At 32.8% G+C, this 144,179-nt stretch overlaps 10 protein-coding genes and 2 pseudogenes across 17 annotated transcripts; 7 read left to right on the top strand and 5 right to left on the bottom strand.

Annotated features, from left to right (window-relative positions):
- The first annotated feature begins 3,665 nt into the window (after positions 1–3,665).
- Positions 3,666–4,493, top strand: LOC132268487 (germin-like protein subfamily 1 member 13). Its single transcript, XM_059769327.1, has 2 exons — positions 3,666–3,789; positions 3,949–4,493. The coding sequence occupies exons 1-2, from the start codon at positions 3,672–3,674 to the stop codon at positions 4,491–4,493; spliced, it is 663 nt and encodes a 220-aa protein (XP_059625310.1). The 5' UTR covers positions 3,666–3,671.
- An 11,619-nt stretch (positions 4,494–16,112) lies between these two features.
- LOC132268486 (germin-like protein subfamily 1 member 13) lies at positions 16,113–17,001 on the top strand (annotated as a pseudogene).
- Positions 17,002–49,218: 32,217 nt separating this feature from the next.
- LOC132270675 (uncharacterized) lies at positions 49,219–66,943 on the bottom strand. 2 transcript variants are annotated; one of them, XM_059771864.1, is made up of 15 exons: positions 66,612–66,943; positions 66,346–66,480; positions 65,404–65,490; positions 63,725–63,796; positions 62,905–63,113; positions 60,454–60,586; positions 58,855–59,301; positions 58,617–58,751; positions 57,187–57,324; positions 55,406–55,561; positions 54,888–55,118; positions 54,208–54,374; positions 53,046–53,160; positions 52,733–52,813; positions 49,219–49,765 (listed from the first exon to the last, which is right to left on the bottom strand). In XM_059771864.1, exons 1-15 carry the CDS (start codon positions 66,738–66,740, stop codon positions 49,553–49,555), a joined length of 2,448 nt encoding a protein of 815 aa, XP_059627847.1. In that variant the 5' UTR covers positions 66,741–66,943; the 3' UTR covers positions 49,219–49,552. The 2 variants fall into 2 exon arrangements, with proteins under 2 accessions (XP_059627847.1, XP_059627848.1); XM_059771865.1 differs by having other exon boundaries at positions 58,855–59,247; positions 66,612–66,942.
- Positions 66,944–67,881: 938 nt separating this feature from the next.
- Positions 67,882–74,487, top strand: LOC132270674 (translocase of chloroplast 34, chloroplastic-like). 4 transcript variants are annotated; one of them, XM_059771861.1, is made up of 8 exons: positions 67,882–67,995; positions 68,349–68,461; positions 68,738–68,845; positions 68,934–69,058; positions 69,217–69,481; positions 73,693–73,761; positions 73,879–74,040; positions 74,131–74,487. In XM_059771861.1, the coding sequence occupies exons 2-8, from the start codon at positions 68,363–68,365 to the stop codon at positions 74,206–74,208; spliced, it is 906 nt and encodes a 301-aa protein (XP_059627844.1). In that variant the 5' UTR covers positions 67,882–67,995; positions 68,349–68,362; the 3' UTR covers positions 74,209–74,487. The 4 variants fall into 4 exon arrangements, with proteins under 4 accessions (XP_059627844.1, XP_059627843.1, XP_059627842.1 ...); XM_059771860.1 differs by having other exon boundaries at positions 67,912–68,026; XM_059771859.1 differs by having other exon boundaries at positions 67,949–68,073.
- A 1,025-nt stretch (positions 74,488–75,512) lies between these two features.
- On the top strand, positions 75,513–78,666 carry LOC132268485 (cell division cycle 20.2, cofactor of APC complex-like). Its single transcript, XM_059769326.1, has 8 exons — positions 75,513–75,699; positions 75,844–75,942; positions 76,300–76,491; positions 76,905–77,174; positions 77,267–77,369; positions 77,466–77,782; positions 77,861–78,022; positions 78,103–78,666. The coding sequence occupies exons 1-8, from the start codon at positions 75,613–75,615 to the stop codon at positions 78,244–78,246; spliced, it is 1,374 nt and encodes a 457-aa protein (XP_059625309.1). The 5' UTR covers positions 75,513–75,612; the 3' UTR covers positions 78,247–78,666.
- Positions 78,667–80,028: 1,362 nt separating this feature from the next.
- LOC132270672 (pentatricopeptide repeat-containing protein At1g02060, chloroplastic-like) lies at positions 80,029–84,813 on the bottom strand (annotated as a pseudogene).
- A 4,153-nt stretch (positions 84,814–88,966) lies between these two features.
- LOC132270671 (pentatricopeptide repeat-containing protein At1g02060, chloroplastic-like) lies at positions 88,967–93,042 on the bottom strand. 3 transcript variants are annotated; one of them, XM_059771857.1, is made up of 4 exons: positions 90,682–93,042; positions 90,354–90,434; positions 89,433–90,265; positions 88,967–89,213 (listed from the first exon to the last, which is right to left on the bottom strand). In XM_059771857.1, exon 1 carries the CDS (start codon positions 92,954–92,956, stop codon positions 90,740–90,742), a length of 2,217 nt encoding a protein of 738 aa, XP_059627840.1. In that variant the 5' UTR covers positions 92,957–93,042; the 3' UTR covers positions 88,967–89,213; positions 89,433–90,265; positions 90,354–90,434; positions 90,682–90,739. The 3 variants fall into 3 exon arrangements, with proteins under 3 accessions (XP_059627840.1, XP_059627839.1, XP_059627841.1); XM_059771856.1 differs by having other exon boundaries at positions 89,433–90,434; XM_059771858.1 differs by having other exon boundaries at positions 89,433–90,434; positions 90,691–93,042.
- A 985-nt stretch (positions 93,043–94,027) lies between these two features.
- On the top strand, positions 94,028–95,057 carry LOC132269841 (NAC domain-containing protein 78-like). The gene is made up of 2 exons (XM_059771076.1): positions 94,028–94,478; positions 94,711–95,057. The coding sequence occupies exons 1-2, from the start codon at positions 94,028–94,030 to the stop codon at positions 95,055–95,057; spliced, it is 798 nt and encodes a 265-aa protein (XP_059627059.1).
- A 735-nt stretch (positions 95,058–95,792) lies between these two features.
- On the bottom strand, positions 95,793–98,820 carry LOC132270670 (probable pterin-4-alpha-carbinolamine dehydratase, chloroplastic). Its single transcript, XM_059771855.1, has 3 exons — positions 98,399–98,820; positions 97,069–97,261; positions 95,793–96,186 (listed from the first exon to the last, which is right to left on the bottom strand). Exons 1-3 carry the CDS (start codon positions 98,765–98,767, stop codon positions 96,095–96,097), a joined length of 654 nt encoding a protein of 217 aa, XP_059627838.1. The 5' UTR covers positions 98,768–98,820; the 3' UTR covers positions 95,793–96,094.
- A 756-nt stretch (positions 98,821–99,576) lies between these two features.
- On the top strand, positions 99,577–100,872 carry LOC132270669 (uncharacterized). Its single transcript, XM_059771854.1, has 2 exons — positions 99,577–100,415; positions 100,509–100,872. The coding sequence occupies exons 1-2, from the start codon at positions 99,750–99,752 to the stop codon at positions 100,626–100,628; spliced, it is 786 nt and encodes a 261-aa protein (XP_059627837.1). The 5' UTR covers positions 99,577–99,749; the 3' UTR covers positions 100,629–100,872.
- Positions 100,873–101,046: 174 nt separating this feature from the next.
- On the bottom strand, positions 101,047–105,969 carry LOC132270668 (metacaspase-1-like). Of its 2 annotated transcripts, XM_059771852.1 has the most exons (5): positions 105,403–105,966; positions 103,490–103,820; positions 103,214–103,334; positions 102,884–103,093; positions 101,047–101,320 (listed from the first exon to the last, which is right to left on the bottom strand). In XM_059771852.1, the coding sequence occupies exons 1-5, from the start codon at positions 105,803–105,805 to the stop codon at positions 101,261–101,263; spliced, it is 1,125 nt and encodes a 374-aa protein (XP_059627835.1). In that variant the 5' UTR covers positions 105,806–105,966; the 3' UTR covers positions 101,047–101,260. The 2 variants fall into 2 exon arrangements, with proteins under 2 accessions (XP_059627835.1, XP_059627836.1); XM_059771853.1 differs by lacking the exon at positions 101,047–101,320 and having other exon boundaries at positions 102,901–103,097; positions 105,403–105,969.
- Positions 105,970–110,796: 4,827 nt separating this feature from the next.
- Positions 110,797–112,965, top strand: LOC132269840 (pectinesterase 1-like). Its single transcript, XM_059771075.1, has 4 exons — positions 110,797–111,354; positions 111,452–111,658; positions 111,760–112,001; positions 112,520–112,965. The coding sequence occupies exons 1-4, from the start codon at positions 110,797–110,799 to the stop codon at positions 112,677–112,679; spliced, it is 1,167 nt and encodes a 388-aa protein (XP_059627058.1). The 3' UTR covers positions 112,680–112,965.
- The last annotated feature ends 31,214 nt before the right edge of the window (positions 112,966–144,179 follow it).

The following is a 144,179-nucleotide window of genomic DNA, read 5'->3' as shown; positions in this document are numbered from 1 at the left end:
CAAAAGTGGCGTTATCCATTTATTGCTTTCTAGTTCATAGTTGATAAGTTGTTTATTTCATTCCTTTACTTTGTAGTTCATTGCTAGGGACTAGCAATATTTAAGTTTGGGGGTGTGATGAACGCTGAAAAGTGCGCATTTAAACCCCTTAAGCTTGAACGTTCTAGTACCTTATCCTATCTTATTTTTCCGTTTTAGTCTAATTTTATGTTATTTCCCTTTTCAGGCACTTATTCCCAAAATAAGTTGATTCAGCTAAATTAGAGTATAAAGATGCAATCTTAAGCTCAATGGAAGAAAGGAGCAAAGTGGAAGCAAGTTAGTGAAAGGAAACACTCTTCGATTGATATAACAAAGCTCAGATGGATCACACAGTGATCATTCCAACCATGCCAAGGTGGATCGAGCCTTTTGTCCTTATCCACAGTAAAATATATTCTTCAATCAATCCAACCTTGTGATCGATCGAACCTCCTCAAGTGCGTGAAAAGTTGATTTCAAGCCAAATTAAATATGTGCTCGTGGTGCAATTATTGGGAGGTCCTAGTGCACGAGGTCTAACCATTGGGTGTGACATTTGAACTACCTATATAAGGATTTTGGCTATTTTGAGTAAAAGAGGTTGGTTAGTGAGAAAAACTTGGCTAGAGATTAGAGAGAGAATACACAAATTTGGAAAATTCTTCCTCTCTTCTAGGGTTTCTACCAAGGAGGAAGAAGATCATTTCTAACATGGAGATAGCCCTTGAGGGTTGGATGACAACATTAATGAGTGGCTATACATCTTCTTGGGGCTAGAGTTAGCCCTAAGCATGTCTCATAGACCTTGATGTTTTGTAATTAATGGGGATTAGTGTTGTAATTCTTATCTTGACCTTTGATATATAAATCTTGTTTCTACTATACTTCCAATTGATCATTTAATTCTATTCATATGTCTATGTATGCTAGAATGAATGTTCATGTGTTTATTTCTAGATTTTGTTACAGTGATGCATGTCTATGTGTGTTAATATTATGAATCTAGTGATGGTCAATGCATAGTGTTTAAATGGAATACTCTTGTGGTTTATTTGATGGTTTATACTTATTTCTTGATGGATTGTGCCATAACCTTAATTTAATTAATTTAATTTCCATGTCACTAGCTTAGTTGTAGTACTGTAGTTGCTTTACTTTCTTAGATAGGTAGACAATCCATTCTTGTTGTTTGATGTTCCATGCTTATGAATGCAAGTAGTATATTTATCTAATTTGATGATGTACATTGATTGTGTGCTTATGGAAGGATTAATGGCTTAATTTGATATGTTGTGCTATTCACTAGATTGGCTAGATAATGTATACTTACTTGGCTATCCATGCTAATGTTTTAATCAATGGCACACACTTTCATTTACAACATAATTTCTCCTTAATCCATTTGCAAATTGAATGTCTAGGAAGGTGGTTCTTAGTGATGAACTCTATGACCTAAGACTCTTCTCTCTTATTCTCTACACCTTACTCAATTTAGTTGTTTTATATTACATTTGTTTAGTTTAAATTGTAGTTTAACTCAACCAACAAACTATCTTTTGATCACTCGACCTACTAATACAACATTGTTTCCATACAAATACTGTTTCTTTTTCTCTTGGGACGATCCCTACTCACCCTAGCTATATTAGTAATTAGAGGTAGTAGTGACATTCTATAAATTCAAATTTGGCCACATTACACACTTTTTCGCTTGTTGCCTCCGACCACACCAGATAGTGATTCTTATTTTTTGGTTTGTTATTCTATCAAAAGTGGTAAAATTTTGAGAGAAAGGACAACAACTTAAGTGACACTTTCATAATACCTAAAGTAACCACCTTGGCATTTCAAGGAAATTTAGAAGACATTAGTTTCCCATCTTAACATTAGGGTATGATATTAACTTGTTTAAATTAGTTAGTTTTTTTAACAAGAACTTTCTTGTCTTTTACTTTATAATTTACCCAAATATAAATACATGTTTTTTTTGTTTTTTTTTTTCATAGTTGATATTATTCTTTCTTTATTCTCTCTTATGTTTGAAGCTTTAAAGATGAACAAATTTTTTTTTGCGGTTGTAAAAAAAATTACTAATTTGTTAAAAATTATAACTTCAAACATAATGACCTGTCTTGGCCACGTTTTAGGCTACCAACTTTCCAAAAAAAATAACTTAGCTAATAAATATAAAGACAAATCTATCCTCAACATTTAGCCTTATCTTCATTTCATACCCATTACTCTCTCTCTCCACCAGATTACGATTACTTAGAAATTTTCTTCACTTTTTCTCTTTCAAAATTTAGCCATATATATCTCTCTCAAATTCTCTTCATTTTCTCTCTCCAAAATTTGAATACGAAATTACTTTGGAAATTCTATTTTAACTTTTCCTCTCTCTAAAAATGTATATACATGTCTCTCTCTCTCAAATTTTATTCAGTTTCTTTCTAAAATTTGTGTCTGGATTATCTCCTCTAAAATTCTTTTGAACTTTTTTTGCCTAAAAATTTACAGATCTCGCTCTCAAATTCTCTTTACCTTTTCTCTTTAAGATTTGGGTTTGACTTTCTATTTCATCTCTATGTATTTGTTTTCCCCACCATTCATTTGTTTTGCGTCTCACATCTACCCCAAAAAACTTTCAAATTTGTCTCCATGACTTTACCAGGCTTTCTCTTGTATCTCTCTTTCTTCCATAAACCCTAATATACAAACTTTATTAAAATGGGTCTATTGTTGATTGGTGACTTGTTAACTTGATAAGAAACAAGACAATAGAAAAAGAATAAGTAGTTAAAAAGAAAGAAAAACTTAAAGAGTCTAGAAAATGGGGGCCTCTATAGAAGATGGAGGAGAGAGAATTTGAAAAGAGAGAAAAATTGAAGAGTGTGGAAAATGGTGGCCTCTACGGGAAGATGGAGGAGAGAGAAATTGAAGAGTTTGGAAAAAGGATAAGTATAAAATCTAGAGAGAGACTAGTCACAATTACAGCAAGAAAAGGAAGGAAGACTATATGACTTGGCAAAAATATGTCAGGTTTCGGTGTTAATTCGGCAATTAGTCTTCAGTTACTCTATCATTATTCTTTTTTTTTTTTTTAAGAGTTGTAAAAAAAATTACTGATTAGTTAAAAATTATAACTTCAAACATAATGATAGTAATTATTGAAAAGGTAAATGGGTTGGAATTTTGAGGCATGGTTTTGCTGCATCCAACACTCCCATCTACCTCCTCAGGGGTTAAAATGTGGAGTTCCAATTAATATATTTTCTCAAACATTAACATGAATCTAGGAGGAGAAACAGCAAGGGGGAAAGTGAGATATGGAAAAAATGACCGACTCAACATATTGAAAGAGTCAGTGGCTTGCGGATGATATACGTAGTAGTTGGAGAATTGCAGTAGTTGGAGAATTACTGGACCATGAAATTAAAAAATTCGTACTAGTAGTACTCACTCGAAGACAAGTCTTCCTAATCTCTATATATAAATACCCACCTTTGCCATGCTACATTTCTCATCTCTCTCTCACCCAATTACCAATCCTACAAACAATATATATATATCTCACCCAATTACCAATCCTACAAACAATATATATATATATATATATATATATATATATATATTATTCACTCCAAATTAAGATGGCCGCCATTCACTTCCTTGTAGCCATCTTGGCCCTTCAATTCTCACTTTCATATGCATTTGACCCAAGCCCTCTCCAGGACTTCTGTGTTGCTATTGATGATATGAAGTCTGCTGGTGTGTATATATATATATATATATGCATCCCCTAGTCTTATTTTTTGCTCTCTCATGCATGCTTTAATTTTGTTGGTAAAATAGCTAGCATATAGTCCAAATTTTTCATTGCATGTTGGAGCTCAATTAATGTAACGGCTGCTATTGCTTTGGGTGCAGTGTTTGTGAATGGGAAATTCTGCAAGGACCCAAAACTTGCCAAAGCCGAAGATTTCTTCTTACCAGGGCTTAATATTCCTGGAAACACAAACAATCCATTTGGGTCAAATGTGACAGCCGTGACTGTTGATATGCTACCAGGACTCAACACTCTTGGTGTATCCTTAGCGCGCATTGACTTTGCACCCAAGGGCGTCGTCGCACCCCACACACACCCACGCGCAACTGAAGTACTGGTTGTGGTTGAGGGCACTCTGTATGTAGGGTTTGTGACCTCCAATATTAATGGTGAAAAAAATCGTCTCTTCACCAAGGTCCTGAATCCTGGAGATGTTTTTGTGTTCCCAATTGGTCTCATTCATTTCCAATTCAACGTGGGAAAGACTAATGCAGTATCTTTTTCCGGCCTGAGCAGCCAAAACCCGGGAGTTATCACCATTGCTAACGCCGTCTTTGGATCGAACCCACCCATTTCTGCTGATGTTCTCACCAAGGCTTTCCAAGTGGACAAGAAGGTTATTGACCAACTTCAATCCCAGTTCTGATTTCACAACAATTAGATCAAAATAATTATTGGTTTGTAAAATAAGCAGATATCATATTCTGCACTAAAATAAGTGGGTTGGTTATGTACTTTAGGTTTTAACATAATAATACAATGATTAATTTTCACATAATATAATTGTCTGAGTTTGTTAATTAACACTCGCATTCAGCATATTCCTTGAGCATATTGACCTGAACAATATATAGATAATTTATTAACTATAACTAGGTTCATAATTGAATTGAGATATATATATATATATATATATATATATATATATATATATATATATATACGCCAAAGACTATCCCTTGTTTTTTTTTTTTGGAAAATAAAGATTACCCCTTAGTTGGATCGGAAGTACACAACTAATTAACTCTATTAAAAGAAACTCATGTCATGTAATTATACTGAGATGCATGCTTATCTCCAAAAATATTCCAACTTTGAAGGTAGTGATTAATCAAACTATTTGTGGAAAATGCAACCAAAAATAGCAATATTGGCTTCAAGAAACTACCGCTCATTATTTTGACTCTTTGAAATCCATCCTATAAAACATGATTGATAGATCATATATTGCTAAAGACTAAAGTAACACCTTCTCTATGATTTAATAATAATTACTTGATATAAGAGAGAAAAGTCATGGACTTGGTCCTTTTACTGATACCAGAAGATGCAACATCTCCATCAACACTACAATGCGTTTGGTCATTAGTATTTTTAGTTTGTCATTGCTCCGGAGAGAAAAAGAAAAATAAAGAAAACATATAGAGATAGTGTACAAGAAATTCAGAAGTTGGCACTCTGATCTTTTTTTTATTAGTATACTCACTTTTTAATTTCTTTTCTAAGGCTCTAAAAAATCAATCTAAATATAACTGCTAAAATTTATATTATGAATTTTTTCAATCAACTGAACAAGGTCCATTAAATTAGTAAGATATTATGTTTTTTTACAAATAAATAAAACTGTATGATTACAATGGTCTTGCCCTCACATAGCAGATTGTAGAGAATATAAGCCCTAACTGTGACAAATTAAAACCCTAACTCAAGGGGTGGAACCGTGGAAATAGACAAACTTGGTGAGGATCAAACGTGAATTCTTCTTCTTCTTTGGATGGGACTTTCACGAATTAGAATTACAGTCCCCCTTCTTTTAATTTTTAAATGATAAAGTTTATATATGGCTCCCAAATTATTACTATAAAAGATAAAAAATTATTGACTAGGTGGTACTTTTGCAGACGCGAGGGACAAAAAAAATAAAATAAAATAAAATAAAGTAAAATATTACTGTGTTAATATTGCGGTAGTTAGTCATAAAAGAGTAAAAGGTTAAAGGCACCCTGATGGCCATTAATAAAAAAATTTAGGGTAAATTACACAAATCACCCTCGAGGTTTGAGGTTTTTATATCGTGCATGTAGATAGAAGTTATAGTAATATTACAAAAAGGTTTAGATTGACCGTTTGACCACAAGGAATCAAAATAAATTTACATTTTAAACCTTAAAATTAAAGTATTTATTTTTAATTAAAAAAAATAAAAAATATTGTGTATTGACAAGTTTCATTTTTGTCCCTCAAAAAATAGTACACCCCCATCACTTCCTGAAGATACAAGAAATTCCTTCCCTCTTTCTCTCTCTAGAATTCCTGTATTTCAACCAAAAAATCTCCCTTTTTCTTTCCATTACTTCTCCTATTTATAGAGATTTACAAATGTTGATGGACTGCTGGATCTAGGCCCGTTCCTCCATGAGTCCCGGTCCTCTTTGATGGGCTTATGCGCGTTCGGCCCATATGACAGTGTCTTTCTATGGGCCTGACCCATCTGTACGGACTGAATGTCGCGTTTGCAAGTCATATTCGGCCCATGTCATCTCGGGCCTCCTCACTTCCCTATACAAATAGAAAGCAAAATGGGTTTGATTTGCCTTTTAAAAAAAAAATATTGCAAAATGGGTTTGGGTTTATATAAATATATATGCCAAAAAGCATAAAACCCCCCTCAACTATCAAAAATCAGTATTTTATCCCATTGGATTACAAAATCGAGCAAGTTAGTACCACAACTATCAGGAATGTGCAGTTTGACCCCCTGGTAGTCCTTTTCGGCTCATTTTCAGTCACTGTCATTGTACATTTACAAAAATGGCCATTATAATTAACATTTTAAAAAAGGCAAATAAAATTAAAATTAAGAAATACCATCAATACCCTCATGCTATATACGTCTTATATTGGTAAAGTTTCTAAGTGTAAAATCGAGAGCGTGACTGAGGAAAGGTCTTCAGTGCTTAAAGAAGAGAAGAGAAGGGGAAAGGTCGCAATGCTAGGGTTTGTGAGTGTGATTGAGATTTAGGGGCTCTGAACCACGATTTCTAGGGTTTTCTTGGGTGAATTTTTGGACAGTATTGAGGAAGAATAAATTGCGTTTGTGATAATTGATTATGGAAGAAGGATATTGCTAATACTTATAAAGAATCAATTTTAAATTAAAATTAAAATATTAAAATCAATTTTGTCATTTCACAACATAATTAACTAACAGATTCATCACCAAAACAGGGTAAAGTATCACTTTTGCTAGTACTCTAGTTGTCTGATAATGATTATTTGGAATAATACAGGGGTTTTATGATTTTTCCTCAAAAATTAATACTAAATCATTATAAAATAATGTAAAAATTTTTTGTAAATATTATTGATCCGCATTGAGTGTACCCCAATTTTTAAACTAGGAAAAGCTCTGTACACATTGTACAAAATGAGAAATTTGGAAAAGAGGAGTTTGGATCTTACTGATTGCAGTGTCAAATGGAGAATTGAATTGGCAGATAAGGACTTCTTCTTGAAGATACGACGATTACGCTTAATCCAAATGTTGTAAACCAAAGAAGCGAGACACATTTTTGAAATGGATTTACTGAAAACACCATGGTTCCCATCCAGTGGTGAGATGCCGAAGTTATCAAATCATTCCAGGTGGAGGGTTAGATATAGAACCCACAACGCATTTGAATAAATGCCCATAAGGGTTTGGAAAAAGGAACACTTGAAAAATAATTTATCGTGGAATTCTGGTTCCTTTGAGCAGAGAGGGCATAATGTGGCATTGATATGTGCAGTGCATCTCCTATTTAGTGTTGGGAGTTTGTTCTGAATTGCCACCCAAAGAGTGAAGTTATGCATTGTTATAGAGGCATTGGACCATATCAAATTTGCCCAAGGTTGGGAGGGAATTTGGTGGAATTGGTGTTTCAGAGTTAAAGCAACTGAGAAGTTGCCTGTGGGGGATGGACCCCAAATGAACTTGTCTTTCCTATGGTGGTTGAGGGATGGAAGAGAGGAAAAACACTGCAACTGGGGAAGTAAATCAGTTATAGCACTTGGGAAAGATCATGTGGAAGCTGTGATGAATGAGCAAAGCTTTGTCTTGCTGTTATACCTTGACTCATTAATTTGTTGTGGGGAGACAAGGAGGTAAAGGGGCCCAAGATGGCACCAATTATCAAACCAAAAATTTGATTCTTCCATCTCCAATTTTCAGATTGATAAAAGGCTTGATTTTCTCCCTGAGGCTCAAAATCTTCTTCCAACTCCAAGAACACTGCCCAGGTATCTTCACCTCCCAAATACTTCTTCCTTTAAGTAAGTAGGTTTCAATCTATTATACCTATAGCATTTCTTTTGAACTGTTAAGTCTCTAAAAGTGTTTCATGATGGCAATTTCATTCCAAGAAGCTAGGTTAGCCAGCCCAAGACCCCCTAACCTCTTAGGAAGACAACATTTCTCTCAAATAAACTTCTCACCAATCTTTTTAAGAGCCGGGCCAGTCCATAAGAAGGATCTAAAAATGCCCTCCAATTCATGAATGATGCTCATTGGAAGAACAAATTTTGAACTCCAATAATCTATGTTGAAAAAGCACAGCCTTGATCAGTTGAAGTCTACCTGCAGAAGAAAGGTTTTTGCTTGTCCGGTGGCTGATTCTTAAGGTTATTTTCTCAATAAAAACCCTGCAATCAGTAGCCGTCAGCATGGTAGTTATAAGAGGAACACCAAGGTATTTAATTGGCAAATCACCCTTTTGGAAACCAAAGAGATCAAGGATGTGAGCCTTTAAATTAACATGAATGCCAGCAAGGAAAATGTTGTTTTTCCCATGGTTAATTTGTAAACCAGAGATAGAAGATAATGTTTCTAGGCAGTGCTTGATGGTTTGAAGAGATTGGATACTTCCATGAGAAAAAAGCATGAGATCATCTGCAAATATTAGGTGGGTAAGGTTTAGCTTTTTGCATCTCCAATGGTGCTTGAATGGTATTTCTTTGGTGATTTTAGTGACAATGAGGGAAAAGACTTGCATGAATATGATAAAAAGGAATGGTGAGAAGGGGTCTCCTTGTCTCAGTCCCTTGATACTCTTGGAGTGGCCATTGAGTTCCCCATTGATGGAAATAGAACAAGATAGTATTGATACACAAATGTGAATCCATTGCAAGAATGCAGGAGGAAATCTAAAAAGTTTAAGGAGTCCAGTAGAAATTCCCAAGAGACAGTATCAAAAACTTTCCTTAAATCAATCTTGAGTGCACATTTAGGGGAGTTGCTTTGCTTATGGTAACCATTAAGTAGCTCTTGGGCAAGAAGGATGTTGTCATCAATTTGCCTACCTTGAATAAAAGCAGATTGTGCAGGACCAATGATGTGGGGTAAGATTGGTTTAATCTTGTTAGCTAAGAGTTTGGATATACATTTGTAAATGGTATAACAACAAGATATTGGTCTAAAGTCATTGGGAGTTGAGGGATCGGATGATTTTGGCACAAGTGCAATGTATGTGGAGTTGATTTATTTGAGAAGTTTACCATTGACAAAGAAGTCTCTGATTGCCTTGGTGACATCCCTGCCTATAGGCCATGCTTTCTTAAAAAAGAAAACATTGTATCCATCAGGACCAGGAGATTTATCACTGCTTAGTGAATGCATACAGTTTTGGATCTCTTCATTAGATGGAATGGAGCACAATGATGTGAAAAAATGTGTTGGGACAGAAGCTTGTATGAAAGGTATAAGTGATTCAATACCTGGGTAGGGATGGTGATTCATCCCTAAGGCACTATGAAAATGAGCAATCAGTTCCTTTTTTATATCAGCTTCAGTTTCCAGTAAAGAACCATTGGTATCTTTGATAACTGTGATTTTGTTCCTGTTGCATTGAGATGCAATTGATTTGTAGAAATAAGCAGTGTTCTGGTCTCCATCCTTCAGCCATTGGATCCTTGACTTTTGCCTGTATGTCTGCTCTTCATTGATTCTGAGACTGATGTAGGATGAGAGGAGTTATTTTTCCTTGCATCTGATGTTGGTATCATTTGGCATTGTATCACTGCAGAGTAAAAGTTGAACGTTACATCTCTGGCAATTTTAACTGAATCACTGAATAGGTGGAGGGAGAGGCAAGCTTTTGTCCATCAATTATCAAATCAGTTTAGTTTTTTTTTTTTTTTTTTAATTCCATCATTTATCATCTCTCTGCACTGCAACCAGACAAAGGTGACAATCTCCGTGTTATAAGTACTGATACCAATAAAGAAGAGAATGTAAGTGCTAAAAACAGACTATATGACACTCATTTTTTCAATTTATTTATTTATTTTGGCCTTTTGTACAATCAATAGTCTTAGCTAACTTATCTTTTCTAAAATACTACTCTTACCAGTTTGTACCATTTATAAAAGGATATTTAAGGAATTGAAGGGTTCACAAAGTTATATCAGTAAAGAATATGCATGTAGTTAAATCTCATGTAAAAAGTTGAAAAACTTTTTAGTTAGGGACTTCACTAGTCTAAAAGGAACAATGAAAAATTCAAGGATTAATATTTTTAATTATATTAAAGTTTTTAATTAGTTGTAGAATTCCACTTTCATCCAAGTCAGAGTTTATTTGGGTAGAGATAGGATTATACCAATTTTATACTTGGGGGAAAAAAAAAAAAAAATTGTACTGATAATACTGAAGTTTCGGTCAACGCCATTCAACGGGATGGTCAATAACTTTTTTTTATATTGACACCCGTGAGGTTTCAAAAATGTGCATTGGCACCTCCTCCAGATCTTTAAAATCATATGAAATTACCTATTAACCATTTGACTTGTCAATAATTTCATTTAAATTATGAAATTATAAATTTAACCTCCTAGTAAATTTAATAGACCAAACTAACCTCTTCATCTCTTCCATACATGTAGATATAGTTTATATATAACAATACTTATACCACCACCTTAACCATCACTACAACATATAAAAAAAAAAAAAAAAATTATTATTTATTTAAATAGCCAGATAATTGTATACTACCATAACCATTACCACCACACCTAAACACCACAATAGAAAAGAAAAAAAAATTGAAAACAACCATGTTGACATCCCAAATGCTACCAGAATCACCACCACACCAAGACAATACTACTAACACACCCAGACGTTACCAAAACCACCACCACCACCACCACCACAATAAAAAATAAATAAAAATAAAATTTTGAAACACTCTGCTAACCTAAACACCACTATAACCATCACAACCACACCAAAACAACCAACACTAGAGTAGGAAAAAGAAAAAAAGAAAAAAGGAAAAAAGAAAAAAAAACAGCTGTGGCTAGCCTAGACCCAACATAACTTTAAAAAAAAAAAAAAACACAACTATGTCCAACCTAGACACCGGCCACCACAATAGAAAGGAAAAAAAATTAAAAACAATGATGGCTGTTTTTATCTAACCATTCCCATCAATTCTCTTATCTCATCTCACACCCACTTTCTTTTTTTTACTCATCTTAATCACAAATCTAACACCAACACAGTGCATTTTTCCCCCTAAATTATGTGAATTAACTTGCCCTAGCCGCCATCTCATCCATTGCCAGTTATGTTTCTCTCTATCGGCCACAGGTAACTCCTCCACTGGCGAGAAGAATGATGAGGGGTGCAATTACCCAATATATATATATAGTAAGAAAGAAGGGAATGAGAGAGATTGGGAAGAGAGAGAAGAAGTGTCGACGGCTAGGTACTAAAAAAAAAAAAAAATGGAGTTTAGGGTAGAGAAATAGGTCTAATGATTCGTCAATTAATAGGGGCTGACATTTTGTAAATTAATTGAATTAAATAATCAGGGACAAATATGACATTTGAAACTACATGGGTGTCATTGTTAAAAAAGCCGTTGACTTGTATCTGAGTGACGTTGACTAAAAGTTCAAGGGGTGTTATTGTAATTTACCTAAAAAATAATAACAATAAGAGTTTGACTTCTTCAAACAAAAATATTCACAAGAAGTGTTTCAAGTTTTTCTTGGAGTGGCAATATAAATTTTCAATGTTTCCTATTTTTGTATTTTAACCCTTAATTAGTTACTTTGTTATTTGACCTAACTGGTTCTGCCCCTATCATTTGAGGATGAAAATATTAATTAATCTATGTTATGTTCTTGGATTTTGTCGTAATCGTGAAAAACTAATCTTAGTGAAACTCACATTATTACTGAGACCAGATTTCACGATCGTGGAAGCATGCTAATCAGGAACTATTATTTTTTATTTATTTATTTATAGGGACTGTTTGTTATGAGTAAATAACTTTGATAAAAGTTGCCCCCCCCCCCCTCCCCCCAACACCTATACTATTATTAAATGTGAAAATAGTTTCAGTCTTTCAGTATTTATTTATTTTTATAAAAAAATATTTATTAATTGATATAAAAATAGTTTCCATAAAACTCTAAAAATTACCTAATAAAATCAATCACAATAAAATATTTATTAATTGATATAAAAAGAATAATTATATTTTATAAATAATTATCACAATATAACCGGCCCGGCCAAGTCCAGTTATGATTATGTCATTATCAGGAGAGGACGCATGTCATTATTCTATTAATCCAAAAAGCCTATAAATAAAGGCATAGAGGAAGGAGGAATGGGTACAGAAATTGAGAATTCTAGAAATCCAGAATTCTCTGCCAAAGAGTTTAAGTATTTATTTATTTACATAAAAAATATTTATTAATTGATATAAAAATAGTTTTTATTTATGCTATTATTAAATGTGCAAAGAGTTTCAGTATTTATTTATTTATATAAAAAATATTTAATAATTGACATGAAAAGAGTTTTTAAAATAAAATAAAAAACTCTATAAAACTGTAAAATCTACCTAATAAAATTTAAATTAACCTATTATCTATTTATTATTATGAATTTTTTAAAATCTAACTAAACAATAATTAATAATATAAAAATATTTATTAATTGATATATAAAATAAAATAATTTTTTTAAAACTCTACTACAAATTAGCTTTTATTATGAGTTTCTTGATAAAATTAAATCTAATTAGACATGGATATATTTAAAGAAAATAAAATAATTTCTATAAAATTCTATCACAAATTATCTATTTAATTTTCAATAAAACTCTATGACACTATACAAAGATATATTTAAAGAGTTTCTATAAAACTCTAACACAAGTTACCTATTTATCTATTTATTATGAATTTTTTAATAAAAGGAAATCTAATTAGACAAGTATTATTAATATAAAAAATTATTTATTAATTGATATTAAAAGAATTTCTATAAAACTCTAAAACAATTTACCTGTTTATCTTTTTATTATGAGTTTTTTTAATAAAAGGAAATCTAATTAGACATAAATTATTGATATAAAAAATATTTATTGATTGATATAAAAAGAATATTTATTGTTATGAATTTTTAAATAAGAGAAAATCTAATTAGAAAAGAATTATGAATATAAAAAATATTTATTAATTGATATATAAAATAAAATAATTTTTCTAAAACTCTATCACAAATTAGCTTTATTATGAGTTTCTTAATAAAATTAAATCTAATTAGACAATGATATATTTAAAGAAAATAAAATAATTTCTATAAAACTCTATCATAGATTACCTATTTTATTTTCAATAAACTCTATCACACTAGACAAAAATATATTTAAAATGTTTTTATAAAACTGTAACACAAATTACTTATTTATCTATTTATTATGAGTTTTTTTAATAAAATTGTTTCTATTAAACTCTAACACAAATTACCTATTTATTTATTTATTATAAAATTTTTATTAATTGATATAAAAAGGTTTTTATAAAAATAGTTTTTATAAAACTCTAAAAATTATCATATAAAATCAATCACAATAAAATATTTATTAATTGATATAAAAAGAATAATTATTTTTTATGAATAATTATCACCATATAACCAGTCTGGCCAGTTATGATTTTGTTATTATCAAGAGAGGCCACATGTCATCATTCTATTAATCGAAGAAGCTTATAAATAGAGGCATGTAGGAAGAGGTTCAGAAATTCAGAATTCTAGAAATTTAGAATTTCAGAAAAAAAAATTCAAATGGGCATAGACCCAAAATTTCAGAGTAAAATATCTATACTATTATTAAATATTCAAAGAGTTTTAGTATTTATTTATTTATATAAAAATATTTATTAATTAATATTAAAAGAGTTTTTATAAAATTAAAAAAAAAAACCTCTATAAAACTCTAAAATCTACCTAATAAAATTCAAATTAACCTATTTATCTATTTATTATTATGAATTTTTTAATAAAAGAAAATCTAATTAGACAATAATATATAAAAAATATTTATTTAATTGATATATAAAATAAAATAATTTTTCTAAAACTGTACCACAAATTAGCTTTTATTATGAGTTCCTTAATAAAATTAAATCTAATTAGATAAGGATATATTTAAAGAAAATAAAATATTTTCTATAAAATTCTATCACAAATTACCTATTTTATTTTTAATAAAACTCTATCACAGTAGACAAAGATATATTTAACGAGTTTATATAAAATTATAACACAAATTACTTATTTATCTATTTATTATGAGTTTTTTAATAAAAGGAAATCTAATTAGACAAGTATTATTAATAAAAAAATTATTTATTAATTGATATAAAAAGAGGTTTTAAAGGAGTTTCTATAAAACTGTAACACAAATTACATAGTTATTTATTTATTATGAGTTTTTTTTTAATAAAAGGATCTCTAATTAAACAAGAATTATTAATATAAAAAAATATTTTATAATTGATATAAAAAGAGTTTTTAAAAGTGCTTCTATTAAACTCTAACACAAATTATCTATTTATTTATTTATTATGAGTTTTTTAATAACAGAAAATTTAATTAGACAATAATCATTAATAAAAAAAATATTTTTTTAATTGATATAAAAAATAAAATAATTTTTATAAAACTCTACCACAAATTATCTTTTATTATGAGCTTTTTTAGAAAAAGGTAGTCTAATTAGACAAGAATTATTAATATGTAAAAATATTTATTAATTCATATAAAAAGAGTTTTTAAAATATTTTCTATAAAACTCTAACACATATTACCTATTTATCTATTTATTATGAGTTTTTTAAATAAAAGAAAATATAATTAAACAAGAATATTTGTAAAGTAAATAAAAAATTTATGTAAAATCTATCACAAATTAACTGTTTTATTTTCTATAAAACTCTATCACATTATCTATTTATTATGAGTTTTTTAATAAAATAAAATCTAATTAGACAAAAATATATTTAAACAAAAAATATACCTTTAATAAAAAAATTTAAGTCTATCTTCTTTTTTTTTTTTTTTTTTTTTTTTTTTTTTCTTGAAGGTAATTTTATCTTTTCTAACTGTTAGGCTTTGTTTTGGATTGATGGAATTGAAATGAAAAGAAAAAAAAGGAGAGGGATAGTGATTCTTATTTTCTGCTTTGTTATTCTATCAAAAGTGTTAAAATTTCGAGTGAAAGGACAGCAACTTAAGTGACACTTTCATAATACCTAAAGTAACCATCTTGACATTTCAGTGAAGGAAATTTAGAAGACGTTAGTTTCCCAGCTTAACATTAGGGTATGATATTAACTTGGTTAAATAAATTGTCATTTTTTTTTTTTAACAAGAACTTTCTTGTCTTTTCCTATAATTTATCCAAATATAAACACATGTTTTTTTTTGTTTTTTTTTCATACCTGAGATTATTCTCTCTCTATTCTGTCTGAAAAGAATTTACTGATTTGTTAAAAATTATAACTTCAAACATAATGATAGTAATTATTGAAAAGGTAAATGGCTTGGAATTTTGAGGCATGGTTTACCTCCATCCAACACTCCCATCTACCTCCTCAGGGGTTAAGATGAACATGAATCTAGAAGAAGGAGAAACAGCAAGGGGTAAGTGAGATATGGAAAAAATGACCGACTCAATATATTGAAAGAGTCAGTGGTGTGTGGATGATATACGTAGTAGTTGTAGAATTACTCAACCATGAAATTAAAAAATAGCAACCTAATGAAGATAATTTGGGACATCCTACGTCTCACTCAAAGACAAGTCTTCCTAATCTCTATCTATAAATACCCACCTTTGCCATGCTACATTTCTCACCTCTCTCTCACCCAATTACCAATCCTACAAACAATATCAATATATATTATTCACTCCAAATTAAGATGGCCGGCATTCACTTCCTTGTAGCCATCTTGGCCCTTCAATTCTCACTTTCATATGCATTTGACCCAAGCCCTCTCCAGGACTTCTGTGTTGCTATTGATGATATGAAGTCCGCTGGTATGTATGGATATATATATATATATATATATATATATATGTATGTATGTATGTATATGTATGTATTTATATGCATCCCCTAGTCTTATTTTTTGCTTTCTCATGCATGCTTTAATTTAATTTGTTGGTAAAATAGCTAGCATATAGTCCATATATTTCATTGCATGTTGGAGCTCAATTAATGTAACGGCTGCTATTGTTTTGGGTGCAGTGTTTGTGAATGGGAAATTCTGCAAGGACCCAAAGCTTGCCAAAGCCGAAGATTTCTTCTTACCAGGGCTTAATATTCCTGGAAACACAAACAATCCATTTGGGTCAAATGTGACAGCCGTGACTGTTGATATGCTACCAGGACTCAACACTCTTGGTGTATCCTTAGCGCGCATTGACTTTGCACCCAAGGGCGTCGTCGCACCCCACACGCACCCACGCGCAACTGAAGTACTGGTTGTGGTTGAGGGCACTCTGTATGTAGGGTTTGTGACCTCCAATATTAATGGTGAAAAAAATCGTCTCTTCACCAAGGTCCTGAATCCTGGAGATGTTTTTGTGTTCCCAATTGGTCTCATTCATTTCCAATTCAACGTGGGAAAGACTAATGCAGTATCTTTTTCCGGCCTGAGCAGCCAAAACCCGGGAGTTATCACCATTGCTAACGCCGTCTTTGGATCGAACCCACCCATTTCTGTTGATGTTCTCACCAAGGCTTTCCAAGTGGACAAGAAGGTTATTGACCAACTTCAATCCCAGTTCTGATTTCACAACAATTAGATCAAAATAATTATTGGTTTGTAAAATAAGCAGATATCATATTCTGCACTAAAATAAGTGGGTTGGTTATGTACTTTTGGTTTTAACATAATAATACAATGGTTAATTTTCACATAATATAATTGTCTGAGTTTGTTAATTAACACTCGCATTCAGCATATTCCTTGAGCATATTGACCTGAACAATATATAGATAATTTATTAACTATAACTAGGTTCATAATTGAATTGAGATATATATATATATATATATATATATATATATATATATATATATATATACGCCAAAGACTATCCCTTGTTTTTTTTTGGAAAATAAAGATTACCCCTTAATTGGTTCGGAAGTACACAACTAATTAACTCTATTAAAAGAAACTCATGTCATGTATTTATACTGAGATGCATGCTTATCTCCAAAAATATTCCAACTTTGAAGGTAGTGATTAATCAAACTATTTGTGGAAAATGCACCCAAAAAATAGCAATATTGGCTTCAAGAAACTACCGCTCATTATTTTGACCTTTTGAAATCCATCCTATAAAACATGATTGATAGATCATATATTACTAAAGACTAAAGTAACACCTTCTCTATGATTTAATAATAATTACTTGATATAAGAGAGAAAAGTCATGGACTTGGTCCTTTTACTGATACCAGAAGATGCAACATCTCCATCAACACCAGAATGGGTTAGGTCATTAGTATTTTTAGTTTGTCATTGCTCTGGAGAGAAAAAGAAAAATAAATTTAACATATTGAATTAATGTACAAGAAATTCAAAAGTTGGGACTCGATCTTTTTTTTATTAGTATACTCACTTTTTAAATTCTTTTCTAAGGCTCTACAAAATCAATCAAAATATAACTGCTAAAATTTATATTATGAATTTTTCCAATCAACTGAACAAGGTCCCTTTAAATTTAGTAAGATATTATAATTTTTTAAAAATAAATAAAACTGTATGACTACAATGGTCTTGCTCTCACATAGCAGATTGTAGAGAATATAAGCCTTAACTGTGACAAATTAAAACCCTAACTCAAGCGGTGGAACCGTGGAAATAGACAAACTTGGTGAGGATCAAACGTGATTTCTTCTTCTTCTTTGGATGGGTCTTTCACGAATTAGAATTACAGTCCCCCTTCTTTTAATTTTTAAATCATAAAGTTTATATATGGCTCCCAAATTATTACTCTAAAAGATAAAAAAATTATTGATTAGGTGGTACTTCTGCAGACGCGAGGGAAAAAAAATAAATAAATATTACTGTGTTAATATTGCAGTAGTTAGTCATAATAGAGTAAAAGGTTAAAGGCACCTGGTGACCATTAATAAAAAAAATTTGGGCAATTTACACAAATCACCCTTGAGATTTTGTTTTTATATTGTGCATGTAGATAAAAGTTATAGTAATTTTACAGAAAGGTTTATATTGACCGTTTGACCAATGAATCAATATAAATTTACATTTTAAACCTTAAAATTAAAGTATTTATTTTTAATTAAAAAAATAAAAGTTTCTGTATATTGACAAGTTTCATTTTTACCCCTCAAAAAGTGATACACCTCTATCACTTCCCTATACAAATAGAATGCAAAATGGGTTTGATTTGCCTTTAAAAAAAAAATTGCAAAATGAGTTTGGGTTTGTAAATATATAGGCCAAAAAGCATATAACCCCTCTCAACTATCAAAAATTAGCATTTTACCTCATTGGATTACAAAATCGAGCAAGTCAGTACCACAACTATTAAAAATTTGAAGTTTGACCCCCTGACAGTCATTTTCCGCTCATTTTCGGTCACCGTCATTGTACATTTACAAAAATGCCCATTATAATTAACATTTTAAATATGGCAAATAAAATTAAAATTGAGAAATACCATCAGTACCCTCATGCTATATACGTCTTATATTGGTAATTAAAGTTTCAAAAATCGAGAGTGTGAATGAGGAAAGGTCTTCAATGCTTAGGGAAGAAAAGAAAAGAGGAAAGGTCGCGATGTTAGGGTTTATGAGCGTGACTAAGATTTATGAGCTCTGAACTGCGATTTCTAGGGTTTTCTTGAGTGAATTTTTGGATAGTGTTAAGGAAGAAGAAATTGGATTTGTGATAATTGATCGTGGAAGAAGGATATTGCTAGTATAACCTATTATAAAGAATCTATTTTAAATTAAAATTAAAATATTAAAATCAAGGGATAATTTCACTGACACCCCAGTAATTTGGCTAAATATCAGTCTAAAACATCTTTCGAAAACAACTATCAGTTAGGTTCAATATCGCTTTTCCATCACTAGCTTCGTTAAAAACGTGTGAAAAAACATGTTTGCCCCTAATTTTTTAATCACATTTAATACAAAATATCAGATAAGGTAAATGATTTTTATACCCCTTATTAAACTCTTACCTACCCACTCTTTCGCCAATACACAAACACACTTTCTCTCTCCTCTATCTCTATCTGTATTAGACGTTCTCTCTCCTCAATGACGTTTATCTGTCTCTCTCTCTTCTCTACAGATCAAAACCACTATCTCTCTTCTCTACAGATGTGACCCACAGATTACAAAACCATGAAACCCTAACTAGTTTCAGAGTCGTAGTTCTAGAGTCCAAACTTCATACCATCAAACACTAGTTCTAGAGCCATATACCTTTCATCCAACTGTGTACCGCCGATCAAGTCCATTTCAGGCCCTTTTCATGTACAATTGACCCATTTCAGAGTCGTTTGCACGATAATCTCAGGTTTTGTTTTTTTTCGAAGAACCCTAATCTAATCGTTGCTATGTTATTGTTTTGTTTTCTGCATGTTATTATTTTCTTTTTAGCATGTTATTATGCAATTAGGATCTTCTTTTTTCGTGGAATAAGAGGGTGTAATTAACCCTAATTCTAGCAAAACCCCCATAATTAATTAGGGTTAATTGATGGGGCTTTTGCTGGATTAACCCTAATTTAGGTTAATTTTAGGGTTTATTATTAACCCTAATTTAGAGTTATTTATCATTGGTATTTTATTGTTTTGTTTTGTGTATGCCAAAATTGTATTTCTTTTTTTTTTTCATGGAATAAGGGTGTAATTAACCCTAATTCTAGCAAAACCCCCATGATTAATTAGGGTTAATTGATGGGGCTTTTGCTGGATTAACCTTAATTTAGGGTTATTTTAGTGTAAATTAACCTTTGGGTTTACTTTTAACATGTTTATTTTTTTTGGATTAAGGTTAATTGTTTTTAGCAATTACTTTTACCATCCTTTATTTTGACTGTTAGCAATTAGTTTTGTTTGTTAGCATGATTATTCTTATTCTTATTCTTATTCTTATTCTTTTTCTTTTTCCTTCTTTTTTTTTTTTTTTTTTTTTTTTTGGCAGATTCAAATGGCATCTGATACTTTGCATGATATCATTGTTCACTATGAGGGACACATATATGTGATAGGGAATATTAATCCTGAAAAGTATAGTTATTTGTCACTAAATACTCATGTTACCTACTTGCTACGTGATGAAGTGTGTCATGAGAAAGGTTCTATGGCATTTAATATTTATTTTCAAATTCCTGATTGTACTGATAGAATGTTACTAGAACTAGATGAAGATGTAATTATCATGTTTGAGTTGATGAAGGGCTGTAAGGATATAAATGTATTTGTTGAAGTTGCTCAGTATTGTTTAGCTTCATGTAGTAATAGTGCAGGCTCTAGTAATGCTTTTGAGGTGGAGGAAGACAGTGATGTTGAGGAAGTCATTCCAAATGAAATAGTGATGTCAGATGAGGGGAATGATGAGGGGAGTGATGAGGAGAGTGATGATGAGAGGAATGATGAGGGGGGTGATGGTGGTGAAGGAGATTCTCAGTATAGTTTTTCTGACAGTGATGATGAAGAGTGGACTGGTGTTCATGAGGGAGGGAGAATTAATAATTTGGGAGATGACAATTTGGATAATATTGACTTGGAGAAGGAGACTTCAGAGCATAGCAATGGTGAGTTTTCTGATTATAGTGAGGATTATGATTTCAGTGGAGAAAGTGAAAGTAAGAAGGAAAAAGAGACATGTGAGGGTCAAAGTAGAAAAAATAAAATTAGAAACAGAAAATATAAAAATATAACTATGAAGTATTTACACAGAGCTTTGAAGGGAAAGCCATTCAAATATGGTGAGGGGGGTAAAATTGTATTTGAGAAGTTCCATCTCTTTGATAGTATCCAACACTTTAGAGATATCTTGGTAGAATATTCTATCCAAAAAGGTTTTAAACTTGTGAGGGAAAAAAATGAAAGGAAAAGAATTACCTGTCACTGTGGGAATGCAGGCTGCAATTGGGGAATTCATGCAATCCTATTGCCTGACAAAATGTCTTTTATAAAAAAAATAGTTGGCTTAGAACATTGCTGTATCGGAACATTTAACAACAAAGGTGTGACTTCTACATTTATAGCAAAAAAGCTTCTCGACAGGTTCGGAAAGAATTCTGACATTTCAGTAAAGGATTTGAGACAAGAAGTTGGAGAGAAATTTCTTACAGTTGCTACTGATATAAGTTGTTAGAGGGCTAAAAAGAAAGCAAAAGAGGAGATTGAGGGGAGTCATACTGAGTCATATGGAAAGCTATGGAAGTTTGTAGCTGAGGTGGTGAAAAAAAATCCAGCTAGTTTAGTGTTCACAAGGGAAAATGCAGATGAGCCTCAAAGATTTAAAAGAATTTTTTTTTTATCATTTGCTGCATGTCAGAATAGGTTTGTTAATAGGTGCAGACCATTTATTGGTATTGATGGATGCTTCTTGGAGGGACCTTTTGGAGGTACTTTACTTAGTGCTATAGGACTTGATGGAAATAATGGGTTATATCCATTTGCTGTTGCCATTATTGAAATTGAAGGAAAGGACAGTTGGAAATGGTTTTTAGATCACTTGCACAAGTTCCTTGGTGATACAGTTAGAAATATTCCTTGGACCTTTATATTAGATGGGCAAAAGGGAATTTTGGGAGCTATTTCTGATATTTTTTCACAGGCACTTACTAGGAGATGTTGTAGGCATATCTATGCCAATTTTAGGACTAAATATCCTGGTCTGAAGTATAAAAGTTTATTCTGGGCAGCTGTAAATGTATATAATGAATTAGAATTCAAATCTGCAATGGGGCAGCTACAGGCAATCTATGGTGGGGGCTGCAATTGGTTGATGAAACATCCTTTAGAGACATGGGCTAGATATAAATTTGATCCTAGGGTAAAGTGTGACTTTGTCACCAACAATCATATGGAGTCATTTAATTCTTAGCTTGGGAATATCAGATAAAAACCAATCACTGGAATTCTGGAAAGCATAGCAAAAAAGCTAATGTCCAAGTTTGGCAAAAGATTTCAAAGGACAGTAGAGTGGACAAATACAATAGTGCCAAAAGCTAGGAACAAATTGAACTCGAACATCTCTAAAGCTGCTACATGTGAATTGATTTGGCCTGGTGGGAATTTGTATCAAATTACACAAATGGATACACACATGTCTTATATTGTGAACCTAGGAAAGAGGAGTTGCTGCTGTGGGGAATGGCAAGAGTCTGGAGTGCCTTGCAGGCATGCATGTGCAGCTATTACACACACAAGGCATGATTTTGAGAGTTTTTGTTTAGATTTCTACAGCAAGAGTACATATGCAAAGACTTACAGTACTTTTATACACCCACTGCACTATGACACTATGTGGACTGAGGTTGACAAAGCACTATTGGAGCCACCAGTTCTCAAAAGACCAATAGATAGACCTAGAGTGAAAAGAAAGAGGGAGGTTGGTGAACCAGAAGCAACTAGAAGGTCAAGTGTTATCACTTGCAGCATATGTGGTGTATTTGGACACAACAAGAGGGGATGTGAAAAGGTTCCTACTGCAGCACAAGTGAAAATAGCAAAAGCAAAAATAGCAGCAGCAGCAGTAGCAGCAGGCCTATCATCATCAACAGCCTCAACAATAAGGAGGAGGAAAAGTGTACCAAGAAGATTAAGAAGGATTGGAGCTGCAGCACAAGGTTCTCAGGTATTTAATTTATCTCTTAAAGTTTTGATTTATATTGTAAAACTTTTTACATTTCAATTTATGTTTATATTGTGAACCTTTGTTTTTATTTCAGGGTTCAAGAAGTATGGCAGCAGAAACAGCAGCAGCAACACCAACAACCCAAGGCACTCAGGTATATAATTCATATATGTCTGATATTACTCATTTTAACAGGTATATATATAAATTGTGAAGCTTTGTTTTCATTTCAAGGTTCAAGAAATAGGACAACAAAAACAGTAGCAGTACCACCAACAGCACAAGGCACTTAGGTATATTATTCATATTTGTTTGAGATTACTCATTTTACAAAATAATTCATAAAGTTTTGTGCATTTCAGTTTATGTTTATATTTATGTCCTTGTTATTCAAGGTTCAACTTCAATATATATGAAACCAGCAAGAGTAACACAAGGCATTTAGACTCCATGTTGCACTACTCTACCTACAACAGGAATTAGGACATAGTCTATGGTAAACATGACTTTTTGCACAGTGCTAACATAACTTTTTGCACAGGCTAAATTTCACACATAGCACAGTTTTTTGGGTTATGCAAGTATATGATATAGGGGATACTTTTGGGTTCTGCAAGTAATGGTATGCAATGGGAAATACCTTTTTGGTTATTTTGAAGGTTTTGTAATGAATTTGAAGGGATATTTAAACTTAGCTATGTGACTGTTAGTAATAGATTTAAAGGGATGTTTAAACTTATTTTTTGGCTTTTAATGCTTGTGATATTTGATCGATTATATTTTGATCTGAAAAATGGTTGTGACTTAGTTAAAGGCTGTATGCATACTTTGATATTGTAGTTGTGTTGCAATTGCATTACTATATACCGATTATAATAGAACACTAATTATTTAATTTAGATAGAAAGGCAATGAACATTGTTAGGATAGCTATAATACAAATGCCCATGCTTGCATACACAATTGACTTTATCAAAGACATTAAACTATCTATAATGTCATTCCTGATTCCATCATTGACATTAGCAATAGCATCAGGTGCAAATACATCCTCAGGGCTCAACCATCTGAAGTATGCGTATCTTCCATTATAACAATTGTAGAAGTGTCTTCTAGGATTTTTGTTTGAATGAGATACCCTCAATGCTGGTCTTCTTCCACATGAACATATTTTAGTTCTAAACATTGGCAACACACACTTGATTGCCCCTGTTTACTTGAAAATATACATGTTACAGGTTAAAAAATATTAGCATTGGCAATTACATATTCAAAAATATAATTTGTAATTACAGGTTAAAAATATTTTTTAAAATATCACCCTCAAATTTACATACATTTTTTTTCACATTTATGAGGTTCAAATCAGCAAACAATTACAAAGGAATTACTTGTAAAAAAAATTGTAATTACAGGTTACAAACAAAATTACAATTTCACAAAAAATTCTTACCAAATGCACACCTTTTCCTTTCTTTGGAGCCTTCAAGCATGTATGAAGTGCAAGCAGTTCACGCATGTATGAAGAAGTGCAAGCAGTGTGTATTTATAATGCAATACTACCAATGGCTATTTTTGGAGTCATTTAATTGCAACGGCTACTTTTTGAGCTACTTTTGGAGCCAAGGCAACTTTTTCAGCCACCACTACTTTTGGAGCCAAGATATACAACGGCTGAAGTGGTTAGTTGATTTCAATGGTAAAGAAGGGTAAATATGTCATCTGAATGAGGGTAAATATGTCATTTCAATCATTAAAGAAATAATTAAATTGGCCAAACCAAAGTTAAAGGGAAAGAATGTCTTTTTACATGTAAAAAGTGGTCTGACACACTTGTCAACTAACTTTTAGGGTGTGAGTGAAAAATGGAGCAAACGTTTATAATGTGAGTGATAGTTATTTTCGAAAGATATTTTAGACTGATATTTGATCAAACTACTAGGAGTGTCAGTGAAATTATCCCTAAAATCAATTTTGTCATTTCACAACATAATTAACTAACAGATTCATCACCAAAAGGGGGTAAGGTATCACTTTTGTTAGTACTCTAGTTGTCCGATAATAATTATTTGGAATAATAGAGGGGTTGTATGATTTTACCTCAAAAATTAACACTAAATTATTAAAAAAAAATATAAAATTTTTGTGTAAATATTATTGATCCATTGAGTGTACCCCAATTTTTAAACTAGGAAAAGCTACGTACACATTGTACAAAATGACATAGAGATGGCTGATGGCATGCTTCACAACCGCAGTGGCATTGGCACTATTTGTATGTATATGTATATGTATATGAGGAGTCTATTCTAGTTCCAGCACTAACTCAGGCAGGCTAAGCATCCTGTTCAGAACCCAGTACCAGACACAGGACAAGGGCACATATATGTGTATATGTATACATACATTGGAGGTATTTGGCAGTGTTAATAGATATATGTACAATCCATATATATATATCATATATGTATATATATAAACATAGACAATTAAGTAAAAATATGCAGAGTAAAAGTTGAACGCTACATCTCTGGTAATTTTGACTGAATCACTGAATAGGTGGAGGGAGGGGCAAGCTTTTGTCCATCAATTATCAACTCAGTTTTTTTTTTTTTTTCAATTCCATCATTTATCGTCTCTCTGCACTGCAAGCAGACAAAGGTGACAATCTCTATGTTACAAGTACTGACACCAATAAGAAGAGAATGTAAGTGCTAAAAAAAGAATATATGACACTCATTTTTTCAATTTATTTATTTATTTTGGCCTTTTGTACAATCAATATTCTTAGCTAACTTATCTTTTCTAAAATACTACTCCTACCAGTTTGTACCATTTATAAAAGGATATTTAAGGAATTGAAGGGTTCACAGAGTTGTATCAGTAAAGAATATGCATGCAGTTAAATCTCAGGTAAAAAGTTGAAAAACTTTTTAGTTAGGGACTTCAGTACTAGTCTAAAAGGAACAATGAAAAATTCAAGGATTAATATTTATAATTATATTAAAGTTTTTAATTAGTTGTAGAATTCCACTTTCATCCAAGTCAGAGTTTATTTGGGCAGAGAGAGGATTACACCAATTTTATACTTGGGGAAAAAAAAAAAAAAAAAGGATAAATTGTACTGATACCCCCTAAAGTTTCTGTCAATGCCATTCAGCAGTATGGTCAATAACTTTTTTTATATTGACACTCATGAGGTTTCAAAAATGTGCATTGGTACCTCCTCCAAATTTTTAAAACCATATAAAATTACTTTTTAACCATTTGACTTGTCAACAATTCCATTTAAATTATGAAATTATAAATTTAATCTCCTACTAAATTTAATAGACCAAACTAACCACTTCATCTCTTCCATACATGTAGATATAGTTTATATATGACAATATTTATACCACCACCTTAACCATCATGACAACATAAAAATAAAAAATAAAAAATAAATTATTATTTTTTAAAATAACCAGATAACTGTATACCACCATAACCATCACCACCACATCCAAACACCACAATAGAAAAAAAAAATTGAAAACAACCATAACATCCCAAATGCCACTAGATCACCACTACACTAAGACAACACTACCAACACACCCAGACGTTACCAGAACCACCGCCACCACGACAATAAAATATAAATAAAAATAAAATTTTGAAACACTCTGCTAACTTAGACACCACCATAACCATCACAACCACACCAAAACATCCACCACTATAGTAGAAAAAAGAAAAAGAAAAAGAAGAAAAAAAAACAGCCATGGCCAGCTTAGACCCACCATAACATGAAAAAAAAAAAAAAAACACAGCTATGTCCAACCTAGACACCTGCCACCACAATAGAAAGGAAAAAAAATTAAAAACAACGATGGTTGTTTTTATCTCACCATTTCCATCAATTCTCTTCTCTCATCTCACACCCACTTTCTTTCCTTTACTCATTTCAATCACAAATCCAACACCAATACAGTGCATTTTCCCCCATAAATTATGTGAATTAACTTGCCGTAGCCGCCATCTCATCCATTGGCAGTTATGTTTCCCTCTATCGTCCACCGGCGAGAAGAATGACGAGGGGTGCAATTACCCAATATATATATATATATATATATAGTAAGAAAGAGGGGAATGAGAGAGATTGGGAAGAGAGAGAGGAAGTGTCAGCGTCTAGGTGCTAAAATGAAAAAAAAAAAAAAAAAAAAAAAAAAAAAAAAAAAAAAAAAAAAAATTGGAGTTTACGATAGAGAAATAGGCTTAATGATGCGGGTAGTTTCGCCAATTAACAGGGGCTACCATTTTGTAAATTAATTGAATTAAATAATCAGGGGCCAATATGACATTTGAAACCACATGGGTGTCATTGCTAAAAAAGTCGTTGACTCGTATCTGAGTGACATTGACCAAAACTTTAAGAGGTATTATTGTAATTTACCCAAAAAATAATATCAATAAGAGCTTGACTTCTTCAAACAAAAATATTCACAAGGAGTGTTTCAAGTTTTTCTTAGAGTGGCAATATAAATTTTCAATGTTTCCTATTTTTGTATTTTAACCCGTTACTTTGTTATTTGACCTAATTGGTTGTGCCCCCAATTATTTGAGGTTGAAAATATTAATTATGCTACGTTATGCTATTTGATTTCGTCACAATCGTCAAAAACTAATCTTAGTGAAACTCACATTATTACTTAGACCAGATTTCACGTGTCAGTCGTTATTGTGAATAGCATTTCTTATTCATTTCAAACATACTTTTTTTGGCTTACAAAATCAATATTCATGCGTAATGAAGGTTTGGTTTTTATTTATTTATTTTTATAGTTAGTGTTATGGTAAGATGTCCCATTTATTCTTCACATGCAACCAAGCATGGTAATCAGGGACTATTATTTATTTATTTATTCTTTCCAGGGACAGTTTGTTATGAGTAAATAACTTTGATAAAAGTTGCACTTGACTTGTGTTACATATATATATATGAAAGTAATTTTGGCATGTCTAAAATTGAAAAAGCCAAATTCTATCATTTGCCAAACTTTTGTTAATCAATGGTGATGACATTTTAGTATAAGAAGAGAGTTAAAAAACAAATGGGGCATGTAACCCACCTACATTCCCCTCCCCCCTCCCCCCTCCCCACTCCCCACTCCCCCCAACACACACACACATATCTATACTATCTATACTATTATTAAATGTGCAAAGTGTTTCAGTATTTTAGTATTTATATAAAAAATATTTATTAATTGATATAAAAATAGTTTTTGTATGTGTTTTAGTATTTCAGTATTTATTTATTTATATAAAAAATATTTATTAATTGATATAAAAATAGTTTTTGTAAAAATAATTTTTATAAAATTCTAAAAATTACCTAATAAAATCAATCACATTCTATATAAAACTCTTATTCTTATTTCAATATGAAAAGAACACATTCTATATAAAACTCTTATTCTTATTTCAATATGAAAAGAATGGTTATTTTTTATAGATAATTATCACAATATAACCGGTCCAGCCTAGTTATAATTATGTCTTTATCAGAAAAAGACACATGTCATCATTCCATTAATCCAAGAAACCTATAAATAGAGGCATGGAGGAATAAGGAACGGGTACATAAATTGAGAATTCTAGAAATCCAGAATTTAGCAAAATACAGAGTCTCTGCCAAAGACTTTCAGTATTTATTTATTTATAAGAAAAATATTTATTAATTGATATAAAAAGAGTTTTTATTTATACTATTATTAGATGTGCAAAAAGTTTCAGTATTTAATTATTTTTTTATTTATATAAAAAAATATTTATTAATTGATATTAAAATAGTTTTTATATAAAAAAACTTTATAAAAGACAAAAATCAACATAATAATATTTAAATTAACCTATTTATCGATTCATTATTAAGAATTTTTTTAATAAAAAAATCTAATTAGACAAGAATTATTAATATAAAAAATATATTTATTAGTTGATATATAAAATAAAATAATTTTTCTAAAACTCTACCACAAATTAGCTTTTATTATGAGTTTCTTAATAAAATTAAATCTAATTAGATAAGAATATATTTTAAAAAATAATAAAATAATTTTTATAAAACTCTATCACAAATTATCTATTTTATTTTCAATAAAACTCTATCAAACTAGATGAAAATATATTTAAAGAGTTTCTAAAAAATTCTAACACAAATTACCTATTTATCTATTTATTATGAGTTTTTTTAATAAAAGGAAATCTAATTAGATAAGTACTACTAATTAAAATATTATTTATTAATTCATACAAAAAGAGGTTTTAAAAGAGTTTCTATAAAACTCTAACACAAATTACCTATTTATCAATTTATTGTGATTTTTTTTAATAAAAGTAAATCTAATTAGACAAGAATACATTTTAAAAAACTAAAATAATTTCTATAAAACTCTATCACAAATTACCTATTTTATTTTCAATAAAACTCTATCACATCATACAAAGATATATTTAAAGAGTTTCTATAAAATTCTAACACAAATTACCTATTTATCTATTTATTATGAGTTTTTTAATAAAATGAAATCTAATTAGATAAGTATTATTAATTTAAAATTTAATTATTAATTCACATAAAAAAAAAAAAGTTTTAAAAAAGTTTCAATAAAACTCTAACACAGATTACCTATTTAACTATTAATTATGAGTTTTTTTTAATAAAAATAAAACTAATTGGAAAAGAATTATTAAAATAAAAAATATTTATTAATTGATATAAAAAGAGTTTTTAAAAGAGTTTATATTAAACTCTAACACAAATTACCATTAATTTATTTATTAGAAGTTTTCTAATAAAAGAAAATCTAATTAGACAAGAATTATTAATATAAAAAATAATTTTTAATTGATATTAAATATAAAATAATTTTTCACCTATTTATTCTATTTATTATTGTGAATTTTTAAATTAAAGAAAATCTAATTAGACAAGAATTATTAATATAAAAATATTTATTAATTGATATATAAAATAAAATCATTTTTACATATTTATCTATTTAGTATGAGTTTTTTAATAAAAGGAAATCTAATTAGACAATTATTATTAGGATAAAAAATTATTTATTAATTGATATAAAAAAAGGTTTTAAAAGAGTTTTTATAAAACTCTAACACAAATTACCTATTTATCTATTTATTATGAGTTTTTTTAATAAAATAAAATCTAATTAGACAAAAGTTATTAATATAAAAAATATTTATTAATTGATATAAAAAGAGTTTCTATTAAACTCTAACACAAATTACCTATTTATTTATTTATTATAAATAAATTTCTAAAAAATAAAATAATTTCTATAAAACTCTAACACAAATTATCTATTTTATTTTTTTAAAACTTTATCTCATATAATAAAACTCAAAAAATTACCAAATAAAATCAATCACATTGAATATAAAACTCTTATTTTTATTTCAATATAAAAAAATACTTATTTTTTATGGATAATAATCACAATATAATCGGCTCGGCCCAGTTATAATTAAGTCATTATTAGAAAGGACACATGTCATCATCCTATTAATCTATGGAGCCTATAAATAGAGGCATGGAGGAAGGAGGAAGGGATACAAATATTGAGAATTCAAGAAATTCAGAATTTCAGAGTAAATTACAAAAACTCTCCCAAAGAGTTTCAGTATTTATTTATTTATATAAAAAAATATTTATTAATTGATGAAATAAAAAAAGTTTTTATCTATATTATTATTAGGTGCGCAAAGAGTTTCAGTATTTATTTATTTATATATAAAAATATTTATTAATTGATGTAAAAATAGTTTTTTTTTTTTTAAAAAAAAAAACTATAAAAAAAACACTAAAATCAACATAATAAATCTTAAATTAACCTATTTATCTATTTATTATTATGAATTTTTAATTAAAAAAATCTAATTAAACAAAAATTATTAATATAAAAAAAATTTATTCATTGATATATAAAATAAAATAATTTTTTTAAAACTCTACCACAAATTAGTTTTTATTAAGTGTTTCTTAATAAAATTAAATCTTATTAGACAAGGATATATATTTAAAAAATAATAAAATAATTTCTATAAAACTCTATCATAAATTACCTATTTTATTTTCAATAAAAACCCTCTCACACTAAACAAAGATATATTTAAAGAGTTTCTATAAAACTATAACATAAATTCCCTATTTATCTATTTATTATGAGTTTCTTAATAAAAGGAAATCTAATTAGCTAAGTATTATTAATTTAAAAATTATTTATTAATTCATATCAAAAGAGGTTTTAAAAGAGTTTCTATAAAACTCTATCACAAATTACCTATTTATCTATTTATTATGAGTTTTTTTTAATAAATGTAAATCTAATTAGACATGAATTATTAAAATAAAAATATATATTAATTGATATAAAAACACTTTTTAAAAAAGTTTATATTAAAGTCTATCACAAATTACCATTTATTTATTTATTATAAGTTTTTTAATAAAAGAAAATTTTATTAGACAAGAATTATTAATATAAAATTTTTTTTAATTGTTATAAAAAATAAAATAATTTTGCACCTATTTATCTATTTATTATTGTGAATTTTAAATAAAATAAAATATAATTAAACAAGAATTATTAATACAAAAATATTTATTAATTGATATATAAAATAAAATAATTTTTCTAAAACTCTACCGCAAATTAGCTTTTATTATGAGTTTCTTAATAAAATAAAATAAAATAATTTCTATAAAACTCTATCACAAATTACATTTTTTATTTTCAATAAAACTCTATCAAATTAGATAAATATATATTTAAAGAATTTCTATAAAACTCTAGCAAAAATTACCTATTTATCTATTTATTATGAGTTTTTTACTAAAAATAAATCTTATGAGACAAGTATTATTAAGATAAAAAATTATTTATTAATTGATATAAAAAGAAGTTTTACAAGAGTTTCTATAAAACTCTAACACAAATTACCTATTTATCTATTTATTATGAGTTTTTTAATAAAAGAAAATCTAATTAAACAAGAATTATTAATATAAAAAATATTTATTAATTGATATAAATATATAAAAAAAGAATAAAATATTTTTTTCTAAAACTCTACCACAAATTAGCTTTTATTATGAGTTTCTTAATAAAATTAAATCTAATTAGATAAGGATATATTTAAAGAAAATAAAATAATTTCTTTAAAACTCTATCACAAATTACCTATTTTATTTTTAATAAAACTCTATCACACTAAACAAAGATATATTTAAAGAGTTTCCATAAAACTCTAACACAAATTACCTATTTATCTATTTATTATGAGTTTTTTTAATAAAAGGAAATCTAATTATACAATCATTATTAATATAAAAAAATTATTTATTAATTAATATTAAAAGAGTTTCTATAAAACTCGTACACATATTACCTATTTATCTTTTTATTATAAGTTTTTTAATAAAAGAAAATCTAATTAGACAAGAATTATTAGTATAAAAAAATATTTATTAATGGATATAAAAAGAGTATTTATTATTATGAATTTTTTAATAAAAGAAAATCTAATTAGACAAGAATTATGAATATAAAAATATTTATTAATTGAATTATAAATAAAATAATTTTTTTAAAACTCTATTACAAATTAGTTTTTGTTATGAGTTTCTTAATAAAACTAAATCTAATTAGACAATGATATATTTAAAGAAAATAAAAATAATTTCTATAAAACTCTATCATAAATTACCTATTTTATTTTAAATAAAACTTTATCACACTTTACAAAGATATATTTAAAGAGTTTTTATAAAACTCTAACACAAATTACCTATTTATGTATTTATTATGAGTTTTTTTTTTAATAAAAGGAATCTAATTAGATAAGTATTATTAATATAAAAAATTATTTATTAATTGATATTAAAAGAGTTTCTATAAAACTCTGACACAAATTACTTGTTTATCTTTTTATTATGAGTTTTTTAATAAAAAGAAATCTAATTAGAAAAGAATAATTAATATAAAAAATATTTATTAATTGATATAAAAAGAGTATTTATTATTTTGAATTTTTTAATAAAAGAAAATCTAATTAGACAAGAATTATGAATATAAAAATATTTATTGATTGATATATAAAATAAAATAATTTTTCTAAAACTCTGTGATACCCCTCGACTCCGAGACATAGGTTGATTAGGCCCAAGCCCAAATCCAAAGGAAAATACCAAACAATTAATATTTAAATGAACATAGAATACAAAAGAATTTAATGAATGAATAATAAAGCTAAAAGAATTTTAAATAATAAATCCTCAAATTTAAATAATTATTATAATCCGACAATCCAAACCTCCAAGATAACAACTCGGGAATCCATCTAGTGGACCCCTAATTAAAAATCCCAACTGGAACTAAATAACTGAATATAAAATCCAGATCTAAAACATAAAGGGAAATCCTGCATAATCGGAGGAATGAGTGACTGTCTCTGCTCAGCATGATCAAGCTCTAAGGCTGGAATTGTCGAACACCTGAAAAATAAGATAGTGGGTCAGGCCCATGAACAAGTTCTATTCTAACTACAATCCAAACAGAGACCCGTTACGCAAATACATCCTAGATATTTCAACAATAGCTATCTAGTCCATACATATATATATCCACACTAAGGGACTCTCACTGGACTACAAAGTGGGTCTCAACCTGAATAGAAGGCAACAGGCAAAACGCACCAGAGGTGGGCATGAGTACCCAGATGTAACATGGTACACCTCAACCATCATAGCCAGCTATGCATCCCAATGCATATACGCTCTCTAACCATCGATTCTGAGACTCAAGCTCAAATCGTGGTACCATAATTATATATTTAAAATCCATCCAAAATTAGAGTATATTATTCAATTGTTTATTAATTTGACATAAAATACAAGTAATGTAATACCCTTAATTTCAAAAGGATAGTCCTGGTATTTACTTTATTGTTTAAATTGCATTTTTAGTTGCTGAAGTGCTTATGTGTTAATTTAATTAATTTAATGGTAGTTAATTATTTAATTGTTTTCATTGTTTTTTATTTAATTGAATTTAATTATTTAATTGTTTTAATGTAATTGATTTAATTGTGGTTAGTTATTTAATTATTATGTGCATTGAATTTGGTTAAGATTTTATTTACTGGAATTTAGTTAATTAAATTTAATTAGTTTTTAACGTGACAGTAGGGTTGGTTGCACATATAGTATACACAGTTCATAGCCGACATAGTTTTAACCTAGGTTGTTTTATAGGCCGAGTAAATCAGATTAGGGTTTAACTGAGCCCAGGATTAGTGTAGCCTATAAATATTCTCCTAAGGTGTCTGCCTAGGGTTTTAGAATCATATTACGACATAGTAAGACAGAGAACAATTTGGAGAAATCTGGGAAGCAACAAAGGGAAGAAACAGGAGTTGGCCGGAGACTTTAGGACGACGTCGGTGTAAGACAAGTTCTATTCCTAACTCTATCCTTTGGACTTGTGTTCTTTGTATCTCTAATACAATTCTAGGAGTAAATAAATGTTAAGATTAAACTGGTTCGCATGTCTGAATTGTTCTAAGCAGTATGTTTGTATGAACTGTTAGTTTCTTGTGTTAATGTTTCTTGCATTCTTCTTGTTCTAATTGAAGTTAATTATTGAGGAATGGTTTTAAGACTCTCTGGAACACTAGAACCTAATTTTAAATCAGTAAAAACCTTGACAATGGAGAACGGAAGTGATGGAAACCGCCGAAGATCAAACTGGTGAAGGAAGAAGAAAGAACTGGGCAAACTGGAGGTGGAGGCAGCTCCCCACAAGGGTGGAGCCGGCTCCAAGGGCTGTGGAGGTGGCTCCACATGGGGTGGAGCCGGCTCCACACAAGGGGGAGGCGGCTCCACCCTCTTTTGATGCTAGCTCGGTGTATTTTTGCTTCTGGGTTCAGTTTTTGAACTTTCTGGAGTATTTAGGGACTGTACATGAGAGATTAAATGAGTTCTGTGATCATATTAAGGCTCCAGAGGGTATGAGAATGGATAATAAACCACTTAAGGTTTATAGGTTGAACAGTACACAATTCTTAACAAAGTTGCAAACTGTTAGCGGAATGCGAATGATTTGAATTGCTTAGGTTGTTCTAGCAATTTTCTGTAAATGATTATCAAATTCTAATCATATATTAGTGGTATAAAATAAACATTGTTAAAATCTATATATTTTTACTATGCTTGTTAAGGGATTATTGATGTTTAGACTTTGGCAGTTATCGAATCAAGTGTTGGACTGAAAATATAAGCGTGATAGTTGGCCAAGGTTTATTATGCTTGCTGTGGAGTTAATTGATGTAGACTTTTAATCATGTTCTCTCAATTATATGGATTCTGGGGATAAGTTAATATCTGCATATACTGTTGTATTGTCAATTGCAGGATTGTTGGTTGGGTGGTGTAAAATCAGCATGTTAAAAGATGTTAATTTAATATGCTCACTTATGGAACAATTGATGTTTAAATTTAATGTTTTATTCTTAATTGTTGGATTTATGGTTTTGGATGATATTTACATGCTTGTTCTGTATTATCATTTGCTGGATGGACGGATTGTATGCACCGGTATGGGACGGTGACATACTAAGGAGATTAGCTCAAAAATCGCTAAGTTCTACCTGCTCTGAAAATTAATGAATGGATTTAACTAAAAATAAATCATATTGATTTGTAGTGTCAAGGCAACGCATAGTTGAGCGACACTACTATGGATTTTGGATGAATTTTAAATATATTGTTATGGTACCTCGATATGCGCTTGAGTATCAGGATCGACGGTTAGGGTGCGTATATGCATTGGGATGCATATCTGGCTACAAGAGTTGGAGGTGTACCCTGTTTAGGCTTAGGTACACATGCCCACCTCGTGTGCGTTTTGCATGTTGCCTCTATTCAGGTTGAAACCGGCCTGTAGTCCAATGAGAGTCCTTTAGTGTGAATATATATATATATATATATATATATATTTACGGATTATATAGTTATTGTTGAGTTGATTAGGATGTACATGCGTATCGAGTCTCTGCTTGGATTATAGTAGGATATGACTTGTTCGTGGGTCTGACCCACTTCTATTTTTCAGGTACTCGTCAGTTCTAGACTTAGACCTGATCGTGCTAAGCAGAGATTACTACTCACTCTTCCGACGACGTAGGACTTCTCTCCATGGATTATTTTGGATGTTCTTTTAGTAGTTTCATTTCAGTTTGGATTTTTATTAGGGGTATACTAGAGATGAATTCCTGAGTTGTTTAATCTATTAGAGGTTTTGGATTTCTGGATTTTCTACGCATTAAAGTTTAAAGGATTTTATTTTTAGAATTCATTCAGCTTTTATTTATTTCTTATTTCATTTTGTATTCCGTATTCGTTTTAAAATATTAATTGTTTGATATTCCCTCGGGTTTAGGCCTTGGCCTGATCAACCCGTGTCTCGGATCCGAGGGGTATTACAAGTAACAACTAATCCAGTTAGTCACTCAACTTATTCAGTTGATATGACTTAAATATAAATAACAAATAATCCAGTTAGTCACTTACCTACTTAGTTGATCTGACTTAAATATAAGTATGATTTAATTTTATAATCCATTCCCTTATTCCAGAGTAAGTAGGACTTAGCGTTTTGAGCTAAACCATCCCTAATATGCCACCGTCCCATACCAGTGTATACAATCCATAACATCCATGTAATTGACAGAACATAATTTAATTGTTCATCAATTAACATCCAGAATAACATCCATGTAATTGACAAATTTAAATAATTTAATTTAAACTTCAATTAATCCACAAGACAGTCCAATAATTGACAAAGTAGTAATCAATTAAACGTTAATTAAAATCCAAAGAATGATATAATATAAAGCAGATCACCAACTGAGCATATTATATTTAATTATACTTAAGTATAATTATACAAATCCAATTAACTTGCTAGAACAACAAGAAGTAAGTAAATATTTCACATCCACTGACAGCATGCAAATATTTCACATCCACTGACAGCATGCAAATAAATAATTAAATTTCATAATGTCCAGTAATATTAGCATATACTAACTGTTTTAGGATTTTAACAAGTTGATTTAAATCATTTAAAACTCCCCTTTAAAACCTAGAATTCCATTTCAGCCCTTAAAGTTTCAAAAACCACCAAAAATACACTTACTGGTGTATTTAAACAAGAGAGCCAGCTCTCCCAAAGAGGGAGCCAGTTTTCCCTCATGGAGAGCCGGCTCTTTTACTTAGGGAGCCGGCTCCCTCCTTAAGGGAGTCGGCTCTTTCTCCCACAGAGAGTCGTAAATTGATCTGGTTGTCTCTTTCGCCTCCGACGACGTTGCAAAACCCTCTGTAATGTGTAATACAGTTCCTAGGGTTCAATTTATGTCCCAAAATTACTCAGAAAACATCTAAACTCCAGTATGCATCATTAACAGAAATTTAGAACACATATATACGAAGAAACAGATTAAATTTACAACACATATATAGATTAATTCTGATTTAATAAGCACACAAGATTAATTTAATGTCCGATTATAATCCTAGAGACCATCTAGGCATGCACATAACACAGGTCAAGGGGAGAGAGTAAGAATAAAACTTACCTTGGAGATTTCAGTTTTAAAACCTTAACGTCATCTTCCTAAGTTTTCCAACGACTTTCATTCACTGTCAACCTCCTACTGCTCTAGTTCAAATCCACAAGCAATACCTTCCATCCTCCTTGGTCCGTTCTTTAATCTATGGTCGAAACCCCAACTTAATCTCTCTGTATTTCTCACAACTATCTATTACTTCTCTATGCCTCCACTGTGCCGGGTTCTAAAACTCTAGGCAGACATACTACATATATTTATAGGCAAATATAATTTTAACCTCAATCTATTTACCTAAGGAATTGAAAAACAAAGAAATTATAATACACACCAACTAAATGTATGCAAGTCGGTATCCTAATCCCACGTGATACTATAAGTATAAATAAAACCCTAGAATTATATTATACATTAAATAATGACAAAAATTAACAATTCAATTATTAATAATTAATAATAATCAAACTAATCTACATATACATATATACCCATATATACATGTATATACATCCGTGGGTATTAATCGTACCCATTTAATCCAACCCATCCAATCACATCCTTAATAAAATTAAACACTTTACTTTAAACAATTAATTTTAAACATTTAATTCAAGTCACCTATCATAAAATTTCAATTACACAAATAATGCCAGTGAAACAAATAAAGTAATTTAACCAATTAATGAACGTCCATATAAGCATATAATTTAATTACACAAAGAAATCAATTTTAAACAATTAAACAAATAGACAAATAAATCAAGTAAAGAATTTAAAAATGCACAAAAACCATAAAAGAAAATACTGAGACTATTCTTTTTAAATTAGGGGTATTACAAACTCTACCACTAATTAGCTTTATTATGAGTTTCATAATAAAATTATATATAATTAGACAAGGATATATTTAAAGAAAATAAAATAATTTCTATAAAACTCTATCATAAATTACATATTTTATTTTTAATAAAACTCTATCACACTAAACAAAAATATATTTAAAGAGTTTGTATAAAACTCTAACACAAATTACCTATTTATCTATTTATTATGAGTTTTTTAATAAAAGAGTTTCTATTAAACTTTAACACAAATTACTTATTTATTTTTTTTATTATAAAATATTTATTAATTGATTTAAAATTGTTTTTATAAAAATAGTTTCTATAAAACTTTAAAAATTACCTAATAAAATCAATCACAATAAAATATTTATTAATTGATATAAAAAAATAGTTATTTTTTACCGATAATTATCGCAATATAACCGGCCGGCCTAGTTATGATTATGTTATTATCAGGAAAGGATATATCCTATTAATCTAAGAAGCCTATAAAGAGAGGCATGGAGGAAGAAGGAATGGATACAGAAATTAAGAATTTCAGAAAAAAAAAAATTCAAAAGGGCATAGACCCAAAATTCTAGAGTAAAATACAGAAGTTTTTATCTATAAAATACAGAGAGTTTCAATATTTATTTGTTTATATAAAAAAATATTTATTAATTGATATGAAAAGAGTTTTTATAAGAAAAAAACTTTATAAAACTCTTAAATCTACCTAATAAAATTCAAATTAACCTATTTATCTATTTATTATTATGTATTTTTTAATAAAAGAAATTCTAATTAGAGAAGAATTATTAATATAAAAAGTATTGATATATAAAATAAAATAATTTTTCTAAAACTCTACCACAAATTAGCGTTTATTATGAGTTTTTTTTAATAAAATTAAAACTAATTAGACAAGGATATATTTAAAGAAAATAAAATAATTTCTATAAAACTCTATAATGAATTACCTATTTTATTTTCAATAAAACTCTATCACATTAAACAAAGATATATTTAAATAGTTTTTATAAAACTGTAACACAAATTACCTATTTATCTATTTATTATGAGTTTTTTAATAAAAGGAATTCTAATTAGACAAGTAGTATTAATATAAAAATTATTTATTAATTGATATAAAAAGAGGTTTTAAAAGAGTTTCTATAAAACTGTAACACAAATTATATATTTATCTATTTATTATGAGTTTTTTTTAATAAAAGGATCTCTAATTAGACAAGAATTATTAATAAATAATTGATATAAAAAGAGTTTTAAAAAAAGTTTCTATTAAACTCTAACACAAATTACCTATTTATTTATTTATTATGAGTTTTATTAAAAGAAAATCTAATTAGACAATAATTATTAATATAAAAAATATTTTTTAATTGGTATAAAAAATAAAATAATTTTTCTAAAACTCTACCACAAATTACATTTTATTATGAGCTTTTTTAATAAAAGGTAATCTAATTAAACAAGAATTATTAATATATAAAAATATTTATTAATTCATATAAAAAGAGTTTTTAAAAGATTTTCTATAAAACTCTAGCACATATTACCTATTTATGTATTTATTATTAGTTTTTTTAATAAAATAAAATATAATTAAAAAAGAATATATGTAAAAAAATAAAAAATTTATATAAAATCTATCACAAATTAACTGTTTTATTTTCTATAAAACTCTACCACATTATCTATTTCTTATGAGTTTTTTAATAAAATAAAATCTAATTAGACAAGAATATTTTTAAACAAAAAATATGTCTTTAATAAAAAAATTTAAGTCTATCTATCTTCTTCATTTTTTTTATTTTTTATTTTTTATTTTTTTTTTAAGGTACTTTTACCTTATCTAACTGTTAGGCTTTGTTTTGGGTTGATGGAATTGAAATGAAAAGAAAAAAAGGGAGAGGGATAGTGATTCTTATTTTTTGGTTTGTTATTCTATCAAAAGTTGTAAAATTTCGAGAGAAAGGACAACAACTTAAGTGACACTTTCATAATACCTAAAGGCTAGAGTAACCCACCGTGACATTTCAGTGAAGGAAATTTAGAAGACATTAGTTTCCCATCTTAACATTAGGGTATGATATTAACTTGGTTAAATTAGTTGTTTTTCTATTATTATTATTATTATTATTATTATTATGTTTTTGTCAAACAAGAACTTTCTTGTCTTTTTCTTTATAATTTGTCCAAAAATAAATACATGTTTTTTTGTTTTTTTTCATAGCTGATATTATTCTTTCTTTATTCTCTCTTATGTTTGAAGCTTAAAAGATGAACAATTTTTTTTGAAGAGTTGTCAAAAAAAAATTATTGATTTGTTAAAAATTATAACTTCAAACATAATGATAGTAATTATTGAAAAGGTAAATGGCTTTGAATTTTGAGGCATGGTTTAGCTCCATCCGACACACCCATCTACCTCCTCAGGGGTTATATTGAAAGAGTCAGTGGTGTGTGGATGATATACGTAGTAGTTGGAGAATTACTGGACCATGAAATTAAACCTCCTCAGGGGTTATATTGAAAGAGTCAGTGGTGTGTGGATGATATACGTAGTAGTTGGAGAATTACTGGACCATGAAACTAAAAAATACGTACTAGTAGTACTCACCCAAAGACTAATCTTCCTAATCTCTATCTATAAATACCCACCTTTGCCATCCTACATTTCTCCCCTCTCTCTCACCCAATTACCAATCCTAAAAACAATATATATATATATATATATATATATATATATATATATATATATAATTCACTCCAAATTAAGATGGCCGCCATTCACTTCCTTGTAGCCACCACTGCCATCTTGGCCCTTCAATTCTCACTTGCATATGCATCTGACCCAGGCCCTCTCCAGGACTTGTGTTGCTATTGATGATACGTAGAAAATAATAATTAACTTGATATAAGAGAGAGAAAAGTCGTGGATTTGGTCCTTCTACTCAACATCTCCATCAATACTACCATGGGTTTGGTCATTAGCAGTGGCGTCGCCACAGTGAGACAAGTGGGGGCAGCCGCTCCCACTGAATTTTTAATTTTATGTAGAAAGACTTTTATATTTGTATAATTGTTCTCACTAAAATTTGACAGTGCACTTATATATACTATATATATATATATATATATATATATAACCAAATGACCATTCATGGTACTAGCCAAAAAAAAATAAGGAATATAATCTTTCCAAAAAATATGATATTTTTTTCTATTTTCTCAAAATATTATATTCTTTCCCACTTTCCCCAAAAATATAAAATATTCTTTCGCGCTTTTGACTTTATCACAAACAAATGCGTTGTTTCCTTTACATTTTCAGTCTACAACATTTTTCTTTGGGCGAGTCTTCAACATTTCAAAAATTCACAAAATCCAAACAAATATTGCAGTGTGGAGACAGGTAATATGATATATATATATATATATATATATATATATATATATATATATTATCATCATCTAAATTTACGATTATTATGCCATGAATATTTTGAAAACTCGACTGCGCAATCGAATGGAAGACCAATAGATGAATGATATGATGGTTGTGTATATTGAGAGAGACATATTTAATACTGTTGACAATGATGTTATTATTCAACTCTTTTAAAATATGAAAAATCATTGAGGGGAATTGTGAATGTATTGAATAAAAATATTATGAATCAATATTTTAATTTTTACATATATTATTTTGGTTCAAAATATATATATAACTGCTATTAAAAATCACTTCCACTAAAGAAAATTCTTGGCTAAACTACTGGTCATTAGTATTTTTAGTTTGTCATTGCTCTGGAGAGAAAAAGAAAAATAAAGATAACATACTGAGATAATGTACAAGAAATTCAAAAGTTGGGACTCGATCTTTTATTTTTTTTTATTTTATTTATTAGTATACCCACTTTTTAAATTCTTTTCTAAAGCTCTAAAAAATCAATCTAAATATAACTGCTAAAAGTTATATTATGATTTCTTTCAATCAACTGAACAAGGTCCATTAAATTAGTAAGATATTATAATTTTTTAAAAATAAATAAAACTGTATGCTTACAATGGTCTTGGCCCCACATAGCAGATTGTAGAGAATATAAGCCCTAACTGTGACAAATTAAAACCCTAACCCAGGGGATGGAACCGTGGTAGTAGACAAACCTGGTGAGGATCAAACGTGATTTCTTCTTCTTCTTCTTTGGATGGGACTTTCACGAATTAGAATTACAGTCCCCCTTCTTTTAATTTTTAAATCACAAAGTTTATATACGGTTCCCAAATTATTACTATAAAAGATTCATATTAACAAGGGTAAAATGCAAAAAAAATCCCTGATATATACACTATGTGCAAAATTAGTCCCTACTTTTTAAAAATGTGCATGCAAATCCACAAAATTCAAAAAAAAAGTACAGAACTAGTCCATTTAACCACCCTTACCCCATTTTACCCTTTTATTTCCCATTTTGCCCCTCACCTATTTGTGCATATAACCCCTCTAAACCAAATTCGTCTCTCTCCTTCTCTCTCTCTCTATTGTTATATTATACAATATATATATATATATATATATTTATATATACATATATACATATACATCTTCTCCGGTGACCACCTTCTACATACATACATATAGATATATATACATACATAACCATGTTAGCTTTGGTAATCATGTGAACATTCCCAACATTGGAAAAACTTGGATTTTTTTCCACTCGGGAAGCAAGCTCTAATCTCTCCTCTGCTGGAGATTCTAGATCCAGATGAAGAACATATTGGTTCAACGAATGATACAAAGTTTGAAGAGTTCTCCAAAGCTTTTCTAAATCACCTCTTGATCCCGAAACAAGATAAGCAAAACGAGGAACAGTGGACTCAGGAGGAGGGGGTGGAGCTTGATTGTTCTGTGTTTCCGCAAGAAGTGGTCTTGTTTGGTTTGTCAAACCATTATACGGTAAAATTGAGAAGAACCTATTAATTGTATGTAAGGAAGAAACAATGCCCATATTGAAGGAAGTTCCAAGAAGGAAAACGCATACGAGGGAACTTATAAAAAGAGGGAAAACCCATTTCTTTTCCATGTTCAGCGACTTCATTGCTAAACTTTATGATGGGTTCCACCAAATAATTATCACATGCCAAAAAATTTCTCAATCCCCAAACAGCAGTGACATTTGCTGTTGAGCTTATGAATGGTGGTCGGTAAATGCACAATTACAGATCAAGATCTTCAAATGAATTCCGGAATTTAAACTCTGATATATTGGGTAATTGGTGGTGATGGTGGGTTGGTGTGGGCTGGGAAAAAGCAACAAAGCAGCTTTGGTTTTCAATGGGAGGTGATGATGGGTTGATTTGGGAAAAAAAAAAAAACTTGTTTTTTCAATTATGCAATGGCGACCAGCGAGAGCTTCACAACGGCGACCAGAGAATGAATATTACGACAACGAAGCAACAAGAGGGCAGCAACGATGAGCATCTATTAGTGGCGTGACTGAATCGGCGAGCAAAGAGGACTGAATCAGCAACTACTCCGGCAAAAACGATATGACGATGACTGTAAGGATGTCACGATTCCGGCGAAGGTACGGTGGTGGTGACGTTGATGATGGCCAGAGAAGATTAACTCTATATATATATATATATATATATATATATATATATATATAGTATATACACATACAGATATGCATATCCATCTCTGACACACATCAACAAAGCTCCAAACATGGCTCACAGACGATATCCCACCTTCCTCTCAACTATTCTCCTTTCTCTCATCCTCTGCGACCTCTCCTATAGCCAATTCATCACCAGCCGTCCATCCTCAGATCTCATCTATGATGGTGTCCAAGATGGTTTGCGCCGCAATTTCTCCGGCTCAATCGGTTCCTTGCGGACGAGTCTTGCGATTAGACGTACGGCTTCCTGCCCTGCACCACCACCGTACTCGGCAATCTCTTCCTCATAATCGTCTACGGTTACCTGATGTTCCTTGCTGCTACGTACCTCTCCAGTGGAAGCGAGCTATTGTTGGAGCTCCTTGGACCTGGTCTCAATTTTGATTGGATTTTGCTTCTGTTTGGTGGCGGCGAACAGTGATGGGTGGGGGTAATGGAGGTTGGGTTAGGCGGTGATGGGTGGTGGTAATGGAGGTTGGCGAATGTTTGGTTTTAGTTTTCATTATATTCAATATTAGGTTATCCCTATTTTATACAATTTGAGGTTTTATTTTACCTTTCTGTCAAACAAACATAATTTTACACAAATTTAGACAAAAGAGTCATTTTACATGGCCAGTATTTATAATCATTAATTTATTCAACTGAAGTGAGGGTATTATCATCATTTTACACCACACAATGACCTATTTGCACAAAATTGATAATATAGGGGAATTTTTTACTACACAAAGACTGATATGCACTATATCCATAATAGAGGGGGGTTTTCTGCACTTTATCCTATTAACAAATTTATCCCTATTTGTAACCACAATTCCAACAACAAATTATTAAAGGATAAAAAATTATCAATAGCCACAGACCATTCACTTAGGGTCCGTTTATTAACGTTTTTACTTTCTTACTTTCACTTTCTTGAAAAGTAAAATCATGATTTTGATTTCTTTGAGATAAAACAGAAAGTAAAATTATGTTTAATAAACTGCGAGTTACTTTTGAAATTTGAAAGCAAAACACAAAAAGTGTGTTCAATAAACTGCTGTCTACTTTTGAAATTTGAAAGCAAAACACATAAATTGTGTTTAGTAAAAAATAATAAATTTCTGTTTTTGCTTTTGGTTCTTGAATTGCTTTTGGTTCTGATTTTGTTAAGATGTAAAATCAACCTGTATAAAGAGAGAAATGGTTTGAAGTAGGCAATACACTCTAATCCATAATGTAATATTGATTGAACTTTTTTTTTATTGGAGAGTTGTCTAATATATGATCCATCTCACTTTTACATGCAGGAAATTACTGGAGTTTTCATGAAAAATTGCATGTTACACTATGCAGCCTACAAGAATATATACCCATTGTGGGCTTTGGCAGAATACCGAAAGCGGGTTCCATTGCAATCAAAGAGTTGTAGCTACATAACTAATGCCTAATTAGATTGAATTCATGTAATAAAGAAATATCATGTATAATTAATTGTTGTAGTAGTAGTAGTAGTGTGAATTATTAATGTATCCCATCTCTGTTGTTTCTTCCTCAGGGACAGGGTCAATACCAGTTTGTTCATGTAAATCTATTATATGTGGGAAAACGCTCAAATGCCTTAGTAATGAGGCATTTCCCCTGTAATAAAGTTGAAATAAGCCTGGGCAGATTATATTAGTATAGTAACAAGTGAAACACAACTCTAATTTTTCGGCCCAGCATACACATAATTTCAAAAGCATGCAGATTATAACATGAATTCAAATGGCATTTAGATACAAAATTATTCCAAATAAAAGTTACAATATTGCAATATCCAAATAGAAAATTAATCCAAAGTGACAATATTACAATATCCAAATAGAAAATTAATTATAATAAAAGTGACAATATTATAATGAGCAAATAGTAGTGATTCATCTATCACGATAGTTGTTCCACAACTCATTTGCAACTGCATTACGGGTTTCACTCATCTTTTGAATTAGCTCCTGTGTAACATTTACTCTCTGAGAAGTACCACCTAGCTCTACTTCTTCTTCTTCTTCTTCTTCTTGAAGATTGACATTCTCATCCCCATATTCATCAAAAAGACGATCTAAACGGGCAAAATCTCTATATTATAGTAACTAAACAACAATAATCTTATGAGGATGCTCATAATTAAAATAATGATAATTAAGTTCATATATTATTAGTTGATATTGAAGGAAAAAAAAAAAAAAAACCCCTCAATCACAGTCCACTTAAATGTATGCAACCATCAGTTTTTCTTCAACAATTCTGTGAACTGGCTGATGTTGTCTACAATTGTCCCTCTCAAGTTATGTTGTCTACAACCACTCTTGCGTATCCATTTAAGTGCCATACAAACACCAGTGATGAAGGGTTTTCAGTTACCACTTCTTATTACCTTACCATGGAGTTGAAACAAAGGAAAATGACTATGAGATCCTGTAAGGGTGAATGTAGCAAGTCTGTGGTGAACTCAGTTTATTGTAAAAAATTATGGATCAACGTGGTAGTCAAAGGAAAATGACTATGAGATCCTGTAAGGGTTTTCAGTTACCTCTGCCTTTTTCTTATCTTCTTATATGATGTTCATTTTTTTCCTTTGGGCCAATACACAATACCAGACCCCAATGGAGTGGGATAGAGATTGGGGTTCAATTTAGAAAGCCATTACCCAGTGGTGGTTCCACCTATGCAGGGTGTACGAAGGGAATTAACTAGATAGAGAGTTACCTCTGACATTCCTTGAATTAATTCTCAGTCCAGTTGAAATGGTTCTCAGGCAGTGGTCAGTTTCATATTCTATTTTGGTCAAATTCAAGTTCTGAACTTAACAGAAGAATATTCCATCAACAAACTAAGCAGAGCTTTGCATTGTAATATTGCAAGAGGAACTACAGAACTTATAAAAAGTAAAGAACCTTCCCTTCCACATAAATATGGTGGCAGTTTTAGGCCCAACCTTCCTTTTAGTTTTCACTTTATCCAGATTTTACAGAAGTTGGAGAATCTATGAAAATGTTAATTCTAGATAGCAGGTAAAGTGCAATTTTGCTCAAACTTCTTTATTTTTTTATTGATTTTCTGTTTTCACTTCAATTCAAGCTTCTTGAAAATATCACGCATTGTTTTTTTTTCATATCTTTCTTTTATGCCAGAGAACCACATCACAAGATGAGGAGTTGGAGTTGCTTTTTGTTGGGCTTTCTCTTTGTACAGAAATCCAGATTATCCAGGCTGTGGTCAGTTTCAAGCAAAATATCTTTTGATCATTTGTCTCTGTGTCTGTCTTCTTTTATTCTTTTCAATGTGTTCATAGATTGTACAGGCAGTGGTCAGTTTCAATCGAACTTATCTTTGGATCATTTTTTTGGGTGTGTGTATATGTCTTCTTTGATTCTTTTCATAGTATGATCTATGTAAGTGCTTGGTTTATTTCTATTATAGTTATTTTTGGTTTGAAGCATCAGTAGCTTCTATGTTTAAAGACAATAATTTTTTATATCAAGTCGTAAATTTGTAATACATATTGGTTAGTTTAATGTGTTGACAACAAGAATTCTTACACATTTTTCTTTCGCTATGAAAATGTAAGTGCATTCTTAGGGCTATGAAAATGCTTAGGAAGATGATTGTGCTATTCACTGTCTCATGAATACAATTCTCGAGTCTGATTTTAGCAATGTATTGATCTCTTACAAAAAAATAAAAAATAAAAATAAAAAATCTGTAATTTTTCTTTGCCACTCATAACAGAATGAACTGACATACAAAAATCATCTATTTCTAGGATCATTCCTAGGTTCCTAGTGAATCAATTTATGGTGTCCCAGGCACCATATTTCCACTACATTAAAGGCAAAAATTGAGCTGCATATCTCTCTTGTGAAAAAATAAAATTGCTATATATACACATACAGATATACACATACAAATTCAGGAAGAGAAATTGCAGATACAGATATACACGTACAGATTCGGGAAGAGAAATTGCAAATACAGATATACACGTACACGTACAGATTCGGGAAGAGAAATTGCAGATACAGATATACACATACAGATTCGGGAAGAGAAATTGCAGATTCTAGGGCAAAATCTTCATATACGAGGAGAGGGAGCATATGCGAAGAAAGAAAATCTGAGAAGAGGAAGAATCAGAGAAGAGAGGGCAAACTTACTGGCGAGAAGTGTTGGTCGGCCGTTGAGTCTTCGTTGCTGATCGATGCTCGCAGATCAGGGATGACGGGTAGAACTTTCTTAAAGCAGAGATATGAGGCGAGAGGCTAGGGCATGTTACGGATGATGATATAAACGAGACAGGTTTTAGGTTTTAGAAAGTTAGCGCTATAGTATTTAGCGCTACAGTGTTGAAATCACTTCCTCCGCACAGTATAGGAAGTAGAGAAAGTAAAATTTTCTTACTTTCTCTTCTCTTCACAAATTTAGGAATTACTTCCTCAAAATAAAAAAGTGAAAGTAATTTAATAAACATGATTTTACTTTTGCTTTTTCAAAATTGACAGTAGAAAGTAGGAAATAATTTCTGTTACTAAACAGGCCCTTAAAGAACTAAGTTTTAAAGGCTATGGCCATTCATAACTGGATTTGTTATGCAAGTGGCTTTGCAAGCTTGAGTAATATCCCCTTCCTGTTCATGCAAAATTGCCATAGTCTACAACAAATATTTGGCACTCATTCCCTTGAGTTGTAAAATATTTCATGTTTTATGGTTTGGCAGATTCCAAATGTTATCATCAATAAATTAATAGGGAGACCGTCTGACTTCTGCTTCACACAGCAATTACAGCTTTCATAAAGCATGTCAAGTTCAACCAACCATAGCAGATTTCAAGAGATGTCAGTAGACACTTTCAGAAATACTAATCTTGTAAAAATATGCTATATTCCTTTTGCATTACTCCAATGAAGAACCAAAAATTAAAATAATAATAATAAATAAATAAATCAATATACAAATCTGCAATCATCTGAAATGTTAACTACTTTTTATGACTTTAAGCATCAGTGAGAGGAACAACTTCACCAGCAATGTTTAAAAGCCATGGGCTCATTACTAGCCATCTCTCTACAAGGCAAATATGCCAAACAGACGGCAACAGTTGGGATGAATGCATCTTGTGACTCAGGAAAAGTAGTTCTTTCTCCCTCCCATAGGGATAGGGAGATCGAACAATGTGATTTATGCATTAGGGCTCTTAATGCATTGTTAACTTGAACGGTAAGCATAGAATGACACTTTACTGAAGAAGTTTGTGAGCTTCTGTCTTCAGGTATTGCAGATATGGGAATATTATGTCGGAGTGAGATCCATAGTACCGGAAAAAAATCGAACCCACACGATTTATGTTCTCCATGGCCGCACTGTCACCCATACATAACTGAATGGATGAAAGTTTTACCAATTCATTTCCAATAACAATGTGATTAGGATCATGGAGCTTTTCAAGGATCTGCCAAATCAATAGAACAATAAATTCCCAATCAGATCTCACTACTAGTGAAAGGAAAAACTAGATAGAACAACCAAAGGTACCATAATGATTTTAAACTTCTTAAATCAATCAAAGCAGGAAATATCCCAGACAAAACCATGGCAAGAAATTTGATTATAGTCCATTTTCAACATAAGATACTCCACAGACCATGAGGGAACCAAAAAATACACCCAAACCTGGCAGCTATGCTACATTTAAAGAGTGGGGCAGCTCAGAGTAGTTAATTTACACTATCCCAGTTGACTCGTAAATAATTGCCTAATGTATTATAAGAAAATACTGAAAAAATAAAATTGACCGGTAAATGCAAATTAAGAATTTATTTATATATTTTTAACTAAACCTGAAGATTTTTGTTTATAACCTGCTTCGTGAGCAGTCATCAAGTAAAAGAATTATCAAACTTAATCCACAAATAGCCTGCCATCATTCAGTAACTCATAGAGCATCTCATGACACTCTTTTTGTTTACACACACACACACATATATGTTGACCAAAATAAGCACTTCATCATACAGATTAACAAAGGAGATGGCAACTGCATCCAAGAGGATAATGCTACGAAAGAGGAAGGGACTAGATTTTTCTAATTACTATAGATAGGAAATAAATATAACTTTATTTTCTAAAACTAAATTTTAGCTTTAACCCTCTTAGCCTTTACTTTTGAAGTCCAATATTATGAAACAAAAATTTAAGTTCATTCTTATGGTATACTGAGACATAACATTATTACATGTGTGATATCAATTATTGGAATTCAAGAGAGAAAAATGATAACTTATACAAACGTGTCCTGATATTTAATAAAGATACATGATTTTTTTTTTCCAGACATTTTTTTTCTTAGTTGGTACTCACACACACCCCTCCAAGGAATTATTTGCACCCAAGAGGAGTCGAACCTTAGACCTGTTGCTTCTTGAGGCAGCAAGGCCAAATAACTTGCCCACTTGAGCCAACACCATTTTTTTTTTTCAGACATTTTTGTTAGATGGTGTTTGCAAGGAAAAATATTTTAAATTATATACTAATATTTTTCGTTGGCACTTGTTAAATGAAAAATTATAGAGCTACTCCTCGTAAAAGTTATTAAAGTACTTCTCAATTTTGTTCTTAATAATTGTGTTTTATTAAAATATGCAGGATTTGTTTTAGTTAAAATGGAACTTCTTTTTATTACTAATCTCTCATCAAGGCAATAATTATATATATCTTTGCCAAAGTGGAATCAAAGTACTCAAAAAATTCCCTTTCGAAAATTGCAATGTTAAAAAAATTGAAACAATTAAGAAAAATTAATTTTTTAGCTATAATTTTTCTTTACCAATTCTCTTTCCAAATTTTAGTTACACAATTTTAGTTTGGCACCCCCAATTCAAAATTCCTGGCTCCGTGATTCCCCACACACACATAGATAGACGAAAAGTATCACGACTCTATGGCTCCTTGAATTGAGGAAAAATCCCTTGGTGAAAAGTACTGATAAATGTTAGGAGAGAGAGAGAGAAATGGCAGGGCTTTATTTCTTCTAGTCATGTGATAAGTACCACCATCTCCTATTGTCACCTCCCGTTCTCACTCTCGTCTTCAGCTTTATCAGTACTTCACCATTAAGACAATCACCAACCCTAAAGTTAAAGACGGTGAGCTTTTTCGACCGAGGATGCAATATCTTAAACAGCATTAAATTGACTCAATAATTTTGTACAAGATCAACTGAGATGTCAGTAGCAATAAGATTGGTGATTGTTCTAAACAGCAACGGCATAGGATAGTTCACTAGAGCTTCCTTATAGCAGTTCTTTTGAATTTGACTTCTCCGATAGTAAGATTAAATTACCTTGTATCTATGTGTGTATATGTATTTTCATAAGTGGATTAGAAAGGTGATCCAGTCATAAATAGAAGATAAAAATAATACCCGCAGCTAATATTCCTTTTATGCCGAGTTGAATCCACGGTTCTATTATTCGTGTTGCTGCATTTTAAGAGGGTCATTCAACAGAGCTTATCCAGGGGAAAACCCAGAAGATTCTGATGAATTTCAATAAGTTATTGAGGGGTTTTAGTGATGTTTGTTAGCAAAAGGTTCCAACAGATTTATCACGACAATGAAGCAATATTAATGGCGGAGATGAAGGAAGATGTTACAAGCATTCGCAATGAGATTCTGAACTGCAATGATCCCCAAAAAAGCTACAATCAAGAAAGCTTCTTACCAAATAAGAGCATTATCAGAAGGTGTCTGTTGTTTATAAATGCAATATAGCCCCATTAAGTAAACACGTACATCAGAATATATCCAACCATATAGCAATATTGAAATCATCATCCTTTCCTTAATCCCGTATGAAAGGGGTCGGCCACATTAATTCTCTCTCCAATCTTTTCTAGCAATATTGAAATACGTTTAAGATATTGTTAAAATAAACTTTATGATAATAAATTTCTGGGAGGAATTCTATTCCATATGCTTTCCTTGAAAGGGTTCCTCTTGTTCGTGGTGGTGATTTAGAAAACGTATTCTATGCTGTAGGAAAAAAATGGAAGGAGCACCAGGAATCTACATTGTGTTTTGTTTGGTTATTTATTTATTCTTCAGAAATGTAACTCATCTTTATGATCATTCCAGATGGGGCATCTTTACTTGATCAACACACTGTGGGGTGCAACAAGGGGGTATGGTGACATTCAAGGTTCAAGTATATGTAGTTCTAAGATCAACTCTTTATGGATCTTTATTGAGGAGTGCTAAACTTCTATAGTGATGAGGAGGAGCAGTAATGGAATGCCATGACCTTGTGTATTGGTTTATGGGATTAAGTGATATGCATTAGAGACAAACAAGTGGTGCATGCAAAACACAATTTTCTGGAAGGATGGCATGATGACTCTTATGCTTAAATGAAAGATTTACCTCAATTGATGCTTTACAATGGTCCATTGCAGGTTGTAGTTCTCCAACTAGACAAAATGCCTGCGCAATATTGTCCTCCACCTGGAAAATAACAGTATGTATGGTCAAACAAATTGTTTTCATTTGGTAATTATAATTACAGTTGAAATTATCAAATTATGCTTCAGCCGGTGAAGTGCAGCCCAAGATAGCTCATGCAATGTATCCACTGTCTTACTGGTAACTATACATGAACACGAGGGATTTTTATCCCATTATAGAAAGATAAATCAAGTTGCTGCTCAAATAGCATTGAGGGGTGTCTAGAACTCACCTGTGCAACTTTCTTGTTGTATGCATGCAATGTTGATCTCAACATATCAAGAGATCTCAAAGCATCTAAAAGTTTATTAGCTGGGACTTCATTGGAAATTATTGCATCATGCAATCTGTCCAACAAAACATTTCAATATGAGAAATTATCCAGATAGAGAATCATAAATAAAATATACATGAATAAATATATGTGTGCATGTATATAAGTATGTTTCCATTAGTGTAGGTAATACATATGTACTAATGTATGTATATATAGCGTGTGAATGTGTATGCACAAATCAATCGGCTCAAGCTTAGAAGTTTCCAAATCAGTAAGATAAATATACAGCACATATTAATTTCATTCTGTCTATTGTAACAACAAATCTTGTTCGGCGGTCTTCTTAATTAGATCATGGTCCACCGTATACGGTCTGAAAGTCTGCATTCAGAAAAGCTTCAATGAGACCGTAGCTCTTTTAGAACCACAGGAATGAGATCTATATTTCTTGGAAACCTCCAAGTTTAACTTCAATGGCTTGCTCTGTAGGAAATCAAGGTTAAATTTGAAACTCGAAGTATTTTGGAGAACACATGTGTGTGGGGGGGGGGGGGGGGGGGGGGGGGGGGGGGGGGTGGGCACCCCCCCCATTAAGGTTGATATGTTAGTTCTACTAGAGGACCTTAGAGAAGCTTACTCAATGAGGTTTTTTCGTTGCTTGGTTCAGGGAGGCTATGATGAGTAGTTAAGTGGGTGACTCTAGGATCCTATACCTCCTGGTGTTATGGTCACTTGGACAATAGAATTCTCGACTCTTCTTCCACTTTTCAAATGAAGATTAGTTGGGTTCCAATTTACAAGATCAGCTATAAGGGGGCAGAATTTTAGCAAAGACGGGCAACCACTTTGACATTGTTTACATGTCACCCAACCCTCCTTGCACTTGTTGGAAATGGTGTTTTGGGGTTTGTACATGAAATATAGTAGGGACGTGTGTCATAGTTCTTTATTGCATCCACGTGTGGTGGAAATTCTTATTGTCCTTGTGTGCTGTTTCCTATATGCAGTAATGTATCTCTCATTGTTTGATATTTGAATTCCTTTCTCCTTATTAATATATTTTGATTTCTTGTCAAAAATTTAAGAACAAAAAAGTTTCAATAAAATTTAACTATACCTTCTGATATAAATCTCAGCTTCATTGACTCTTGCACTTGAAGCTTCCAGATCACGATACGAACCACAATTCAAACAATATCCAGGCTCAATCTGATGGGTGTGATTGATTTCTTCAAACACATGGTGAGCCACTTTATAAATCTCATCATTTTTGAGATTGTCAACCTTCATAATGTCAGAAGATTCAGAGACAGGAAATAGGATAAATGATTTTAACCCACTGCACATCAGGTTAGGCCATAACTATTGCTACAAGTAGCATTTCAATTTTCAATAGTGTCATGAGTACAAAACATACCACTAATGAGTTTTACGTTTGAGTGCCAAAAGTTAGCATACCACTAATGAGTTCCACGTTTGAGCGCCAAAAGTTAACCAAGTCGGGTGAGTGTAACCTATAATTGTTAGCATTTTCAAACTCACTTTTCCTGTGTACAAAAGCTAAATAACTAGGATGAATAAGCCCGTCCACTTATGTGGACTTCTGTATCAGAAATCTTGTAATAGAGATACCTATTGAGGATGTATCAACCTCAATCCCTCACATGTGACTTCCATTTGAAAATTTTAAATGCTACCAAGACCCATACCTAAGGTCTATCTGATGGCTATCCTCTCAGAAAATCAGTCTGTCATATAAAAGAGATTCACATACTAGAATTGGAGAATATATAATACCTGAATGCAAGGGTCCGTACTGCAAACACCAACGAAGTGGTGGATTTTCTGGTTTTCGTACTTGACCCTGCAGCTATCTAAGACTACGCCAAAACAATTTAGCTTCACACACCGAAAAGCATTTAAAACAAGGTCAGATAGATTCAATTCTGAACAGCCACTGCACTGACATCTGAATGAGTATTGATCCTCCAGAAATTGTTGGCGGTCTTGACAGTCCCAATGCCCAACCTGGAAAATCAAAGTTTACATTAATTAATTGCATAAGGTGATTGCGGAGTTCTTCCAGATTTGATGTTTCCCATTGTACAGATAAACACCAAAATCACAATGGCAGTTCCAGGCAGAACAGAAGCATACAGAAAAGTAGACACTAACTTAGTTTATGCCATTCACTTCTATCTGAAGATAGTTTCATTTAAAGCCTTAGCAATATGTTAAAAGTGATAGCAATATCATGCAAAATACCCTATAAAAGGAACAGGGAAATGAAAGCTATTAATTAAGAGTAAGAGTACCTGTGGACCATAAGACAGCTCCAGTGGGTACCCAGCTGCCACAAATTCTGTTGATTGTATATGGAGAGTACGTGAGAGGAAATATGCATGGATGTTTGGTTGACAGGAATGGTTAAACAAACAGCCGGCTGAATAGATAGCTAGACCTACTCTGACCTACAAAATAATATCAATTTAAACGGCATCACAGTTAGAAGAAAGACTTTCTGTTTCAACTGAAGTTGAAAAGAGTGAAATAACAAAAACTACCATTTGATTATGAATATTACTGCTCTTTGCAAAGCACCATGTTTACTTACTGGGGAAAAGAAAAGGGAACTTGCTGAGTAGCATAATTTGCAGGTTGTACTCATCATTGGACCTAGGACTTGGCTCCTAGCAATCGGATGCCTCTACAATGTCCTCCCTTATTTTCCCTCTCAGAAAGTTATGATTCCAAACTAGAGCCATAACACCTTCATCAACCTAACGTTTTGTCTAGTGAATCTCCTTTAACTTGAGTTTGCTTTAAAAAGGTCAAAGCTCATGAGTTGACTTATTGTGAAGGAGGCACTAAGTCTCATTTTTCCAAGCAAATGCTTATTTTGCATGTCAGTTGATAAAATATGAAGTACATCTTCCTTCATTATCCATTCTCATAATAATAATGGTCAATTATCAGGATAAGTGAGCCTGACCTTGTAATGTATACTCCCTATTGTTTCTAGCATGCAAAACTGTGCCCCATATGGTGATGCTATGGATTACAATCAGTAGGGTGAGCAACAAAATTATTGATACTTTCTCTCTTAAAAAGATGAGTGGTGGACTTAATGCCACAAATTCAATCTTTGCCACCACAAAAGTAAGTCTAGCATTTTCAACATGATGAAAAGGGTTATGCAAAAGTAGCCACATTGGTAACCACAAGGGAAGAACAATTGAGCTACAAAGTTTATTAGCCTCGGGAGAAAATATAGTGAGCACAGATTTAGTTTGCACAACCTAAGGGAAGTAAGCCTTCATTTGGGGCAATACAAAAATTGCCCCCTTTGAGTAGACCAGGCTCATGGCAAGCTGGTTTTGCATCAACTTTAAGCTATTGGAGGAATTCTGCTAAGGGCCTATTGAGGCTTCTCAGTAAATTAGATAAAACTCTGATCTTAAACCAATTACGAGCATCTCTCTCTCATGATCCCAGACTTGTAACAATCCAACTGTCATGGAAAAAAATTGAAGCTATTACTTCGGATTCATATATAAGAAGTCCATTGCAGTGTAACTGAGTTCATTCTTGGTTTTGGTATCTACCATGGTTTTATTCAAAATACTTCATTTATTTATTAGGGTGATTGCAAGTTTTTTACCGTGAAGAGATCCCCATCTTTCCTTGTATACCTTTTTATCATAATAAATTTCATATCAAACTAATATGTGATTCCCCATGCTTTGCATGCAAGCCTACAATAAACATAAGCAACATAAACATGAAAAATATGTACAGAACAAGGAAAAATAAAGCAGTAATGCACAAAGCTAGTATTGTTTTAATACGTTAATTACCGCAGCAAAGAAGAAACTTGCATGCCAAAGAAGAATTTTAACTGTTTTTAATTTCCATATACTCCTTTCCTGGTTCTCAATATTGACAATTATGTTATAGAAGTGGAGAACAGCTTGAATTACACATTTTAAAAGATTAAATATTAGATACATGAAATCGCTAATGCAATATTACTGTAATGATAGTTCATGAGAAAATGTTATAAATAGCAAAAATGAAAAACAACACTTGTACATACCTGTTCCACGTTGCTTGTTAAAGCATCCCCCGCAGGAGAAAATTTTCCGGACTGAGTCAGTGGCCCATATACATCTAGATATTTCATACGAACAATAGCCATAGAGTTCACCTTAATTTGAGAAAGAAGGATAACAAACTGCATCCATGAAAGATAAAAGAAGGTAACTATGAATCACAATATAATGTGTGGAATATATGCAGCATTGAAGCTCCCCTCTCTGTTCAAATTTTTTATTGAGGTTAATATCATCCTCTCCGGAAGATTTCCAACATTCTAGTAGAGAAATAGTTAATATGAAAAGACTGTCAACAGATATAAACAGGATTTTATTTTTTTATCATGCATAAGAAATTTGTCAAGAAAGCTAACAGTAGGGAATTTTACCAACAAGAAACAGGAGAAAACAAGAACCCATTACAGCATAAGAGCCCCTAAAACCAACATGTTTTCATTTGCTTGTTCCTTTTTGGATATTAAAAGGTGTGCAGATGCAGTATCCTTGAACTTCAGTCCAATATAAGAAAATTGTGTCTTTTTTTATTTTTTTTTATATATATATACACACAATTCTGGTTGAGTACTTGAGAAACTCTTTTTTTATTTTTCCTCACCATATGGTGGCATGGCCCCCAAGTTGTGCCAATTCTAGAGTCGTGATAGGCATTACTCAAACCTGATAAAGTAAAGCAAGCTAGTAAGAACAAAAAGAGTGGGGAGAGAGGCACCTAATGCCTGAAAGGGAAGCCAAAACACATACAAAAAATGAAACACTTAACTAAAGAGTAGAAGTGACTAGCGAAGGACGCTAGAATAGAGTTTGGCATGGACTGGATTTGAGTGGGGTACAAAATTCCCAAATGGATTCCAAGTTGTTTCTTACCAAGTCAAGGACAAAAAATATTAAAAACACGAACGTTTCAGGTTAACCTGATAGCTCATTCATATTTGGATGAATGTGATTGTTTATAATCAATCAAAATAATATTAAACTTATAAGAAAGTAATAATTCAGGTCCAAATGGATTCCAAGTTGTTTATTACCAGGTTGAAAAACATAAACCTAAAGTTTAAAAACATAAATCATTTTCAGGTTAACCTAACAGCCTATTCTATTTAGATAAATGCGATTATTTTAAAATCATATCAAAATAAATAGAATGATATTAACATTACAGTGAAGTAACAATCAACTGATCAAGGTATCTTGTACACATCACAATTCTTTCGGAAAAAATCGAAGTTGCAAATATAAGGGTTTTCAGACACGCAAAATTATTGAACCAATATTTTGATATTTTTCCTTCTAAGAGAATTCACTTAAAGCAGTACAACAACATACATCCTGAAGCTGTATTTATAATAGAACATTCTAATGGACATAGAGGTGACCCATAAAGAGAGGAGAAATGGAGGGAAAGGGATGTCACCTGTGAAACAGTAACCCCACTAATTGGAAATTCAGTGTCGTAACAATGCTGAAGACAGTACAACAAAATGATGGAATATATATGTAACTCCAATTTGATTTCTGGAGGAAGGTTTACATAATTGTGAGAAAGCTCCTACAAGAAATGAAGGCCACCAGCTGCCAAGTTAGATCCTAACATAAAACAATACAAACAACCAAATCGAAGATCACTAGACAAAAGTAATCATAACAAATACCAAAGTTCCTATGAGTTTGGAAGCATCTTTAACATGTCTCTGTTTCTCTATGGACTTCACTAGAACTCGACCAGCCAAAATTATGTCAGATGGCAATATTGCAGGCCAATGTACACCTTGGCACTCATGTCTATGTTCAGCAAAGCATTCATCAACCGGATCACATACATTGGCTGAAGTAATATCTGAAATATATTTTTCAAGATCACCCGAGAAAGTCTCGTGAATGCCATAATTCTTTGAATTATTCCCCAACTTTTTTCCTCCTGCTTGTATTTGACATTGCCGGGAACAATATAATGGTGTTGAACATGATGAACAAGGAACTGTATCCGCTGGTAGTTCATTCAAGCAGAAGTGACAATGAGTTTCCCGACACTGCTTCAATATGATCTGCAGATCAGTGAGGCAAGAAAGAATTATATCCGTCCAGAACTGAGTAATTAGCTGCATCAAATTAGCAACCATATGAGTATATGACTACTCTGACAATGAATGCAAGAATAATATTTATCCTCAAACCCATGTCAAGAGGAAAAAATAAATAAACATCTATTCCATTGAGCAAAACTACCACACACACACACTAGCGGCTTTTAGTTTATCATTTTATTATGCTTGTAAGATATGTTATCTATCTCTTCTGGAATTGATTGCATTTCTACCTCTTCACTAACATTATAACGTGCCTATATGTTTCCTTTTCCTCATCTGTGAAGCACTACTTTCAAGTTTCAAACATCGTTGAGATATGCAAGAATCTGGGTTTCCCCAGTAGTTGTGAACGGCAGTCAGATTCCCACCCCCTCCCTAACCACCAGATTCTTATTAATTTGGAAAAGTTAAACAACCAACTATTCTAAAAGCTTAACCTAGTAAATAACAGCATTTAACTATATTGTCAAGACACCACCTCAAGTTAAGGCTAAAAGCCACCGTATGAGTGGACCATGCAAGTGGATATCTTATAGTATCAATTATGCATCGGAATTGAATACTGGACCAATGTCACCAACCTGCACTAATACCACGTCATCAACTACTCATAAGGTGCTTAATATCGTCAACAAAACCAGCCAATTTAATAGTTGCGTTGTTCAAGAATCAGAATACGTTTCCGTAATTTTAAATCTTCTTTTTTCTTCTTTTGGTCATAATTTTAAATCCCAATCCATTGCAATATGTGATATTAAGAAATGAGGCCAATCCTCTTATTTCCTTGCTCATTTTACTTGGAGTAGGAAAACAAGAGAGCCTGTTCAAGCTCATGTTCTTGCATTGCCTTGGTGTCTCAAATAGTCATGGAATATATGCTAATACTAGGAACTGGTGATGGTTTTATGAAGACATTTTCAACAGCAACATTTTATTGAATGATATAAGAAAAAAGAATTTCCAAAAAAAAATGATATAAGAAAAACGCAAAGCAGAAAAATCATCATGATACCACCACTATAGTTGTTGGAGAATATATTCAAGAGAAGTACATTTGTTAATAATTATATTAATAAAAAACAATGACTAGGATCCAAGAGGCAAACTAATACCTAGAAAATCTAGAGCAACTGATATAATCAATAAGAAAGATTTTACACATACCGCAGCATAAGGTTCTTCAACATGAATTAAAGAAGCTCGAGGAATGTCAGTCAAACAGGCCATACCCCTCCCTTTATTTGGCGTAGAGACACACTGCAATTTTATTTGGTGTTCCTCATCTGTCACAGAAGACCTACATTATAAGAAATCAAGAAAAAATATATATAACCATCACACAAATAACTAATAAAATAAATGCTGGCAAAATGAAGAACTTATACTAAACAGAAGGTATTAAGGTAACATACCCTGAAAACATAACACTCAGATAAATATAATAGTTTATCCTTCTTTAATGAGCATGCTGTTGCTAAGAGGTATGGAAAAAGATAAGTCAAGGTAATGCAGATAGTTATAAGGTGACCTCACCTCACATTGACAACTGCCATCCTCCTTAAATAAATAAAAGATTATACCTAATCACACGTCATAGAACTATCGATACTTTTTTTTTGGAAGTTAGAACTATCGATACTTGGGATACAAATAAAACGTATGCACTACTCTAGAAGTAGAAGAAGATATGAGAAGTGGGAGAGATTGCCTTAATCCTGCTGTGTCATCGGCATTTTATAGAGGTAAGCAGAGCAAAGTTACAAGGTTACTACTATTTTAGTAGAACAGCAGAAGAAAGAATGAAAGTACTAGTATTATTATGTACAACAGTAAAATTGCATCATGTCCTCTAAATTAAGAACTATTGTGTACTCTTAAAACCCTATTAAAACTCTCCCTCGACTACAAGGATTGAGATCTATTGTGCCCAAGATCAAAAATGTTATAATGGTAATTTATTGACTCGTAATAAAATATGCTGACTCGTGTTATAATATCAGCCAAAAGGTGCTCTATTATTATGTTGGAAACATATGTAAATTTTGTATTCAATTCTCCTTGACAGGTCAACCACATGTTTGGTTTAATGATATAGAGATATGGGTTTGTGAGCTAGACTTGTAGCAGCCTTGTTATCACATCAGAGAACCAAAGAGATTTGAACCTTAAGACACCCACACTGCCGGTAATATTTCTTGAGATACAAGAGTACAGACTCTATGAGATGGTTGTGAGCTAGACTTGTAGCACAGAAGCAGCCTTGTTATCACAATAGAGGAAGGAAGAATTTTAAAACTTCAAACACCCATTCTGCAGGTAATAATATCCCAATGCATGTTCAGACCCCACGAGTCAGATCTAAACCCAGACTCATGGACCTGCCCCTCACTACTTGTATTTTCTAAGGATCACAATATGAACAGCAGCTGCCAACAAATATCAGTATACACCCAAATCCACATGCAAAAAGGCCACAAATTTAAAGTGACCTCGGTTTGGAAACAAAATAATTTCTAGAAAGGACTTTATAAACATAATTTGATGTAAAACAGTTTCCTAATAGGTAGGTTGAGAAACACGCATGAACCACTCAGAACCTCGACAACAAATGCTATGCTGGAAATGTGATAAAAACCATTCAGTTTACCAACCAGCCTCTGATATTAAATCATTTTGAGGTTGTCATTCAGCATTTAACTCGTGAATCATGATAATGAGTTTTGACCTACTTACTCTGTCCTTCAAGAGGTCCAGAACATATATCTGTCAAGATATAAAGATCCGTTTCCTCAATCTGGAAACTCAATTGCAATGACATACATACTTAAGTGACCAATGTACTTTTAAGTTTGAACTTGGTGCTCAAACAAAACAAAACTTCACCATTCATCAGTCACTTCTAAAAGAGCTTTCTATTTCTATCAGAATTCCAAGAGTGCTCACTTCAAGAATGGCCCACTTTTATCTCCACATGGTTTACCATTCAACCCCTGATTCTCCGGCAGCAATTTCCTTTCATGAACTGCTAAACGCCAACCATTTCTCAGTTAAAAAAAAAATGAGTTCGAGGAAGCTCAGAGTTCTTGCAAAACATTTTCACCAAATTGAACAAAAATGAAAAGCACCTACCACCTATTCCAAAGAACAAAAAATAACTAAAATATAATTGAACCATAATCATTTCCAAATTAGTGGGGGTGAAGCAATGTGAACCATAATCATTTCCAAATGCTGTACAACTTTATATCTATTGATTTTATCCAGATATATAATTTTCGAATGTTCCTTGTTATTTAATATTGTTCTTGATCTGGCTGTATTGAGTTGAGTTCAAACTATATCAAATACAGCTTCAGTATCAAGTTCATGATCAAAGATAGAGCTTGTCGACTTTATCAACTAATTGTGCCATCTAGCATAGTAAAATGACTTTGGAACACCTAATGGCTAAAGATGAACATCATCAAAAGGGTAGACTACAAATGTAAATAAGGAATAACTTGAAGCAATGACAGATTAACAAATCACTAGGTATGACTCTTTTCAAAGACAGACTAACAAATGAGAAAAACAAAAATGAGATATGGATATAGTTAACAGATATGAATATCATACTGAGGAAAACTGAAAACCAAGTTGTTCTCATTAGATTTATCCAATGAATTGCTTGTCCCCTTATTTTGGTCTGAGATTAACTTCAGCTCACTCTCTATCTGTCTCTTTCCACCCAAAGACAGTTCCAGGTTCATGGCAACATTTAAATCACGGCTTGCATCTTCATAATTTTCCAAAGAAGCATTTGCCTTACCTCTCCTATACCATGCCTGCAGTGAAGATAATTTATTGCTGAAAAATGCCAACCACAATGTGATGACTGGCAGAAACTTAAATTCAAGAAGAGAACAACATCACAGAAGCACTTCCATTTTCAAATATTTTTGGCCAAACTTGCTACACTTTTTCCTTATTGACATTTTGCAAGCATAACATAATATCAGCCAAGTGATAACAATTCGAGTTGAGCCTATCAAGTGATGATTTACAACTGAAAAAGTTGTTACAGTAACACCTCAGTGGCAATTTTATCACAAAATTGTTGCAATGTGACAGGCATTCAAGGTGGACTAGCACAAAAAGGTTGTTTCGAGGTGAAATTAACTTCAGTTGTACATATATTTTCAGAACATACTAGATAGCTTTCATTGGGGTTCGCTTGGACCTTGCCTATTCCGTGTCAAAGAAAAGACAAAAGATAAACTAGCAAAGAAGTTTTAAAAAATATATAATTTTCTTCTCTCTGTTTTTCGTTGTTTCTTCTTATTTATTTATTTTATATTTTTTCCAATAAAGTTCCAGAAATTTGCTTGCATTAAACTGATGGAAAAAGAAGGATATAGCATCATAGAGTGACAAATAAAAGTGGAAGCATTTTCACCTTTGCATAACTTGGAGAAATTACAAGAGCCCGGTCGCAATCTCGTAGACACTCCACTAGAAGACCCATTTTCTAAAGAACCAAAAAAATAATAATAATAATAAATAAATACACAATGTTTGGTAACTAAATCAATCTATATCAAAATTTGATACTGATAATACGAAAACTCATTTTAGTTGTATTTTTTGCGATACGAAACAAACAATCTATTGAGATTAGAACAAGGGAAGTACAAAGTATGGAAGGATGACAAATCCATCACATAGTGAAACTGCAAAATAAGAAGAGAAAAAACTAATGAAAAGGCCTTTTTTATTTACATCATCCTTGGAGACATCGAGGATTTGAGAGTGTGGGTTTTCTTGTCACATAAAATTCTTGCAATTCGATGATCATTCAATATCAATTTTTCATGTGGAATAAGTTTATGTATGCCATGAGAAAATTAAACAAACAGCCCTCAAACTTGGCCTGTTGGACCCGCTCAAGCTAATACTCTAGCCTTAAAGAGCTTAGCACATCTGCAACTCCAAAGTTTAGCAATTAACTAAACAGTACTCCAAAACAAGATGAAAGTGGGCTCAGTGAGCACATAACCATGTTGTATTACAAATTTGTTGCAGCTGTATGCTTAAGGGCTACTAAAGTGCATAGATGACAGTAATGAAAAGATGGTTTTCAAACGTCAAGCACCCTAAAATACAGAATATACTTGCTTTTAAGTTATCTGAGTGCACTTGGGCTTTTAATGTATAAGCAGCCTAAGAAGCAGGAATAAGGACATGGAACATAAACACGCACAATACGGACACATCAACATGATAAATCTTTAAAAGTAGCATACAGACAAGACGAGGACATGGCAAATAGTAATTATACTTTTTGATAAATATGAAAAGTATAATACTAACAATATCCAATTTTATAAAGACTTAATTACTTCGAGTTTCATAAAATCTTAAGTATTCTCAGGAAGAAAAAAAAAAAGGCGTTCCCAATTTCAAAAGGCCACCAAGTTGGATAAAGTAGCAAAGAAAGGTCAGAGAAGGATTAGTGGATTGTTTAACTTAGCTAACAAATATAAAAGGCCGCCAACTTGGCACTGTTTGTGTGTGTGTGAATGGAGACAGAAAGTGTGTTGCAGAAAGGATGAGGATGGGGGGTGGGGGGTGGGGCGCTTTTTGAAAGGCAGTCAACTGGTTCGCTCTCAGAATAAGATATTTATATAGGAGTTTCCTGGATTATGTGTGACATATAACAATAGTAGAATTTTTTGGTAACACAGTAAAGTAATAAACCCGTGCTCATACACCTTTTTTTGCATTTTTCAATTATGAAAGCTTATATCTATACATTCAGATGGTTTGTTTATGTGCAACTTGACCAATAATTACACAGATAATGAATGGCATAGTTCAAGTTGATATATTTAGAAAAGAAACATTGATATATAGTGATACAATACATGAAATCAAAATGGCATTAGCTAAAAGAGATTCATGTATCCCTATGTGGATGGATATAAGGTTTGATTGAATGTCAGTCAGTGCAAACTCGATATCTCAACCAACCAAAATAATCTCATGCAAGACATAAAATCAAATAAATCTCATAACTATTCAATATTAATATTTAAACATATATGAAGTACGCATGAATACTAGAGTAGGACAAACATGCGATACAGATGCACGATTCACATATAGCGTTGCCACCAGATTTTTGTCCATGTCATCAGCATCTGTTGGAGCAACCCGAAGTGCCTGTTCATAGTTTGCAAGGGGGTAAACAACAGTAAGGGTGTAATTAAAATTCCTGTTATGCACCATTACAAAATAATAATGAAATAAAAGAAAAACAACTCTTGTTATTGAGCACCGTATTAACTACTAGTTAGAAGGGTAGAAGGAAGGACAAAAGCACAGTTATGGTAGCTCAAGGTTCAACTATACGGTCTATACCAGCAGGGACCAAACAATAGAAACAACAATGGTGGCGAGCAAAACTAATTCACCAGTCTATTGCAAACAAAAGAGAGAACAGAATTGATTTCATACACCACTACATACGCAGAAATGCTCAAAAAAAAATAAAAAATACTCTAGCTTGTGGATTTCAAGCTTCTTCTTTAATGATAATACTTATTAAAAATCCATTTCCCATATAATGTTCATACATATTTCTTAGAACTACAAATAGAATGTAAATTTGAAATGCAACCCAAATTTAATTCACAAATTCATTACTTTTAAAGAAATTTTGCCAAGTGGAATTATATCATTTAAAGCCTTGAGATGATGATGCATATGTGTGTATAGACTTTTTGTTTTTATAACCAAAATACAATGCCCAAATGCATGTAGGAAGAAATATTAGTCGATTACTAAATTAAACCCTCTATATTTTAGAATAAAACGACGAAAACAATATAGTAAATTTGTATCTTTACACTGTCCAGTATAATGTAATTGGAATTTGATTCTATGGAAAATAAAATCATTTTGGTGTTACCATTCAAATCTTAAATATACATTTAAGTACCCAAAATTGTCTATTCTGAATATCTGTTGTTGGTCAAAGAAGTATTTATATACACACACATAATCTGAATATGTGACCTGGGAATACAAATTGAGAGCCTTGGAGTAATCTCCTTTGGAGACGCATTCGTTGCCCTTGCGCTTCGATTCAAGAGCAGCGTCCTTGTCCTTACCACATAGACCAGTCTCTGGGTCTGTTAAATCCCTAACAATCTGTTAATAAGAAGAAGAAAAAAAGACTCTAATGAAAAGGGGTACTTACGGAAACTAGGAAGAAACAAGAACAATGAAGCATTCGTGTATGTAAATGTGTGTGTGTGTGTGTGTGTGTGTAAATGAATTACTTGGTTAAAATGGGGTAGGTGAAGAAAGAAGTCGAGAAGTGAGGAAGATGTTAATGGAAGATCATCGGGTGTGCTTTCTGTAATCAGGCGCTTGAGGTTGATGGGAAGTAGTGATTTGAGGTTGTCCATGTGATGTGCCTGCAAAATTATACAGTCTTTGAAATTGGGAATCCACCATTAACGTTACGGACTGTGTCCGTGTGTGCTCAACTAAAGAGGAGGCAAGGGAAAGCCGTTGACTGATGTTTGGACTCGAGAGTTGGAAGGACAGGAGAGAAAAGAGACTAGAATAATTTGAAAATGCTTTTACGGCTTGTTTGGATTGACTGGAAAACCAATCCTCTCAAAGCTTCGTTTTATTTTTTATTTTTAATATAAGGGGGAAGGATTTAGGACGAATGGACTTTAAGGCTATGTTTGGTAGGGTGAATTTGAAAGAGAAGGATAGCATTAGTTATGAATGAAAAGGAAGGATAATAATCATGTTTGAGGGAAGAAAGATGAGGATAGGAAGGAGAATTATTTTTATAAATTTACTATTATGCCCTTTTATATTTTAAAATATAAATTTATATATATATATATATAGCTATAGATATATATTCGTTCCATCTCTATTCTCGTTCCATCTTTGTTCTCGTTCTCAACGGCGAACCCCTCTCTCTCTCTCTCTCTCTCTCTGCAACTACAAAGCCGAACTTTCTCTCTTTGCCTCTCCCTCTGCAACTACAAACTACTACAAAACTCAAAATGGCAACTGCTACATCAACTAATCAAGGGCAAAATTGGCATCTGAAATCACACATCAAGCCTCTCCTTCCCTCTCCCTTCATTTCCTCCCAATTTTGGGAGATTAAGAAATTCATTGTTCAAGGCACAAGTTAACTCTCCAAACCCTTTCATTTCCTTCCCTTTCTCTCCACTCACTTTACCCAAATACAATTTTTTTATAACCCTCCATCACCTTCCCTTCCTTTTCCTTTCAAACCCACCTTACCAAACTGAGCCTAAGTAAATTAATTGAGACGGTTTTTAAAGATATGTCAAAATTAAAATGAATTATTTAATAAATTTTTCAATTCAATGACTAGATAAGGGGAGTTGAAGCTGAGAGGATTTTTTATTATTATTAATTTTTATTTTATCCTTATTATGTATTTGTTTCTTTCAAAAAAAGTGCATTAATTTAAAGAGGGAGGGTAAATATTAGTACATCCTTAACAATAATAATACCAATATACACGGATGATTATAGATTTTTTTAGACGCAAAACAAACAGGCCCTAGCTTCTAAATTGTCCGAAATCCGAACCCTAGAGAGAGATAGTTCCAAAAAAAAAACCGAAAAGATAAAACGATAAGGCCGTCTCTTGACTCTCTTCTGGTGCGTATCTTTACATAGTGCGAAGAACAGAGTAATATTTTTGTTATTTTGTGATACACGCTTTCTTACAGAAATTTGGTAGGGTTTAGGGTTTATCTTAAATCTACTTTTCAAGGTTCCATATACACATTTTTATCCAAAACAATTGAATGTGAGAAACCCAAAAAGAATTCTTTTTTTTTTTTTTAATTCTTTTTTGGGATTATATTTACTTATTATTGTTTGTCTGGTGAATTTTGCATGACTCGAACTTTCTCTATATGCATTTCTCTGTTTGTGTATGTATATGTGGTTTTTTTGTGTTAATTATCTTCTTCTTTTTAAATATTTTTTACATGAATGTGATTCATTAGGGCTGCAGCTGCTGATGGCGTCTCAATTGATCCGAGAATGGACTGGTATTCAGCAGTTCCCTGCTGCCACCCAGACCAGAATGCTTGAATTGTTGGGAAAACTAGAGCAGGAGGTCTAATTTTTCTCTCCCTCATTTAAATAAACTGCTTGGTTGCTGAGAAAACATAGCAAGAAACATAAACCTAGAAAAAAAATTGGGTTAAGGACACAAACAGAAATACTTTAAGTGAAATAATTTTTTTTGAAGTTGATAATGAGGTTTTATTTTTTATTTTTTTAATTTATTTTTTATTGCTCATGGTTCCCTTAGCAATCGAACAAACAAAATGAAAGTGGTGGTGTTCTTTTTATGTATTGTAATTTAAATACTGTTCATTTACCATAATAGGATGTGAGCACCTTGACAATTCTGGTGATGGGGAAAGGCGGCGTTGGAAAATCTTCAACTGTAAACTCAATTGTAGGGGAAAGAGCAGTTGCTATCAGTGCTTTCCAGGTGACAATCCTTGAGTTCTAGTCTGGTTTTTCGTGTATTGATGATATATGTATAATGAATTATAAAAATAGCTGTTTTGATTTTGCAGATGGAAGGATCAAGACCTGTGATGGTTTCACGCTCACTGGCAGGATTTACATTGAACATCATCGACACTCCGGGGATTGTTGAAGGTGGATGTGTCAATGACCAGGCACTTGATATTATAAAGAGGTTTGTATTTGTTTACATTATTATATATTTTCCAATGTCTGTATGAAGTATGTTTAATTGATATATATTCTACATGCGACTTACTTTCCTTGAATATCGGAACCCTGTAATCTTTGTGTTACTAACTTGAATTTGTTTTGGATGGCTTGTCTGAACAGGTTCCTTTTGAACAAGACCATAGATGTTTTGCTGTATGTGGACCGTTTGGATGTTTATAGGGTGGATAACTTGGATAGACAGGTCGTGAAAGCTATTGCTGATAGCTTTGGTAAAGAAATATGGAGTAGAGGATTGATTGTTCTCACTCATGCTCAGCTTTCTCCGCCTGATGGTTTGAGTTATGATGATTTCTTTTCCAGAAGATCGGAGGCTCTCTTAAAAGTTGTTCGTCTGGGAGCTCGGATAAAGAAACAAGATATGCAGGTACTTTTTCCTTAACCTTTTGGAGGCTATTTCATTGTGGTGAGCTTTCAACAACGGAAGAATAGAATAAAAAATGTGGGGGATCTCTCTAGAGGAAAACCTTGGGCAACCAATAATGTTGATGTGCAAGTTTACTAAAGGTTCATAAAAACAGATGCTTTGTTTGTTTCTCTATATGCCGTGAGTTAATATTCTTGGGCCCTCAGTTTCTTTGAGGATGAATGGGTAGGTGTCCATGTCTTATGATTAAACCTATTTGTTAGCTCTAGAGCAACCTTGATTTGATTTCAACGATTTAAGGCATCCCCATATGCATTCTCAAGCATTTGTTGATGGCTTGTTAAGAGGAAGGGCCACAAGCTCCCAGGATGGTGAAACTTGGGGCTATTGAGGTATATCTTAAAATGCATCCTCATCTAGCCATCATGTTACAAAGTGAATCCGCACAACTGTGGGCCCAACAGCCATTTCAAGGTGGCTCTGTCCACTGTATATTAGAAAATGAGACTCAATCTTATAGCCATTGAAAAACCAAGTGTAAACAGTGTATCTCAAATTAATTTGGTGAACGTGTCAGGAAGTACTGAATGTTTTCTTACTATATTACTCTATATCTTAAGTAGGGACGAAACTATTGGTAAGTAATTGCTTTGAGCCAAAAGGTACTAGATAACTGCAGCCACGGACACTTTTTTTGTTTGTTTCATTATGTTAAAGTTTTCTTGAAAATTACAGAGATCTAATATATCATGGATTGGAACCCAAATGGCCTTTATGGTTATGACTTACAAAGAAATCACCAGAAAAAAGTGACATAAGATGCCTGGAGGAGAATGATTGTGTTATGAATTCATCCCTTTTGTATCAGCTTTGATACCACTTGTTAGGAATTAATTCGCCCAAGATCACACACAACAAATATGCAATGGCAACAAAGAGAAAATATGATGAAAATAACACACTGAACAAAGAACAAGGTTTACGCTCGGGTGAAGAAAACTACTAATTTTTATATAAGGAAAGGAGAAGATTACATCTCTCAACGGATTACGAAGAGGTATTCCGCACTCACTCACTAGAACAAGACACACATTCTTCTTAAAGAATACACTCACTCTTAGCCCTCAATATTTGCTCTCTTTTCTCTTCACTCACCATTTCCTTCGGCTCTTCTCTGAGCTTTCTTCACACCACACTCAGTTTACAATGCCTGTATTTATAGGCAAAGCTTTAACCGCCTTCAGCCAAAGGCACATGCACCGCTTTTGAATCAGTCAACCATTTCGGCTTGTGGTGCATTCAACAGATTTATGTTCACAGCTCAATACAATGACTTTATCAGCTCAGCACCACCTTTTCATTTCTTAGCTGTTACTTTACCTTAACCTCTAGGTTTTCTTCATGGTTACTTTTCTTCTTAACCCCCACATGACTTCATTCATGCATGACTACACCATCTACTGTACACTCACTCATTGTGTCATGAACTTTTGTTGTTAGGCACTCACATCTTTAAAGCATTGACCAAACATTGGCTAACTAATTATCAAAACACAGTACACACATCACTGATGGAAATCAATGGTAGAAATATTTAAATGTGTATAAAAGGCATAAAAAGGAGGGTTCTAAGACTCGAGGTGGGATAGGCTAGATAATATGGGTCCACATGGAATTTTGAAAAATTGGGAGCTTTGGTCAACTTTTATTACTATAATTATGCTATTAGGTAAGTATTGATTACCTCAGTTATGAGGTAATCTAAGGGTCAAGTATTGATTGCCTCAATTATGGGGTAATCCTAGAGTCAAATATTGATTCCTCAATTATGGGGTAATCCAAGGGTCATGAGTTGTACTTACAGAGGGGTAGGATGTAATCTTGGTGACTAAGTGAATGAATAATACAATATCTTATGAAATTTCTGGTGAGTGATTCACAAGATATGAGGCTGTGAGGCCTTCTTTAAGTGTGATGCCTAGACCTGTTGGTGTGATTCCAATAGGCTTTTGTTATTTCCAAATCTCTTTTCTACTAACGCATCTCGAACCATAATTTTTTTCTTTGAATATTCAGCCTAAAATTCTTATTTGTTTTTGTGATGTTGTGGCCCAAATTTGGTACTGATGAGCTTTGTGTGGGCCCAAAGCTCTAGGGATTTGGGGGCTTGCCCCCTAGGAAAATTTTGGACCCGTTTTTTGGTTGTGGCTCGTGGACCCTAATTAGTACTCTATAGTAGCCCGATATATAAGGGCGTTTAGGTTTTGGAGTGCGAGACAGAGAGACAGTGAAAATCGCAGAGTAAAAGAGTGAGGCAGAAAATTGTAATCTCCTATTTTTCGCATAGTGAAAACTTTTGCCAGATCTCTACCGTGGATGTAAGCTTTGCCGAATCATGCTAAAATCATTGTGTCCTTTGTGTGTGGTGTGTTTACTTTTATGTCGTGTTTCTTGATTTATTCTTGGGTTCGTTGCATTTATTGTAACGGTTTTTAACTATTTGAGGTTGTTCTTGTCCTACATCAAGGTGTTAGTTAAAAATGACGGTAAGAATCCATAGAAAAGAAAGAAATTCATGGAAACAATGAAAAATATTGTTGTGAAAAAAAAAAAAAAAAAAAAAAAAATGGTACCAATGGTTTATGAAGAAAGAAAATTAGAAGAAGAGGAGAGAGAGAGAGAGACCATCCACCGGTAACGAAGATTGGTCGGTGGGAGAACAAGAGAGTCAAAGTTGATCGTGCAAGAGTTTGAATCTTTGAACTAAAATATAAGCCTAAATATATGATTATTTTAATATAAAAGTGTTTTATGAAAAATAACTTTTAAGTAATTATGTAATGACTACCATACTACGGGAAGTTATTAAACAGTTCCTCATATTTACATTTCAACACAACTTTCTTAAAAATCCCCTAGAATGCGCTTATAAAAAATTAAAAAATAAATTAAAAAATCCCCCAAGAATGTGACGTGTGTTGGACACATATCGGAGGCGCGTCCACGGTGTGTCTAAATATTAAAAAAATAATAATTTCAGACACATATTTTGGCGTGTTTGACATGTGTCCGACACGGATTCTTTGCCCTTTTAGGTGTGTCCATGCTTCCCAAGTAATGGTCTTTTGCCTATTTACAGACTCCTATTAATTTTGTCTTATTATTCCATTGGAAGATGTTTGAAGTGCCTATAAGTTTTTTTCTCTTTTGTAGATTTCATGGGTGACTTCATATTTTTCTGGTAGATCCTAGTTTTCTTGACTGCTCGTGCTTCACCTGTGTGTTCATGGGTCGTGTCCTTGGTTTAAACACCGTTTTAACTTTGTAATAAACATTAATGATTTGACATATCAAAATAAATAAATAAACATCAGTGATGTGTAAAGAGGCCTAAATTTTGATCCTTTGCATTCAAGCTCACTATTTTGTTCTGATATGGAAGTGCAAATATATGTATAACTTCATTTTACATGCTAGGGTGCCCCCTTCCACCTGTTGCATTTTGGGTACTTAAAGATTGTACATGGTATTATTTTTGTATTTAAGTAGGGAATGTGTATAAAATGGTATGCAACATGGAGTGACTGGAAGGGAAGCTGAAATAAAATGTAAAAATAAACAAGGATGGCTTTTCATACAGCCAGTGAAGGTATTACTTCTCTCATTCTAACAATAAAAGTTTGTGCACACACGAGACATACATATATAAGACAGTTCTAAATTGAGAACCAACTTTTGCTCCATAGTCCATCCTTTGCATGTTTGCAAAGACCAATTATCTAAATATTGAGCAATGAAGCCAAAACTAGAATTGATTAGGGCTACACACACAAACACACACTTGCCTGTAAACCTCAATTTGTAGAAGGTGGCATAGGAAGAAATGTTTTGGGATAGAGTATTTATGTGTAGGTACTAGCACATCTGTTTTTGATAGGTAAGCTGCTTATAGTGCACTTCTTACTGGTAGGATGACATGATCCCCAAGTATTTGAGCATGTTGTGTGTACTTGTACTAACTTGGCCGACACTCACCCTCTCAAATTTCCTCTGGTTGGACTGCTTTTATTAGCTTTACTCTGCTTGGACAACTTCCCCGTGATGGTTGTGTTATTTTTATGTGTTTGAACTTGATATATTCGTCATCTGGCAAGCTGTCTCCAGATATTTTCCCCAAATCTTATTTTTCTGATTTGCTATTGCTCTTATAGGGTTCTTCTATTCCTGTTGTTTTGGTTGAGAACAGTGGGAGGTGTAATAAGAATGAAAGCAATGAAAAGGTTAGTTATCTGCCTCATCCCGTCAACTTCATGTCATTGTTTCCATACTTAATTCTTGTCAATTTTTATAATAAAAAATTGGGATTACTGAGATGATCTGCTGTTATTTGGGTGCAGATTCTTCCAAATGGAACTGCTTGGATTCCCAGTTTAGTCAAGACAATCACAGATGTTGTTTCAAATGGAGGCAAGGGTATCTTAGTTGACAAGAAGTTGATCGAAGGGCCAAACCCAAATGAAAGAGGGAAATTACTGATTCCTTTTATTTTCGCTTTCCAAGTAAGCTTCCGAACTTGAAGAGTTCTTGCACATCCTCTTTCCTGATGTGGAATTAACATGGAAACTTCTCGTCTTTGCCTTTTTTGACAGTATTTCTTTGTTGTGAAACGGATTCAACGATGTATCAAGGATGATGTTGCAAATGAGAGTAAAGCTGTGTGGGAGTAGTGGGACATTGATCTGGCCAACTGCAAGTTCCGATGTGGCATGACTATTATCATTTTGACAATTTTCAAATGTGTTGCATAGGCACTCTCCCCTGAGTACATCTTTTCATTTATTGTTTCTGATTAGGTTCTTGGTATTGTCATGGTCTCTGGCAAAATCTTTTTGCGGTAGTTGAATTCATTCAGTTTTTTGAGAGTACTTCCAGTGTATTTAAGATTACATATATCGGTTTCCTGAGAGTAATCGATTTTCCATTGATTTAAATCTTGTTCTGTTGAAGATTTCATGTGTTGTACTTGTCTGCTCTTTATTTCATAAAGAGATGGAGGTAGGTTCTGCTCGAAATCATGATGTTATGTTGCCTTGCATGAGTTCCAGGAACGAACTAATAGATGATTTTGTTCTGGGGTTTTACACAATTAGAAGCCTGAATCCATAGTTCATAAAGGAATCGAATCCATCAAAAATTGTGTGTGCAGTGTGTGTGTGACCTTTATTGGAACATGATTCTTCCAAGTTCGCAATAATCTCAACGGTTTAGATTCATTTTTTTTTTTATTTTTAACTTTCGTTGTAATAATAATTTTTTGATCTGGTAGAATTTTAAAAAGTTCAATAATAAAATTAGTACGATGGATATATATATATATATACATTTTTTCTAATTCATGATCATTTTTTACCAAAAAAAAAAAAAAACTGGTCTTATTTTAATTCGGAAAGGGAGAAATCAAGGAGGATTTGATAAAAAAATAAAATAAATGATCATGGAGGATTACAGGGTTCCAAAATAAATGTGGTTTCGTTTCATTTTCTGTTTTTCTTTTTTCTCTTAATCCACAAAAAATACATAATTCATGCATGCATATGTTTGATCTACTGAACATAAAGGTTCTGTGAACAAATGAATTCTTATGTATCTGAAATTTGAACTGAAGTTTTCGTTTCAAATATTATTTTCTCTTTGGTAATTAAAATAAGCACACAAACCAACCTTCCAAATATTATCATGCATTCTTATGCAAACATAATTTTAGTATAAATTAATTAACGAACAAGCTATATTATAAAATATATAATGACTGAAGAGTCCTGAAAAATTAAGTAAAACTGTAGTGGTTTTAAACAACTAATTATAAAACAAAAATTAATCAAAAGAAATTATTGTCTTCATATTTCATTTATTTTTATTTTTAATTTTCCATTTTTCCTTCCAAAATTAAAGCCGCGACGGTTGGAGGAGAATGAACTTGACGGTCGTTTTCTCTAACAAACCCAAACATACTTTTGGCGCGAAAGAGCCCTATATATATATATATATACCTTCTCTTCTCACGTGTAGTTCTTGCATTTCAGACCCAACCAACAAAGGAGATTCTCAATTTCGTCTTCGCTGCAACACCGATGGAACAGAACACCATTTGGAAACTTCAATCCTACTGGCACTCCCCGACTCGCTTGCTCAGCAGTCCCGTCCAGTACGAATTTCCGGTACTGTCCATTTTCTTCATTCTCTGTAAAAGTTTCAGGATCTTCGTCAAAACACTTTTTACAATTTTTTTTTTGCTTTGATCTTCTCTGTTTTCATTTTGATAATGATTATGTTTGTAATTTATTGTGTTTGGCGTGTGCAAGGGAGATCGGTTTATACCGAATAGGAGTTTGATGGATCTTGATCAAGCCCACAGTTTATTGAGTAGCAAAGCCAAAGAATCCAGCCCTTCCAGGTTCAATGTTCGTCTCTCTCCCATTGTTTCTCCAATTTTTTCAAATGGGTTTTCAGTTTCTGTGGAAATTTCTAGATGGGAATTAGGGTTCTTGGATATTGATGATTGTGGCATGAATATATGCGGAACTGAAATTCCTGAATTGGTGTTTTGATTCTTGGGTTTATGGGTTGTTGAATCAAGAAAAATTTTAAATTCCTTAATGGGTCTTTATATTCAAGAAAGTATTTGATTGTGGCCAGAAGGATATGGTTCAAATTCTTAAAGTGGTGCTCGAGAATTTTAGGTTTTGTTGGTGGTGATGAAGAATGCATTAATTTTTTTATTGAGTGTTTAGTTTACTGGGAATATTTCACTGTGGCAGGATGAATATCGACGAAAGGTGGAGGAGAATCTGACCTTGGATTCTGAAGGAAGACCATTTAGGATGCTGGTTTTCAGGGGAAGCCCCAAATCAAGTAGAAAATCAGTTCGTCTTATTGATGAGATGCGGCGTAGTGACGAGGAAAATTTAAATTATAGAATTAACAAGCAGCAATTTAGGCACTTCCCCAAGGTTAGAGATCCCAATTTCTGAATGCTGCACTTGGTTTGTAGTTTTATAAAAATTCTCTGGAAACTAATATCTCAAGTATAAATCTAGCACTTGGGTTTTTTTTTGTGCTTGATAATTTATGATTTAGTTGGGCTGGTAGTTTGCTCAGTCTTCTAAAATGTCCATTAATTTCATGGATAGCACATAAATATAACCAGCACTAGCTTGAAAGTGTTGTTTTAGAAGTTCTGAGTGATGGTTGGTCTTGTTGCAGTGTAGGACTAATTGTTGTCATTTTGTTTGAGAATCTCAATGTTGATAATATTATTCATTGTCTTCAAATCCATTTGGAGTTCCAAAAGTCAAGTGTTTATATGGGCTTCTAAACAACCTCTACAGTTTCTATTTCCTTATGTAAGGTTGTATGTATGCAGAAAGAGACTTGGATCCTGGATGCACCAAATCTGAAGGATGATTACTATTTGAATATCATGGATTGGGGGAAAACCAATATTATTGCAGTTGCTTTGGGCACAGATATATTTCTGTGGAATGCTGAGAACAGACACATTCACAAGTTGCCACAAGTAAACTGCGAGAACGATTACCCTACTAGTGTAGCCTGGTCTGAGGATGCCAAAATGGTAGCAGTAGGACATATGTGCTCCAAAGTTCAGCTATGGGATGCTGAGACTTCCAAACTAGTACAACCCTCTCTCTCTCTTTCTATGATATGAGATTAAGATATTTTGTTTAGACTCCAAATGAGTGAGATTGACTCCATATCCATACACAGGTTAGAAGCTTAGAAGGTCATCAGAAAAGGGTAGGAAGCATTGCATGGAATGACCATCTCCTAACATCAGGAAGCCTAGACAAAGCTATTATTAATCATGATGGTAGTATAAATATGTTCTTTCAGTTTTGGTTATTTTAATCATGAAATGAGGAGACAATTTAGTGTGACTTTCTTGAATACTTGCTCTCATTGACAGTAAGAGTGGGAAACAGTCCGACTACCTATGTCCAATTACACACCCAAGAAGTCTGTGGTTTGAAATGGTCAACCAGAGGCAACACATTGGCAAGTGGTGGAAATGACAATCTCATTTACATATGGGAAGCTTCCAAGATGAGCTCATCCCGTTTCTTGCACCGGTTCAATGACCATCGTGGGGCAGTCAAGGCTCTTGCATGGTGCCCGTATGACACTGAGGTACTTGCCTCTGGAGGAGGCACCAGGGATGGGCGTATTAAGATATGGAACATACGAAAGGGTTTGTGTGTTAACAGCATTGATACCAAAGCGCAGGCAAGTGTAACAATTTACTCTCCATCTTTTTGAGACATTTCAGTCAATGGCTTGTAGTAATTTTGTTTATGTGAACAGATTTGCGGACTTGAATGGAACATGCATCATAAGGAGATTCTGAGTGGCCATGGCTACAGTGCAGACGAGCATAAAAACCAGTTATGCTTGTGGAGGTACCCTTCCATGTCTAAAGTAGGAGAGCTAATGCGTCATTCATCCAGAGTCCTCCAACTTTCCCAGGTTTGAAATAATGTGAGCTTAACTGTGGAATGTAATTTTAAAAGTATCAAGCCTTAACTCCTTTTATTGATTTGTTGCAGAGCCCAGATGGAGTAACGGTAGTATCAGCTGGGGCAGATGAGACTCTTCGCTTCTGGGAGGTCTTTGGACCGCCACAGCCTGACAATTCAAGGGTTTCAGAATTGGAGAGCCTGCTGTCTTTGAAGACATCTCCCATTAGATGATGGAAAGCTATCCGAGTTTCTTCATCTTTTTTTGATAGGTGGAGTTTCTTCGATTTCTTGTATCAATTATTGTACTAAATTTTGAGAATAGTCATCTTCCCCGGCAACATGTGCAAAGATGTCATAGAGGTGTCAATTAGTATACCAATATTGATGTTCTGTCATAGTAGTTTAGTGGGTATTTCCTCAAGCGTCAATCAATATAACACAATATTGATGTCCTAATATAGTAATCTAGTGGCATTTCCTCAAGTCTCTCAAATTGGAAGGTGAGGTTCAGGTTCCCATGGATGTGAGTTTTTTGCCAAGGAAAAAAAAAAGTTTATGTCACACACATGATCACTAGGGCTTGAATACATGCACTCAAGCCAATGCTTGATGGTTCTGTGGCTCCATCTTTTTGGAACATAATTCATAGTTTTCGAGCATCATTTGTTTGATATACACTCTTACAACAGTTCAATCTTTCTTGTGCTCTTTTACGTTCAACTCTCACCGGAAAACAAACAGCAAGTGAAGGAGTAAAAACTACAAAGATAAAAAGGTCCACAGGAAATAAATTAGTGGATGCAGTTTCAAAATGGAACGACTACATATTCCAGTACTCAGTAAATTTTTTGCTCAATTGGCAGTGGACCAAGAGTGGCTAAACTGAACCCATTAATGGTGAAATTTGGAGATAGCTGTTACCGTGAAGAATTTTAAATCAAATCACTCACTATACTTTGATATAGTCAACAACATCACAGTTGGTGCAAAGGGACTATGCGGCAAATAATCATACCAGGATTCCTTTGAGCTTGTTGCAAAAGGAACATTTCAGTATTTGGTTTTGAATTGCATGCTTCTATATTGTCAAAGTTGTAAAAACCGAGTACAATGGTAAAAGTTGATTTACAACGGATCCATTGATTGGTGCAATGCTTAGCCTTCTACCTTACTTGTATTTTATCAGAGTTGTAAAAATAGGGAACCATAAAGAGCTCTCTAGATGAGTACTGCGAGAAACCTTCAGGTCTAGAGTTGGTGGGGAGTCGCACAGAGGGATCGGGAGTCGCACAGAGTGATCAGGAGCAGAAGCACGTGCAGAGCGTGAGAGCGACATCCGTTTAGAAGAATTGTGTGACTCAGGTTCCACAATCACAAGCCGAGTTTTCGTTTAATGCTTGTATATGCTAAAACCAAGGGCAGCATCTCCTTTTGGATGAACAAATAAACCTGTACCTGTACAAGTTGCACCAATAAAGAATGAAGATGCCATCCATTTACGAGAGAGAGGTGTGGGTAAGAAAAAGAAAATGAGGATGCCATTCTGAAAATATTATAAGATATATATATATACCTATATGGTATAGGTAGACAGTAGAAAATTGCCATTGCACTTTAAAAATTGCTCGGGAGAGGGAAGCACGGAGCATAACTTGCTGCAGATTTGGAATCTTGTACTTTGATGGGGGTAAGGTCTATGCCCGAAATGTTGTGCCACCTCCAGAGTCAAACATAAGCTCTTGTGAAACCATGCAAGGGCATTGATAAATATACAGTTGCTGAACAAGTTTTCTTCTTTCTCCTGTCTCTCAAATCGAAACAGGACTTGTTTCTCTCCCTCTTCTTCGATCCTCGACTTTTCTTCTGCTAAAAGAAAATGAGGGTGCTATCCCGAAAAGATTATACGGTATATATATATATATACACACACCTATATGGTATAGGTAGACAGTAGAAAATTACCAATGCACATTAAAAATTGCTTGGTAGAGGGAAGCACAAAGCATAACTTGCCTGCAGATTTGGAATCTTGTACTTCGATGTGGGTAAGGTCCATGCCCGAAATGTTGTGCCAACATAAGCTCTTATGAAACCATGCAAGGGCATTGATAAATATACAGTTACCGAACCAGTTTTTTTCTATTTCCTGTCTCTCAAATCGAAACAGGACTCGTTTGCTTTGCCACCACTAGCCAATACTCGACCATTTCAGTGCACAACTTTTTGACATTCACTTGAATAATGGAAGTCTCAATAATATCCTGATCAACTCTACAAGAGAGCAAAAAAAGGAAAGAGAATAACAATGGATGATAGTAATAGGTATTATGAGTGTTGAGATCTCATCGTTGTGGAGCTCGAATTTGGAGCAGGTCTGTTCAACTGCAACTGTTCCCCATCCTCTTAGAAACAAATTCTGCTTCCTTTGTTCTTCCTTCAGCTTCAAGGGCATGTCTCAAGTCTTCTAGGCAGCTCAAAGGTAGTTGTATTCCTTTCTCTAACACTTCATAATAAAGACTAAATGCTTCTTTAATTCTAGAGACTTTACAAAGATCAGTTACAACTGTGCTGCATATATCAATATCAACTTTAAATTTCGAAATTCTACCACAAGAATTCACCAGTGATCATGCCAGAAGACTGAGTGAAATATCTTCTTTGATAAAAACAAGATGAGGAAAAAATTTCTCGCAAATAATATGTAAATATAACTGAAAAATATTCATTTAATTCTCATTCTCAAATTTGGAACTTGGAGAGAAACCTTATGCAGACAGATTAGATATATAATCTAGCAGAAGCTTACCTATAGATATATTATTTCATTTTTATATTTCTTTTTGTGTTGTATCTTCTTTTCCATAGAAGGATACTGCTTTGTGAGTGTCTTTTGGGGGTGGGAGGGAGGGGTGATGGTTTGAGAAGTTACTATTCTGGACTTGAGTCTGACTTGATCAATTTAAAATAGTCACTAAGCACATTCATTCACAAAATCAACTTCTGATATAAAAGAACCAGTGAAGAAAGAAACAATCAACAAAAAAATTCCAGAAATTTTGCTAACCAATAGAAACAGTCCAAAGCTCAGCTCTAACGTGATTAGGCTGCTCCAGGTGAAGATTTGGGAAGTGCCCTGCAGCCTCTACAACATTGCAAATCCTGTTGATGAGTTCAACCCCACATTTGAAATCTCTTAATCTCCACAAACATTGTAGTTTAAGTCCCCCTTATTCGTCTAACAATCTCCAGCCAACAACCTAGTGAAAATTTAAAAGTAAGAGGAAAAGTGAACACAAATAGAAAATTTTCCATTTTACAACTATATGAAGACTCTAGACAGGCACTCAAAAAGTTCAAAATCATGTAGGTTGATTCCATAAAAATCATTTTTAATGCAATTCACCTTGTGAACAGCTTCATACTCTAATATATGACAGTGCAAGAGTGTTGATGCTACAAAAGTTGAGATGTGATGTGAATTTTTTCTTCTTCCCACCTATACAATCGATATAACTCAAAGTCTATCAAATTAGCTCTCAGTAACAAACGAAAAAAAAAAATTGCACCAATTTTCGCCATTTCATCAGCTTCTGATATGAAATTTTAGAACACAAAAATAAATATGAAACAAAAGTAATAATCAGTCACCAATGTGGCTAATAGCTAGCTGTCACGAAAATTAACAGAAAGATGGAACAAAAACACAAGCAAAAACACACATACACGTCCACAGAGTTGCAGGGATTTCACAATGAAGAAAAATGACACACAATTACAGAGAGTTCAGAGTGAATACGTGAGAAAATACAAGAATATGAATATATACCCTATGAAGTTGGGCTACGAAGGACAATATTATCACCTCCACACTTTCTATCACTAGCTTGCCAGGAAGATAAAAACTCTGAAACAGATAACTAAGACTTAATGATATTTGGAACAACACAGTTAATGTATCCATTTAATTACAACTTCATAACTTTTGATACAAGTGTCTAAACCTATAGGTGCAAGTAGCTTTTTGAAACTATAATAAAAGGGTGGTCCCACTTTATCTTTTCCTCTCCATAACTTCAGAGACGAAATTTTGATACAGAGAACCAAAAATTCTAGCAGTATCAGACAAACAGAAACAGAGTCCTCAAATATGCCACTTGGGTTTCTTCTTAGTGATTCGAAAACAAAAACACAACTTCAACTTCTCAAAAGTAAAATCCAATCAAAATAACCAATCTCTGCACCTCTGAAGTTTATAACAGTTTACCATAGATTTAATTATATATTTGCCAAAAAAAGGAAAGAGAATAACAGTTTACGAGTGTTGAGATCTCATCGTTGTGGAGCTCGTATAACAAATTCTTCTTCCTTTGTTCTTCCTTTAGCTTCAAGGGAGTGTCTCAAGTCTTCTAGGCAGCTCAAAGGTGGTTGTATTCCTTTCTCTAACAGTTCATAATAAAGACTAAATGCTTCTTTAATTATAGAGCCTTTACAAAGATCAGTTACAACTGTGCTGCATATATCAATATCAACCTTTTGATCTTTTTCCAAACTAAATAGCAACATTTGACTTGCCTCTAACGATTTTCTACTCTTGCAAAGGAAAACAATCAATTCTTCAATCTTCACCATATACCCATTCTCATAAAGAGACCCAACAATCTCAAAACCTTTATCCCATGAGCCACTTTTGAAAAGTAGCCTTAAAGTATCAGTTGAGAGTTCAATGTTTTGCCTAATTTTTCTCTCCAGCATTAACATAACAAAGCTAGCAGCATCATGAGCACAACCCTTTTTGACAAGTTATGTAAGTACAGAATGGAAAGTAGATGTTTTGGGAAGATGGGAGATCTTCAACATCTTCTCTGTAGTTTGATGGGCAAGAGTGGGGTCACCCTTCTGCAATAGACTATCAATTAGGGATTCATAAGTCTGGACATCAGGCACAAAATCTCTCCTTAACATTAGGACCAACAGATCATAGCCAGCTTGAAATGTACCTTCCCTGCAATGTCCCACGATCAAAGTCTTGTAAGAGGGAGGATCCTGGATTCCTCTTTTCATCAGCTGCCTAAACACTACTTCAGCATTCTTGGTCTTCCCATTTTTACACAAATGCTCAAACATTGGGTTATATGCTGCAACAAGAGGTGTGCAACCAACAGCATGCAACAAAATCTCCTTCTCTGCTAGCTTGTTAAACAACTCCTCTGCCCTCACAAAATCCCCTCTTTGGCACAAACTCTGAATCAAAACACTATAAGTAGCTGAATCCGGTTGGACTTGCAACACTGCCATTTTCTCAAAAATTTTGACGCTACATCCAAATTTCCTGCACTACAATGAGCATTCATCAACGTGTTGAAGGTACACGTTTCAGGAGCAAATTCTCCACCCCCTACAGTTCCCTCAAAAATCTCCTTTATATTGTCAAGCTCTTGGGCTTCACAAAGCCCTTGAATAAGAGTGTTATAAGTAATTCTATTTGGCTTCAGCCCTCGATCAACCATCTCTTTAAAAACATCCAAAGCCTCAGTAATACCTTGTTTTGCACAATACCCTCTAATCAAAGTTGTGTAAGTAACAACATTAGGATTCAAACTCAGAGCTCTTTTTTAGCATACCTCTCACCACATTCTGCTCGATTTTGACCTTCCCAGACCTACAAAGCCCATCAACCAGTGTATTATAAGTTATAACATCTGGTTCACATTTATAATTAGACATTTCTTTGAAAAATCGAAACCCTCCATCAACCATTGAGTTCATACAAAAACCCCTATCAAAATGTTAAATGTGTACGTGTCCGGGGTAACACCATACGTAACAAGCATTTCATCATACACCTTGAGTGCCATAGTAGTTCGACCCGTTGAAGCAAAATAGACAAGGGACTATTGAATGTGACAACAGAAGGCGAAATGCCAATCGACTTCATCTTCGAGAACACCTTGATTGCTTCTTGGAACAACCCATCTCGACCGTAACTCCGAATCAAGCTGTTAAAGGACTTGTCTTCGAGCTTAACCGTCCCGCCGGACTTCTTCTCGATCGAGAACAGGAAGTTTCGAGCCGCATTGAGGTTCCGATTGCGGCCGAGGATTTCAAACATCATGAAGTACGATTAATCATTGTGGGCGAAGCCCTCTTGGTGGATCCAGTTGAAAAAGTAAAGGACTTTGGATGGGGTTCTGATGAGCCGGGGAGTCTGGAGGACGGTGGTTTTAGATAGAGAAGGAGAGAGGGAAGAGAGAGAAGATTCGAGGTCAGCTGACCAGGGATTGTCGTTGATGAGACGTGCCATTTTTCGGGCTCTTTTGGTTTTGGTTGATGATCTGGGTTTGATATTGGGGTCCTTATCTTCGCCGCCATTGTCGTCGTTGGTGTCACCGTCATTGGTTTGTTCAGAAGAGAAGTGCCTCGAAGATGATGGAAGCTGAGATGGGTTGCGAGAGGTGCAACAGGAAATGGTTCGAAGAATCGAGTCCCGAAGACTGTGAATCTGTATTCTATAGATTTGGTGTGGTTTGGTGGCCATAAAATGGGATTATTCGTTTTTTGTATTTGCAGTTCAAAAAGTGGATCCGTGTGGGGGACTGATTGAGCATCACAAACGGAAAAACAACTTACTCTTCGTATTCTGAAAGCATGGTAGAAGCATAAACATACAGTCCAAACCATGATGTAACCATTTTTTGAATTACTATAGAAATTATTCAAATTTCGTTATGAAGCCTCAAGATAAAAAGACGACAATTTCTCAAGATACCATTCTTCCTGGAATGAAAAGACATCTGGATCCGATTATCTCAATATGAATTAAAAAAAATATTAATAATCTGATTTTTTTTTTTTTTTTTTTTTTGATAAGTATTAATAATCTGAATATATTATCTTAATAAATTGAATATGAATTATAAAAAATCGTCAAATTAAAATTATACATACATATATATATAATATATATTATTACATTGCAATATATATGGATGTTATATATATTAGTGGATGTTATATATATTAATTATAATATATATAAATAAATATATATATATATGTTAATTATTTATCAATATATTTATTTGATTACGTAGTTATATCATGCAGTATCCTATATATTAACTAAACTCCACTACATCTAACCTCATAATTATACATATATATATATATATATATACATGTTAGTCAATATGATTTTAATCAAAATTTAATTAGATTCAAATTCAAACTAAATAGGATATGACTTGAAACATTCTGATGTTCCATTATTGACCCAAGTTTGATAAACCATTAACTTAACAAATTGAATATAAATTTGATCGATCCTGTTAACATATATAAACATGACTTGCCGAATTGGATTAATAAATTACACAGCATTAATTAAAAATTACATAAAACAGTGTTAATTAAGTGTTATGAATGAGTTGGCTCGAAAACAAGCTCATTAATCATAATAATCAAATTGGATATAGATTAAAAAATTTCATTTAAACCAATTTATAAAACCCACTTAGAGTTAATTGGTTAGTACTAATTTGTTTCCAATGTTTTTGTGCCTTTTCTCCTCTTCAGAGGCATAACAACTCGTGGTGTTCCATTTTTGTTAGATCGAATTAGGACTTTATAGTATTTTAATTAGATAAAAAAAAAAAATTGGCTAAATTATTCATATCTTTTCATGAAATATTAAGGGATAGTTGAAGAATGACAATATTTTTAAAGTAATGCAGTCAAGAAAAGTATCATAAGATTTTTACATTTGGACAATTTTTTTAAAATTTGTGAAATCATTTAATACATTTTTCATGAAGAAATATCGAAGATATAATCAAAAAAAAAAAAAAAAATGAAAAGAAAAAATCAACCCTAAAAAAATCCCACAAGTGTTCTGCGTCCCCCAAAAGGATAACCCCATTTTCGAAACTCCAAGGCAAATAAAAAGAACATTTCATCTGAGATGATTTTTTCTTATTCACATGATCTAAATACTTCCAATAGTAGTTGTTTAACTCGACTTTAATGTTCTTCAAATCAAACCAAGTTTTGCTTCCATTAAATTATTTAATTGGTTTGATGATATTGATTGAACCAAACAAATTACACAATACGAAAATTTTGTAATTTGATCTTGGGTTTCTATGAATCTCCCCTCTTTTTCACCTTGTCTCTCCCGAATATATATATATATATATATATATATATATATATATATATATATATATATTGTATCACATAAAATCATCAAGGTCTTTGGTTTACTTGGATAAATATTAATATAATATATATGGGTAAAACGAGAATTGAACGGCGGGAGTTAAGTGGAATTACGAAAAAAAATAAAATAAAATAAGTTTTGCCCAAGATTTTTTCTTCATTTTTAAGTTTCCTAATCAGTGAAAGAGACACTATTTCCAAATCCTTCGTCTGAAAGGGGGCAACACCTTCTCATAGTACAAGTAGAACTCCATCTCTTCATATATAAAATCTCTCCCCCTCATTATTTTCTCAGGGTTCGATTGCTTCAAAAGAAAGCTCAAGAAAATTAAAGAAATTTTCTAAAGATTAAACATGGAAACCTTTGCCAGTACCAAGATTCCAAGCGGTTTTAAGTTTCACCCCACTGACGAGGAGTTAATTCACTATCTTTTGTGCAAGGCCAATGAAGCACCATTGCCATGCCAAGGTGTTAGTGAAGGATGTAATTGACCTTTATGGCAAAGAGCCGTGGGAACTTTTCGAAGGATCGGAAGAGAAAATTCTTTATTTCTTTACCAAGTTGAAGAAGAAGAACAACAATGGCTCGAGGATTAATCGTGCGAGGAGGATTGGTAAGTGGAAGGGCCAAGACAAGGCTAAAGATATAAAAGATTGTACTGGTAATGAAGAAGAAGGAGAAGAAACATTGATAGGAATGAGGAGAACTTTTACATATTATGTCGTCTGATCCTAAGAGGAGTGGATGGACCATGATTGAATAAAATCTTGGCGGCACTAATCTGGAAAAAGCAAAAATATGTACATATATATGTTTAGTTTTCCAAACACACACACGTACATAGTTCGTTGTTGATTTTCTTTTATCTATGTTTAGTTTTTCATACACTAATTTTTTTTATTTGATTTGATATGGTACGCAGGTCAAAGATTATATAATTTCTCGAATTAAACGACAAAAACAGAAAGAAGGTACAATGGAAGTGGCAACAAAAGTAATGCAACCAGCAGAGGTTTGCAATGCGATCATAGAAGCCATCAAACCCGAAGTATCAATAATGCAATACAACGTGATTGAAGCAGCAATTGAACCGAAAGTCATAATAATACAACCAAAAAACTGCAACTTGATCAAAGAAGAAATCGAACCCGAAGTAATGGTCATGCAACGAGAAGATTGCAACTTGATCACATATGGAATCAAACCGGAACCAATGATCTTGCAATCAGAAGACTGCATTAATTGGTTGAACGATTTTGCCAAACAACTCCTCCAGAATCAAGAAGAAATACCAGAGAATGCTTTCTTGATTTAGAATCAAATCTACAATAGTCTAGGAGTATGTTTGACACGATGTGCCCTTTGCTCTCTATTTCTTTAGGAAGCTCATCCTCTCCCAAAAAAAAAAAAAAAAATTTGAAAAGAATTTATTAGGAGGAATATCATGTGGCATTGTAGACTTTTTTCTTGATTTAGAATCTGAATTGCACCCTCCTTTTAATTGTGGTAGGGTTATACGTCTGGGTGAGTTTGTGGAACTTAAATTTAATGAAAATATAATTTGTTAGATTTGGTTTGATTAAAAATTGGACAATTAAATTTTATTTTTCCTCTAAATTTGGGAACTAATGTTGTCACGTGCTTTGAACAGGTATGAAAAGATGGAAACTTTTTTTATTTTTATTTATTTATTATTTTGACAAAAAAACACATTTACATGATAAAGACGAAAATTAACAGAAGCTATTTTTGTTTATTGAAGTGATCAAATTGATTATTAGACTGGACAATGCTTGACTAAGATTGAAATGACAAAAAAAAAAAAAAAAAAAAAAAAATTAAGTTTTCTCAGATGTAACCATTTTTTTAATTGCTATAGGAATTATTCAAATTTCGTTATAAAAATACTCAATCATGATTAAAAGATCGACAAGAATATTATTGGATATCATTTTTTCACAAGTCCTAATAGTTCCCTTGTGAGTAGTTAGTTATCTCACATATATAATTAATCTTCTTTCAAACATTAAAAAATGCATGGATGAGTATTACTCTTTATTATTATTTTGACCGCAGGTGAATGAGTTGGCTCAAATCTAACCTAATTATGATTTAGGGTGGTAGGTGTGAGCGCTCATAACAATCCCTTCCCTACTGTTACAGCACTGTGTTGTAACTGCAAAGAATCCCAACTAAGTATTTTAATCTTAGATGAGTACTCATCTATTTACTGGTGAAATATACTGAAATTCTTTAATTTCATATATGGAATTGTTGCAATAAATAAATAAGCAAATAAAAAAAATAAAAAACGGTGATAATCATTCTTTTGTCTCACTTTCCACTTTCAGGTTGACATGACCACTGTCCCAACAAGGGCACCCCTGGACAGATGGGTGTTGTAAATACTTCATCAGTAGTGGCTTTGAATCACAATGAAATGAATGATACTAGCTAGTTTGATGCAAACAGTAATCAAATTTGATGCATCAAGGAAATCAATAAATGATCTATATAAACTAGTATTAAATAAGTAATGGAGAAAGATAAAAACTTGTCTAATCCAATAGCAACATTAGCCTTTTCAATTATCTTTTGCCGAAGAGTACTTCATAAGAATCTTATATCTTTGTGTTAGTTATATCATGAAAGAAAGACAATGAAGAAAGGCAATTCTTCAATTATCCCCAAACTCTTTTCTGGAAATAAAAACTAATAACAAATGATAGGAAATGATTTTTATACACAAGGATTAAAAAAGCATAATATATGGACCAAGTAGAATATGTTTTTTGAATTGTAGCAACATGAGTCTCTTTCTAGTTGCCAGAGAAGACCTAATGAGCAGACACATCTTTTGGTTTCTTCAAGAAAACAGTACAGTGCTCCAATTATGCCCAAACTCTTTTCTTGGGGACAAGATCTGATGTTTTTATCTCATCCATTTTGTTGGCAACAATAAAATCGTTCATACTCAAACCTCCTGCAAAAATAAACACACTTTTGGAGTCATGTAAATAGATTGCAACTCTAACTTGGTTGCACAATGAAAAATTTTAATCGAAAACTTCTCGAAGCAAATATTAAAGGGCGGTATGGCCAAAAGAAGAGGTATCATATGGTTAAAAACTCTGGATCATCGAATAACAGTAATACCGGGAGTTGTTATATGTGACTGTGAGGTAAGACAATTTCAACTTACTGTTTTAATGCATAGACTGCTCTGTCAAACCAAGGGCAGCATCTCCTTTTGGATGCTTTTTCATTTCAACAAATAAACCCGCACCTGTACAAGTTGCAGCAATAAAGAATGAGCATGCCATCCATTTGACGCGGGCCGGCTAAATGGTATAGACAGTAGAAAATTGCTTGGAGAGGGAAGCACAGAGTATAACTTGCCGGCAGATTTGGAATCTTGTACTTCGATGGGGGTAAGGTCCATGCCTGAAATGTTGCGCCACCTCCAGAGTCAAGCATAAGCTACTAAGAAACCATGCAAGGGAATTGATATACAGTTACTGAACCAGTCCTCAACTTTTCTTCTGCCAAAAAAAAAAAAAAAAAAAACGAATGAGGATGCCATCCCAAAAAGATTATATATATACCTATATGGTATAGGTAGCCAGTAGAAAAGTGCCATTGCACTTTAAATATTGCTTGCGAGAGGGAAGCACAGAGCATAACTTGCCTGCAGATTTGGAATCTTGTACTTCGATGGGGGTAAGATCCATGACCCGAAATGTTTTTCCAACATAAGCTCTTATGAAACCATGCAAGGGCATTGATAAATATACAGTTACTGAACCAGTTTTTTTCTTTCTCATCTCTCTCAAATCGGAACAGGACCCGTTTCTCTCCCTCATCTTTGATCCTCAACTTTTCTTCTGCTAAAATAAATGGGTGAGCTTCTAATACTAGGTTGAGACTTGCTTTGCCACCACTAGCCAGTATGTTGGCATTGCTCGACCATTTCAGTGCACACACTTTTTGACGTTCACTTGAATAATGGAAGTCTCAATAATATCCTGATCAACTCTAAAAGAGAGCAGAAATTAAGCTGGCTAACTCCTCATAATTTCTAGTGTTAGACTAGAGGAAGGAGAGACTATATTTGAGTAAATACCATGATGGAATCTTAATGTTTAGATGGTGACTATTCCATGCAATAGCTCCGGCTCTGTCTGAGGCCATTTAAGCTCTCATTCTGCGAAACATATTAAATCTTTAAGATTCACACAACTGAAACCATCATTTACGGTTTCTCATGAACAAACTTTTTTAGAAAGAAGAAAAAAGATCGAAGAGGAAAAAGACAATAAAAGCTTGTGGCTGTATCTGTGATTTCTTTATTTAACCAATTTCTGCACCTCTGAGGTTTATAACAGTTTACCATAGATTTAATTATATATTTTCCAAAAAAAGGAAAGAGAATAACAATGGATGACAGTTACAGGTATTACGAGTGTTGAGATCTCATCGTTGTGGAGCTTGAATTTGGAGCAGGTCTGTTCAACTGCAACTGTTCCCCATCCTCTTAGCAACAAATTCTGCTTCCTTTGTTCTTCCTTTAACTTCAAGGGTGTGTCTCAAGTCTTCTAAACAGCTCAAAGGTGGTTGTATTCCTTTCTCTAACAGTTCATAATAAAGACTAAATGCTTCTTTAATTCTAGAGCCTTTACAAAGATCAGTCACAACTGTGCTGCATATATCAATATCAACCTTTTGATCTTTTTCCAAACTAAATAGCAACATTTGACGTGCCTCTAACAATTTTTTACCCTTGCAAAGGAAAACAATCAATTCTTCAATCTTCACCATATACCCATTCTCATAAAGAGACCCAACAATCTCAAAACCTTTATCCCATGAGCCACTTTTGAAAAGTAGCCTTACAGTATCAGTTGAGAGTTCAATGTTTTGCCTAATTTTTCTCTCCAGCATTAACATAACAAAGCTAGCAGCTACATGAGCACAACCCTTTTTGACGAGTTCTGTAAGCACAGAATGGAAAGTAGATGTTTTGGGAAGATGGGAGCTCTTCAACATCTTCTCTGTAGTTTGATGGGCAAGAGTGGGGTCACCCTTCTGCAATAGACCATCAATTAGGGATTCATAAGTCTGGACATCAGGCACAAAATCTCTCCTTAACATTAAGACCAACAGATCATAGCCAGCTTGAAATGTACCTTCCCTGCAATGTCCCATGATCAAGGTCTTGTAAGAGGGAGGATCCTGGATTCCTCTTTTCATCAGCTGCCTAAACACTACTTCAGCATTCTTGGTCTTCCCATTTTTACACAAATACTCAAACATTGGGTTATATGCTGCAACAAGAGGTGTGCAACCAACAGCATGCAACAAAATCTCCTTCTCTGCTAGCTTGTTAAACAACTCCTCAGCCCTTACAAAATCCCCTCTTTGGCACAAACTCCGAATCAAAACACTATAAGTAGCTGAATCCAGTTGGACTCGCAACTCTGCCATTTTCTCAAAAACTTTTAATGCTTCATCCAAATTTCCTGCTCTACAATGAGCATTCATCAACGTGTTGAAGGTACACGTGTCGGGAGCAAATTCTCCACCCCCTACAGTTCCCTCAAAAATCTCCTTTATCTTGTCAAGCTCTTGGGCTTCACAAAGCCCTTGAATAAGAGTGTTATAAGTAATTCTATTTGGCTTCAGCCCTCGATCAACCATCTCTTTAAAAACATCCAGAGCCTCAGTAATACCTTGTTTTGCACAATACCCTCTAATCAAAGTTGTGTAAGTAACAACATTAGGATTCAAATTCGAGCTCTTTTTAAGCATACCTCTCACCACATTCTGCGCGATTTTGACCTTCCCAGACCTACAAAGCCCATCAACAAGTGTATTATAAGTTATAACATCTGGTTCACATTTATAATTGGACATTTCTTTGAAAAATCGAAACCCTTCATCAACCATTGAGTTCATACAAAACCCCCTTATCAAAATGTTAAATGTGTACGTGTCCGGGGTAACACCATACGTAACAAGCATTTCATCATACACCTTGAGTGCCATAGTAGTTCGACCCCGTCGAAGCAAAATAGACAAGAGACTATTGAATGTGACAACAGAAGGCGAAATGCCAATCGACTTCATCTTCGTGAACACCTTGATTGATTCTTGGAACAACCCAGCTCGACCGTAACTCCGAATCAAACTGTTAAAGTACTTGTCTTCGAGCTTAACCGTCCCGCCGGAATTCTTCTCGATCGAGAACAGGAAGTTTCGAGCCGCATTGAGGTTCCGATTGCGGCCGAGGATTTCAATCATCATGAAGTACGATTGATCGTTGTGGGAGAAGCCCTTTTGGTGGATCCAGTTGAAGAAGTAAAGGGCTTTGGATGGGGTTCTGATGAGCTGGAGAGTTTGGAGGACGGTGGTTTTTGAGAGAGAAGGAGAGAGGGAAGAGAGAGAAGATTCGAGGTCAGCTGACCAGGGATTGTCGTTGATGAGACGAGCCATTTTTCGGGCTCTTTTGGTTTTGGTTGATGATCTGGGTTTGATATTGGGGTCCTTATCTTTGCCGCCATTGTCGTCGTGGGTGTCACCGTCATTGGTTTGTTCAGAAGAGAAGTGCCTCGAAGATGAAGGAAGCTGAGATGGGTCGCGAGAGGTGCAACAGGAGATGGGTTGCGAGAATCGAGTCCCGAAGACTGTGAATCTGTAGCTTTGGTGTGGTTTGGCAAAGGAGGCCATAAAATGCGATTATTCGTTGTTTCTATTTGCAGTTCAAGAAGTGGATCAATGTGGGGTACTGATTGAGCATACGGAAAAACAGCTTGTTCTTCATATTCTGAAAGCATTGAAAACAAAAATTTACTAATCCGAATTCAATAACCTTTTACCTAATACGGAGTAAATTGAATATGAATGATAGGTAAACTTGTAATTAAAATTATACATATATACAGTATATTATTACATTATAATATATATTAATATATATGGATGTTATATATATATATATATATATATATATATATATATGAATTATTTATTAATATGTTAATTTCATTAAGTAATTATGTTATGACTATCCTATGTATTAAATAGACTCCATTCCATCTAACCTAATAATTATGCATGTACATACCTGTTAGTGAATATAAATCAAAATTTAATTCGATCCGGATCCGAATCAGAAATAAATAAAATATGAATTGAAACATTCAATTCGATAACATGTTGACAACCTGAATTTGATAATTTATTAATTTAACAAATCATATATGAATTTGATGGATTCCGTTGACAAATATACGAATAACTTGCATAATTGGATAAATAAATTATACAGTATTCAGAATTGATTGAAACAGTGTTAATTATTATTATTATTATTATTATTTATCCCATGTTATGAATGAATTGGCTCAAAAGCAAACTGATTAATAATAATAATAATAATAATAATCAAATTGGATATAGATTAAAAAAATTCATTTAATCCCACTTAGAGTTAATTGGTAAGTTTCCTAATCCGTGAAGCTTCAAAGTGGGATTAAATAAAATAAAATAAAACTTGTACATTAAGTGTAAATTTGTAAGTTTCCTAATCGGTGAAGTTTTTTTCATGCTTGCCCAAGTTTCCAAATCTGATCCCGCGTCTTATAGTTGGCAACACATTAGTCATAGTCCAAGTACAACTCCATCTTTTAACATATATATATATGTATAATCTCTCCTGACCCCTCATTATTTTCTCATCTTTCTTTTGTTTCCAAAGAAAACTCAAAAAAATTCAAGAAATTTCTTAAAAGGTTAAACATGGAAGCCTCTCCCGTTACCAAGATTCCATGCGGTTATAAGTTTCAGCCCACTGACGAAGAATTGATTCACTATCTTTTGTGCAAGGCTAATGAAGTATCATTGCCATGTCAGGGTGTTGTGAATGACGTATTTGACTTTTACAGCAAAGAACCGACGGAGCTTTTTCAGGGATCGAAAGAGAAGATTCTTTATTTCTTCACTAAGTTGAAGAAGAAGCACGAAAAGGGCTCAAGGATTAATCGTGTGACGAGGATTGGTAATTGGAAGGGCCAAGACAAGCCTAAAGATATAAAAAATGGTAGTACTGGTAATGAAGAAGAAGGAAAAGAAAAAGTGATAGGAATGAAGAGAAATTTTACATATAATGTCAAGTCTGATCCTAAGAGGAGTGGATGGAGCATGACTGAATACAATCTTAGCGGCACCAATCTGGAAAGAGCAAAAGTACGTACATATATATATGTTTAGTTTTCCAAATGCACACATACATAGTTGTTGATTTTTTTTATTATTATTTATTATTTTTTATACTATGTTTAGTTTTTCAAACTCTAATTTTTTTTATTTGATTTGGTATGGTATTCAGGTAAAAGATTATGTAATTTCCCGAATTAAACGACAAAAACAGAAAGAAGAAGAAGGTGCAATGGAAGTGACACTAATAGTAATGTGACCAACAGAGACCTGCAACGCGGTCATAGAAGCCGTCAAACCCGAAGTATCAGTAATGCAATATAACATAATCAAAGCAACAATTGAACCCGAAGTAATAATAGAAGCAGAAAACCGCAACTTGATCAAAGAAGAAATTGAACCCAAAGTAACGGTCATGCAACGAGAAGATTGCAACTTGATCACAGAAGAAATCGAACCGGAACCAATTCTCTTGCAACCAGAAGACTGTAACGATTGGTTGAACGATTTTGCCAAACAACTCATCCAGAATCAAGAAGAAATACGAGAGAGCATTGAAACAGTGTTGCTGCCAAATATTTTTTATGGTGACAGCGGAGCCTTCTTGATTTAGGATCAAATTTACATTAGTGTAGGAGTATGTTGCCACTTGCCCTCCATTTCTTTAGGAAACCCATTGCTCTCCAAAAAGAAAAAAAAAAAAAAAAAAATGAAAAGAATTTATTAAGATGAATATCATGTGGTATTGTAGACTTTTTTCTTGATTCAGAATCTGAATTGCACCCTCCTTTTAATTGTGGTAGGGTTATACGTCTGAGTGAGTTTGTGGAACTTAAATTTAATGAAAATATAATTTGTTTGGCCTGATTTGGTGTGATTTAGCGGTGCTAGTGGTTGTTTCCATCCATTAATTGGTTTTTTTTCCTCTAAATACCTCTAAATATGGGAAGTAATGTCGTCACCGTGCTCTGAACAGCTATGAAAAGATTGGAAACTTTTTTATTATTATTATTTTTTCTTGACAAGAGACTGAAATGACAAAAAAAAAAAAAATATAAGATTCAAGTTTTCTCAGATAATGATGTATCATTTTTTAAATTGCTATAGGAATTATTCAAATTTCGTTATAAAAATACTCAATAATAGTCCCCTAGTGAGTCGTTCGGGACTGTTGCAACGAATATAATTAATCTTGTTTCGTACATTAAAAAATGCATGGATGAGTCGGCTAAAATCTAACCTAATTATGATGCAAACAGTAATCAAATAGTCATCTGTACAACATCAAGAAATCAATAAATGATGTATATAAACTAGTATTAAATAAGTAATGGAGAAAGATAAAAACTTGTGTAATTCAATAGCAACATTAACCTTTTCAATTATCTTTTGCTAAAGAGTACTTCAGAAGAATCATATTGATCTTTGTGTTAGTTACATCATCCCCAAACTCTTTTCTGGTAATAAAAACAAATGACAAATGATAGGGAATGATTTCTATACACAAGGATTAAAAAAGCATAATATATGGACCAAGTAGAATATGTTTTTTTGAACTGTAGCAACATGAGTTTCTTTTTAGTTGTCAGAGAAGACCGAATGAGCAGACAGATCTTTTGGTTTCTTCAAGAAAACAGTACAGTGCTCCAATTATGCCCAAACCCTTTTCTTGGGGACAAGATCTGATGTTTTTATCTCGTCGATTTTTGCGGCAACGATAAAATCATTCATACTCAAACCTCCTGCAAAAATAAAAACACTTTTGCGGTCATGTAAATAGATTGCAACTAAGTTAGGTTGCACAATGAAAAATTTTAATCGAAAACTTCACAAAGCAATATTAAAGAGTGGTATGGCCAAAGGAAGTATAAAAAATGATTAAAAATTCTGGAACATCTAATAACAGTAATACTTGTTTTAATGCATAGACTGCAATTTCTACTACTTGTTTTAATGCATAGACTGCTCTGTCAAACTTCAAGACATGGCCATATACAGGTTACACTAAGCTTTAAAAACTATAAGAACATGAAAAACAGTGGAAACTTGGTCATCTAACATTGTAGATTTACGGATAGGATACCGTTCCAACACATTGCTAGCTTTTAAGGAGGATGCATGATGGACTATTTGAAACCTCACAAACTCATCAATTAACTTGAAGTTCATAACATTCAACTCAAAATTTGTAATTCTACCACAAAAATTCATTATTGATCATGCCAGAAGACTCAGGACCAAAATATTTTCTTTGATAAAAACAAGATAAGGAAAGTTTTTCTCGGAAATAAAATGTAAATAGAACTGAAAAATAATCATTTACTTCTCATTTTCAAGTCGGAACTTGGAGAGAAGGCTTATGCAGACATATTAGATATATAATCTAGCAGGAGCTTACCTATATAGAGAGATTATTTCATTCTTTCTTTTTTATTTTTGTTTTATATCTTCTTTTCCTTAGAGGGGTAGTAGTGGTTTGAGAAGTCACTATTCTGAAATTTGAGTCTGACTTGATCAATTTATAATAGGCACTAAGCATATTCATTCCCAAAATCCACTTCTGATATAAAAGAACCAGTGAAGAAAGAAACAATCAACAAAAAATTTCCAGAAATTTTGCTAACCGATAGAAGCAGTCCATAGCTCAGCTCTAACTTGATTAGGCTGCTCCAGGTGAAGATTTGGTAAGTGCCCTGCAGCCTCCACAACTGTGTAAATCCTGTTGATGAGTTCAACCCCACATTTGAAATCTCTCAATCTCCACAAACATTGTAGTTTAAGTCCCCCTTCTTCATCTAACAATCTCCAGCCAACAACCTACAGTGAAAATTTAAAAGTAAGAGGAACAGCGCACACAAATAGAAAATTTCCCATCTCAAAACTATATGAGGACTCTAGATAGGCACTCAAAAAGTTCAGAAACAAGGGGGGAATTCAATTCGGAAATTTGCTTCATTTGATTGATTCCATAAAATTGTTTTTAGCGCAATTCACCTTGTGAACACCTTCATACTCTAATATATGACAGTGCAAGAGTGTTGATGCTACAAAAGTTGAGATGTGATGTGAATTTTTTCTTTCTTCCCACGTATACAATCCATATAACTCAAAAGTCTATCAAACAGCTCTCTGTAACAAACAATAAAAAATTAAAAAAAGAGCACCAATTTCGCCATTTCATGTGCTTCTGATGTGAAATTTTAGAACACAGAAATAAATATGAAACAAGTGTGATAATCAGTCACCAATGTTGCTAATAGCTAGCTGTTGCAAAAATTAACAGAAAGATGGAACAAGAACACAAGCATAAACACACATATATACGAGGTTCTCCCAAAACCTGGGCTAAGTCCACAGAGTTGCAGGAATTTCATTACGATGAAAAATGACACACAACTACAGAAAGTTTACAGTGAATAAGTGAGAAAATGCAACAATATGAATATATAGCCGCGAAGCTGGGGTAAGATGTACAATATTATCACCTCCACATTTCCTATCACTAGCATCGCAGGAAGATAAAACCTCTACAAGACTAAAACAGATAACCAAGACTTTATGATAAATGGAACAACAAAGTTAATGAATCCATCGAATTAAAACTGCATATCTTTTGAGATAAGTCTCTAAACCTTAAGTATATGTAGCATTCTGAAACTATAATAAAAGGGTCTCTTTATTTTTTGCTCTTCATAACTTCAGAGACGAAATTTTGATAAAGAGAACCAAAAATTCTAGCAGTATCAGAGAAACTGAAACTGAGTCCTCAAATATGCCACTTGGGCATCTTCTTAGTGATTCGAAAACAAAAACACAACTTCAACTTCTCACAATTCAAATCCAACCGAAATAAATAAATGAAATTCCACAAATTTAGCCATTTACAATTTCAGAGACAAATTTGGAAACGGAGAATAAAAAATTGATGGGTTTTACATAAATTACAAAAATCACCTTCTTTAACAGCTTCTGAGCATTGTCACGTGACAGTGGAGGCTGCAATGGAGATACAGGAGTGCAGTCTTGTTGGGCAAGAGAGAGAAAAGAGGTATTGGGGATTAGAATTCGATGCTCGGTGTCACCATTTCCTAACACTTTCTCTCCAAACCTACTCTCTATCTCTGCCGGAAATGGGTCTCTGGCCCCAAAATCGCCCAAGAGGTCACCGCCCGTAGCGCGAGTTTTGAGCAAGGTTCGGGTCTGGGTAAGGATTGAGAGTTGTGGAAGGTGATGAGTGAGAAACAGAGTGCTCTGGGCTGGAGGTAGAGAGGGAGAAGAGAGAGGAAGGGGAGTCGAGAAGCATAGATTGACAGAAGCGGCCATGGGAGAGAGACACACAGAGAGAGAGAGAGAGAGAGAGAGAGATAAAAGGTGTAGTAGTGATCCTTATCCACTGATTGGTGGGTCGGAAATTCCAAGTCGAACGGGTCAGTCTGCGACAAACCGGCCGGTTCAGGAAACAACCACTATCACCGCTAAATCACAATGCGTGGGACCGGTTCACGAAACAACCACTAGTCACCGCTAGTCACAATGTGTGGGACCCAAATATGTTTGTTTTGCGCCCTTGTCCTACATGTCAAATTGCACGCCCTCAGAAATTGTCCAATGCTAGTACATTTTTAGTGAAAGCTGAGAAAAAATAATAATAATAACTAAAAAAAAAACTGAAATAGAAGACATATATGATCAATTTTATATTCATTCTCCACTTTTTAAAAGAAAAATGAAAACCATTTTGTGTTTATATGTCTAAGAGTTGTGTTATTTGATACTCGTATTATTACGCATATCACTCAAATCTAATTCTCTTTGAATGCATTGTTAAAAAAAAAACTCATTCATTTTATTTTTGTCCAAAAAATCTTTGTAGAATTGTCACACTCACATATATATAATTGAGCACAATTATTACACAATGAAATTGAACAATTGTTACAGTTGAGATATATCCAAAGTGGGTAAGAATGCTATTGCTTTGACAATTGCATAATCTCATTCAGATAATTGTTAAAGTCATATCTGTCTAGAATAATATTTCTAGGACAATAATAACACAACAAATTCAATATAAATGATTATATTACAATTTTATTTTATTTTTTTGAGGCATGAATGCGTGGGACCCTATCTAATCTGAAAATAATAAAAGATGCCTTCTAGAGGAAAGACGCAACGGTAAGTTTATTCCTCTGTTCCTATAAACCGCCTTCAATACACTGATCCAACACAAAATCTTCCTCTCTTTTTTTTCCCCTCTCAATTCCAGACAATAGAGACATTTTTATTTGGAAGTTCTGCTTCAATGGCTAACAATTATTTGGTAGAAGTGTCACCAAACCCATCACCATCTACTCCTCTGCCTTCTATTCCCCTCCATTTGTCTGGTTTTTTGAGCGGTGACACCATTCAAGTTCAAGGAGACACCGAGAACTTACAATTCTCTGTGCAATTTAGTATCAACCATAAGCATAATTCCGAGAATCAATTTCACTGTCCCGGTACCGATACGCCCCAAAATCTAACTCGTCTCAATTCTGGTTCTTCATCATACATGACTCCCATTACAACCCATGAAGAGGAAGATCAAAATGCGCATAGGGACTCGTCTTACCATGCAACTGATTCGATCCCAACTGTTGAAGAATGTCGTGCAACGAAGAAGGGAACCATTGTCACGAGACTGAGAAGCGGGGTCTTATCCCCGGTGACATATTGTCCTCGGAAATCAAGTGTAGAAGATGGGAATTTACAATTATGGAGGAAAATATCGTCGAGGAAGAAGGGAAAGGGGAAAGGGAATGATGTTTTGGATAGGGTGCTCAGACGACACAGTCTTCCGGTAAGGCCATGCAGTTCTTATGCTTTCTTTGTGATTACCACTTGGGGTGCGGCCAAGTCTTCTTCATTTGGAGGGACAAGCAAGAAATTGGGTGAGATGTGGTGCAAACTTCCCCCAGAGGAGAAGAAGGTGAATATTACTGTGTGTGTGTTGTGTGTGTGATTTTTAAGAACTCTGATCTTATGGTTTAACTGTTATTGTTCATGTAATTATGTGTGTTAGGTATTTGAGGACATGGCATTGCAAGATAATGTAAGGTACAGGAGACAATGCATGCTGTTGAGGTCCAAAGATGGGGATGGAGAAGTGTTAGACTGGAAAAAAGTAAAAAATGTGGAGTAGCATTGAGGTAGGTGCCTAAAGGGATCCACAGAAAATTCAGTAAGTTTGAACTCTAAACATATTTATATATACATGTTTCTTGTATGCAGAATTGTATTATGGTCTATAGCAGAACCACAGGATATATATGCAATTGCATTATGATAATTTATGTGGATGAGAAATACCAATATATTTTATGTATGTTGAACATCAGTAGTAGCAATCAGTATCAGCAATTGTAAAAACCATTGTGAGCAAGAAGCTTAAAAAAAGGCTAACTTAGTGAACCAGGCTCCAGCTATTGCGGGGTCAGAGCAGGGTTAGATTTACACAGCTGTACATCCACGTGTAAAACCCTTGTGTGCAAGAAGCTAACAAGAGAAATAATAACATAGGATTTTCACCAATTTTCCATAATACCATGCAAATGAGAGTGTTAACTATAGCAACCCTTCAAATGATCAAATACCATTATTAATTGCAACACAATATCAGTCTGAATTGAAGCCATGTATAGTGACTTGCAGGTAGACAGCAGAACAATGAACTTCATATTGATGATAGAAATGGTTTCTCTCAATAACTGTACAAATTTAATTTATGTTCCCAAAACAGAATACAAGCCAAAGGCTGGAGATGTGCTTTAAATGTTATAGGGAAAAAGGCTTCGTATACACATCAAATTGTTCATTAGCGGTCAACTGAGGTTCCTGCAACAGTAAGAAAGGCAAATATTAAATTTTTGCCTTACAATAATGAAAGTGTGCTGTCATGTTTGATTGAAATATTTAAAACTATTGCCTGAGGAAAAAACAGAAGTAATACATGGTGGTCACTCATTTTTTTATTTATATCCAAGGATGCTTGTTCAGATTATCTCATACAAATTTATGCTGGGATCTATGGGCTTTGTATGAGGTATATAAATGATCTATGAAGTTTATATAATGTGCAGTGAGCAGGAGAACCCTTAAGCCCTTTGCAGAAAATGTAGCAACATTGTTGAGTATGTATAGTAGAAAAAGTAGAGTGCCACAAGATTGGTAAATTTTAGTCTTTTCTCTAAAATGCCATCAAAAATTACTTATTCACTTACGGATATCAAGTTTCCAACTGATTTATCATTACTAATTTTTGTCTGGGAAATGCATCCAGTTGCATCTGTAGCCAGGTTACCACTTGAAGAAGCTTTGGTAGAAGTCGCTGACTCCACAGCATGCACACAAAACTTTAGTTGAAAGACACCAATACGACTTTTCTAAAAAGATTTGGCTATTCTCTTTTATCCATGGAGTAACTAACAGTCCAACACTTCCATTTCTCCAGATAAAGTCCTTAAAGTAGAAAAGTGAAGGTACAAACCACAAACTGATCCAGCTACCAGAAAGAGCTGGATAACCCTTTAGTAATGTAGTTGGAAATTCTCTCAAGAGTCAAGTTTATGCTTGTTGGTTTTCCCTCACTCCCGAACCCCATTCTGTGAGGTTTTGCAAGTAATCAGAGATTAAGTCTCAAAAGATCAGTAGAAACATATAGGAATCATATATTTGAGTGGAATTATTGGCTCTTAAATTTCGGAATGGGAAAATAAGTACCATCGCCAATCATTTTTGAATCTACTATGAACTTTGTAGACCATGGTTGATGTTCTTTGATTTTTATTACGGAGTAAATAAATTACTTTTAGATCTAATTTACTCGTGTCCACCCCATTTCACATATTTAGCATGTAGCAATAATTGTTTTCAGTGAACAGAAACAAGTTCACGTCAAATTTAAAACGTGATTCTATAATCTATATGAATGTAATTGAAATCAGTATTCAGTGTTGACCCCACCTCCGTAGGGTGCTGGGAGGAAAGATTGAACACAAGCCTAAGATTTTCATTTCTTTTGCTTAAAGTGGCTGTCCTCAGACTTAATTCATGCCTCTTCCTCTATCCAAATTTTGTACAATTATGTGTTAAAACAGTTGGTGGCTAAATAATAGATGCCACGGACTTAAATTACATGTTCATATCTACCAGGTTGCATTTGCAACTATCTTTCGATTTCTCGTGTTTACTATTGAGTTATGCATTTGTAGCACGACATCTATTATATGATAAAAGCGAAACTTTCAATAGCATGCTTGTGCAGAAGCATGAAGTGTACATATCTCTATCAATTGTTGTTTAAGAAAATTAATCTTCAATTTAGGTTGCAACTCTGCACAAATAATTCATTAGCTTTTGTTATGGAAATGTTCTATGTGGCAGCAAAAACAAACATACCTGTCTCATACCAACACCAAGACTCCCTCCAGTCAAAAGCATAGTCAGCAGAGATGTCACAACACCACCACCCCCAATATCGTTGTCAGTACTACGGATGGTAGACCTCATCGAACTTAGCATATTCCCATATGTAGTAGCCTGTCCGCGTTCAATTGCTTGGATGAAAGAATAAGTCATTGCGCCGGTAGAGGTGACCTTTGATAGAGCCTGTCTAGATAAAGCATTAGCTTGGGTTATTTATCTTTCATTGTTAGATGGATGAAAAATTCTTGAAATTTTAATTGATAATGAAAGAGGAAGATTTTAATAGATTAATGAGAACTTTACAGCTGTATCAGCAGAAGTTTGATCATCATCACAGCCACTGAATGAAATGGCCTCCCCACCACTTGTTCCTTTCCATGCACCTGATCGAGGGCGATGGTCCTCCCATACATATCGTCCACTCCTACATCCACAAAGAATACATACTTCACAATGCACATCAACTGTAGAACATTTAGTGAGTTAAAGAAAAGGGGAAATAAAAACCAAAGGCGATGAAGCCTAATGGTACTTCTTGCCTTTGAAAGGATATTTAGTTAATATCCAGAAAGGACTAACCTGTCCATTCTACAAAGGAATGGTAAATCTAATACAGTCCCGCTATGGCAAGCATCTATGATTGCATGAAGCTTGACTCCACGAGGAAGAGGCTTGACAATTGTCGCATTAACCTCGTCATCGACAATCATTCCCTGTGTTTCGAAATCCATGGGACAAAGTGTTTCATCATATCCATCTACCTCATCTCCAGTATAGTTCCTTTGTTGTGAACCATGGCCAGAAAAATGAAACACAAGGGAATCTCCAGGCTGACAACCTTGTACAAGCCAAAACATAGCCATTCTAAGGTTGTGTTTTGTGGGACGCCTATATGGATCAACTTCGTCCTCTGAAATATAGCTTTCATAGAAGAACTGAGATTAGAATTGGTTGACATGAACAGATCAACAGGCATAATACATTATAAACATCAAAAGGATTTGTAAGAAAAGTTCATGTTGTGAAGTGAAACCTGCTGCAATCATACAACTGCTGTTAGTAATAGTCATTCATTTTGGAAAAAAAGGAATAATTTTAATGAAACATATTATCTTAAAGACCTTTTCGGGGTTGAAAAATGCATAGGAAAAACCCGAGGGAGCCATTTTGAAACTGAGATATTTAGTCTGAAGTACTTTAGCTGCTTGTTGTTTTAGCATTATTTTATTTAAAATAATAGGGAGTTTTATAGGTCTTATTTAGTTGTAAATTTGAAACTATTGGAGAATTACAAAGAGATTTGTCATTATGGCCTATATAAAGGGGCTTTACATGAGTTATCTTAATAGTAATTGAATATTGAGTTCATCATGTATGCCTTTTGTGGTGAAGCTTCATATTCTATACAATGAAACTCAGACATGGTTTTATTAATATTCCAGATCATTCCAATTTCTTCTGAACCTCTCTTCCACATTATAGACTCGATTGTCGATCTATTCAATCTTCTTCTAATCAGTCTCCTGATTTGAAAAAGCATATAATTTTTTGTCAAAATTTAGTGCCAAACTAGTGAACTTGCAATCATTTTACAAACTCTGGTCGTGCAAGTCATTTCTGTTCCATTCTGTTCTGTTTTCTCTTTACCTTTTCCTTTTGACCTAACATTCAAATCTTACCTATCTCTCCTTCTTTTCTTTTTCTTTTAAGCGCATTTATCAGATGAACTCCAGGAGACAGCAGAAAGAGGAATAACAGACCAAAGGTGCTTATATACCAAAACTTTGTGACATAATAGATAATTAAGCTTAGAAAAAAGAAGAAGATAATTAGGCTTAAAAGATCTACTGTATTTATTAAGTCATAAACACAGAAACCAATGTGCATTTCTGAATTTATACCTCAAAGGTCACATGTAACCATTGCATCATTGAACAGCTAATTACAAAATACAGGACACAACATGACACCAGGACAAAATATTCAGGAAACTTAGATAAATGAGCAAAAAAGACAACAAATTGTGGAAAAATAATAAAATTGTGTTACAACCTCTATGATTCTAATATCCTAATCAGCGATCAGAGGGGTTGACCATCAAAATATGAAAATAATGATTCTGAAAATAACTGAAAAATGAATTTCTAAACAAACAAACAAAGATACATAACCTAAAGAATAATATCTCATGATCACGCATTTAAGCCAATAAATTTCTCAATTGTGGAAATAATTTAAGAACTATGTAGAACATAAAAAATGTCAGACAAGGCAAGATTAATATGGAAAATACAGATTCAAACTAAGAACTCGGTCACAACAAATTTAAAAAATCTAATGAGAGATAAAAATGTAACCATTCTTAAAGACCACATCATAGCAGATCCCAAACTAGCATTTGAAAGTCAACATATAAGCAGAAATTATATACATATATAAATATATATAGGCAGCTGAATTAAACATTGAAGAGAAAAAAGAAATTGAATTACCAGTAAGCATGAGAATGGAAGATTCAGGAAATTTGAACTTGTTGATCAATAAATACTTCATGCACTTGGCGTCGTTGATGCAACCTTTGAGCTCGTGCCGAGAGTTCCGGTACGATATCCCGCAGATCACAGCCCTCTTGCGGCCGTGGACCGACGGCGGTTGACCCGGGGGCGCGTGGTTGTACGGCGACGGAGCCGCCGCCGCCGGGGGGGGAGGGTAGTGGTGGTAGGCGGGGGGAGGAGGGTGGTGGTGGCCAGAGGCGGAGTAAGGCGGAGGTGGAACGACGCCGCGAGGGTCGGCGACGTTGGTGACGGCGTGGCATAGGGCGCATCGGATGGACCTGGCCCCCGGTGGGAGATGTAGCGGCGTCTTGCAATGTGAGCAGTTGATGAGCATCAACATTGTAGAGAGAGAAAGAGAGAGATTTTAGAGAGAGAAAGAGAGAAATATTATTGGAAAGCTTTGTAGGAAGACGGGAAGAAGGAAGGAGTCAGTCAATCTTTAGAATAATGGAGTTGGTGGGAACTCGAAGCTAGAGAGAGAAAGTAAGAGAGAGAGAGAGAGAAATAGCTTTCTCCGCCCGGGTATATAATATGTTGCAGTGGAGTACCACTAATTGGGCCCCAATCATTTAATGGGAGTAGTAATTGTCCGAATTGTTTTGAAATTTTGGTGATTCTTGTCTAAAATCTAACCAAAAATCCGTGTGCGCGCTCTATTTTATATATATATTTTTTCCAAATTTTAGTTTTCATTTTAGAATTTTTAAACAAATGATAATATGAAATTTTAAGACAAGAACGATAAAATGAGTACAACATAAAATTTAAAAAGGTTAAATTACTGTTAAAACATGGTTAATGTTTAGTTTTTGATTATGATAAAACTATTATTTCTTTGGAACAGGTCTTCAGTTCAAATTTCTAAGAATAATTTTGTGAGAATTGAAAAAGAGTTAAAAAAAAAAACTTTCTAAAAATCTGTTTGATTAATACTTTTTGAAAACTATTTATTGAAAAATCAGTTAAAATAAGATTGTTTTCAAACAAAGTTCTTTAAAAGCATTTTTCTCCCATTTTAAAAAAAATTAAACCAATCATGTCTTTTGCTACCTCCTCCTAGTCCTCCTCCTCCTTTTTTTTTTTTTTTTTTTTTTTTTTCTCTTTATTTTTTTATTTTTAATTTTTGTGTGAAAAGGGAGAACATGAACATTAAAAGAGTAATTAGATGCATTAACAAAAATAAGCCGTGTGAAAAGGGAGAACATGAACATTAAAAGAGTAATTAGATGCATTAACAAAAATAAGCCATCATATACTATATCAATTCCACAGAAAGACAAAAACAGGAAAGAAAAAGAACTTACTATTATATCACATAAAAAAAAACTAGTAAATATTTTAAATGGATTTAATAAGTAAAAAATTAATAACTTTTTATTCTTATTGAAAAAGTCTTCTACACACCTTTTTTTTTTTTTTTTTTTTAAAAAAAAAAAAAAAAAAAAACTGTCTCTCTTATACATTTATATATTACTAATGTTAAAGCTCGTTTGGGAGCACTTTAATTAATAAACTTCGCAAAAAAATAGAGTTGTTAAAAAATTACTGCTAGTAAAAAATATGTTATGTGTTCGGTGACACATTATAATACGTACTTTTCATAAATAAATTATTTTTTAATTTATTTGATAACAATTATTTGCTAATAACAATTTTATTAATGAGTGAGTGTAATTGTTTTTTAAAAAATAAAAAATAACAAAATTATATAATAAAAATGAGTTACCTAAAATATGTTTCACCGAACAAAGTTCCAAATTCTAACGTTATTTAAAAACTCTAACGAGTTTTACTAAAAGTGTTTTTAATAATTATTAAATACATTTAAATATAATTTTTATAATAAAAACATTTTTCAATAATAAAGAAGCAGTACCGAATTCAAAATTGTAACTAAATTATTCAAACCAGTCAAAATTGTAACACCAAACCTCTTCTTTTTCTTTTCTTTTTTTTTTTATTTTTTTTAATTTCTTTCTTGTACACGCTTGAGGGCTTGAAAACATTTGATTGGTTGTTATATTAGAGCCGTCATCCATTTTTGAAGCTTAAAAGGTCAACACGTGATCTACAGTTATGTGTAAATTGAAGCAGACACGTAGGCACCTCACCCAACTGGGATGGAGCTTCATCGGAGAGAGTACGTGGAACCTTCCACGAATGTCTAGAGAAAGTCTTGATGTTGACTTTCACACGTGTTTGACAGTTGTGACGAATGTTGACTTTCGTGCGAGCACTGTAACACGAATTGGTGGTTGCTAGGTTGGATTGCAATTTAACAAAATATACTATAAGATTAAGATAAATTGAGATTTGTGAGTGAAGATTCACACGAGACATGATTGATTCTTGAGTTTTTTGTCTTTTGAAATTCAAGCAACATGATTATTTATCAAAGCTAAAAAATAAATAAATAAGCCAGGACATGTGGATGAGAATATGAAATTAATGAATATGAAAACTTTTTACAATACTTTTTGACAAATAGTTCAAGTATAAAACTTTTCAATTTTATCAAAGATTCAAAGTTTGTTATGACACTAATTATATGTAAACTAAAAATTATTTAAAATTATAGTTGCGACGAATCTTGGCTTAAAATACCGTTTGGATGTAAAGTAAAAATCATTTTAAGATTGAAATCAATTGAGATTTGAGAGTGAAGATTCACACGAGACATAATAAATTCTTGAGTTTTTTGTCTTTTGAAATCAAACAACATGATTATTTATCAAAGCTTTAAAAAAAATTAAAAAAGCCAAGACAGGTGGATGAGAATATGAGATTAATGAATATAAAGCATCTTACCATGCTTTTTGACAAATATTTCAAGCATAAAACTTTTCAATTTTATCAAAGATTCAAAGTTTGTTATGACACCAATAGTTTTTAGATGTAAATTAAAAATTATAGTTGCGATGAATCTCGACTTAAAATACAATTTAGATGTAAACTAAAAACCATTTTCAAGATAAATTTCAAAGATTCTTTAGCAAACCAATCTCAACCTTCTTACTTTTTATAGATTAATATGTCAAATATTTCTAGGAGTTGTTATTATATATCACAACAAAGCCAAGGTTTTTTTTTTTTTTAATATATTATTTTTCACAAAGAATTGGACTCAAATCTAACATGTTAATATATTGCTATATTGTCCTTGGGCTTAGTTTGCACTTGGGTTATCTGTAATATGTTGTTAGCATTGGGCTAACTTGCCATTTCTAATGGCATGTATATGCGTCAAAATTTATATATAGACTAAAGGCCAAGTCCAAACACAGCTGATGTCTAAGTAGTGAGTACACCCCATTTGGAAAGCATGCATTACTCTTTCTCGATGCTCCTAAGTGGATCATCTTTCATGAGAAGAGTAGTATTTTTTTTTTTTTTGAATTGAAAGATGTATTAAATAATTTATTTTATTTTTCACAAATCTTAAAAAATTGTTCCAATTCAATGGTTAAATAAGAAAAGCTTACAACTCTTCCCCATGAAAAGGTTCTTAAGAGCATTACTCTGTTTTTTCAAATTCTAAAATTTTATTATTTCATATTGCTAATGAACTGAATCACAGCTAGATTGGATTCATGAAAGACTCGGTTCTCATATTTCTCAAATCAAAAGAAAACTCAATTAGGCAAGGTTATCGGGGGAGGAAGAGGGATGCATGTGGAGGAAAGATAAAACAGAAAGAATAAATTTCATTCATTTGATAGAGTTGATTAGAAAAGAAGTTTCTTCCTTTGTACCGAACCAAGTAGAAGTCTCGAACTTTTTTCACCTCTTCTCATGCTAAATCTACATAACCTTTTCCCACTTATAAAATTAAAATATGTTGTCTAGTAATAGATTGTTCAACAAAGCAAGACCATCCAACAATTTATTAAAACTAATATCCAAAAGAGATGTATAAAATTGAGATAGAAAAAGGGAGTGAGAGTTATGACTTAAATCACACAATTATTCTCAATGATAGCTGCTCACACGCTTTGAGCACACTCCTGCTCTTAAATTCCACTTAAATTTTGTCGCTTTCGCGAAGAGCAGAGCTACTGAAAGGCTAACCTGGGTTATAACCTAAGTCCAATTTATTTTTTTTATAAATATTATTGTACATCAGTTCACAACACGGTCCATATGCAATACTACTCTTCCTCTTATTTCGGTTCATATGCAATACTACTCTTTCTTTTAATTCAATCCACTTCACAATTCTAACTTCACCCCTATTTTTGCGGCTACTGCTCTTTCCGTGACTTAGAGTATGACCATCATTTTTTATATATAATAAGTAAATATTATATTAAATGTAAATATATATGTTGTCCAAGAGACCACTTGCATTTATAATGAATGTTCAATTTATAGTAGCGGGTGTGGGGAATAAAACGGGTGTTCTTGGCAGTTGGCGGGTGGGGAAAAAAAATGGGTCTTACAAAACAGGTTTTCTTGGCACTTGGCATAGGGTAAGGAACAAAATGGGCCTTCTTGATAGTTGGCACCTCATCATTTATTGTACTTGAAAGTGAATGTAACGTAAAATCCATAAAAAAAAAAAATGTAAAAAAAGAAAGGTGAATGTAACGATCCTAACGAAAGATATTACGTGCTAACGAAAGATATTACGTGGGTAGGAGGACATGACCAAAAATTATTGCATTGCAGTTAGTTAAATAAGATATTATGTAGGTTTTAATCATTCACAAATTTTTAGACAATTAAAAAATTAAATAAAAAAAATACATTTAGTTGCAGGGCATCCTCGATTTTTCCGCCATCTAATAATTTCTCATGTTATTGATATTATCCACCCAATTAACATAATTCATTCAATAAAATTCCCCGCTTGCATAAATGATTAATAAAAAAAACAACGGCTCACAAAAGATGTTCCTGTAACTATACATGTTTTTTTATTTATTTATTTTTTTTACCTTCAGAAAAAAAAAAAAAAAAAAAAAAAAAAAAAAAAAAAAACACGAATTTCGTCAACATTGACCCAAAATAGAGACTTTTAATTTTTCCTTAAAATATATGATTTTGGGGGACATGTTGCTGGCTGTAAATGTAATAATGCATTAGCCATTGAAACTTTTTATCCACTTTTAGGGATGCTTAGTAACTTCATGATCTATATCACAATCTAATTAGAACCGCAGGGTACAGGCGACGAATACTCCATATCACATGTTCACTTCTCTCATGTCTATAGCCTTTATATATATATACACACACACAAACACATGTATCTAACCCTCCACTAATCAACCATTAATTCATCAAATATATATTCAAAGAAGCAACACGCAAAACACAACACCACAGAACATGGCCGCGGCAAAAATTACACACATTGCTGTCCTCCTTGCACTTCTTTTCAGCATTATTTCCACCACCCGGTGTCGTCTCATCGGAGTCATTCATAATGATTCCGATGACATTGATAATGACTCGGATGACAATGACTCCGATGAGACGACAACAATCCCGGCCGATGAGGGCCAAGTGGACAGTTGGTTTAAGAGCAATGTGAAACCGTATACCGACCGGAAGGACAGTTTGGACCCTGCTCTTGTGGCGGCCGAGGCCAATTCCAAACTGCTTAAGGTGAGGAAAGATGGAGGTGGCGATTTCAGGACGGTGAGTGAAGCACTTAAGAGAATCCCAGATCACAACACTCAACGAGTCGTCGTGTTGATTGGGCCCGGAACATATACCGAGAAAATCAAGATTGATCGAGCCAAGCCATTTGTCACCTTGTACGGTGACCAAAAAAATATGCCAACTTTGATTTTTGGCGATACAGCAGCCCAGAAAGGAACTCTGGACAGTGCTTCATTGACAGTTGAAGCTGATTACTTCAATGCTGTTAATCTTATTATTGGGGTCTGTACTCTGTATATACATATTATAAAGCACTGTCATATGTTGTCTGCTTTTTCTTCCTTAATTAATTTACATGCATGCATGTATGTGTATCCAGAATTCGGCACCAAGGCCGGACGGCAAGAAAAAGGATGCACAGGCTGTGGCGTTGAGAATCTCCGGCGACAAGACGGCATTCTATAACTGCAAAGTCCTTGGATTTCAAGACACCCTTTGTGACGACAAAGGCAAACATTTCTTCAAGGACTGCTACATTGAAGGCACTGTTGATTTCATCTTTGGCAACGGCAAATCTCTATATTTGGTTGGTATTAAGTGACATTTGTTTTTTTTTTTTTTTTTGAAATTGCACATACATTGGTGTTCGCTTGCTATATTAATAGTGTAATGAATGTTTTGATGCAGAGCACAGAATTACATGTGATAGAAGGTGACGGTATGGCAATGATCACGGCACAAGCAAGACATACCGATTCAGAAGATGCCGGCTACTCATTTGTCCATTGCAAAGTTACTGGCGCAGGCAAACATGCTGCCTTAAGCAGAGCTTGGATGCCTTACTCCAAGGTAATATATGCCTACACTGAAATGAGTGATGCGGTCAAGCCCGAAGGATGGTCAAATAACTTCCACCCGGAAAATGAAAAGTGAGCCGACATCCTTGTTTAGATACGGAGTATTATATATGCATATGCAATTACTCTATCAATTATCATTTTTCAATTTTGGAATCAATTATTTCCGCAAAAGTTTCTAATTGTTGGATGTAGTAATGAGACCCACCTGATGAATGATTCAACGACTGAAAAACTTGGAGTTACAATCATTTGAAATATTGCAAACTTTCATAACTATATAGTACTTCTTATTTTAGTTTTATGAAAACTATTCTCAAAAATTTGTTTTCAAATATACTTTAGTTATCTTAAAAATAAGCTTTTTGTAATTGTGTTTTTGAAAAATCGAACCAAATAAATTTTTTTTTTTTATAATTTTTATTTTTCAAAAAATTGAACCAAAGCTCTCCATTGTCTTATGAGACTTAAACCCCGGCCACTGTCGTTGGTACCGGCTCCATTAACTCTTGCTTTCAAGTATACTGCTATATATTATATCTGTACTTTAGTTGGTACAAATTAATAGGTCATGATGGGCTTAATTGCAGGTCAGTTACTTATGGAGAATACAAGAATAAGGGTCCAGGGTCCAATGCTGGTGGCAGAGCTAAATTCTCGAAGCAGCTAAATGATGGAGATATTAAACCCTATATCACCCTTACCTTTATAGACGGTTCCAAGTGGCTGCTTCCTCCTTACAAATTTTAGAACCTATTGTAGGAATAGGAACATAACTTTGGCATTAAGCTGCAGGAAAGGCTTGTCTGAGAAATAATGTATGTATTATATATATATAGAGAGAGACACTCACTGAGAATATATATAGAGAGAGAGAGGGAGAAAAAAAGAGATGCGCGTATATATATATATATATATATATATAATATTTATAGCAAGATGTCCAGACATCTTGAAAGGCTTCATGGTCTTCTATTTTCAGCTGTATAAGAGAGTTATAGTTCCACATAGGATTAAAATTTAATGAGCAAATGTACCAAGGGCAACCTTTTCTTGAATAGAGGGTTTTGTTCATTTTGAATTCAAGCACATTGATATTAGAGTCATGATTTTCAAAATGCGACATTTAATTTGGGATGAAAGTATTAATATTATAGTGATATATATATTTCTAAGCTCTCTGGCTGGATGGTTAGTGACGGTGATATGAACAAGAGTTTTGACACGTGTCAATTGCAATAATCTACCATTTGTGATAGTTATCTCTTTAGATAAATACCAATAAAAAAAATATATTTAACTGATCAATTAATTTTAAGTGGGTTTCGACTAATTAAATAATTTAAACTGACCTATGAAAGTGGACATGAGCCGGTTAGAAAATCAAAATAAACTCTTGGCCATATTTTGTGGTGGGTAAAGTTACTCTTGTAGAGGCCCAACTGATCTTTAAATGTTTGATCAAAGAAGAATAATTTGACTTATTGTCCAATTAAACAGTCATAAAGTCATCATAAGATTGTGTACAAGAATATATATCTTTAAAAATCCTTATGCGAGTAGCAATTTCTATTTCTTCTTGCTTTCTACTATTGCAAAAGTGAGATCTTTTGTCTCAATCAAATCTCCATATTGTTTAATTAAAGTTTTATCAAATCTTTGATTTTTTATAAACAATTTGTTGAGGGAATTTTTTATTTTTATTTTAGATCTACTACAAATCAAGAAATGTTTGAAGCGGGACTTGTTTGATTCTATTTTTGTTCTTTTGACATGTTCTTTATTTTATTTTATTTATTATTATTATTTTATATTTTGATATGCATATATATAAGTTGGTTCATCACTTCATTTGTATTTTTCATCTTAAATTTTACGGGAAAGGATCATCTCTAAGGAAATTTCTCTTTTAGCATCTCCAAGTATTTAATAATACCGCTGTTATAGTGTCACATCACCAACCTACCATTCCATCATTAATTTACCAAAATTAATTAATTAACTAATAAATATGGTATCTTTTGAACTAAAATTTCAAAGAAAATAATTAGGGCGATTTTCCATCCCACTAACTTTTACTTTACTTTTTTGCAAATTCAATTTTAAGAGTAAAATGAACATTTTTTTTTTCATAGTTGTCTGATGCAGTGAAATTTATATTCTTATTCACAAATTCTAAAAAAAAGAATTATACCCTAATTTTCAGATTTTTACTCACACCCTTAATTAAATTATTTTCAACTGTAAATTCCGAAACTAATTCAATTGTAGCAAGGTAACTAATTGGATGAGAAAGAACCACGACATTTTTTAGTCCAAAAGATACCATATTTATTAACCCAGAAAAAACTGAAATCTTTGTTGCAGTGGATAAAACTTTGGAAGGTAGAAGAAATCCAGATGAGATGACCTTTGAGTTATCTGATGTACCAAGTTCTTAAAATACTTTCTCAACTCAAAAAAAATTGTGAAATATTCCTTAAATTGTAGCGAATAAAGATTGATGATAGTAGAGGAAAATCGAAAGAGGGAACCTTAATGGTAATTGGTATCTTGAAAATTTTAGTGCCAACAAGTAAAGTGCAAGTTTTAGGGCGATGATAAATTGCCGTAATTGTTATCTTGGAAATTTTAGCCCAAAAGATGCTATATTTATTAGTTAATTAATTAAATTTGGTAAATTAATGATGGAATGGTAAGTTGGTGATGTGGCGCTATAAAATACTTAGAGATGCTAGGAGATAAATTTCCTTAGAGAGGATCCGTTCCCAAATTTCACCCTCTACCATTTCTATCTATACCAAACAAATGAGAACATGCAATTTGGGTGTGTACATGAGAAAGAGATTAAGTTTAGAAATAAAGGATTTGCAATATATATATATATATATATATATTCTTAATTGGAACTCACACACATATGTTCTCCATAAAAGTTTGAACTCCTGACCTCTCTTTGGAAAGTAAGAGTTTGGTGCCACTAGGCCACTCACCTGTTGGCAAGATTTAGCTTTCTAAAACAATTCTCACAAATTTGAAAAAATAGAAAATAGTTTTTATAAATATAAATATTTTTATTTATAAAAAAGGTGTTTAGAAAACTACAACCAAATAAAATTCTATATAATTTTTAAACTACTACGTTTTAAGGACAACTTTGTAAAAACACACTGGAAATTAATTGAGTTGGACAACCGTGAATAGTTGACAGCTTTTCAAAAGATGATAAGTCTAGTTTTGGCCATGGTTGTCAAAATCCTGATTCCGAGTCATAGAATCGCACGATTCTACGATTTATAATCCAAAATCGATCCAAATCTTAACAAAATCGTTCAATTTGTAGAATTGGGGGTAGAATCGTAGAATCTCGTACGATTTTACCTGATTCTACAAATTTCATAATACTAACCCCAATTTAACCCTAACTTCATAGTACACGTCTAGATTGTTTGTTATTCAATCTTGATTCATGGAAGTCCTAAAGGTTTCATCACTCCGATTATACTATAGGTGAAAAGAAGAGGGGAATTCATTGGACAATCACAAAAATCAGATTAAAATCACATAAATAGGCGATTATAACATGATACCTTCGTCCTTGCTCGTTGGTAGAACTGGTCGCTGGACTTCGTCGGTTGCTTCTCGTCGGTCATTGCTTCATCAGTTGCTGTTCTCAGGTCGTTGGTCTTCGTCAGTTGCTGGTCTTCGTTAGTCGCAGCTCATTGATCGCTCCCCTCTAGTCGCCGCTCGCTGATGGCCGATCGTTGGCTGTTGCTCCCCTTTGCTTCGTCGATGCTCCTTTCTTCTTCGTCGTTCCCTTTTCGTTTGTGTTTGAGGCTTGTCTATGTTTGAGGTTTTTTTATTTTTTATTTATCTATATATTTTTTGCTCCCCTAATAATGAAATGCTTCATAATAGATATGTAAATGAAGTTTTTTATTTTTTATTTATCTATATAATTTTTTTTAGTGTAATTTTAAGTGTGCCCAATTTGGGGGGAGGGTAAAATAATTTGGGAGAAGTCTTTTTACTTATTCGTGGGATAAAAAATATCCCTTAAATGTCAAAATTTATCCCTTGATAGGCTATATTGAGGTTAGATATGTTTGGTGGTGTGTTTTGGCTTTATTTTTGTTATATTTTACAGATTTTATTGTTTAAGAAGTTAATTTTAATTATTTTTTCACAATTTAATAGAACCTTACAATTCGATTCTACGGAGCCAAAATGCACAACTAGCTGGAAGATAAGCCCCTCTGCCTCTGGTTCACAAATGATAAGTCTAGTTCTGGCCTACAAAGTTGTTGTAGCTTGGTACGATTTAACAAATAAAGATATAAGCTATGTTTGATACCTGCTAGCCTACTTCCACTTTCTTGATTGATTATACCATCCAATAACACTTAGGGCGGAATCAGGATTGCAAAATAGGACACTAAAGATAATAAGAAAATTTGAAGATGAACACAATAATTCTTATGATAAAGATATGTTATATATATATTAAAAAATAGACCAAAAAATGATGATGTTCTCATATATCAAATCAAGTTTTTCAAGGGATAAAAATTAAAAATCACATGTAAATATAGTATTCTTCTTCTTCTACGTATTCTCTTTATTGATTTTTTTTATCTATATTTGTTCAAAAAGATGAGAAATTGAACCCCCACTCAAGTCTCTACAATTTCCTTACTAGACCCCCAAACAGGCCAAATCCTACGAGGAAAAATACCACCGAGTGTTGAGGGGAAGTAGTTGAAGAGTAGTATAAATTGATTACACATCACATATGGATTGGGCTGATAAGAAAAGGAAGAATAATATTATGGATTGGGCTTATAGGAAGAGAAACAATTAGTACGAAAAATTGATTACATATGGACTAGACTAATAAAAATAGTAGTCCTAATTTTTTTTTTTTTTAAAATTAAACCTAGGCTATAGCCTAGGTTAGCCAATTAAAAGCTCCCCAATTTGAACACTAAATTTAGTTTGCTCCTAGTTAGTCACTTTCTTGCTTGATTATATATATATATATATATATATCTGGAAAAAAAAAAAAAAAAATCAGATCTAAACTTAGAGACAAGTTCTGCGTTGGGGATTTTTTTTTTTTGTTTTTTTAAGGATAAATTGGTAATATTAAAAAAAATTGAAAATTGAAAATTGTGATGTATTACTTAAAAAGTATCCACTCTTCAATTGTCCCTGTAAGCGGTCACAGGGAGCAAACTAAATTTATTGCTACAGTATAATATCAATTAAATTAAATGCTGTCTGATAGGAGAAACCGGCTCAAATTGGTTTTTTTAAACAAAATTATGATTTTTAATTTTTTTATTGAAAAATATCTTTTGCACGTATATTAAAAACATTTGTAGGTACTACAATTTTTTATTTATTTAAAAATTAGGTCTTTTATGAAGCCAAAGAGTGTCACCAGTGAATAAATTAATAAGGTATTTTTGACACCCTAAGGCGTCATTAATAAAGAGGACCGTGAACCGAACTGATTAGCATTTATTACACAAAATAAAGTCATTTGGCTTTAAAACGTTTTCCATAACCAACATGCCATTTAAAAAAAAAAAAAAAAAGGAAAAAGAAAAACACTACTTATTTTCAGTATTGTTTTCTCCTTTTTTTCGGGATACATAAACATATATTTGCCAAATTTTATATAAAGAGGATCGTGGAACTGAACTGAATCATACCGGTCTTCATAGTTTAGTACGATTTGGTTCTATGGCCCAACAATTTCAGTTATGGTTTCAATTTATTAAGAACTGATGAGAAACGATTCAGTTCTTGTTTAGACAGAACTGCACTGATACCGATCATGTGCACCCTTAATATAATACACTTGTACATATAAAACTCTAGTATATGCTTTATTGTATATACAGGAACTTAGTCAAATAAATTAGAAAGGGTAAAATTGGCCTGCGAATGCTAATTCCATTTATATATGTAGGCACTTTTTCATGAGCCCGACAACACCTGTGATATCCCTAATTTCTGAATGCAGGTTGGCCAGACTCACACCTAAATACCCGAGGATATAAAAAACAAATCGACAATAAACAAACACAGAGTACAAACGAATAAAGAAGAATAAATAAAATGCTGACAAGAAACTAAAATGATAATCTAATAATAAACCTCATAATATAATTCCATTAATTAATAAAATCTTCTGATACAACTGATCCTCCAAAATACAACTCGGGAATCTATATTGTGTGGACCCTTAGAAAATCCAAACTAAACAAATGATAGTAATAACTGTCTAAATTAGGAAACTGAATCATAAAGGAACTCCTATGTAGCATCAGAGGAATGAAGTAGATTGATCCCCGCTCAGCACGAATAACCTCTATTCCTGACGAACACCTGAAAATAATGGTGGGTCAGGCTCACAAACAAGTTCTACTCTACTACAGTCCAAGCAGAGATTCGATACACGTATACTTCCTAGTCAATTCAACAGTAAATAGCAGTCCGTATATATATATATACACACTAAAGGAACCTCACTAGATTATAGGGTTGTATCAACCTGAATAATAGACAACATGCAAAACGATATAGTGGGCATGAGTACCTAGACCTACCGGGGTACACAACTATACTATATCTAGTTACACATCCCTGGCGATATACGCGCCCTAACTACTGATCCTGAGACTCAAGCTCATATCATGACACTATACTTATGTATATATAATTTAGTAACCATCCTATCCAGTATAAATTAATCGTGCATAAGTCATTCAACTTGTTCAGCTGACCTGACTTAAATACAAGTAGGACTTAACATTTTAGTTAATCCATTCCCTTATATAATAAATTAATCATCCATAAGTCATTCAACTTGTTCAGTTGACCTGACTTGAATATAAGTAGGATTTAACATTTTTATTAATCCATTCCCTTATATAAAATAGGTAGGACTTAACTGATAAGTTAATCCGTCCCTAGAATGCCACAGTCCTATACCGGTGCATTAAACCACACAATCCAACAATTGATGTAACGATTAAGGAAATATATCAAACAATCCAGAAATAACTATGATAATATGATATTAAGTTATCACAAAATATGAATGACTTATTATTTATTTAAACTTTCTATATCATATGTCCTACACAAACTGAATCTTATATATGATGATATTTTATTATACCGTCAAATAAGTATTCTCCATATCCAATTCATCCTACACATTTAATCTCAATTGCTAAAATATTTTAAAAGATTAAATCCATTTGTTTGTTTAAAACATTCAAATAGCAAACATCATTATGATTGAGTCTATTTAAATTTATTTAAACCCAAACCTAGTTCCTATTTAATGTTCAGGAATCCTAGGCATGTTTCTACGTTCCATCATTCCACAGATATGAAAAATACATAATTTAAACATATAAAAATTCACACCGGAAATCAAATCAAAATCATCCATTTATCAATTCATAACACAAGAACAGATATGAACCAATTTCATAAAACCTATGTTCTAATCCAATTGAACATGCATAATTATTTAATTTTATGTGTTTAATAAATCCTGGAATTTCCTAGGCATGTATAGAAACACAAATCAAAGGGAAAGAGATAGAAGAAGAACTTGCCTTAAACTTTCGGATCGAAAGTTACACTTCTTCTTCCTTGATCTTCTTTCTACAGGGTTTTTCTCCTCCTTCCTTCCTTTTCCTCCTTCCCTCTCTAACTCTCTCTTTCTAGAATATATCACGTGAATATTTCTAACCCCCTTTTACAACCTATAGCAATATATTTATAGGCTAAATAAAATAACCCTAACCCTTTTCCCAATCCAAGTCAACTTAAAAAAATAAATATTAAAATATTAAAAAGGTAAGTAAAATATGTTACGTATATAATTTATGTATATCTTTATTAAATAAGTAAATTATACACATCCCACTATTTATTAATGGATTATCCAATAATACTTAAGTTAGCATAATATTATAAAGTAACTTAAAACATAACACGTATCAAATCCATGTATATTTTTATTATTTAAATATAAAACATATACATCAGATTAAATATTACTACCCAAGTTACCATAAAAGTAATTAATAAATTATTTTTCCTTTTATGTATATTAATTAAAAAGGTAAGTAAAATATGTTACGTATATAATTTATGTATATCTTTATTAAATAATAAATTATACACATCTCATTATTTATTAATGACTTATCTAATAATACTTAAGTTACCATAATATTATAAAGTAACTCAAAACATAACACGTATCAAATCTATGTGTATTTTTATTATTTAAATATAAAACATATACATTAGATTAAATATTACTACCCAAGTTACCATAAAAGTAATTAATAAATTAATTTCCCTTTTATATATATTAAAAAGATAAGTAAAATATGTTACGTATATAATTTATGTATATCTTTGTTAAATAAATAAATTATATACATTCCATTATTTATTAATGGATTATCCAATATAACTTAAGTTACCATAATATTATAAAGTAACTTAAAACATAACACGTATCAAATCTATGTATATTTTTATTATTTAAATATAAAACATATACATCAGATTAAATATTACTTCCCAAGTTATCATAAAAGTAATTAATAAATTACTTTCCTTTATATATATATATATATATATATATACATACACAACTATCCATAGGTAATAATCCATATACATCCAACCTCCTATCTAAGTAGTCCATGGGACCCAATTGGTTAACCCATTACTACTAACCATAACCATAAAAGAAAAATAAAATAAAATAATAAAAGAAAAGAAAATATTTAATTTACAATTAATCAAAACACAATTTAAGCACATAATCTAATTAAACAATTAACACATAGACAAATACAAATAATACATAGACACATAATCAAATAATCAAGTAATACCTAATTCAATTAAACACATAAGCAATTAGTCAAATAATCAATTAAATAATTAAAAATACAATTAAAACAAATAATTAAATACCGAGACTATCTTTTTAAAATTAAGAGTATTACATTCTTCCCCCCTAATAAAAGGAATTCCGTCCTTGGAATTCGTCCTTACTTTCTTCCATTATGCTTGGAAACTGTGAGCAAAAAATATTCTCCTATTCCCAAGTAGACGCAACCTCACTATGAAGGCTCCACTTAGGCCTAGTTTGGTACGGTGGAATGGAATGCAAAGAAAGTGGAATGGAATGGTTTTTATTCCATTCTTGTGTTTGGTGTCTAATTTTAAACTTGGAATCGTCATTCTCCACCATTCTTGGAGAATGGTCATTCCATCAAAATCATTCCACCTTTTTACAAAAGGAATGACCATTCTATTCCAACTTTAAAAAAATACAAACTAAAGAAATATTAAAAAATAAAACCTAACAAATTACAAACCCACGCATCACCATCTACTCCATCAAACAAACCGTCGGCATCATCACATCCTCTGTCAAACCCACCGCCGGCATCATCACCTCTATCAAACCCACAGCCGGCATCATCACATCCTCTGTCAAACCCACTGCCGGCATCATCACCTCTATCAAACCCACCGCCGGCATCATCATCTCATCTATCAAACCCACCGCCGGCATCATCACCTCCTCCATCAAACCGCCGGTGTCATCATCTCCTCCATCAAACCCACCACCGGCATCATCATCTCCTCCATCAAACCCACCGCCTAATCTTGAACTTCAAAGTGATAGACCAAGACACAATAAAAATCAAAAGTAGATCTGAAGCTTTTTTGTTTTTTGGTAAGTTAAAAAAAATGAATAAAAAAAATAAAAAAAAGAAGATCTAAAGCTTTTTTGTGATACTTTCTAAATCTGTTTACATAAGCTTTTTAATTGATTTTGTGAAAGAATTGCTGAAACCATTCTTTCCAAATCAGATCCATCCTCACCCGATCGCACTGAAGTTTCCAAATCGGATCACCATTCTTTCCAAATCGGATCACCATTCTTTCCATCGCCTTTTCTTGCCCCAATCTCTAACACCTCACTTGCCCAGTTTCTACTTTCTCTTTCTATTTATTGCCCCAATTTCATTCTTATATACCTATTTCTATCCACTAGATTGGAAAAAATTTCATGTTAATTTTTTAGTTAATTTTTTTTATTTTTTATTTTTATTAATGATAAAGATGATTTGGAGAAAACAATATAAATGATGAAAAAGGTAAAACATTATAAATTTAATCCATTTTTATTTTTAGCCCAACTAAACAAATAAATGGAAATTATTATTTTACTTTTATACATTCCATTCTAGGTTTGCAATCAAACAAGAGAATGGGAATTATAATTCCCACTCTATGCCATTCTCATTCCATTCCCACCTCTATTCCCATTCTATTCCAATTCATTCCACCACACCAAACTAGCCCTTAAATCCAATATACCAAGTGGTATACAGGGTTCCTATATTTTAAGAAACATAATAATCATACAATGCATAGGTTGTATTAAACAACAGCGTAATCCTCCCATGTCGACAAGGGAATGATCTACATACCTCCAAGTGCCATAGAATATGCGCACAAACTCCTATGCACCCAGCGCTAATAATTTGGTAACGCTAATTCAGAGGCAACTGCCTCAATTGCGAAACACAATCCTCTAAAAGTCAATGTAATAAGTAAAATTGACCTTTCTCCAAAAATCGCCTTTCTTCTTACTTGGAAAACAGAACGAGCAAACTACTCCCCGATAGAAAAACTCTAATATACGAGTTCAACTATTTACAACATCCCACTATCGCCTCCCAACCGCGTGCAGTTCAATACAAAGGGAAGTGTCTCTTTCCGACATATTTTTAAATGAAGTCGAGGTCTAATTGTATAACCCTTACTTCCATTTCCAACCAACAAATGAGAGGTATGCATTGTGAAAGATACAAAACCTCCAAAGTTGTCACAGTAACCTTCTTGTGCCAACAATATCACAGACAAAATTCTGACAACATCTCTCGGTTATTTCCTCCGTCTATAGATATGAAGTAGAGCTATTGCTCCAAAATCTTCATAAAGTTCCTTTGAAATAGCACTTTGCATCCACTAATATGGACATCCACATGCTATAACACCACTATCACTGAACTATAGAACTACTATGAAGTTCTAAAATAAGCATCATTCAAATTTATGTCCTCAAGCGATCTTTCTCAATCCACCACTCGGATTCCATATGGAAAATTGAAATTCCAAATCAATGTTGATGCTTCCCACCGACCGTCACTCCTATTTAGTTCAACTTCCATATTTGTTATAGGAAGTGGCTAAAGATTCCTATGATATCCAATGATCAACTTTCCACCTTTGTAGCAGGTTTTACACTTAGGGCAATTATATATGCATCCTTATCCGAGTCTGTTCACCAAAACCGACATTTGATGTCATGACGTACCTTCTAACCATCTGAGCATACCGAGAAAAATTATAAACTTTCCAGCTCAGTCGCCTGACTGTCATAACACTATCTACAGAAACTACTAAATCCTTCTCTAGTACCTTAAACTCCATCTGAGTAAGGTAACACCTTTTCTAGGGTCAGCTCCGATATTCAAAGTTGACCTCCTAAATTACCTTGGTAATAACAAGTGTTATTATTACACATGCTATAAATTCAACTGATAACTCATCAACTAACCGAAAGACTTATATATCTTATCGGTTGTTGAGAGCATCCACTTCCATAATTGCTTCCACCAGAGGAAACTTGATATAAAGTGTGAATCACCACTTTTATCCATCTAAACCATCTCGTGATCCATTCTATTCATATGAACTGAAAGTCCTACTAGTTCGAAATAGACAAGAACTAAGCTGACCTAACTTATCAGTCAACTAATATCCCATCCAGAATCATAACCCTTGTGCGAAGTTAGCAATCCATTAACTAAATTCGTGGAAAATGCTCTCTCATTTCCACATCAATATAGGGAATGGCTGTAAATGATCTAGTGATCTCTGATGGTCCATCTCGACTATCTAATAAATATTACACTGGGAAACAAAATCACTATGTCCCCCCTCCTGCCTGTCCTCCAAACGTCTATTTCATACTGTGAAGCATCATGTTTCCACTAGGATAAATAAAGAACTAAGAGTTGTGAAACTCAGTCCTTGCATCCTCCATCCAATTTGTCTGCAGAAAGTACCATTAATCCGGTACCACCAGCTTTCGTCTGTACCCATTGTTTAAATTGGAGCATCTTCAAAAGCAAATTCTGTAACTAAATCTATCCACCTCTGATCTGTGATAAACTTACCAATATTGAAAGTCAATCGGTAATTCCATTTATCAATAGTCAACTATGACTTTAACTCAACAAAAGTCAACAAACTACGACCTTTCCATACATACCATGTACCTCATCTTTATATAGGTATTTGTTCTTACCATCTTGTTTTTGACACACCCTGTTTCTTTAAGACAAGTTAGTGTTAAACCGACTTTTTTGTCTAACTTCAAAAGAATATGAAATCTTTCCATCCTCCACATAAATCATCAATTTCCTAGCAATAGCTAATTGTTGCAAATTGTGACTAAAAAAATAATTCTATATTATTTATGGAAATGAAGATACTTAGTTTCCTCCTCCATGTACAACACCGTCAAATTCCTCCTAATGACACACCATCTTGAATAAATTCTTGATTAAGAATTTACTGATGAATATTTGTTCAGTCTCCTATCCTCACTCGGTGTCATTCTAATAAGTACTTAATCCAGTACTAAATCCTCCTTCCGACTTGGTAACAACTTCTGAAATTTTCAAGAAGATGTTCAGCAAATCCAGCACCTCTGATATATCATCGTGGCGTTACAGTGATCTTTATTTACCACTATTTCACGCATACCGAAACATTAACAACCACCAATATCATAGTATTGTAATATGATACGAATCCATACCTAACGTAAAGTATATCAAACTAATCGTACTAGATTATTTGACTCACAGTGATGGTTTAACTATCCCATCCCAAACAATATACTAGAATGACGCATGTCTAGGTCTAATAGATTGGCTAAAATTATGTGTATCTACTATATCCTACAACCGCATGCTCACAAATCTAGCGTAAATAGCGCTATTACTCCATGTTATTAAAACAATAGTTGGCTGATCACACACTTGTGTCCCCAACTAAACCACATACCAAATCCCGAGTAATAAACAAAAAAATAAAATAAAACACGTATGATAAACACAATAAAATAAAATATACTCCTACTTAGGACATCGTTCTTTCTAGAATAGAACGATGTCTAAGAACCCATTTCACCAGGACTTAAAAACAGTGCCTTTTCTGGACATTTTCGAAAAATTCAATCATTTTAAGACTGTATGATCCTCTACAGGCATTATTGGGCCTAATGGTTTTTGTTTTGTTTATTTATTTATTTTTCACTAGTAATAATTTATATAGAATTTGCTCTATGTTATCATTGAAGAAAAGTTGGTAGATTTTTACAAGGAATTGAATATTATAGATGCAAAGTGCCAGAATGTCGCACAGTGCTTTGATTTCAAACTCCAAATATTTCCTAAGCATCCAGTTTGAGTTATGCAGATGTAGAAGTTTGTATTAAAAATAACCTAGATGATGGAGAATAGGTTTTACTTACTCCTTTAACCAATTTTTACTTAACTTAATTTTTTCAAAATAAAACTAAAATCAAATCGACAAAGTAAAAATAATGTGCAAGTAAAGTAAATAAAGTTTGAAAGATGACACCGGAATTTTTAGCGAGAAATCGCTGACCAGTGGAAATTAACCAATTGTTATGGGAAAAACCTCGTGGACTATGTTATCCAGAGCAAACCGATCCACTATGTTTGAAGCAAAGTACACTGAACTTTGACTCAGGCTCACATCCTATCGTTTTAACAATAACTAATTGTTGACAATCCCTGGCTTTGTGACTCCCTCGTCGAACAGCTCTCGACCTTAAGCTTACTCAAGATATTTGTAGAAGGATTACTGGTAGATCAAACAACACTCTACAAATGCTTTGACCCCTTCAAACTGTGATCGAATCGTCTTTAATTCTAAATTTGATGAAGAACAATTAAAATATTGCTTCTCGGAATCTTTGAATCTTCAATTATGCTCCAATTCCGATATGATAAAGAATATCACCCCTAAATCACTCTTGTGTTTTTGTGTGTGCTCTTAAATATAAAATCTGAAAAATCAATTTTGATTTTTTGTTCAAAAATATCTCTCAAAGGCTCTCAAAGGAGTTAAAGAATTTTGTATGCAAAAGCCGTGAAAACCTAAGTGAGAAAACATGTTTTTTTAGACTTTTGAAAACCTAATTGAACTTGGAAACAAGAAAATTTCATTTATGATCAATACAGAAAAAGTCTACCCAAAAGAGAAAGCTAAAACCGACTAGGAAAACAAGTTATATACTATATTGGTCTGAGGGACTTGAACCGGTTCAGGATTTCTTGAACCGGTTCAAGTTGGCCAGAAGTGATTTTTGAAAAATGTCGTTATCACATAAACCAGTTTAGGGTGACTTGAACGAGTTTAAGTTGGCAAGACTTGAACATCACTAAAAAGCTTCTAAAAGTTAAACATGTTTAGAAAAACTTGAACCGGTTCATCTTAGGCATAAAAATCTTTTAGGTCCATATGGTTGGTATTTTGACAGTGGTTACGAGAGGCATATGATAGGAGATAGAACATTGTTTACCATTTTTAAAGAATATTCAGTTGGAACTGTTACTTTTGGTGATAGTAATGCTTCTATTATAAGTGGTAAAGTTAAGATCAAATATCCAAGAATTAGGAAGTTAAAAAACATTCTATATGTTAAAGGTTTAGCTGCTAATTTGTTGAGTATTAGTCAAATCTATGGTGAGGAGTTTCAAGTCAATTTTACTCAACATGGGTGTTTTGTAACTAATGCAAAAAGGTTAATGTGTCTTCAAAGGAAATAGAACTTCTGATAATTGCTATGTTGTTTATTTAGATCCTTCACTTATGTGTTTTTCTGCAGTTACTAATGTGGCAATATTATGGCATAAAAGACTTGTTTTTCTCACTAAACATTTAGAATGATACATATGGATTTGATGAGTCGCATAACACCTAATGGCATTGGAGGAAAAAGATATTTGCTTGTTAAGGTTGATGATTATTCTTGACTTACATTGATTGCCTTTCGTAAGAAAAGTTTGATGCTTTTATGAATTTCAGATTTATTTGCCAACTAATTCAAAATGAGAAGGCAAGGGTATCGAATAATTCATATTAGGAGCAATAATAGAGGTGAATTCAAACCTAAGGAGTTTATTGAATATTGTGATAAGTTTAGCATTAAGCTTGAATTTTCAGCACCTAAAACACCACAATAGAATGGTGTAGTGGAAAGGAAAAATAGGATAATAGCAGGTATGACTCGTACTATGCTTTATGAGAATAAAATTGCTAGTCATTGTTGGGCTGAGTTAGTACATACTGCTAGTCATGTCCTAAATAGAGTATATCTTAGGCCTGGAACTAAAAAGACTTCATATGAACTGTGGTACGATAGAAATCCTACAGTTAAATACTTTAGAGTTTGAAAGTAAATGTTATATCCTTGGAGATATGGAACACTTAGAAAGGCTTTTTGGGTTATTCACAAACAAGTCGGGCTTATAGGGCTTTTAATCTTAGAACTAATGTTGTTATGAAGTCAATTAATGTTGTGTTTGATGATACAAGGCATAAGCTAATCTCTACTCAACTTGATGAGGAGGACACCAATTTTGAAATCGTAGGAAACAGAAAAGAACCTACAATTCATGAGGAAAAAATAGTTGAAAATCTAAGTGGAGAAGGTGAAAAAGATGAAGAGGATGTTGATGAGGAATTAGAAGTCAGCACTGATGAACCTATAGGAATTTCTGCACCTTCATTAGACATTCCCACATCTAGTAGTTCTAGGGTTCGATCGAGTCATGCAATTGACAATATGATAGGCCCATGGGATAAACCATGTACTAAGAATACAGTCCGTAGTGATCAGTGTGGACACTCATGCATTGTAGATGATATAAGACACTTATGTCACATGGCTCAGTTTGAACCAAAGAATGTTGATCAAGCACTTTAAAGTTCTGATTGGCTTATGGCTATGCAAGAAGAGTTGTTTCAATTTGTGAAAAATGATGTGTTAGAATTGGTGCCTTGACCTAGTGTTGTTAGTATCCTAGGAACCAAATGATGTGATAAACATGGTCTTGTAATGCGAAATAAAGCTAGGTAAGTTACACAAGGGTATACTCAGGTTGATTGAATTGATTTTGGTGAAACTTTTGCACCTGTTGCTAGACTTGTGTCTATTTGTCTTCTTTTTGCTCTTGCATGTCACTTTAAATTAAAATTATTTCAAATGGATGTAAAAAGTACTTTTCTCAATGGTATTTTGTAGGAAGAAGTTTATTATCACAACCAAAAGATTTTATTGATCCATATAATCCTGATTATATTTTTCATCTTAAAAGAGCTACTTATGGTTTAAAGCAATTAAACACCTAGAAAATGGTATAAGAAGTTAACTTCTTATCTACTGCACAAGGGCTTTAGAAGAGGGGGAGTAGATAAAACATTGTCTATTTTTAGGAAAGGAAAATATTTTCTTGTTGCTTAAATTTATGTGGATGATATTGTTTTTGGTACTACTTGTGATAACCTTGTTCATGATTGTTTCTTTAATGTGTAGTAATGGATGAAGACTTATATATATATATGGGAGATGGAAGATGGGTATCTAACTTTTAGAACTTGAAGGATACTTTGATGATGATATTATGGAGCTAATTAGCTCTTTGTTTATTGAACTCCTTCTCTAGGTTGTAACTTCTTGTTTTTTTATTTTCCTTATTCCCTCTCTTCTAACCGCATCATTATCAGAGCTTGCACAATGCTCTCGGGCTAACTTACATTGTCTTGTTTTGTGGTGGCTAGCATGGGTAGAAGAAGAAATGGTAATTATATGGTGGGAAATTTGAGAGATGAAAAAGACGATGAACTTATAGCACTTTAAAGACAATTTGAGCAACTAACCATTGTAAGAATGCTAAGAAACAAATATTGAGCACGGTGATATGTTGGAAGATTAATCTAGACTTGTCTAGATTCATCTAAGAAGACCTAGTGATACTTGGGAAGGTGCAAAGAATCTCATAATAATTGCTAGTACATGGAACATGTAATGACCCAGTCATTTGCCTTCCATTCCTTTTTCTTGAAATTTTACGAATGAATTTTTTTCGTTTAATTTTCTTTTTTGAGCTCTGTTTCGTGTCGCTTAGTGTCATCTTGAGTGCTAGGAATTGGTTTCTGAGACTCTTTCATGTGAATTGACAACTTTCTTTGAGGACCGAGTCATTTTCGCATTTTTCGTTTTTCGACACTATTCACTTTTCGTCATTTTCCCTATTTCGTCTTTTTCCCTATTTTGTCTTTTCCCCGTTTGACACTTTATTGGCGTAACCACACTTCTTGTGTTCGGAGTTGGTTTTTGACTTCATGTATCTCAATCTTGAGTGGTTTCCATGAAATACGTATCTTTACTTTTGCAAGAAAGTACTCTGGTTGCTCTCGGTGTCCATAGGGGTATGGATGCAAAGTTCTTTGAAATTATTTTCTTTTCTTGGGGTGTTTTTCGTAAATATCTTTTGAAAATGTTTTATTTCAGGGGTTTTTAAGAAAATATTTTTGGAAGATATTTTTATTCTGGGCCATAAGTGCAGTTTTCACTTTTTGGAGGGGCCATTGTGCAATTAATGAAAGTTATTGCAAAATGTCTTGTTTTGAGCCTGGATCCTCGTACGGGATTTATTTTCACATTTCGTCGAGTTATGTACTCTTGGAATTTCCTCCTGGTCGATGTTTTCCAGTTTCAGGGTTTCTGGCCCCAATTTGCGCCAAACTTATTTTGGGCATAACTTTCTGCTCAGGACTCGGTTTTTGACGCCATTTCTTCCGTTGTTCATATTTTATCATTTTGAATCTTTTTCGTTCACGAAATTTTGCCATTTAAGTGCATTTGCTCAAATTTTTCTTTTTCGGACCTGACGGGGCCCGTTCGGGGCACTTTTTAAGATTTCTATAAAAGGGGGGTGAGATATTTCATTTTTCATCTTCTCCTCTCTTCATGCATGACCTGGAGCTCCCATGGTAGCCCAAGGGGTGCTGCCATATTCTCTCTCCTCTTTTGGTTCACTTTTCCTTGATGGAAAGTCTTCGGCCTTAACGTTTGTTATTCCCCTCGCAGTGCTCTACCTTTTCCCCTTATTAGAATTCAGTTTTGACCATTTCTTGAGTTTGGTTTTGAGGTCAAGTTATGATTTTGATGGGGCTTTCATGGGGGTTATGTTCACGGCATTGTCCCCACAAAACCTAATAGTTTCGTCGGATTCGGAGCCGTTCCATTTTTATGGCATTTGAGATTTTCATCTTAAATTGAGGTAGGAGATGTTCTAGGTTTAAATTCTTGTTATATAGCATACTTGTGATGCTTATAATACTTGTTTGCATGATTAAATATAAAATCTAGAGATTTTATTATTTATTTTTCTTGTACGAGATCTAATTTTCCTGGTTGCTCATGACTTGGTTTAAACATGTAGCATGATTTTATATTGCCCCTTGATATGCCCATTGTCGTGTATTAAAATTGGAACATTTGAATAAGTATTAAAGATTTTATTTAATATTTATCTTAGGTGAAAGATTAATTCACATGGCCTTAACTAGCTTAAAATCAATATGTGTTAGCATATTAAATTAGGCCTTAGCATGCTTTCCAACATAGTTGAATTTGAAAGTGATTGGAGGTGTTTTGAAAATTAGTAATTATTAATTAATTTGCCCCGAGTGCACTATTTCTTCTATTTAAATTCCGACTTGATATTCTTGATTTACATGCCATATAGCTTCACATATATTTGATTTAGAATATTCGGTTAGGTTTTGAAACCTTTTATTTAATTAAATTCCATGTTTAAGATTTAATCCTCATGGTGATATACAACTTGGAATTGTATTGTGGCATACTAGAAAATTAAGTTTTGGTATGGTTGATCACATGTATTAGATTGGGATTTATTGCATGAGAATTGCAACTTTTGTTTTATATTTAACTTTAGTGAAAGTTTAATTCACATGGTTTTAAATTGAATGAAATAAGCTTGTAATGTGATATTACATTAGTCCTTGGCATGTTCTCTAGGATATGTTAAATTGAGAGCATTTGGTTAAGTTTGAAAATTTAGAGATTTTAATTAAAAGAATTAATTAAAATCTATTTTGTGGTCCCATTAGCTTAATTAAGATTTTAACTTGATATTTGTATTGGCCATGACTTGTTTACTAGTATATATTAATTGCGGACCATTTGAAGTTGCTTTAGAACCTTGGTAATTAAATTAGCATGATTTAATTAGAGTTCTACTTTGTTGTTCCAATAACCTAATTGAGTTTTAGAATGGACATAGGTGATGACCTTGCCGTGCCCTTTAACTTGTATTAAATTGAGGTTAATTGAAATTGAATCGAAAATCTAGAGAAAATTGTGTTTATCTATCTAAATTCTATCAATTTGTTCCATGATCTAGTTGTGTTTTAGAAGTGGTTTCTATATTCAAATCATGGACTTAGACTTGTTGTATATTCATTTGGTTATGTTTTGAACATTGGATAACATAGTTGCTATGTTTGTACTCATGAGAATATGTTTTTCTTATTGAATATATTGTTGCCTTGTGTAATGATTTGCACACTAGTATTTAACATCATTCATGCATAGCGTGTAACGAATCGCACACTAAAGATTCGACATTCATCATATCGTATTAGTTGTGGACTTAGAGCATGTATTGTATAGGTTTCCAAATTTGGTTGTGCTTGGTAGATAGTTGATTATTTTACATATTCCTGTTGATATATGCGTTGTTGCACAACTTGTTGATTTTGGAAACTTGGGGATGTCGTTGTTTGGCTATGGCTAGGACGTGGTTCTAGTACGGGGGATAGTCCCTCTATATATAGTCTAGTGCGCACATAGGGAGGTTACCCATGGGCTAATAACCCTAAAGTAACTATGTTGTCGGTCTGATCCGGCGTGACGTCCGAGTATCCACTTTGTTTGACTTCGCATTTCATTTTCAAGTTGATAACTAGATGATGTTGTAACTTGTTGTTCCTTATTTGTCGTTCCATTTTAAGTTACATGATGTTAATTTTGCGAAATTGTGCTTTATGCGTTGTATTGGAAGTCCCAATGTTGGTTAAATTATATCGATATTGAAAATTGTGTTTTGACGTTCTAACATAGCTTAGGATTGATCTTATTGATTCATTTAGAACTTAGACGTTAGGTGGCATGAACCACCACTGTTATTTTGTGCTTTAGATTCTAAGTTGATGGCTTTGAGAATTTATACCTTATTGCATTGTATAACATGCTCTTTTGTTGTTGAATTGCATGGATAATGTGATTCTTGTTAACTTGTATTCAAATATGCTTTTGTCATGTTATATGTATTACTCTAGACCTAATTCAATTGTATTGAAAATGTAATTCATGTTAATATATGCTCAAGCATTCTTCTTGTCATGTTCTTAGATTATCCCAACCATGATTCGTTTCATACATGTATGTATATCATGATTCTTGTTGCTTAGACTCTAAGGTAGCTTAGGATGCTCCCCGAGTCTCATTTAGACATAGACGTTTGGTGGCATGGGCCCCTTTAACATGTTTCACCTTAAGGTGATAAGTTTGTAAAATGCTAGGTCTATGCATGCTGATCTCCTACGAGTAGCTTTATGTTACTCACCCCTACGATACTGGGGCATATTTCAGGTACGAAGACTTGGTTCGTGACGCCTAGCATTCTTTGGATGTCGTGTAGCTTTCAAATTTCCATTTCATGCAAATGTTAGCATGAAATGTCATTTTGTAGACTTATATGTCAAAATATGTAGATTTGATTCCATGTATGTAATGTGTACTTAAGTACACTCCTTTCAATGTATTTGATATGTATGAGATGAGGCCGGAGGCCAATGAACATTATATTGTATTCTATGTACTTTTTAACTTCATGAAATATGGTGAAAATCTTAAAAAATCGCAAGTCATTGCTTCACCATGGTTGCATAGGGTGTGGGAATTCCATTCTCATTCTTTCATAAGGTCTCATAAATCATGTTTGAAGTGTGGCCAAGGGCCAAACAGTCATTTGACCCCATTTTGTATTTTTGGATTCCGAGTTTTCATTCCAAGTTCTATTTTTGCCTTTTTGCCCATTGGGGGGTCGGATTTTGTATCGGTGCTATTTTTAAGTCGTGGACCATTGTTGCACGTCCAAATAGGTAAGTTACGTTTGCGTGCATAGTCGTTTCTGGGCAAAACCTTATTGTTTGTGTTTTGAGCCTCTTGTGAATTCATTTCGCATTTTTTTTGCATATTCTGATCTTGGGGCATTATGGACCTTTCACATCAATTTTATTTCCTTCTTTTAACATGGTTGAATAGAAAACATGATTTTTTTGGGGGGGGGGGGGGGGGGGGGGGTTTCTTTTTCGTGTTTTTCCATAAAATGTCGTCATGGTGCCGGAAATCGATCGCAAAGTTCAACTTTCAGTTTTCTATTTAGCAGCTTTTTCGACCCTCTGGACCAGATTTCTTGGGAGGGTATTTCGGGCATTTTACATTGCATTTTTTTTTTGAATTCTTTACGATTCACATAGAAAACTTAATTTTGAGGGGGGTTTCTTCTCTGTGTTTTTGCAAAAAAAATCATCTAGGCCTCCAAATTTAGCCTCTGTTCCAGATTTTTTTGAAAAACAAACCACATAGCAGCTTTTGGGCTGTTGCCAGCCATGGTGCACTCAGCGCGCGCACGACGTGCATGTGCGTGCGCATGGGCTTGTGCATGGGGTTGTCATGGCCCCTCGTCAGGCCGCCGCAACGTTAATTCTTCTTTTGGGCTTTTTTTCTTCGTCCGGACTCCGATTCAAGTGAATTTTTTTTTTTTTAACTTAACTAATTTTTCGCTGTCTTTCTAACTGTGTTCTCAGTTGCACTCGGTTCTTCCTGAATAATTACCAGTTTACCATTTTTGCTTTAAGTGCTCATTTTTCTTCATCATGCCGTTTCTCTTTCGTCTGGACTCCGAATCATGCGATTCTTGAGTCCATCTTGATTAGTTTTTCGTTGTCCTTCCAGCAGTGTACTCGGTGGCACCCGAATCTACTGTTTTTAAAAATGACTATTTTGCCCTTGGGGGCTTATTTGTCATATTTTTGATCTTTTGCTTCCGCATTAGTTCTTGTTGAGTTCCACGACCTCATGGAAGGTCACTTTGACTTCTTAGAGTCTTGTTTTCTATTTTCGCTTCCGCATTCAGATCCGTTATCGGATCATCCTTACGGTTCATCACAGAACACGCTGGCCTAAAAACCAGGGCCGTCATAGAACATTTTGGTTTATATGAAATGTTTTGGTTTATTGTGTGGTTTATTGCATGTATTAAATTCTTGTATTAGAAGTGTCCATTGAGTAGTATAAATAGGTGACTCATGTAAATGTATTTTAACACAAAAAAAATGAGCAATACAAGATAAAGAATTCAACTTTATAGAAATGAGTGTTTCTGAATTGTGTGTTTACTAATTCAGTTGAATATATGTGAGTGTATCCCATTTGTGTTCATTTGCCCACCAACTCCAACAAAGTGTTATCAGAGCCTTGTTGCAAGATCGACAAAGAAAAATGGTGTCTAACAACATGTTGCTGCCCCAACTTCCCAAGTTTAGTAAAAAGAATTACAATCAGTGGAGTATACAAATAAAGGTGTTGTATGGATCCCAAGATTTATGGGAAATTGTTGAAAATGGTTTTGAAGAACCAGAGAATCAAGTGTTGCTGAGTCAAGCACAACTCAATGAGTTGAAGGAGAATCGAAAGAAGGACAAGAAGGCATTGTTATTCATTTATCAAGCAGTTGATGAAGTAATTTTTGAAAGAATCTCGATAGCCATTTTAGAGAAGCAAGCGTGGGATATGTTACAGGCCACTTATAAGGGTGAAGATAAAGTTAAAGTGGTGAGATTGCAAACTCTTTGAGCTGAATTCGATATGATTAAGATGAAAGATTCTGAAAGTGTAAAAGAATACTTTAATTGTATTCTTTCGATCACTAACCAATTGAAGGTGAATGGAGAAGATATTCAAGATCAAAGAATTGTTGAAAAAATCCTCCGAAGTATGCCCAGAAAATTCGAACACATCGTTGTAGCAATTGAAGAGTCGAAAGATCTGTCAATTTTGTCAGTAAATAGCTTGATGGGATCACTCCAATCTCATGAGCTTCGATTAAAGAATTTTGATTCAACGCCTCTAGAACAGGCATTTCATGCTCAAACTTCTTTTAAAGAAGGTTGGAGAGGAACAAGAAGTGATCGAGGTGGACGAGGAAGAGGAAGAAATAGTGAAGGAAGAACTTTTGAGTCTAAAGAAAATGCTAATTTTACTCCTAATAGAGGAAGAGGAAGATGAATGAATGGAGGTCGAGGCCGAGGTTGAAGCAGAGGACAAGGTAGAGGTCGCGGTGACTCATATTGTGATACCTCTCAGAACCGAGACACTGGTTGATCAGGTCCAAACCCGAGGGAAATATCAAACAAATAAAGTATTTTAAAGCAAATACAGAATATAAAGATTTACGAATTTAAATTACAAAGCTAAAAGAATTAAAAATATAAAATCCTCCAAATAAAACTGAATAATAATACTCCAAATCCAAAACCTCCATGAGTACAACTTGGGAATCCATCTAGTGGTCCCCTAAATAAAAATGTCAACTGAACTGAAAAATAAAACTAAGCTAGATCATAAAGAGAAGTCCTACGTAATCCGATGTATGGGAAACTGTCCTCAACCAGCACGATCAAGCTCTAAGGCTGGAACCGTCCTGTACCTGAAACGAATAAAGGAGTGGGTCAAGCCTACGAACAAGTTCTAATCTAACTGCAATCCATACAGTGACCTGATACGTAGATACACCTATCCTCACAATAGCTATCTAGTCCATACGTATATATATATCCATACTAAGGACATTCACTGGACTATAATAGGGGTCTCAACCTGAATAGAAGGCAACATGCGAAAACGTACCCAAAGGTGGGCATGAGTACCTAGACCTAATAGGGTACACCTACTTACTATATCTAGCTACGCATCCACTGCATATACGCACCCTAACTAACAAGCCTGAGACTCAAGCTCATCTCGTGGTACCATAATCATATATCTAAGGTTCGTCTGAAACCAGAGTATATCATACAATTATTCATTGAGGAGATATACAAAACACAGTTCAGATAATCACTCAACTTATTCAGCTGATATGACTTAACTATAACCAATTAATCTAGGAAGTCATTCAACTTAGCCAGTTGATCTGACTTAAACACAAATATGATTCAATATTTTACAATCCATTCCTTTAATCCGGTCTTAGTATTGTGAGCTAAACTGTCCCCTAGTATGCCACCGTCCCATACCGGTGCATAAAATCTTCCAGATCCATGTAAATTATAATATTTAAATAATAATCTTGTAATTTATAGTCCAAACTATAATCCACAAATTTGCAGAAAAATATTTAATATTCACACAATTGAAATCCAAACCATAATCCATGTAATTGCAGAAAAATATTAAGATTTCAACAATTAGCCTCCAAAGCATGCATAGATCAAATTCAATACATCAATGACCCTATAATGCATTTAGAACAAGTTTTGTAATCATGTTGTTTCCCATTAAATTGCTAAAATTTAGTTTAAGCAATTAATCTCTTCCATCCGGTAACAGTCTAACATAATTACACTAATTTGATATTGTTTGTTCCAAGTACTTAGAACTGAATTTTAATTAATTTAAAGTCTTAATGATACCCAAAACCATCTTCCTAATCATTCTGTACAGTCCCAGAATAATCATAATAGTTTCCATGCTCCAACAGTAACAAACAGTTCGTAAAAATAAATATCAGAATGTGAAATCAAAGAGAGAGCCTGCTCTTATTCTTGGGAGCAGGCTCTTTTAGCCTGGAGCTAGCTCCAAGGTCCTTGGAGCTAGCTCTACATGGGTGGGAGCCGGCTCCCACTTCTATGGAGTCGGTTCTCACTTCTTCTGAGAGCTTCCGGCCTCCTTCTACTCCGTTTCAGCTCATCCTCTCCGTCTCCGGCCACTCCAAGCTTATTGTTCTTCCTCTATATTGAACTTAAAAATCTTCAATTACATCTAGTTTTAATCCAGACCTTGGTTTGATGCAATAAGATTCAAAACAAAATTAAAACAGTGGCCTATTTTATGCCAAAACAGAGACGATACAAAACCATACATGACAGAATGATTTCAGATAAATTTTACAAATAACAGATAATCAAGTATAACATATAATGATCATGCATAGTTCAATTAATGTCCAATTAATCTCCTAGAGACTATCTAGGTGCACAGAACATAAGCCAATGGGAAGGAGGAAGAAAAGAACTTGCTTGTGATTTCAGTTATGAAATCTCAGCGTCGTGTCCACTGTTTCAGCAACACGAACTACTGTCTAGCCTCCTCTGGTTCTAGATAGTCCACCACCACACCCCCTTGGTCTTCTCTATTCTTCTCCTTGACAAACCTTACAGTGCTCTGTTCTCAACCCTCTGTTTTTACAGAACTCAATTTACGTCTATGAGCTAAGTGTTATGATCGCAAACCCTAGACTTAAAGTATAATGGTGTATTTATAAGCTTAACCCTAAAACCCTAATCCTTGTAATACTAGAGACAGAGCCCTAACTCGGCCCATAGGATAAAACCCTCGTTATAAACTTTGTCGGCTTCTACCTACGAGACTTCTAATAGAATCCCTAAAGAATTTATTAACGTAATTTAAATACTCATTTAACCTAATTACATAATTAAACCTTTATACTAATTAATTAAGGACACACAAATAATTAAAACAATTAAGATAATTTAATTAAATCAGGTAATACAAGTAATACAAATAATGCAATTAAATCAAATATTAAATTAAATACTCTAAACTTTAAATCAAATAATACAAGTAAAGCAAAAAATTCAATTAAATCAAATGTTAAATCAAATAATCCAAACAAGTTAATTAACCAAGCAACAAAACAATTAAATACTTAAAAATGTAAACAAAATAATTAATTAAAATACCAGGACTATCCTTTTAAAATTAGGGGTATTACACATATCATCTCCAGTGTTTGAATTGTGGAAAACTGGGGCATTTTCAAGCAGATTGCTGTTTCAAAAAGAATGATAATGAAGCAAGCAACAGTTCGACATTCATGCATAAGGAAGAAGAAAAGGAAGAAGGAGTTTTCATGTTGGATTGTAATACACAAGAAGTTTCAGAAAATATATGGTATATCGATAGTGGTTGCAGCAATCATGTTACTGGAGATAAAAATGCCTTTGTAAATTTGGATGAATCTATTCAAATGTCTAAGAACCCATTTCACCAGGACTTAAAAGCAGTGCCTTTTATGGACATTTTTGAAAAATTCAATCGTTTTGAGACCGTATGATCCTGTGCAGGCGTTATTGGGCCTATTGGTTTTTGTTTTGTTTGTTTTTATTTATTTATTTTTCACTAGCAATAATTTATATAGAATTTGCTCTATGTTATCATTGAAGAAAAGTTGGTAGATTTTTACAAGGAATTGAATATTACAGATGCAAAGTGCCAGAATGTCGCAAAGCGCTTTGATTAAAGGTTTAGCTGCTAATTTGTTGAGTATTAGTCAAATCTATGGTGAGGAGTTTCAAGTCAATTTTACTCAATATGGGTGCTTTGTAACTAATGAAAAAGGTTAATGTGTCTTCAAAGGAACTAGAACTTCTGATAATTGCTATATTGTTTATTTAGATCCTTCACTTATGTGTTTTTTTGCAGTTACTAATGTGGCAATATTATGGCATAAAAAACTTGTTTCTCTCACTAAACCTTTAGAATTGATACATATGGATTTGATGAGTCGCATAACACCTAATAGCAATGGAGGAAAAAGATATTTGCTTGTTAAGGTAGATGATTATTCTCAATTTACATTGATTGCCTTTTGTGAGAAAAGTTTGATGCTTTTGTGAATTTTAGATTTATTTGCCAACTAATTCAAAATGAGAAGGCCTGAGTATCGAATAATTCATATTAGGAGCAATAATAGAGGTGAATTCAAACCTAAGGAGTTTATTGAATATTGTGATAAGTTTAGCATTAAGCTTGAATTTTCAGCACCTAAAATGCCACAACAGAATGGTGTAGTGGAAAGGAAAAATAGGATAATAGCAAGTATGACTTGTACTACGCTTTATGAGAATAAAATTGCTAGTCATTGTTGGGTTGAGTTAGTACATACTGCTTGTCATATCCTAAATAGAGTATATCTTAGGCTTGGAACTAAAAAGATTTCATATGAATTGTGGTACGATAGAAATCCCACTGTTAAATACTTTAGAGTTTGGAAGTAAATGTTATATCTTTAGAGATATGGAACACTTAGAAAGGCTTTTTGGGTTATTCACAAACAAGTCGAGTTTATAGGGCTTTTAATCTTAGAACTAATTGTGATACCCCTCGATTCTAGAGGCACGGGTGATCAAGTCCGAGCACAGAATATAAGGGATATCAAACAATTAATATTTAAACAAGCATTGGAATACAAGATGAATTAAAAATAAATAGATAAGCTGAAAACAAAACTAAATAATAATTAAAAATCCCATACTAAAGTTCTTCAATCCTATGATACCAGTAATTAATTAAAACCACAACTCGAGAATCCATATTGTGGACCCCTAATAATATCCTAACTGAAATAACTGAACTGAAATAAAACTAATAATTAAACCATGAAGAAGAGTCCTACGTAGAGTCGGAAGAGTGAATGACTGTCTCTGTTCGGCACGAACAATCTCTAAGAATGGATTTGACGAACACCTGAAAAATAATGGTGGGTCAGGCCCACATACAAGTTCTAAATCTACTACATTCCAAACAGAGACCCAATACACATACACATCCAAATTAATTCAACAATAACTAAATAGTCCATATATAGATATACACACACTAAAGGAACCTCACTAGACTATAGAGTTGTCTCAACCTGAATAGTAGGCAACATGCAAAACGCACATATAATGGGCATGAGAACCTAGACCTACCAGGGTACACAACTACACTATATCTAGCTACACATCCCTGATAATATATGCACCATAACCACTGATCCTGAGACTCAAGCTCATATCGTGGCGCATAATTATATATGTAAAAATTCGTCCTAATCCAACCATAAAAAAATAAACTATCTAATTATTATTTTAATAAAATGTCATCCAACTATTCCGCTGACTTGACACGAATAAGTAAGACTTAACACTGTGGTTAATCCGTTCCCTTATTAAAAATAGGTAGGACTTAACTCGGAAGTTAATCCATCCCTAATATGCCCCCATCCCATAATGGTGCATTAATCCATAACATATCCAAATAACAGTTTCCAATTCAAGGATAATGTAAATAATATTTACATCTAATAATCCAAATAAATATGATATAAATCATAAACACATTCTTTGCATTTACTTAAGTAAAAATATCAATTCTAAATAGTATACATTTAATTTACATCATAAGAAATTAACATGCATATCAACAGATTTGTACATCTCCATGTTCTGATTAAATTAATTTAAATCTAAATAAATGATTAAAATAATTTAATCCAACAATATTTAATTAATTTGTCCTTTTAAAATCAATTAAATTCCACACTTAGCATGTAATCTTAAATCATGCATTTCAATTCTTAATGAATTTATTTAAATTAAATAAATATTTAATTCAAATTTATTATTATTATTATTATTATTTTTCCATATACACAAGATTCATTCCTACCCAACTGTGTATGCCTTTGGAAGAAAACTAAATTAAACTCACAAATAATCAAACTGATGCATTAGTAAAGTTTTTTTTAACTTTTTACTTTGTTCCTCGATCGGCGTGCCCAATTCATGAAAGAAACACTTCTAGACACAATTTTTACGAAATAACTACAATGAATCTTCATAGCCCTTTGTCTAATTCGCCTCATTCGGCGTGCCTTTACTAAAAAAAAAAAACAAATTTAATTCATATACTTTATGCACCAAACTGCTTTTAAGGTCCAATTTTGACTTCATACACATGAATCAATTTATGCTCTAATTCAGTACACTTAACCCCTCGTTTCGTGTGCATGCTTTATGCATACATAAATTTTTTTATTTTACATTTATACACAATAGTGACTCACGCTAATATTAATTCAAGTAAAAACAAAATAAATTAACTTACAAATCATGGCCATCAAACAATGCACAGTTCGGCATAAAAGGAAAAAAATTTAAAATCCAATACTAAAATTTGAACTGAAATTTTCAAATAAATTCATGTACTAGATTCAGTTAATTTATTTAAAGAATCCTAGAATTAATCTAGCATGCATAGAGTATGAATCAAAGGAGAAGAGAAGAATTAAAACTTGCCTTTAGGGATTTGATAAAAAACCCTAGCCTCCTTCTTCTTTTTTCTCTTCCTTCCTCTTCCTTCTTTCTCTCTCTAAATATAGTACGTGATATATTTTCTAACCTCTTTCACAACTCTATAGTTATATATTTATAGGCAACTAAAGTAACCCTAATCATTTTCCCATTCCAAGACAAACTAAAATAAAATAAAAATAAAATAAAATAAAATTTAAATACTAAAAAGGTAACTTAAATATATGTTACGTATAATCTATGTGTACTCCTTTTTATATATAATATATAAATATATATCAGATTATTATTAAAGGACTTTCCTTATATATATATATATATATATATATATATATATATATATATATATTTATTTATTAAATATACATACACATGGGTAATTATTCGTACCCATTAAACCCCTTATCCAAGTAGTCCATGGAACCCAATTGGTTGGTCCATTACTACTATCCATATCCAATTCCTTAAAAATATAAAAAATAAAAATAAAAATACAACAATTAAATTCCTAAACAAATACACATCATTACACACAATTTCATTTAAACAAATAAATCAATTAACACATTTTAACAAATAATTAAATCAATTAAATAAGTAAACAATTAGCCAAGAAATTAACTAAATAATTAAATGCAATTAAATTTTTTTTTTTTTAAAAAAATACCGAGACTATCCTTTTAAAATTTTGGGGTATTACACTAATGTTGTTATGGAGTCAATTAATGTTGTGTTTGATGATACAAGGCCTAAGCTAATCTCTACTCAACTTGATGAGGAGGACACTAATTTTGAAATCGTAGGAAACAGAAAAGAACCTACAATTCATGAGGAAAAAATAGTTGAAAATCTATGTGGAGAAGGTGAAAAAGATGAAGAAGATGTTAATGAGGAATTAGAAGTCAGTACTAATGAACCTATAGGAATTTCTGCACTTTCATTAGACATTCCCACATCTAGTAGTTCTAGGGTTCGATCGAGTCATGCAGTTGACAATGTGATAGGCCCATGGGATAAACCATGTACTAAGAATACAGTCCGTAGTGATCAGTGTGGACACTCATGTATTGTAGATGGTATAGGACACTTATGTCATATGGCTCAGTTTGAACCAAAGAATGTTGATAAAGCACTTTAAAGTTCTAATTGGGTTATGGCTATGCAAGAAGAGTTGTTTCAATTTTTGAAAAATGATGTGTGGGAATTGGTGCCTGGACCTAGTGTTGTTAGTATCCTAGGGACCAAATGGATCATTAAAAATAAACTTGATAAACATGGTCTTGTAATGCGAAATAAAGCTAGGTAAGTTACACAAGGGTATACTCAGGTTGAAGGAATTGATTTTGATGAAATTTTTGCACCTGTTGCTAGACTTATGTCTATTTGTCTTCTTTTTGCTCTTGCATGTCACTTTAAATTAAAATTATTTCAAATGGATGTAAAAAGTACTTTTCTCAATGGTATTTTGTAGGAAGAAGTTTATTATCACAACCAAAAGGTTTTATTGATCCACATAAACCTGATTATGTTTTTCATCTTAAAAAAGCTACTTATGTTTTAAAACAATTAAACACCTAGAGAATGGTATGAGAAGTTAACTTCTTATCTACTGCACAACGGCTTTAGAAGAGGGGGAGTGGATAAAACATTGTCTATTTTCAGGAAAGGAAAATATTTTCTTGTTGCTCCAATTTATGTGGATGATATTGTTTTTGATGCTACTTGTGATAACCTTGTTCATGATTGTGTGACTAAGAGATATCAACAAGGAAAAAGGTTGTCTTTAGAATTGGCTTCCAATTCTAAACTTGAGTTCCCAAATACTAATATTTATATTTCTTCGTATTTTGTACCTAGTAAGTTGTGGTCCATTAAAAATTGTCAACTATATGTTTGTTTAAAAGTCAGAAGTTGTATCTTCTTTAATGTGTAGTAATGGATGAAGACTTATATATATATATGGGAGATGGAAGATGGGTATCTAACTTTTAGAACTTTAAGTATACTTTGATGATGATATTATGGAGCTAATTAGCTCTTTGTTTATTGAACTCCTTCTTTAGGTTGTGATTTCTTGTTTTTTTATTTTCCTTATTCCCTCTCTTCTAACCGCATCATTATCAGAGCTTGCACAATGCTCTCGGGCTGACTTCCATTGTCTTGTTTTGTGTTGGCTAGCATGGGTAGAAGAAGAAATGGTAATTATATGATGGGAAATTTGAGAGATGAAAAAGACGATGACCTTATAGCACTTCAAAGACAATTTGAGCTACTAACCATTGTAAGAATGCTAAGAAACAAATATTGAACACGGTAGATATGTTGGAAGATGAATCTAGAGTAGATATGTTGGAAGATTAATCTAGACTTGTCTAGATTCATCTAAGAAGACCTAGTGATACTTGGGAAGGTGCAAAGAATCTCATAATAATTGCTAGTACATGGAACATTTTGGTTTATATGAAATATTTTGGTTCATTGTGTAGTTCATTGCATGTATTAAATTCATGTATTAAAAGTGTCCATTGAGTAGTATAAATA

Source organism: Cornus florida, unplaced genomic scaffold (assembly GCF_030987335.1).
Source record: "Cornus florida cultivar Cherokee Brave unplaced genomic scaffold, ASM3098733v1 CherokeeBrave_3.0.0_Hap2_Chr08, whole genome shotgun sequence".
NCBI lineage: Eukaryota > Viridiplantae > Streptophyta > Magnoliopsida > Cornales > Cornaceae > Cornus > Cornus florida.
Note: the sequence above shows the minus strand (reverse complement) of the source record. Positions and strands in the feature narration are given on the sequence as shown.

Bases quoted from the DNA above. Each gene is read 5' to 3' on its own strand.
- LOC132270675 (XM_059771864.1), bottom strand. From the start codon at position 66,740: ATGGACAACCTCAAATCACTACTTCCCATCAACCTCAAGCGCCTGATT. The intron at 58,752-58,854 runs GTATTTGTTATG...CATTTCTTGTAG, and splicing joins CCAAACTCATAGGAACTTTG to GAGCTTTCTCACAATTATGT. The intron at 57,325-58,616 runs GTGACATCCCTT...TCATGGATGCAG, and splicing joins GTGGGGTTACTGTTTCACAG to TTTGTTATCCTTCTTTCTCA.
- LOC132270671 (XM_059771856.1), bottom strand. From the start codon at position 92,956: ATGGCCTCCTTTGCCAAACCACACCAAAGCTACAGATTCACAGTCTTC.
- LOC132268487 (XM_059769327.1), top strand. From the start codon at position 3,672: ATGGCCGCCATTCACTTCCTTGTAGCCATCTTGGCCCTTCAATTCTCA. The intron at 3,790-3,948 runs GTGTGTATATAT...CTTTGGGTGCAG, and splicing joins TGATGATATGAAGTCTGCTG to TGTTTGTGAATGGGAAATTC.
- LOC132270670 (XM_059771855.1), bottom strand. From the start codon at position 98,767: ATGGCCGCTTCTGTCAATCTATGCTTCTCGACTCCCCTTCCTCTCTCT. The intron at 97,262-98,398 runs GTGATTTTTGTA...TTTTCACTGTAG, and splicing joins CTCAGAAGCTGTTAAAGAAG to GTTGTTGGCTGGAGATTGTT. The intron at 96,187-97,068 runs GTTAGCAAAATT...TTATTTTTGCAG, and splicing joins GCTATGGACTGCTTCTATCG to GAGGTTTGAGTATGAATGAT.
- LOC132270674 (XM_059771861.1), top strand. From the start codon at position 68,363: ATGGCGTCTCAATTGATCCGAGAATGGACTGGTATTCAGCAGTTCCCT. The intron at 68,462-68,737 runs GTCTAATTTTTC...TTACCATAATAG, and splicing joins TGGGAAAACTAGAGCAGGAG to GATGTGAGCACCTTGACAAT. The intron at 68,846-68,933 runs GTGACAATCCTT...TTGATTTTGCAG, and splicing joins TTGCTATCAGTGCTTTCCAG to ATGGAAGGATCAAGACCTGT.
- LOC132270668 (XM_059771852.1), bottom strand. From the start codon at position 105,805: ATGTTGATGCTCATCAACTGCTCACATTGCAAGACGCCGCTACATCTC. The intron at 103,335-103,489 runs GTTAGTCCTTTC...TTGTGGATGTAG, and splicing joins TTCCTTTGTAGAATGGACAG to GAGTGGACGATATGTATGGG. The intron at 103,094-103,213 runs GTAAAGTTCTCA...TTATCTAGACAG, and splicing joins AAACTTCTGCTGATACAGCT to GCTCTATCAAAGGTCACCTC.
- LOC132268485 (XM_059769326.1), top strand. From the start codon at position 75,613: ATGGAACAGAACACCATTTGGAAACTTCAATCCTACTGGCACTCCCCG. The intron at 75,700-75,843 runs GTACTGTCCATT...GGCGTGTGCAAG, and splicing joins CCGTCCAGTACGAATTTCCG to GGAGATCGGTTTATACCGAA. The intron at 75,943-76,299 runs GTTCGTCTCTCT...TCACTGTGGCAG, and splicing joins CCAGCCCTTCCAGGTTCAAT to GATGAATATCGACGAAAGGT.
- LOC132270669 (XM_059771854.1), top strand. From the start codon at position 99,750: ATGGCTAACAATTATTTGGTAGAAGTGTCACCAAACCCATCACCATCT. The intron at 100,416-100,508 runs GTGAATATTACT...TATGTGTGTTAG, and splicing joins TTCCCCCAGAGGAGAAGAAG to GTATTTGAGGACATGGCATT.
- LOC132269840 (XM_059771075.1), top strand. From the start codon at position 110,797: ATGGCCGCGGCAAAAATTACACACATTGCTGTCCTCCTTGCACTTCTT. The intron at 111,659-111,759 runs GTTGGTATTAAG...GTTTTGATGCAG, and splicing joins ACGGCAAATCTCTATATTTG to AGCACAGAATTACATGTGAT. The intron at 112,002-112,519 runs GTGAGCCGACAT...GCTTAATTGCAG, and splicing joins TTCCACCCGGAAAATGAAAA to GTCAGTTACTTATGGAGAAT.
- LOC132269841 (XM_059771076.1), top strand. From the start codon at position 94,028: ATGGAAGCCTCTCCCGTTACCAAGATTCCATGCGGTTATAAGTTTCAG. The intron at 94,479-94,710 runs GTACATATATAT...TGTGACCAACAG, and splicing joins TCTGGAAAGAGCAAAAGTAC to AGACCTGCAACGCGGTCATA.